The sequence below is a fragment of the Globicephala melas genome, chromosome 1, assembly GCF_963455315.2.
Source record: "Globicephala melas chromosome 1, mGloMel1.2, whole genome shotgun sequence".
In the NCBI taxonomy this organism is placed as follows: Eukaryota; Metazoa; Chordata; class Mammalia; order Artiodactyla; family Delphinidae; genus Globicephala; species Globicephala melas.
The window spans coordinates 140,451,918-140,596,096 of record NC_083314.1 but is presented as its reverse complement, the minus strand read 5'-3'; the positions used below and the strand labels follow the sequence as shown (position 1 = coordinate 140,596,096).

The following is a 144,179-nucleotide window of genomic DNA, read 5'->3' as shown; positions in this document are numbered from 1 at the left end:
CTTGCCTAGAAGGGTTCCCCTTTTCCAACGTGCTGTCCTGGAGTCCAAGACCTAAATTTAAGTCTCTGCTGCACCAGTGACTCACTCTGTGACCCTGCTTGACTTCTCTGGGTCACTTTGCTCTTATCTGCAAAACAGGAGTAATAGGACTCTAGGTGGGGCAGGGCAGGATGCCTTTACCTACGTCATCCGAAAGCGATTGCTACAAGCAGGAAAACCGACAAGGTGGGGGCTACATCACCTACACTGGCCTTCAAAGTTTGCTGCAAGAACATTCGGTGCTTTGAGAAGTGACTTCTTCCTCTCAGATGTATACAAAACAGTTAGCCCAGTGTGCTAACTCAGCCTTTTCTTCCCTTTTCTTTCAACGGCTTCAAAGAGCCCCCCATTCGCTTTTGCCTGCCTCACTGCCCGGGACAAGGCGGCTCTGCCCCACTCCCCACTTATGACCTGAACTTCCACACATCTGCAGGGAGCGCTTCAGAGCGAGATCGCTGCCATTGACATTTCAAAGACTCCAAGATGGGGCTCTGAGCCCCATCCCATCAGTGTGACGGAAGGATGGAGCTGGAACAGGGAGTTTGGGAGGATTAACCAGCTCTCCTACCGTGAGGCCAGGCAACCTGTGTCACTAAATCCTCCTACTGGATTAAGCCCCAGCCCACAGACCAGCCGCAGTCTTGAACAGGTGTGACACAATGGGACACTCTGTGGGCCTTCGTCCAATGAAGAAACTAAAAGTAGATGGCACATGGGCACATGGCACTTGTCACTCTCTCCCTTGTGTTATTGGTAGAGGCAGCAGTGTGTCTTGAAAAAAATCATGAGCCAAAAAGTTTAGCTGTGCCCCCAGCTCTGCCACTTGCCAGCTGTGTGATATTGGGCCGGTTACTTCACTTCTCTGAACCTCAGTTGCTTCAACAGAGAAACAGAGCTTGTGGGAGGGATTTCACAGAGTCTTGAAGGATTCTGAGGTAACGCCCACATTCATTTCCTCAAAGAGCACGTGCAGGAAACGTGAATGCAACTGCCCCTGGTTGGGGCGAAGGCCTGGCTCCTGTGTCAGCTCACATGTGTGGCTCCCCTCACTCTCCCCCCTTTCTCTGTCCTTCACGGCGTCCTGCACCTGCTTCCGTCTTAACACCCAGTCCTTTAAGTTTCTCTCCTTGTAACGGTGGCTTCTCAGAAACTGGGGTTCTGTGGTTATTTATCTTCGCTTTCCCACACCTGGCCACACGTGGGGTCCTGGGAATGTTTATCAAACTAAAAACACTCTGTAACAGATGCCCCGCCTGGGATCATTCACTAGTGTGTCCCATCTCCCCTCCTGGACTAGATACTCTGAGGGCAGCAACTAGGTGTGTGATTCATCCATGTAGCTACCATGGCACCAAACCAGACACACAGTGGACTTTCAGGGGGTACATGGGAAAAGCAAGAAGAAAAATGAGAAGGGGAGAGAAAGAAACAGGTCCCCCTCCCCGACAGCAGTAACTCACCAAGAAAATCTTGCTACCCACTCAGTGCCAGGCAGGCTCATATTCTTGCTTCCCCCTCTGAGAACAAGGTCCAGATATTTTCTTAGTCCTCCTTGACGAAAACTCTACAAAATTTACAAAGCCCAGTTATGGTTTTCTTCCTTTCCAGCAGGACTTTCCTGGATGATGTTTAATGACTCAACCAATCACCCAAAGATTACGATTCCTATGGAACTGTCAGGGCCATGGGATAATCTATCCCTGACTCCAATATGCAGGAAGATCCCCTGTATAAACTCTCCCTAAAGATGGGTGGGGACAACCCACCTCCCATTTCGTTTTCCCCACTTAGACACAGCCTGCTGTTTTCAACCTCCGTATCTTTGCCGTGCTGTTCCCTTTTGTCTGAAATGACTTTGCCCATCCTCCAAACCATACCCTCACACTCTGTGACTCCTATAACCACCAGCCTTGCCACAGCCAATTTGCGTGGCTGACTCATACATACCCTTCAAAATCTGACTCGAGTGTGACCTCACGAGAGGGAGGTAGTCTACACAGGAAGCATGCGGAAGAGTGGTGAGCCCAGACGTTAGAGTTGAACCTCGGCACTCGCACAAGTGAGCTGTGTGACTTCAGGAAAGTCACCTCCCATATCTGAACCTCAGTTTGCTCATCTGTGAAATAGGAGTGTGGACACCTTCTTCAGGGAGTTGTTCTGAGAAGTAAACTGGTTGATGAATGTAAAGAGCTTGGCACAGAACTTGGTGTGTGGGAAGCTCTCAATTATGGCAGCTGTAGTCATGTCTTCCGTGGACCCCAGACTGGCTTAGCTGCCCCTCCTCTATACTCCTAGAGCACCGTGTAAGGACACGGTGCCTTACACGTAGCCACCTGTAGCTGCCATTTACCTCACTGTTTTGATATCTGCTCATTACCTGTGGCCCTACCGATGGTAAGCAACTCATGGGCAGAAACTCTTAGCATCCCCCAGATCCAAGACCAGGTCTGCTTATTGCATGAGTGAATGAATGGATGGAATGAATGAACACATGAGTTAATAAACTGAGTTAGTAGACTTCTAGGCTACCTTGACAACCATGCCTATTCTAAGCCCCGCAAGGGCTAGAGTTGGGGCTGCCCAGAGCAACTCAGGTCTGAGCCATGCCTAGGATATCACACGGGCCCATGAGGACATAGAACAGTGGGGACAGTGAAAACTAAAAGGTGGACTCCAAAATGTGTTTTGTTACTGCTGAGTTTGCCCTTTCACCTCTTTCCAAGGCCCATCAGGCCATCCATAAATATTTGCTTGGAATTATTCATAGATTCATTTGTTCATTCAGCAAATATTTATTGAGTCAGATACTGTTCCAGGAACTAGCATACAGCAGTGGATAAGACAAGCATATTCCTTGGTATATGATTCCTTGGAGAGGTGACATAAGCCATTATCACCTTATTAGTAAGGCCGTGGAAGTAGGAAGGAAGGAGGAGCAATGGACAGGGAGTCAGGAAGCCCAGATTCGGATCTTTGCTTTGAGCACCGTCATCTCAGTCAAGTCACTCGGCTTCTCTCTGCCCTGTGACATGTTACTTTCATAGGGTGGCCATATCTGCCCTACTCATCACAAGGTCAGATACCTGTATTGGGAATGATAACAGAAAAGGCTATGGAGTCGTGGAAAGATGACAGCTTATCAGCAAAATGACCTGGCTCTGTGACCTTAAACACATCATCTACCTCTCCAAGTCTCTACTTCCTCATCTGTAAAATGGGGATAGACACTCACTTGGCCTACCTTGCAAAGTCCCTGTGGGTCTTAACCTAGACCACGGGAGGAAAGCAGGGCACTGCAAACAGTAAAGAGCACTGACATTGTAACTCTTGGCTGTAGGCCTGCACGTTAACCACTCACATGTGTTTCAAGGTCTAGTTTACTCAAGCGGATCAGGTAGCCTTCTCTGACTCTTGGAGTCCTCATCTGTAAAATGGGAATAATTATCCCTGTCTGGCCCACCCCCCAGTGTTGTGAGAAGCTGATGAAATTATGGATGTGAAAGACTTTGGCAAGTGTTGCCATGCTATATAAATGATAAAGTGTTCTGTAAATTTGAAGAGCAATTATTCTTTTTGTTGTCATGAGGGACTATGCTCATTGTAGTAGAACTGGACTTGTCCTATGTCTGTTCCTCCACCTCTAGAAAGAAAGAACAGAACCATGGAGATGGTCTCCATGTATTCCCAACACGTGTGGAATCTCACTTTATTCTTGAGGTAACTCCATGTGTTGTGCAGGAAAAAAAATCTTTCCATCATCAGAGAGGAAGATAGGATTCTAGGTGGCCACTCTTGTAGTTGCTTTCCCTCTCTGAGCCTCATCCTCCCCTTTTGTCAAATAAAGAGGTCGGATTCTATTTAAATTAGGATACGTATGGCTGCAAGGAAAAAAGGGATAATCAGTAACGTTATCTGTTATCTCACATAGCAAGAAGTCCAGATGTGGGCATCCCAAGTTGGGTGTTACAGTGCCTCTAAGGTGTCAGGGCCACAAACCAGTGTCCCTGTGATTTTTTAATGGTGTCAGGATGACTCCTGTGGCTCCAGGCTTCACACCCTTATTTAATGATGCCCAAAGGCAAGACAAGATCAGTGTTTGTCCTGGGCTTCTTCTTAAGAAAAGGATATGGAAGACTTTCCCAGACCTGCCGCTTGTATTTCATGACGGGGGGCAGGGGCAGGAGGGTGATCTCATGTCCCTTATCTAAACAAGTCAGGAAAAAGTAAAAGGAATTACCATATCCAGCAACAAAATCCGTGTTCTGACAACAAAACCATCATGAAAATGGCTGCCAGGCAGACGTCCCTCAGGTCTGACACAGACTCTGGATCCCCGAAGTCCATTCAAGCCCCCAAGTGCAGTGCTGAGATCAGCCCAAGATGGCTACGAGCCCCCTTCCCAGCTTCCAAGTCCTACCCTGTCCCTACTGGGTGGAGCTGGGCGGGAGGTGGTGCTGCAAGAGAACCAGGACCCCACAGCTGGGAACTGCCCTCTGCCCACCCATGCAGCCTGGTGGCACCTCTGGCAGCTTTCTGGACTCTGTTTCTGAAAACAGCCTAGCCCACCAGCCCCAGAATGGATGACCCCTTACTTTCCTTGCAGCATCTTCCCATAAATAAACAGAAACTGATAAGAGCAACTGAAACAAAATAGAAGTCTATTTTCTTCTCATGTAAGAGGTCTAGAAGCAAGCAACTCGGGGCTCCATGGCCTATAGGAACCCAAGTGCCTTCTGTCTTTCTGCTCCTCCATCCTCAGTATATGTCCACCTTCAAAGTTATTTCATAGTCCAAGATTGCTTCTGCAGTTCTATCATCATGTCATTCTAAAAGGAAAAGGGAAAATTAAAAAAAAAAAAAGACCTCTACCTGTCATACCCATACCTCCTTCCCATTTTAAGGAGCTTTCCCCACATCCCACCCCAAAACTTCTTCTTATATCTCATTGGCCAGAACTTGGTCACAGGGCCAAACTTTGCAGCTAAAGAAGCTGGGAAATGTCCTTTTTAACTAGGCATATTGAAACCCCGAATTCACTTAAATTAGTAAGCAAGATAAAGAGAATGAGTATTTGGACAGGCAGCTAGCAGTCTCAGCTACAATTCCAGGGCTAATCATCAGAGAGTAACACGAGTTCGGGTAAAAGGCCTGGACAGTTGATCATTGCAAAGCGTTGGAGGACAGGGGACCTTGGGCGGCTGTCACTTTGTTTAGTTTTTATAGGCTTCCATCTGGCTACCTATGGGATTTCCGGCATGTCACTTCATCTCTCTGAATCTCGTCTGGTCTAAGATGGAGGTGGGACTACTAGGTTAACTGTGGTGAAATGAATCTGAGGGCAAGATTCATTCTTTCAGCTGTTCATTCATTTATTCAACAAGAATCTCCTGACACACCTTCTGTGTGCCAAGTGCTGTGCTAGGCATTGAGGATTCAGAGAGTCATAAATTGTGGGAGTTTATAATCAATGGAAAAAAGCCCAGGAAAACATCCATCATGATAGATTGTGCTAAATGCCATGTTAAGGATAAATGCAAAGAAAGGGGAGGTTCGAAGAGGGGCACCTGCTGCAGGTAGGGGATCTCAGAGGCATCATGCAGATGCTTCAGGGATGAACAGGAGCTTGTGGGCAGAGGAGGTTGGAAAGTACAGGAAGGAGGCCAGCCTGTGCATAGATATGAACCTGCAAAAGAGCACATGGTGTTCTGGAAACATTCTCCTGCTGTCCACTGACCCTCAGGTAGGGCTCTGGTTTCTGAGCTCTTTTAATGAGCTAGTGCTGTTTATTTAGTTCATTTGAATTCAAACAGATTGGAGGTTGGATTTCAGCTCCACGATCTAATAACATGCTCTCAGGCAGGGGCTTCATCTTGAACCTGAGCTTCACCCTCAGCATCTTTGTCTATACACGCCCTTAGCCCTCAGTGCTATGCACTGAGATCTCGTGTATAGACGTGCCCAGCGTGGCCCTGAAACACGGTGAGCTTTCAGTCCAGATTTTTTCCTCCTCTCCTCTTCCGCAGGGCTGTGGGGTGAACCGCATAGGTCTCAGGGAACCAGGAAGAGGAGACAGCCACTGGCCAATGGCTTAAGGAGGGCAAGAGTGGTTTCTGTGTTGATACTTTATTTTGTTTTTTTGCGGTACGCGGGCCTCTCACTGTTGTGGCCTCTCCCGTTGCAGAGCACAGGCTCCGGACGCGCAGGCTCAGCGGCCATGGCTCACGGGTCCAGCCTCTCCGCGGCATGTGGGATCCTCCCGGACCGGGGCATGAACCCGTGTCCCCTGCATCGGCAGGCAGACTCTCAATCACTGCGCCACCAGGGAAGCCCCTGTGTTGATACTTTTAAGTGCAAACGGGAACAGGAAAAAATCAGGTGAGAGAAACCAGTATGCTGCCAAGGAGTATCCTGCATTGTTCACCCCTGGTAAAGCAGCTGCAAAGAGCTGTTAAAGCAGGGCAAAGGTCAACCCCTTGCAAGAGAATAAACTGCCAAACCTTGCGGCCCTGGGTCCTCCCTCCTGCAATTCCCATGACCCCCTACGCTGGTTTTCTCCCTGGAGATGAGAAGGTGACCTCTGCCCCGCCAGGCTGTTTGGGCTGTGTGTTCGGGCTGCGTGCAGGGGGGTTGTAGAGCGTAAACTGCAGGCAACCCTGATGAGGAAGGTTGTTTGCGCCTCAATATCTCTGCAGGCTGGCGTCCTCACCTGCCGCTGTGCCTGCCTTCACCCAAAGCTCGCCCTTCTTCCTTCTACCTTCCAAATCCTCCCCATGCATCACAACCACCCACCCAGGAAGCCCATCCTGATGGCTCTAGTCTACACTGATCCCGTGCCCTCAGAATGTCTCCAGACAACCACACCACAAGATAGTCACTCTCTTTCTTCTGTTTTTTTTTTTTTTGGCTTCATCTCACCCCACTGGAACAAGGACCACCTGGGCTCCCAATTCTCTGAACCAGCACAATCACATCAACTGGGAACTTGTTAAAAATGCAAATTCACCCATGGGGGTGGGCCCAGCAATCTGCTTTAACAGGACTCCAGGTGATTCTAACACACACTCAAGTTCAAAAACCAGCGCTTCCAGCAATCCTGGCTTCTGAGAAGAGAAAGGATGAAGTAGTGATATTCTTCCTTTAGCTGCAGAGTTCTCTAGAAACACATCCACATGAAGGTCCCCATCACAGAGCACTTATTCCTTCCTTCAGCGACATCCCAGCACACTGACGGCATGGAGATGGAAAGCAGAATGGTTCTTCCCCTATTCACTCTGTAATTGACCCCACAGATGTTCCTGAGCCCATGTCGTGTACGTTTCCAGCTTGAACTCAGACACACCTGAGTGTGGTGAGTCAGGAATGGAAACATGGTGAGGCGAGGAGGCAGATGGGGAAGCGAGACAGGAGAGCTGACAGAGCTCAGTTCCCACTCTGCCTGCAGGAGGGGGCAGTTCCAGTTCTGGGGGGAACCCCTCAAGGTGTGTAGGGTTCTGTCCCCCACCCCATCCCCTGCACCAGCTGCTGCACGAGGGGCTCCCACTGTGCAGGGAAGGGCCTAGGGTGGGGCACTCCAGCAAACTCCAGTGATACATGTTTCATATTACACGCAACATTCTTTGTGGGAACCCCAGTGAAAAATACACATGGCCAATCATCCCTTTCTCAGCAGGAGGGGCCCCAGGAAAGCAGATTTTCGCTGCAGGCTTTATCAAGAGTTAGAAACACAGTCAAGGCTCTGAGCTTGTTAGAAAAACAAACTGTTTGTGCTTGGGCTTTTCATTTGAAGGATTAGGAGATGGTTTGGATATCAGCAGATACCTGAGGAGCTCACCTGGGTCTCAAGACAATGGTGGAAAGTGCATGGGATCTGGCATCTCCTGGCTCGGCTCCCGGACTGCATGTCTGAGTGGCATTTAGGGGAGCCACCTGCCTGGCTGAGCTTCTATTTCCTCATCTCAAATAAGAGAATAACAACACTTCATCTTAAAGGGCAGGCACTATAAAAACCCTGTGAAATGGTATTTGCAAGAGTACTCTTTATAAAACATTACATAAAAGGGATTCTTACTATCATTATTAGATGTAGAAAATCCAGAAGGAAACCTTGTCTGAAAAAATTGTCTGGCAGCAGGATAGTGGAAGAAATATGAATTTAAAGACATACAGAAATGGATATAAACCTCACCCTCACCACTTACTGGCTGTGTGGCTTCAGGCAAGTTACTTCACTTCTCTGAGCCTCAGCTGTCTGGGGTAAAAATACTCCCCATCAGATGGGTTTGCTGCAAGGACAACCGCATTTTTTCTGTAAATGTCCCTGCCCTATAGAAAGTCCTCCATACAGGTGAGCACTGCAGCTCATGGATGCCCAGAGTGGCACCGCCACCCCTGCCCCGCCCACGGGGGTTTGAGGCCACTTGAAGAGTCAGCCCTGCTCTGCACATCCCCTCACTTGAGGGGAGGAGTTTACCTCCTCCCCCTGACACTCGTCTGAGAAGCTATTCTTCATCCCCACAGCTCTGGCAGCCTCCCCTCGCCACCTCGATCAAGTTACAGACCCATTTGTTTTCCCCTCACAAAGCACTGCAGTCTGCCAGCTCCTCCCCTTTCTCCTCCAGCGGGCGAGCTGGGCCAAGAGTTCAGCTTCCAGTAGAAGAGCCCCAGCACTTCTCACTAAGGCACACAGAAAATGTCACAGCTGGCCCTGTGTTTGTAACCTTGTATACGTCTTCATCAATTTCCAGGCCCCTGGAAGCAGTTCCCAGAGTCCATTTCTTTTCAGCTGAGTACGTTCCCTAGACGGGAGGGGGAGTTTCTTAAACCCACTCAAACCCAGCAGGTGTTGGTGAGGGATCTGATCCCAGGCAGAGGGGGCAGGAACTAATGTTTTCAACCACATCCCACATCCCAGGCTCCTTTTATATGCATCAAATCTCTGCATTAGTGTTACTTTTCTGGGGGCTCTTCTCTTGACCCCCAAGACTCAGTGAAGCCCTGGTACACACTCGCTTAGCAATCTGCATTTCTTCTTGTAGAACTCACACGTATGTCAGTTGGATGTCTTTCTTCTCTGGCAAGCTTCAGGAGTGATTTGATCAAGTCTGTCTCATTAGCACAGACCACAGTGCCTGGTGAAGAGTAGGTGCTTAACAGATTCCATGTAGGTGCTTATTCATTCAATGAATGAATAAAACCTCACGGCAATACTGTAGGATAAATATTTTCATTTTCCTGACTGTGCAGAGAAGACAACTGAGACCCCAAGAGATGAAGTGTCTTACCCAGGCTGACACACCAAGTAAATAGTTGAGCTAAGATTCAAATCCAGGTTTTCACCAAATGCCTCACTGCGTTTGATTTATATTAAGATCACGCTGGAAATGCCAACAAAGACAATTTTTAAAAATAAAGAAGCTGAAACTGCCCAGTGTTCCCTCTCCACCCCCAACACAGCATGACCTGTGCCAGTAAGAGGGTTCTGGGAGCCGAGTGCAACCCACACGAGGCGGAGGCCAGGAGACAGGGGTGGCCCTTGTCCCTCAGCCGCGGGGACTAGATCCTCGCATGGAGCCCCTCCCGGCTTGTCCCCACCAGGGCAGGACTTGGATACAAAGTCTCAGGAGAACAAAGATCACATTTTCCCCTATGAAGCAGAGAGGCCAGCGCTGGGGAAACAATGGCCTTGCTGGGATCAAAGAGAGCTGGGCCTGGACTGGGGACAAAAGCTGAGCCCCAGCTTGATAAGAATGACAGCCAGCTCTCCTCCTCCGGTTACAAAGGTCTGGGGGCGTGCATGTAGATCCTTAGGGGCCTACCCCACCTTCCAGCCTCACCCCCCAGCTCCCTGCCTCCCCCCCCACCTTGCACAGCTCCAGGAATGCAGCCTAACTGCCCTCCCCCAAGCCAGCCATGTTCTTGTCCGTTCTAGGCCTTCCCTCAAGCTTTTCCTCTAACATGCTCATCTCCTCCTTTCCCCTTAAGTGCACTGACTCAGGCTTCAGCGTTTCAGCTCACAAGCTGCCTCCTCTCTGCCCTCCATGACACTTTGAGGCCTGGGTCCATCACACCCTGCTGTGGGCTTGCACCAACCCAATTCCCGCCTCTAGTTCCAGCACTGCTTACGTTGAATTATTACGACCACTGTCAATACGACCTCCCTCCCGCAGGCTGTGACCACATGGAGGCCGAGACAATTTCTTACCGATTTTGTAAATGCATTGCCTAGCCCTAGAGGAGACAGATGGGTAAACGTTGGTTGAATGAATAAAGCAATGAATGGTGTAGAGTGAGCTCTCCTAAGGCCTGGAAATTCACTTTGGGACCATGTCTTTTGAATGAATCAAAACCTCTCTGACCTCTGGATCTCCTTCACTGAATTTTATGCAACTAATATTCTTAAAGTGCCTCCTCCATTCAGGGCATGGCTGGGTACTGAGACTGGAACGGTCAGCGAAACAAAACCCCTGCCCTCATGGAGTTTCAGTCTGTGGCCAGGGCCAGGGAGACAGACATTAATCAAGTACATAATCTAAAATGATGATAAGTGCTAATAAGGGAAAGCACAGGGCAGGGCAATAAAAGAGCATATTAACCTGTGCATCAATGTCTGTCTGTATGCCCAGCAGAGGTCTTGGCTCTGGGAGGGATACATCAGGGAACTATGTGTCCACTATGGAGATAACCTAGCTAATAACAGGAGAAACTAGTCCAGGCTGGGAAGGCTTCCCTGAGTAAAGGACAGCTGAGCCAAGATCTAAGGTTTGAGCCAGCATTAGGAAGCAAGAGGCAGGAGGCAGAAAGACTAAAAATTTGCTATGATTGGGTTGCCTATGGGAAAATATCAATGCCTCCACCCTAAACTGCCCACAGAGAACCTGGCAGTAGGAGTCGGCAGAGCAATCGGAACATGTGGACGTCAGAGAGACTGTGTACTTTTCCCAAGGTCACCCCCAGGACTCTAGCAGATGGAGAGAGATGGAGCCCCAGGGCCCCAGCTCCAAGTCTGCTACCTCACAATGCCCTGCAACTGTGAGACAGATCGGGGAGACCCTTCTCCAGCCCAAAGGAGGGGCCCTGGGATTGAAGAGCAAAGCATCCCCAGGAAGTGGCCCCCCGGAGGACCAGGCTCGATCTGAAATTTCCTATGAAGGGACTGTCCCTCACCATAGCAAAAGTAATAGTGATGCCTCCTAATGCTGTGTTCATTCAACAACCACGTACAGTTAGCAAAGCACTGTCGCAAAAATGGCCCCATTTCTTCTAAGAGCAATGGTCAAGCCCTAGGTTTCGGTGAGACTGGGTTCTAATCAAGTCTTATTAACTGTGACCTTAGACAAGTTATTTTTCTACTCCGAGCTTGAATTTCCTCATTTGTCGCTTGGAACCAAGGCTCCCTGTTGGCAGGGTTATAGTTAGGATGGTGTCTTTATTATCAGTCACCTCAGGTTGCCATTACAAAGTACCAGAGACTGACTGGCTTTAACAACAGAAACATTTTCTGGAAGTTCTAGAAGCTAGATGTCTGAGACTAAGGTGTCAACAGAATTGGTTTCTTCTGAGGCCTCTCTCCTTGGCTGGTAGATGGGCATCTTCTCCCTGTGTCTTCACATGGTCTTCCCTCTGTGCTAATTTCCTCTTCTTATAAGGACACCAGTCTTATGGGATTAGGGCCCACCCGAATGACCTCACTTTAACTTAATTATCTCTTTAAAGGCCCTATCTCCAATTAGTTACATTCTGAGGTACGGGGCGGGGGGGTGTAGAACGTCAAAATGTAAATTTGCGGGGGCTTCCCTGGTGGCGCAGTGGTCGAGAGTCTGCCTGCCGACACAGGGGACACGGGTTCGTGCCCCGGCCTGGGAGGATCCCACATGTCGCGGAGTGGCTGGGCCCGTGAGCCATGGCTGCTGAGCCTGCGCGTCTGGAGCCTGTGCTCCGCAACGGGATAGGCCACAGCAGTGAGAGGCCCGTGTACTGCAAAATATATATATATATATATATATATATATATATATATATATATTTATTTATTTATTTATTTATTTATAAATTTGGGGGGAATACAATTCAGCCCATGACAGATAGAATAATGTTTCTAAATGTCTGCATGATGCCTGGCACATAGCAGACACTGACTAGATGTCAGGAATCATGGGCATCAGTATCACGGGGGAGAATTGTGGGGTAAAAGACCACCAGCTCTCTCTCATGTGCTTTAATGGACAAAGTGGGCCATGAGGCACCCTAGGTTCTAATCCTGCCTTGCTGCCTGGACGACCTTGGCAAGACCTTGGTACTAGCATAGAGGATGCACCCCCTAATGTCTACATCCCTTTCCTTCTCACATATTTCTGTTGTATAAATAGAGAAAAATGAAGTCTCCAGCTCCTGCCACTCCAACAGTAGGGCAGGAAAGAGGCTAAGCTCCTGCCATTTTCAGAACGAGCCACACCAGTGCTCACAGAGGACTTAGCGTCTTGCTGCTGCTCTGAACATCTAGTTGAAGCACCTCCAGAAAACATTCTCTGCCTTACCTCTCCCCTACCGCCCTCCCCAGAAAGCGAGAGACAGCATTTTTCCTAGAGGCCATCAGTTACAATATTATCAGGCCCTGAAGACATAACTTAGGGAGCTGTTCTGATAGGACTCAATGGTGCCCAGGTCACCCGATGGTATCTCAGGCCAGATTCATTCATCTGGCACCCTCCCCTGCCCTGTCTGGCCCTGGCATGTCCAGGACAGCTGACCCTCCAGGAGCAGCTGCGAAGGCCAGAATATCATCTTTCAAGGAGCTTTCCCACCATATGGTTGTTCAATGAGACACTAAAGAAGTTGTTGGTTTGGGTTGTTTTGTAAAGACTCTCTCAGCATATCCTATTTGCAACGTGAGCCCGGGCAGTTCCTACAGACTGGGTTTAGTCTATTGTATTTGCTTCCTCTTTGAGTCCAGTCGTATCAAGATAGTGATGCCAAAAGAGATGAGTGAGCAGAGGAGAGATGCTGAAGTGGCACTTTGGCACAGCAGGAAAAAAAAAAAAAAGGGTTTTGAAAAGGTACTAATTGATCTTTAGGCCGGTGAGGCCCTATTTGGGGGTAGCTTTTTGTGCTCCATTCTGAGCCCTGTATTTTGCACTGATTTTCAAAGTGACCCATGCTCGCTACAGAAAATGTGGAAAACAGAAAAAGGTAAAGAAGCACGCACACACACACACACACACACACACACAACCCATAAGCCCATCATCTTAAGATAATCGTTGAGATAATTGTTCTTAGTGTTGGGATGTATTTTACTCCAATCTTACTTCTTGTGGAATTAAGATCATACTAGACATAAAGTTTTATATCTTGTTTGCTTTTTTTCAGCTTTATTGATGTATAATTGACATATCTTGCTTGTTTTAATTAGCATTTTATCATAGACATTTTTTTCAAGAAAAATTTAATGTCTGCATAACATTCCACTAAACTGATGTATCACTGTTACTTACCCATTCTCCTGTGGTGAGTGTTTAAGTAGGTATACTATTGTCTGTTTTATTATGAATGGCTTTTCTTTTATAGGTTGGGCTGTTATAAATAATGCTGCCTTGGACATCCAAGTACTTTATCTACCTTTTACTGACATATCACATCCTTAGTTCATATTCTGTGTTCTTAAAAGAACCCTGAGAATTGGGTAGTATTTGCATGTAATAGATGAGGCCAGAGATGAAACACAGCTAGTAAATCCAGACTGAAACAGAGCCCACTTCTTTAGACCTCAAGCCCAATGCTCTTTCTACTCCCCTGTGATTGATATCACAAGGTGAACAACAGACACATGAACCATGTGACAGCCAGGTCCCATCAGGAAGAGTCAGAGGACCCAGGAATTCTACTCCTAGAGGAGCTAAGACCTAGAAAGCAAAGATGTCATCCAGCATCGGTCAGGATGGCCGATTGGTGAAAAAGCAAGCAAGCTTGTCCTGTGCAGCCACAGAAGGCAGAACTAAAACATCTATATGGGAATTCAAGATGATTTCCATTCAATATAAGAAGAAAGTGTGATGCCATGAGTTTGACATAAGATGGGCTTCACTTTGAATCCTTGCTCTGTTACTTACTGGTTGTATGAACTTGGGCAAGTCACTTGTGTTCTGTGAAATTCAGATCCCACAAATTTAAACCATGTGAGGTTGATCTGAGGATCAGAGGTGATGTGCATTTAGTATATAGTTTGGGGCACAGCAGGGGCTCAAAAACGGTCACTATTTTGTTAACACTAAATTTCGGCTGTCCAGCACGGAACGGGCCATGCTGGATGTTCAGGCAGAGGTGGGATATCCATCTGTCCAATGGTTAGTGGAGGCAGGAAGGTTAAACCAGGTGGTCTCTGAGTTACATGGTAAGAAAAATGTGAGCCAGAGTTAGGAGCCCTGGACCCAAGACCTTGCTCCATTACTTAGGAGCTGAGGCATAAGGACTTACCTTTTCCGGGCCTCAGTCACCTCGTTCGTAAAAATGGGAGTAACACCGCACTCCTCACTGGGCTGTTAGAAGAGAGAAAAGAGATTATTGATATGCAAGCACTCGATATAACTCCAAAATTTTCCACTAAAGTCCATTCATTTTATGATTATCATTCCAACTCCACAATGCAGTGGCTCTCCTGGGGTTGCATGAAGAAAATAAACTGTTCTCCTGATAAAGCTGCTGGGGGAATTCCCTGGCGGTCCAGGGGTTAGGACTCTGTGCTCCCACAGCTGGGGGCCCGGGTTCAATCCCTGGTCAGGGAACTAGGATCCCGCAAGCCGCTCAGCACGGCCCCAAAACACCTGCTGGCTTCCAGCCTCCACACCCTTCACAGCCATACCTTTATCTTCCAATGCTGTTTAAAGAGGGAGCCAGCCAGGATGACCATGCACGTCTGGAGTTTGGAGGGGCTTACGATGCTGCCTGTGGACATGTCTTTCATCCCCCAGGAATGTCTGTGGTATTTACAGAGCAGACAGTACCTCGTCTCCAGGACTAGGTCAGAGGCCGTCAGGACCCTTCCCCAGCCACCCCACCTCTGGGTGTGGGACACTCACGGGCTTTGGACAGCTGCTGCTTTGGGCTGGAATGCTGTGAGCTAGGCCCGACATATGTTCCATCAATTTCCTTGGGAAAGAAAGATCCCAGAGACGCAGCCTGCATTCATCCATCTAATATCAGCCACCCCAGGTGTCTTTGGGGTTTTACTTCTTCATTGGTTGTAGCAAGTGACTGGCGCCCTTCACTCAAATGCCCATTATGTGAGGCCAGACATTCCTGATCCTTGGTGCTCAGGCTTCTATCCGTCACTTAGGAATAGACAGGACTTGCATTCAGAGGAAGAGGTGGCTTGTAGCAGCTACACCCCAGAAATTCTGATTAGGTGTCTTCTTAGCCAACATTACCTTTCCTCCATTGAAGTCTTGGGATTTGTATCAACCCCCATCAGTCTCCTTACAGCAGAACTGGGCAGTTGAAAGCTCTGAAGGCAGGTAGACGCGATCACAAATACATTTGGCATTTGTTTGTGACATAAGGCAAGCTGTTACGTAGATTAAATGAGATAGTGTATAGTAGACCCTTAGTCCACTGTCTGGGCCATAGTGAACATTCTGTAATTAGCTGTTCCTTAACTGTTGTAGTAGCTGCATGATCTTGGGCAACTCACATAGCTCTTTTGAGCATCAGTCTCCTCATCTGGAAAAAATGGATCATCTATAAAAAGTGATTAAAAAGAAAGGAATAGGTTTCCCACTCAGAGCAGGCTAGGTTCATTATCTACGTCTTGCACGTAGTAAACTGTGTTTCCTTGGCATGTTATTTAAGGGAACCTCACAGCTTCAGCTCTCTTTTCTATAAAGTACCAATAATAACACCCATTCTTCAGGGTAGCTGGGAAAATGAGAGATACTATCTGGAAAGTTCCTAGCATGAAGAGCAACTATGACATTATTCCTGGTGGGCGACTGGCAGCATGATTCCTACTTTAATTTGGAATGGTAGTGATTTAAACTTGGCATCTGAAGCCACCGCCTCTTCAAAGGGTGGAACGGTGTAATCGCCAGCCAACTCTGCGGCAAGCAGACACGGAGGTAGATGCCGGGGGGGCAGCACGTGGGCCACATAGGTTCAATCGGAGCCAGGCTCGTATTACACAGGCAACCGCCAAATGCTTTGGTGGGGGAGATGACCACTCTCCCATCTGTCCTGCCCAGCCGCTCCCTGCCCCGTTCAGGAGTGGAGCATTCCTCTAGGACTGAACTCACAGAGGAGCCAAAATAGACTCGACCTCTATTCCTCATTCCATCCTCGAGCACCATATTTACCCTGTTCTTTCATCACCTAAAAGCAGCTTTGTCATACGACGACTCCCAGCTCAAAGAACTTGAGTGGATTCCTCATATCTCCCAAATGAAGTTCAAATTCAGGGTCTTGAATGATGTTTACAAAGTTAAGGTCTTCTAGAATTTTCCACCACTGATCCCAAGGAAAGCTCATGGTACGGGGGGATGGGGGCGCGGCTCCAGCCTCTAGGAGTCACACACACCTAGCGCAAGCCCGGCCCATGCCATGTAGTGCCTAAGTGGTGTGGACCAAATTTCCTGGAAGAAACAAGTCAATATTCCTCAGGCGCTACAAGACGAGGCTTGCTGCTGGGCACCTCTGTATGTTATTCCTGTTAATTCTCACGACACCTGTGAGGTAGAGATTCTTACGGTCTCCATTTTGCAGTTGTGGGGACAGAACCCAAGATCAAGCAACACAGGCAGAGTCTCTGAGCTCCGTTCCTTGTGGGTGAAATGCGGACCGAGGAATGCTTCCCCAAGGAAGTAGGAGGACTCCGCCCAAACACTGTGAGGTGTTTGCTGTTGCCAACATCACCTCGGCTTGAGCGTCGGTACTCTCCCCGGCTTCACCATCCTTTCTTCTAGAACAATAGCTATAGCCATGGAGACCAGCATGGTGTCTGGACCTAGTACGGATTTCATAGAAATCTGCACATAATTTTTGGAGCCTGGACTCATCAGCAGGTTCCCATCAGAAAGTAAGGAGCAGGCAAGTCCCACCAGCCTCGACCAGAGCTGGCCTCCTTATTATATGTTCTCAAAGTGCCACTGCATTTTCCTTATAGTTCTTATAATTATACACAGTGGGAACACGGAGGCTGAGGAGTTCATGTGGGCAGGACGTGTGTCTAATGTGCTTATCACTGCATCCTCAGTGTGGCTGGTTTCTAGGTACTGGATGAACAGATGAATTAATAGGACTGCTTTCCCTGGCAGCAGTGTGTGTGCGGTATCAGTTGAACCAGGAAGGAGCACTTAGGACAAGTCATGTAAGTTCACGTTGATGCAACTCAGAATCTGCTGGCCTGGGTTGAAGTCACAACAGCAATAAGGAGACGAAAGTAAAACGTTAGTTACAGGGCTTCCCTGGTAGCGCAGTGGTTGAAAGTCCGCCTGCCGATGCAGGGGACGCGGGTTCGTGCCCCGGTCCGGGAGGATCCCACGTGCTGCGGAGCAGCTGGGCCTGTGAACCATGGCCGCTGAGCCTGCGCGTCCGGAGCCTGTGCTCCACAATAGGAGAGGCCACAACAGTGAGAGGCCCGCATACCGCAAAAAAAAAAAAAAAAAAAAAAAGTTAGTTACGAATTGCCAGGAGAGCAAATGTTTAGCCCTCAAGGACTCAAGTTCAAGTTCCACCACTGCCCAGACTCACATCGCATGACCTTGAGAGGTGCCGTCTCCCTCGCCTGCCATGGGAGGAGGCTGGATCGGGGAACTTACAGCATACTTCCAAGTCTGATGTCCACATGTCTCCACCGGCTAACTCCTGTTGCTCCAACTTTTAAGGACATTTTGAAAATAGCTGAAACTGTGTCCAGAATTTTAGAATATTAGAGGCAGCTACTGAGGGTAAAACTCATGTGGACTAACCACCCACGTCAGAATGGTGCAAAGATGTAGGATATTGGTAATTCAGAAGGGGAGACAGGCCCCCAGTGTTAGGATTAGGGTTTTAATATAATCAGAAGGGTCTCAACCCCTCTCCCACTCTCTTTTACACACACACACCCCCCAAGGTAATCCCGTTACCCACCTGGACAAAAAGAGGAAGAAGACGACAAGGGCTTGGGAGAGGGAATTGCCACTTTCTAGCCTGTCCTTTCCCTCCTCTCCTGTTTTTTTTTTTTTTTTTCCCAAAGCTTAGCTCAGCTGAGCGCTAAGCGTCACGGCATCCAAATCACCTGGAGTGAGGGATTGCAAGTTTGTTCAAATGCGGAGTCCTAGGCCCCGCACAGATCTTCAGAATCAGACATTCTGCACGCACTCCTCATGCCCGCTCCCCACTTCCTACGCTTACTAAGTTTTGAGACTCACTGTGTAAATGTTTAACCCAATTTGGGCGCTATTCAAATGTGCCACGTACTTTACACGGTAGCACGAAGCGTCTGAAACTGTCAGTATTCAACCCTTTATGACCTTCAGAAGTGGCAGTTTCATATGGTTCAACCTCATCCATCGGTGTCGTTGATGGAAACCTCAGCACAACCTTCCAGGTAGGCATAATCATTCCTGGTTTACATTTAAGAACACGAGGCTCTCAGGGGTCACGCGTCTTGCTGAAGGACACACAGGCATGGAAGGAAGATGTGGGATTCAAACAGAGGCCTAACGTCTTCACAGCCCACGTCTGCCCCTCTGTTCCTGAACCTTCCACCTCTGCTCCTCAGGACAGCGGGAACACTAGACAGATGTGCACTGCGTGGGCCCCAGTGTCCCAGGTTGGCGCCACCATTGGCTCAAAACAGGGCCACGAGTTTGTCCCTCGAGGCCTGGGCTGCACGCGCAAGTTTTCAGAAAGCTTTGTTTCTTGTCAAAAACTCAACTGATGTTTTTCCTGGAATGGAACATGATTGCTGATTAAATATGAAGTGGTTTGAAGCCTAAGTGTCTCTCTTAATAACGTAATGTTTACTCCTGACCAGGAAGGGGTGCCAAGGGGCTGTTGCCCCGGGGTTATTTACATGTCCCAGTCTCCAGCACCCCCTTTGCAAGCTGCTTCAGTGACCCTCTTTGGGTCTGATGCCCCCTCCCACAAGGGATCCATGTCCTGAAGTGGCCCGAGGGCTGGGAGGGAGGGAGCATTGCTGTCCCCAGAAACGTCAGCCCTGCTGGCTGAACCCCGAGCCCGATGCTGCCTTGCTCTCGCCTGGAGGAAGGGGACGCAGGAACTTACCCACTCTCTCCTGCCCCTGTAGCTTGGGGCCAGGGGACCCAAATCTGTGACGCTGTGGAGGGAGTCCTGGAGGAAGGTGGAAGGAAGAGAGCAGCTTTGTCTAGAAGGGGCTCCTATGTTACATCTATCATCCCTTTGAATTCCTCAAAGACCCTTCAGTATGGTCACTCCTATTGCCATCTTATAAACAAGAAAAATCAAGACCCCCGAAGTTAATACTTTCCCCAAGTCCACACATAACTTGAGCCCAAGACTGTCTGATTCCAAAGCCTTTGCTCATTTCCAGAAGGAAGGGGGAGGCAGGAGGAAAAGGGGACTTATTTTATGCCAAGCACTGTGCTAGGTGACTTCCTTTCCAGGATCGTCTCTGTTCCTTCTATCGTTCCTGTGAGAAAGATATAATTATGCCCATTTCAGAGGTAAGAAAACAGAGGTTCCAGGTATCAGAGTGTTTGCCAAGGCCATAAGGCAGTAAGTAGCAGAACCGGGCCACAGCCCAGGCTCGCTCCCCACTCCCCTACACCCCTCAGTGACAATGAGCCCCGAAGTCTGGGTCTCTTCCTCACCCTGCCACTAACTGGCGTGTGGTTGGGGGCAAACCACTTGCCTCTCTCAACCTCAGTTTCCCCTTCTGCATCATGAAAAGGCCTCCCAGGTTTATAAATGGGAGACAACGGGGGCCCCTCAGAATAGTTTCTCTGTGTTGGAGAGATGACCTGGCTCCTGGTTGGATTATAAATAAATATTGTTTAAGTAGCTTGTCCTTGAGCTGTCTCTGTAGAGGGAAAACATCTCAGAAGACACCAAAAGAGTTTATGTCGGTCACTAGGGAGAGGCTGGGAGTGGGATGGGGGTGTGGGAGTGTTTGGGAGAAGGAAGAAGCTTCAAGAAAACCTTGGAAAGCCCCTGCAAGGGCTCTCATAGTCACATCACGCAAGCAGGGCAGGAAAAGCGCAGGTGAGCTGGGGCTTATGTGAAGTGATTCCGCGCTCGCTTAGAAGGAGGGGGCTCTATCTACCTGCCTACAGCAAATGTACTCCGAGGTCATCACCCTCAATCTCTTCACCCTTGTCCATGCCCCCCAACATGTGTCAGAGTCAGGCTTCGTTGAACCCCCTGCAAACTTTCAGTCCTGGGGCCGGTTGGGGTAGAGGTTACCATAGACTAACCCCCAGAAAGGAAAGAAACTAATTTGTTGCAGTTCAGCTGTATACCAGGCATGTATTCAATGATAAAAGGAACTAACACTGCAGTATTTTTTTTTACATAATAGTAAGAAATAATAGCAATTAAAAAGGACGATAAGAACAAATACAGTAATCAACACTTACGGAGTTCTTTGTGCCAATATGCAGTTCCCTTTGCACGCATTGTATTAATCCTTACAACGACTCAATAAAATATTTACTACTACCGTGTCCATTTCACCAACACAGCCCCCTGAGGCTCAGAGAGGTTTAGTCAGTTATACAAAATCACACAGCAGGTAGCTGGCAGATTGGGACTATGAACCCTGGTCTGGTGGCTGCTCTCCATTACACCTCCTGGGGGAAATGCCTCAACACTCCAGTCTTTCCCTTTATTAATGGTGTCACCTTGGTCAAAGCATTTAACCCCTCTGAATCTCAGTTTCCTTATCTGTAAAACAGAGTTATGTGGGGACCAAGAAAACTAGACCCAGTCTCGCATCTAGCCCGTCAATCCACAGTCACGTCTGGGGCTCCTCTGGTGTGTCTGAGCTGGGTTCCAGGGTTCAGAAGCTGAATGAGAATGTCCAGCAACAAGGACAAAAGACACAGATGCAGCCAACCAAAAGGCAGCACGCTGAGCATTCTTAGAGAACCGTTTGCCACTGGATAAGAACTGGGAAAATGTTCTTATGAACCTTAGGTGAATTACTATTGTCACTCTTCATTGGCACATTAAAGGCTCATTTCCCCTCTGGTCTCACTGCCTGGGGCTCTCCCTTTCCATCCTGTATTCCTCAGATGGATGTCTGTGCCAACAGAACTTGTACTTGCAAGCTGGTTTCAGAACTTGCGACACGTTGGGCTTTTTTGTCAACCCTTCAGGAGGTTGTAGCCTGGAAAATCCCAAAGGTGACTCAGAGACTTTCAGGGAAAGTGACCAAAGTTGAGGCCTCTGAAGTCCCTGGATCCCACTGGCTCTGCAGCTCCCCCCTCCCAGAACAGATCCAGCCAGAGCTGAAACACACAGACCTCACTCCCTGCGGCAGCCGAGGGTGACGGTGCCCAGCCAGGGGCCTCCACATCCGGGCTCCACTGCCCCTCAGCTCTGTGTCAGTTGCGGATCCCTGGGCAAGTCCGTCCAAGTTCAGTGTCCTCACTGTAAAGTAGGGATAGAATTTCTAGACTCTCCCGTATGCTAACACATATACAGGGAATCTAAAAAAAAAAAAAAATGGTTCTGAAGAACCTAGGGGCAGGACAGGAATAAAGATGCAGACATAGAGAATGGACTTGAGGACATGGGGAGGGGGAAGGGTAAGCTGTGACAAAGTGAGAGAGTGGCATGGACACATATACACTACCAAACGTAAAATAAATGGCTAGTGGGAAGCAGCCGCATAGCACAGGGAGATCAGCTCGGTGCCTTGTGTCCACCTAGAGGGGTGGGATAGGGAGGGTGGGAGGGAGGGAGATGCAAGAGGGAGGGGATATGGGGATATATGTATATGTATAGCTGATTCACTTTGTTATAGAGCAGAAATTAACACAACATTGTGAAGCAATTATACTCCAATAAAGATGTTAAAAAAAAAAAAAGAATTTCTAGACTCTCTTCCTCCCAAGCCTGCTGTAAAAACTAAACAAGAAAGTACAGTATTGTGCAATGACACACCTGTCACATAGAATCCACTTATCGTCAGTGAGCATACACTGTGTGTCACCAACTGACCATAATACCTAATGTTGGGACCTCCCTGGAGGTCCAGTGGTTAACACTCCACATTTCCACTGCAGGGGGTGTGGGTTCGATCCCTGGTCGGGGACCTAAGATCCCACATGCTGCACGGCATGGCCAAAAAATTTTTAAAAAAACCTAATGTTTTCTGGGTACCAGTTATTAACCAAATTAGTTAATAACTCCATACATTAAGTTCCTTATATTAACTAAGTTAACATATGTAAAACTAAGTATGACATATATGAGTTAATATTAACACTTATATATATACAAACTTAGCAAATATACGGAATTACAAAAATACTCAGTTTTACATATATTAACTAATGTAATCCTCACAACAACCCCAAAGGTAGATATTTTCTATATCCCCATTTTACAGATGGGGTAACTGTTCAGAGGTTAAGTGACTTGCTTAAGGCTCCACAGACACAGCTGAGAAGTGGAGAGTTGGAAATGAACCCAGGAGGGACAGCTCCAGAGTCTGTGCCCTTAACCTCTACCTCACTCTCCACCAGCGAGATATGGGGTCCACAATCTGGTAGGAAAGAAAGACAGGTAAGCAGGCAACTGCAGTATCATGATTCATGCTGTGGTGACGTGGGGAGTACAAACGGACCTGTGGAGCTAGAGGAGGGGCTCCGACCAAGCCTGGGGGTATCAAGGAGGGCTTCTTGGAGGAAGCAGGTACAGAGTAACAAAGTGATCCTGGCGGAAACTCCAACTGTGGGAAAGCTCTGGGGTGAGAAAGAGGCTGGTCAGTGTGAGTAATAGGGAGAAGTGGGCACATCGGGTGCAGGGGTGAGACCAGCTGGGGCAGAGCATACAGGGCCTTGTAAGCAGTATGTATCAGGCAGGGTCACAGCAGGAAAGAGACAGCACATTCACTTGAGTGACTTAAGAAAAGTGTAAGAAACTTTACATGAAGTGTGGTCAGGGAGCAGGAAAAGTGAGAATGGGTGCTGCAGTGCTCACGGGCTAGTAGCCAGTGCCACCCTGAAGCCTGAGGGGGCCAGAGCAGGCAGGGTACAGGGAAGACAGTGACAGGAGCTGTGGCCTTTGGCAGAGGGAAACAAACCTCCCCCGGGAACCTGCAGGAGGGAAGCAGGAGGTCAGTGCTCTGACCGCTCGCCTCCTTCCCTCCCATCTCCCGGGTCTGCATTGGCTGAACCCAGCTAGGAACATGAACATGGTGGGCCCGTTGGGAGTCAGGGTCCTAGGAGGGGAAGGGAGGATGATGGCCTTTCAGGGGACAATCAGAAGACATCCTGGCCCAGGGCTTTGTTACTTATCCTGAGGAGAGAAAGGAGCCAAGGAGTGACACTAGATCTCCGTTTTGGAATGATGACTCTGATCACACGGTGAAGGAAAATATGCAGCGTGTGAGACCAGAAGCAAAGAGGCCAGTTAAAAGGCTGCAGCCAGTGTCCGGTGGGAGGGGTGTGGCCAGAAACCACGGCAGGGGTGTTTAGGATAAAGAGACCTGGACAGGTCACTAGGTAAGAGGCAGACCCTTCCCCTCCCTCCCCCCACCTCCACTGTGTCACACCTGCACAGGCACATGCACACACACACACATGCACACACCACCAGCTCCTCTCCGAGCACTCTGCTGCAATCACAGGCTGCGTCCTCCATGTCTCTGATTCACATCCGACTGATACCTGTTGAGCATCCCTGGTGTAACTGCCACCAGGCCAGATGTTCTCACCCTGCTGTTTCTTTCACACGCTGCACAGATCTGCGGCCTGGGCACCGTGCTCTCATCTTACAGAAGAGCGACGTGAAGTTCAGATGAATCCAGAGACTCGTTCAAGGCTCCCACAGCAAGGACACTGCATAGCCAGGACTTGAACCCAAGTCAGCCTGGTCCTATCTTTCCACCTCCTCTCTCTCTCCTTTTTCTTGCCCTCCCCTCTTCCTGGCAGGAGACCTCCAAGTCTTACACGTTGACCTCCCAGGAGTTTCCTTGCTGAGGGGTGTCCTCCCCTGTAGAGTCCCCAGTAGACAGAGTTGAGTATAAAGGCATCTTCCCACTGCCACAGGAAGCCTCATGCATTGCCGGAGCCGTGCAGGCCTGAGGTCCCAACCCCAGAAGGTCTGCTCCCCCAAGTCCCCAAACAGAGGGTGCCGCCTGCTATGGAGTGGGTGACGATCACTGTGAGGGTTTATATGTGGAGGGTGCTTACTTTATCCAGGCACTACCTGAAGGGCTTTACCTTGAAGCATCACAAACCTCCATGGGGTGTGAACACTGAGTATTCCCATTTTACAGATGAGAAAACTGAGGCACAGCAATTTAAATAAATGACCTAAGGACACAAAGACAGTGAGGAGCAAGGCTGCCACAGAACTCAGGCAAGTGGCTCCATGATCTGTTCACTTCATTTCCTCGTGTGGTTTTTGTCTGAGCTGGAAAGTCCCAAAGCACACCCATAACCACCTCTCATCTTGAAAATGAGCCCCAAGGAGAGGGAGTGACTTGCCCAGTTCAGTGGCAGAGCCTGGACTAGAGCCCCTGACCCCCCGTCCCGTGCTCCTCCCGCCTCCTGGCACTGCCCCTCCTCCAGAAGCTCTGTGTGCCCCTGGCTGGAAATAGGCTGAGCTTCTGAATAACAGCTTGATTATGCTGTGCTGAGCTCTCCCCTCCAGGAAGCCAGTTTACGGGGCATGAAAGCCTCTTGCTAACGACCTATATTCCTCACGTTCAAACTGGAGCTTGGTCAGGTACTCCAAGTGACTCCTTGCAGGGGTCATGAAGCTTTTGGCTGGGGAATAACCAAAGCCAGATATTTCCAGAAGCAGGAAAACCCCTAGGGTCCCATTCCTCAGCTCCTCTTCAGCCCACAAGAAGGCTGCCCTACAGCCAATGGAAGATATTTTTTTTTCTTCCTGAGACGCTCACGGATAACACTTGGTTAGCCTGGGATTACCAGCAGCTCCTAATCACCCTTACCCCACAGCTATTCTACAGATGAAAAGCTGTAGGATGGGCATGTCTTTATCCAAAGCCCATGTTGAACCAGTGGGGAAACCGAGGTCATCAAGGAGATGGGACCAGCTCCACGTTACATAGTGGAGCCAGCAACAGCCAGAAGCCGGCTGGAAACCCCACCCGTCTAGCCTGAGCCCTGCTTCTTTCCATCATACCTTGTAGGGTCCGCGCAGCCTGCCCAGAGTAAACCTCTACTGTAAGTGTTTTATATGATTCTCAAAATTCTAAACACTTGTAGATATCCCCTGAAAACTTACTTGTAGAAATAAAGAAAAAAATAGTTCAGGAAATAACTTGTCTCTCTCAGCCCTTACTTAATCTGTTTACTCAGAATTACCAGGCCAATTACCAAGCTGTCTCCTTCCCTCCCCCAGGGGGCTTGAAGGAGGTAAAGTGAGGACATCACAATGAGTTCAATGCACTAATGTTTGTGCAGTGCTTCAGTTTACATCAGCCTTGTGAGGTGAATGCATGACTATTGCAAGAGAGACAGCATGCCCTGGCCGTGTTTCCACTGGACGCTGGAATGAGAGAACCCTGGGGTTAGACCCCAGTCCCAACACACACAAGCTGTGTGAGCTCAGGGCAGCCATTCATCTTCTCTAAGCCATTATTTTCTCCATTTTGCAAAACGGACATCATACCCACCTTGCAGATGAATGAGATAAGGGCCCAGCACATTATAGCGCTCAGGAAATGTTAGCGTTGCTTATCCTTGTATCCTCTGCCAGGGACCACATTACCGAAAAGGTAGTTAACTCTGGGGTTTGCTATCCCATCTCAGGCAGAAAATATAAATGAACATCAGAAGCGTTTGAGAGGTTCCACATGACAAATCCATAATGGGAGCTAGATATATTCAGGATGGGCACAGCACTCTGGTTAATCTAATTGGAATGAATCCAGGTCTTACGTGGGAGTTACTGGGAAGATGCACTATTTTTTCCTGCAGGTTCAGGATGTGAACCTGAAGAATGCAGGCCTGGCGGTGCTGGCCGCCATCTTACCAGCGTGGAGGAAAGGACACCTGAGAGAGGAAGAGAGATGGGGTCCTGATGACCTCCTTTGACTCCTCCCTCCAACAAGTTCTACCCCAGACATTTAAATTGTAGGCACCAATGCATTCTTTTTGAGTGGGGGAGAGTGTCCATGGCTTGCAAGTAAAAGAATCCTACAGATTCACCCATTGGCCTCAAGGGGTGTTGAAAGATCAGGAGAGACACTAGCCCACTGGGTAAGAAGAGTTGGATGGTCCCATTGGAATGAGATACACAGGACAGTTCAGGCCGTTGTGGAAATGTTCTACTTCTTAAACAGAATAGTATGTATGTAGATTTTTGTATGTTCCTCTTTGTGCCTTGCATGTATGAAAAATCTCACGACACAATTTTTTTTTAAATTCTACCTGCAGAAGTAGAGCTTGAAACAACCTTTCTAGAGATAATTTGGCAATACATATCAATTACAATGAACAATTTATCAATTTTATTAAATTACCAATTTAAAATGCACATCTCTTTTAGCCCTAAAATTCCTCTTCTTATCCTAAGAAAATACTAAAATGTGCACAAAGATTTACGGTCCACACTGTTCATCATTTTCAAAAATTAAGAACTTAGGAGTTTTATCAATGAGGAATTGAGAAAATTAACAGTAAATCCTTACATTGGAATATTTATGTAGTCATGAAAAAGAACATAGTAGATTTGTTTATGCATTGACAGGGGAAAATATATATAATATACAGCTAAGCGGAAGGGGTGGGGAAGAACTGTGTATCATTTAGGTACTTAGTGTCCAGGCACCGCTCACAGAAGATCTCATCACAGTGGCTTAAAATCACAGGGAGTTATTCTCCAATGTTAAAGGAGACCTGGAGAAGGACGATGGGGGCTGGTATGGCTATTCCTGTAAGTTATCAACGCCTCAGCTACTCTCTTCTGGTCCCCAACGTGCGGCTTCCATCCTCAGAGTCCCCTCACAGCCTAAGATGACTGCTGACACTTTACCTTGACATCTGTTTTGTAGGTCAGAAGAAGGCAGGAAAAAACGCCGAAAAGACACACCTCCCATCTCCACCAGCCTCTCTTAAGCAACCTTCTTGGTGCTGCACAACCTGTCTGCTTATATGCTGTTGGCTAGAACTTAGCCCCCTGCACACACATTGCTGGAACAGAGGCTGAGCAATGTAGTCTTTATTCTGGGTGGCAATGTGCTCAGCTAGAGATCAAGATTCTGCACTAAGGTTTGTGTGTGTGTGTCTGTGTGTGTACATACAATGCAACATATTGGTTTATATGCATACAGAATGAAGTCTGGAAGCACATACACATAACAAAAAATGGTTATGTCTGGGAAGTCAAATTACAGAGAATTCTTTTACTTGCTACTCCATATCATCCTGAATTAACAGAATTATTTTCAACCAACTTACATTATTTTTGAAATCAGGAAAGAAAAACATAAATATACCTCAGTTTTGAAGAAAAAAGAGCTAACGGCGTTAAAGTCCTATAATGTAAACTTCAGTGTGCATTATGTAATTAGTGACAATACTTTATGCCAGGGTTTGAGTATATGATTTATATTCATGCAGTTATTAAGCGTTCTGAGGGCCTTCAGAGCATAGTAGGCATTGAATAAGTGAAAGGCCAAAAACAGAACACAGAAGACATGAAAACCTCCTCTGATCTAAAGAAATTAGAATCTACTGATGATACTCTTATCGTGATTCAGTGAAGACTTCCTTTTACAAACATTTCACCTCCCCATGAGATTCACCAAATGAACATTAATTGAGTGCCTACCAAGGGCCAGGCCCTTTCCATCTTTCTCATTTAATCTTTAACAAAAACTGTGGCAGGCAGATACTACCGTCCCATTTCATAGATGAGGAAGCCAAGCCACAGAGAGGTGAAATAAGTTTTTGTTTTTGTTTTTTTTAATACGTGGAAGACCCGTGTTTCCTGGACCAAGAATCAGTGTGTTGGGTGTCAGTGTTTTCTGCAAGGGGTGTGACCTCAAACTTTTTAAAGAACCATCCACCTTTTGAGAAAGCATTTCTGAATTGTCCGTTATCAACCACTTCTTCTTGGATACCAACATGAAACACCTGTTTGCCAGTTGGAGCTGTCCCTTAATTTGATGCACCTCTGGATCCAGCTGAAACATTACATTGTCTTCCTTCTCCATCAGGTGTACAGTCTTTAAACTACCCCTGGCATTTCAAGTCTTCTGAAAACAGTATATGTGTGGTCCATAGCACAGTACAAGCAGCATCTGATAACAGTTTTCATTGTAGAATGTTTTCAGATACTTGAATAAATCAGATCTTTAATTGAGACCCTGTTGATGATAGCTGGTGAAGCCTTTCCCACCTCACCTCTAGTGTTGACCAAATGTAGCTCAACACTAGATCTCCCTGGCTTCAAAGCTCATCCTTTTTCTACCCCACCGGAGGATACCTCCCAGCTGAATCAGCCCCAGCTCCTCCTCCAGAGGCCAGTGGATGATGAATGGCAAGTAATCCTCACCCGAGTTCCCAGTCTCAAACCTTAGGAGCCTCAGAGTCTAAGGCTTTCTAAAATTAGGTTGATCGCTTCCTTCCTTACCTCCAGCCAGTTTTAAATATAAGCTCTCCTATCCATCTTCCTTACTTGCTGATGTTTCCTCTGCGCTTTCATGGACCATCAAGACCCAGCAGTATTTTTCCTATTGCCCTCTTAACTTCCTTTGGGAGTCTGACTCGTTACTCATTTTGGACCCGGTGTCTTGTGAACCTGTAAATGGTCTTCCTTACTAACTCAGCTCTGACGCAAGTCAGGAAGAGCCTCCCATGTTTTAGTCACCCCTTAGGGATAGGGCTCTGGATATCATGCAGCCCCTCCAATGTATCTCCAATGAATTTCCCGGAGGCAGCGGGTGTGGTAGAAAAAGCTTGGGCTTTGAACCCAGATGGACTTGGTTTGAATCTTAGCTGCACAATAATTCTGAGTCATGATTTCTTTATTTCTAAAATGCAGGTGATCGTACATCTTCTCCAGGCTGCACATGAGGGTTAATTGAGATAAGTATTTTTTTGCCTGGCACATGGGAATCATTTAATAACTTTTGTTATTTATCTTACCTCCAGTTTTCTTGATTGAAAATGCCCCAAATTCTCATCATATAGCTAAAGAATATTAACATCAATTATAATTAGGCCAACAGTTAACACGGCATAATCATTAAAAGCAGGGGCTCTAGGAAAAACTGCGTGAGTGTGAATCTCAGCTGCACCACTTAGTAGCTATGTGACCTTGGGCATTTACTTAAACCCTCTGAACCTTAGTTCTCCCAACAGCAAAGTGAGTTTTACGATGGTACCCACCTCATGGGGTTAGATCACTTAGAATAATGCCTTGCCCCTCATAAGCGCTAAATTTGTGTGCGATATTATTGTTGCTACCATGCATTGAGCTCTTGTTAAACGCCACAGTCTCTGTTAAACTCTCCTGCATTCTCTCGCATTTTCACAATGACGCAGGTCATTCGATCCCCACTTTTTTTTTTTTTTTTTTTTTGCGGTACGCGGGCCTCTCACTGTTGTGGCCTCTCCCATTGCGGAGCACGGGCTCCGGACGCGCAGGCTCAGTGGCCATGGCTCACGGGCCCAGCCGCTCCACGGCATGTGGGATCTTCCCGGACCGGGGCACGAACCCGCGTCCCCTGCATCGGCAGGCGGACTCTCAACCACTGTGCCACCAGGGAAGCCCGATCCCCACTTTTGAGCTGGGGAAACTGAGGTTCACCGTGGGAGGATGACTCACCCCAGATCCCAGAGCTCGTAGGTGGAAGAGGTTGGATTCATGACAGGCAATCAACACCAGAGCCCTTTTCACTCGGCTCTGAGGTTACAGCCGTCTGACTCCAGCTTATCCAAGAAGCCCTCTTGGCTCTTTCCCAACTTCCTATCCTGATATCTCAGGGACATTTCCACATTAATCTTGGTTTCCTTTGCTATTTATGTTCTGTTACCCTGCCCATGCTGTATCACAAGGGTTGATTAATCAGAAATTGTGTCTCAGTGGTTATGACCCTAAAGGAAATGTACCAGAACCCCTGTAACCATTACTGACCTCAGGTCATGAATGATAGGCTGTTAATCAGAGGGCAGAATGCAGCCCATTGTTGGGATGTAAAGAAAAGATGACCAGGTTAGAGGGCCTCGTATAAGACATGGGCCTCTGGGACCTGCTGAGTAAGCTGGTGCGCATATGGTTCTTGGTAAACAGGATGGTGTTGGCCCAAATTGCTGACACTCGCTCTGCCGTGCTGTGAACTGCGACGCACCAGGAGCAAGGATGCATTGCCACGGAGATAGCAATATATCCACCTAACAACCGGTAGAAATTAAAATCGTAGCATCTGCCTCTGACTGGGTGCTTCCCATGTGCTAAAGAAGAGGTACACATACCTCCTGGGTGTTAGCTCTTACCAGGCCCTGCCCTGCCCTTGAAGCTCCAAGAATCCCAAGCAACCCAGCGTTCCCCAGAGGCACCATGCTAATCCCTGCCTCTCTGCCTTTATCCATGCATTCCTTCATTCAACAAATAGATCCCGACTATCTACTGTGTGTCTTTTTTGGGTGGAATTGTGTCCCCCCAAAATTCATATCTTAAAGTCCTAACCTCCAGTACCTCCAAATGTGAACTGAATTGGAAATAGGGTCATTGCAGATGTAATTAGTTAAGGTGAGGTCACACTGGAATACAAGGAATTGTGTCCTTATAAAAAGAGAAAATTTGGACACAGGCACACACACACACACACACACACACACACAGACAGGGGTAATGCCACATGAAGATGAAAGCAGCGAGCAAGGTGATGTGTCTACAAAACAAGGAACACCAAAGATGGCCAGCAAACCACCAGCAGCTAGGAGAAAGACATAGAACAAATTCTTCCTCAGAAGAACCTCAGAAGGAACCAACCCTGCTGGCCCCTTGATCTCAGATTTCTAGCCTCCAGAAACATGAGAAAATAAATTTCTGTTGCTTTAGCCACCCAGCCTATAGTACCTTGTTACTAATACAGCATCAGACCTGAAGGGATGGGGATCTGTCACTGAACAAGACAAGTGAGGTCCCTGCCCACACTGAGCTTACCTTCCAACAGAGAAGACAGACTCTAAGTACACAAAAATAAATATACTATGACTTCAGGTCATGACAAGTGATGTAAATGAAACTAAAGCAGGATAAAGGGATAGAGAGTGACCAAAGTGCTCAGAGAAAATGCCTGTGAGGAGGGGAACTTTTGAGCAGAAGCCTGAAAGAAGTGAGGAATAAGCCATGCAAAGTTACGAAAAAAGAATATTCCACATTGGTCCCTTTGTCTGAACGGTGGTCTACCTCGCCTGTGCCCTCCCCCAACCCTCCCAGTACCTGGTTGATTCATCCTTCTAGTCTCAGCTCAGATGCCATCTCTTCCAAGGACACTTTGCTGACCCACAGACTAAGCTAAATGCTGGGCTCCCAAACACCTGGACTATATGTGTGTCCCTGAACTCCTTGTTTTATAAGTTTTTTGGTTAGTTTTATGTCTCTGTACCTAGATTGTGATTTCACAGAGGACAGGATTATATCTTATTCATTTCTGGGTACCCAGAGGTCACCACAGAAACTGGTGAACAACAGGTGTGCAATAAAGTTTAGTGGATGGATGGGTGGATGGGTGGATGGATGGATGGACTGATGGACAGATGGGTGGATAGAAGAAGAGGTGAATGGAATTATGTTATTTATTCCTCACTACCACCTTGTGGGATACTTATTATTGTAGTCATGGTACTGATGAGGAAATTTGGGTCTCACTGAGGAGGGATACTGGCTATACACACTATTCCCACTGACCACGTTCTAGGCCACAATTCAACTGGCCCAATTCAAATTGTCAAAGGAGCTAGCTGAGCAACGTCACCAGTTGGGCCCAAGTTCCTTGACATGCACAGTCCTTTACAAATTACCCTCTGACATTTCCATTTGTTCCTCATGACAGCCTGAAAGTACCCAAATAGGATAATTGTCTTTATCTGACAGATAGGAAAATCCTAATTCAGGGAGGTGAGCTGAATTGCCCGGGGTCTCAACAGCCGGCAAGAAAAGCAAGGGCTCCCAGCTCCCTGCTTTTTCTGTTCATGGTGCTGCCACCCCACCTCATGGACCCTCGGAACCATATCTTAGATTCTTGGACCTAAGAGGACTTGGACTTCATCTAGGCCAACCTCTTATAGACAAGGAAGGAGTAGCTCAGGGCTGGCAACCCCTGTGCTCACCATGCTTCCCTCAGGCTGACCCCACTTCACTCGCTCTAAGAAAATACCAGAGAGATGCTACTTTGTCCAAAGACAACAGGAAACACCTGCCCTTTAAAACAAAGGAACACAACGCAAAACAAAGAGAAAAGGGAACTATTATCTAGACAGAACCCTAAAACACGCTTTTCCCTGAGAACCGCACACTCTTCATCAAAGCCCCTTTCCCTTTAAGACCATCAGCTTTTCTGGAGGATTAAATTGGAGGAGGACAGAGTAATGATAAATCCACGAACCACAGCGGCCCCTCCATCAGCCCTTTAATGAGAAACACGTGGAGGTGGAGGGGCACGGAGGCAGGGATGGACAGGGTTCCTTCAGGGATGGACAGGGTTCCTTCAGGGATGGACAGGGTTCACACTTGCCGGTGTGGATGGAGAGTGGTTGTATCTCTCCAGTGGCTCCACATTCCTAGCGGGAAATGGTAGGGTGTAGGAGGCCCACTGAAGCCAGCAGCCTGGGGGGCAGCAAAGGTGACTGGTGACTTCACTCCCACCGTCCACGTTTCCCAGAAGCTCTCTGTTCTGTTCTGGGCCTCTGTGCCCAGTTCAAAGTTATGGATTCAACCCAGAGGGGTCGAGGTCAGATCCAGAAGGTGCAGGCAGCCCCAGTCCGCCATGTGAAGAAAATCAAGCTTACAAAGCATTTGGGGGAATAACATCTCAAAAGTGGTCTAAAACTGAAGGCTCTTCTTACCCCAGGAAGCCTGCTTCCACTCCTGTGTTCTCTCAGCTGGAAAAAACTCAGCCCCTTCATTCCATCCTTGGATGGTTCCCATAGTCAAATGATGAGCAAAGGCAGCTGACCCTGCTTGAGAAACGTCTCCCCAGGCGCACTTCCTCCCCATTCCTGGAGCACCTGGCCCAGGCCCAGCCTCATCACCTCTTGCATCAGTATTCTTATTGGAGCAGCCCCTCCCTCCCCTGACAACCTACCCCATCTGTTGGCGTGATCTTCCTGCACAATTAACCTGATCAGGTCAGACCCCTGCTCCAAATGCCGGGTTCCTGTTTCCCTTGAGTTACATCCGGACTCTTCATCAGGGAACACGAGGCTCTGTGTAACTATAACCAAACTCACCTCCTTCTCTCCTACCACCTCCCATTTATCTCTCCGGCAGCTCTCAACTGCTTGTAGTTGCAGCCACACTGTGCCATTTACATCTCCATTCATTTCCTCATGTTATTCCCTTTTCCTGGAATGACTCTCTTCCCTCACCATCTCCCACCCGCTACTGCCCTGCCTTCCTGCTACTCATTCTTTGAGGGCCGGCACAGGTAATCATCTCCTGGAGGAAGTTTTGCCAGTTCTCCCTCACACCAGGCCAGCCACCAAGCTGGGGCAGGTGCCTTCTCCATGCTCCCACAGCCCCCTCTTGCTACACTGTGCACCCAGAGTGACAGCCACCTGTTCATGTCCCTTTCTTCTGACTCTTCCTCAGGGGCCAGGGTTCTGTTTTACTCATCTCCACATCACCAGCTGCTGGTCAAAGTCAGAACTCCATAAATGTCTAGGGGATGAATGAATGAATGGTTGATGGACTTGAAGTGACTCATGAAGGAAAGTAAGGAGTCCAGGAGAGTTCCAGGCCAGAGGCTACAACAAGGGGCTGGATATTGATGCTTTTCATAAGATTGGAAATACAGAACGAATGACGGTTTAGAGAACAAAGGGCTACCCCCATTGGGTAGAGACATCCACTAGGCAGTTAGATCTATGTACACATCTGGAGTTCAGGAAAGAACTTATCTGCACGAGGGGTATCATTTGGGGAATCGCTGCAGTGGGAAAATTGCTCAGAGAAGGGTCTAGAGTGAGAAGAAAACAGGGGAGGAACACTGGTATTAAAACATGGGCAGAGTCGTGCTTTGTGACCACCTAGAGGGGTGGGATAGGGAGGGTGGGAGGGAGACGCAAGAGGGAGGAGATATGGGGATAGGTATAGCTGATTCACTTTGTTCTACAGCAGAAACACACCATTGTAAAGCAATTATACTCCAATAAAGATGTTAAAAAAACAAAAAAAACATGGCAGAGAAAGATAGTTCCATGTAAATAACAGAGGAGACAAGGCCAGAGAGGTAGGAGCTACTCCATCAGGATGTGATGTCACCCAGACCAAGGGAGGACAGCATTCCGAGAAGGGGATGACCAGTGCTTCCAAATGCAGCAGTCACTTCTTAAACGATGGGCAAGGCCCTTTATAATCTAGCCCTTGCCTAGATTTCCCACCTCATCCCCTCACACCATAGATTCCAGCCTGTCCGCATGGCTTAGCGTTCCCTGAACATCCTATGGCATTTCACCTTCCGGTACCTTTGTTCATTCATTTCCTCTTCCTGTAAGGTCCATATCCACCTATCCCGAAATTGTCACCACCAGTCAAATGCCGTCTTAAGCTTTTCCTCCTATAAAGCTTGCCTAACCTGTTGACCACTCCTTCCTCTAGGCCTCTACTCTTCTGTGAACTTTGCTCTTACACATCACCTGTAAGACTATATTTTTATTGTCATGCCTCTCTTACCCTCAAGATTGAGTTGTCTGGGGGCACAGGCTGTCTATTTATTTCTACAGTGCGGAGAGCAGACACAGGGTCTCGCATAAAGTCAGCAGCTCATATATTTTATTGAATGAGAAAGACTGAACCAAATACTTTGCACGTCAACGTCACTCATAGAACAAATCAGTAGAAGTGCAAAAATCAAGATCCAATTAATTGAGGGTTTTCCTTTGCTGGGTTTTGGTTAACTGAAGTTCCCCTGGGTTAATGCCTAGATTGATGTTATACAGAATGCATTGAGTTTTGCCCTGGCCTATATGAGCTCCTGAATATAGTTGCAAATGAACCCATCTGGGGAGGAGGGATCACCTTCGTGGGGTTACACAGAAACATCCATTTGTGTTGAGGCTGCCAAATTGGCTCTCCCTTGGCCCCACTGCACAGAGGGTGTCTCATAAACGTTAACTAATCATATTAACCATGCTCAAGGGGGTGTCAGTGGTCATAAAAGCTGGATTTTATGGAAGCTTCTCTGTATCTCCTGGTGGGTGGCTACAACTTATACAGGCCTGGTGGCCAGAGGTCTCCATACAGCCTGCATCTAAGAGACCTGTACGCTTGGGTGGCTTGGATCCAATCACAAGCTGGGACACCCAACCATTGATTGATTGAGGAAGGCCACCCACACTGAGCCTTCTGGAATCCATTGGTGAGTCACGGGCCAAAGGATTATGTCTTCAATATGGGCCATCGGGCCTGATACCAAGGCATTTCCTGCTTATAGCTTAGCAGAGCTGTCCTTAATGAGGGTGATGACCTGTAGGTCCAAGAAATAACCGGATGAGAGGAAAACCCTAGCCTCATTTACACCTCATGGGACATGGCTTCCTAAGCCTTTTCTGTTTGATTCTATATTCTCCAGCAGACCTCAGTTTATACTCATGCTATCATTTATCCGTTGTATTCATTCATTCCATGGACAATAGTTGAACACCTGGGCTAGATAGATGTTAGAAGTACAGAGATGAATAAGACACGGTTCCCAACCTTTGCGGTTAACTGTAGAGAGATAAGTAAGAAACCATTGCCGTGCAATGTGTTATGTTTATATGGCCATAAAGGTATGTACAGAGGGAAGAAAGGGGACCATGGAGGTGACATTTGTACTGAGTTTTAAAGGATGAATAGAATTCCAGCTGGCAAGTAAAAGGGAAGAAGTGAGGGTGCCAGGTATCCAGGGGGGTGGAGGAGGCATTTTAAACAATTAGATACATAGAATGAGCGGGGTGCTGAAGTGGGGGTCAAGAGCAGGATCTCTGCCTCGATAATTCCAGAGATGCCACTCACATCAGAGTCTACAGAGTAAGCTGGTGGTTATACGCCCCTCATGGCCCTCGTCGGGAGGCTTCGGTTCAATGCCTGACTCTGCTACTAACCAGCTGTATGACCTTGGGTGATGCTCTTCCTGTTCCTCGCTCCCTTCAAAAGTGGAATCAAGAAACTGAACTGGGGCTTCCTTGGTGGCACAGTGGTTGAGAGTCCGCCTGCTGACGCAGGGGACACGGGTTTGTGCCCCGGTCCGGGAAGATCCCACATGCTGCAGAGCGGCTGGGCCCGTGAGCCATGGCCGCTGGGCCTGTGTGTCCGGAGCCTGTGCTCCGCAACAGGAGAGGCCACAACAGTGAGAGGCCCGCGTACCGCAAAAAAAAAAAAAGACAAAGAAACTGAACTGGATGGTATCTAAATAATCTCTTCTCTCTAGACCCCTCTATGAGTCTGTGAATCCAGGGTGAGATGAAATGACGTAGGAGTTAAAGCTTGTCACTTCAGGACTGAATTAGGCATTGTCCTTGGAAATAAAACTCTAATCTTCTCCAAACTCTTGATTTGTGTACATTTTTTACATAATGTTAGTTAAACATTGATACATAAAATATGAGCACTAAAAGGGAATGTAAAGATCATTTAACCCAAGTGGTTCAGTTTTGAAAAGGTGAGACTGAGGCCCAGAGACAGTAACTGATCCACCCAAAGGCACATGGTGGGTTAGGTCAGGACTAGGACTCGACCAGACTCTTCGCCCCAAATTTGACCCCAACTCCTTCCAAGACATTATCATTTTCTTGGCCCAAGTTTCAGGTTTATTAAAAAAAAGAAAAAAAAAAACAGAAAAAGAAGCAGTATTCTATTAAGAAGCATAATGTTGTAATGAAGGCTGCCTGCAGATCTTCCCCTGTGCCTCTTGGACACCCTATTCCCACTCTGCTGGCTCCCAAATATCAGAGCATCCAGTTGACCAAACCTTCAGATCTAGGACCATAGCACACTTCCACCTCATATTTCTTTGAAATACAAGAATTCCAAACCCTTTTCCTCATAAGTAAATTAAATCTATGTATATATTCAAGTCACTTTACATGTGGCCAAAATATTCCAAGCACCATCCACCCACATACCCAAATGAGAAACCCGAGTATGATTCTAGCTCCTCTTCTCTCTCCCATTCTCTCCTCCTAGTTCCAACACATTCCCTCTCTCCAACCTCACTGACCTACTTCATAGCCTCACCCTTTCGCACCTGGACTATTACATTAGTCGCCTAACTAGTCTCCCTCCCTCTCATCCATCTTCTTCCTCCTGCCACCATGATGGTTTTGATTCTGCCCTGCTCAAGGGCAAACTAGGGGCACTCCCACACCTATTCAGTCTTAAGCATGGCATCTCACATGGTTGCCACCTTCTCCCACCCACCTTCACTGTTTATCTCTGCCTTTGTACTCCACCAGAGTATGTACAGTTATTATTTACGGTTCTACAGGTATGCTGTGCTACCTCAGGCCTCCACACCTTTACTCAGGCTGTTTCCTATGCCTGGAATGCTTCCCCCATCCTCAAATCCATCTGCCTTGTACCTGCCTCCTGTTCAAGTCTGCTCAGGATACCACAACAAAATACCACAGACTGGGTAGCATAAATGAGAAAATTTTATTTCTTCAGTGTTCTAGAGGCTAGAGGTCCATGATCAAGGTGCCAGCAATCTCAGTTTCTGGTGAGAGTGCTCTTCCTGGCTTACAGACAGCTGCCTTCTCTCTGTGTGCTCATGTGGGCTTTGCTCCATGTGTGTAGGAAGAGAGAGCTCTCTGCTGTCTCTTCTTCTTCTTACAAAGCCACCAATGCTATGGGATGAGGGCCCCACCCTTATGATTTCATTTAACCTAATTGCCTCCCTAAAGGCCCTCTGCCTATATACAATCACATGGAGGGTTAGAGTTCAACATATGAATCTGGCAGACACAATTTGGTCCATAACACCTCCTTTATAGCACTCATCTCTATGTATTATGATGTTTTATTTTCATGTCTTTCTCCTCCATTGGATTCTAAGTTCTTGAGGAAAATTAGAATCGTCTCTGAATCCTTATGTTGGTGAAGCCTGGTCCAGGTTTTGTGAAGCCCGAGGCTTATAAAATGTGATGGGCCCTCACTAAGGAAGGGATTAAAAGTTAGGTCTGAAGTGACTTGAAAAAGGGCTCATGCAAGTGAGGAGCCCTGGAGCTTCAGCTTCATAGCTTCACAGTCTACTGCCTCTGGGCTAACAATAAAAAGCTTCATTGGGTCCTACAAAGACCACAGGCTGGGGCGCATTCAAATTTCTCATGCGACTTTGGGCAGGTAACTTCATTATCCACACTTCAGTGTTTCTGTGTGTGTAAAATGGGCTTCTAATACCTGCCATGAGGTTGTTTTGAGGATGTAATTAAGTAACCTGAAAATACATTAAGTATTTGTTTACTTGCTCATTGTGTTTCCAACTACGATGTAAGCTCCTTTCAGAAAAGAGACTCTGCCTTGGTTGTGAATGAATCTCTTCCAAGATGGTGCCTGGAAATGGGTGGATGCTCCATAAATATTTGCTGGGTGAAAGAACGCAGTGCCTTGTGGGACCTGAAAGAATGGTGCTCGGTAAGTTCTCCCAGTTGTAACTATTGCTACTATTAATGAGTCTTAGTTAAATGAATAAGGAAGAGACGGAAAATACCAATGATCAGAAGATGTAAAACATCACTGATAGCTAGACTCTGGAGAGCATTACCATTCAAAACCTCTTATTGTCTTAAATGTTTTTAAACTGAGAATAGGAATACATCTGGAAGGAAAGAAGGAAGAAAGGAAGTTGAGGGAGGGAAGGAGGGAAGTAGGAGAGGGAGGGAGAGAGGAAAAGAAAAAGGGAGAGAGACAGACCAATAAAATAAATAAATAAATAAAACAAAAGAACACTGAAAACCATCCAGGCAATGGGGAGAGTCAAAATAGGAAAGCCCCAGAAATTTGACATCGTTCCTTCCAGGACCAAGATAGCTTACATCAGCTCCCTCTGTGCTCTCCAGGGAGTAGGGAGTGTTGCTGGGTGCAGAATGCTCTCCAATCAGCCTTCTAAGAGGGGGCAGGCAACCTCAAATCACGTCAGGCCCCAGTCTCTTCCAGCTTGGAGCTGAAAAGCCAGTCCTCCAACTTAACTCTGAACTCCTCACCCCAATCAATTAAGAGAAATCCCATCAAAAACCCCAAGTAAGTTTGCTTGGCCTGACCTAGCGAAAGAGGCATTGCTCCTGCTGGAAGAATCTATCATTTTTAAATGGCTCACACTGATGGTTGAGGAATTCAGGGAGAGAGGCTGAATCCCAGCACCTCAAGAGCCTAGAGGGACCCCCACACTCACAGAGGGCCCCCTTCATTAGAGATGGGGAAACTGAGGCTCCAAGACAACCAGCTACTTTGTCAGGGTCACAGAGCTTCATTATTACTATCATTAAAGGGAATCCCTGAGATAGACCTAGCCTCCTACACAGTGCATTTAATTCTCACACTTGACTGTGTCAGTAACTCTGACTCATGGTTCAAGAATAAGACCCTCACCTCAGCTTCACAGATCTTGTTTCCGTTTCTCATTCTGCTTTGCATGCACTGTGGGAGCTCGGACAAGTGACTGCACCTTCCCGGGCTCCAGTCTCAACCTCTGCAATTTGTCTCACACGTGCACTGTCAAGATTAAGCGAGGTAGCATTTTCTTAAAAGCTGGTACTTTTCATGCTTAAATGCTGATTTCCCACCTTCTCCCTTCCTCCCCCTTGCCCTACCTTCTTTCTCCTTCCCTCCACTCCTCTTTCCTTCCTTTGTCCTTCATAGGTGCTACGATGAAGGCAAAGAAGTAGAACACAGGGTCCTTGCTCAGAGGAAGTTCATCTCCAATCAGGCTTCAGTTTTCACTTCTCTAACACATAAAGGCGGGGATACACAGATGTCCATTCCCTGTCCTCAAGGAGCTTATAGAAAACCAGAGCTAAATACAAGGGGGAGAAGACCCCACAGGAAGCATGACATTTTATAAACATTTTCAAGCGTTCAGAAATCATGAAGAAGGGAGGGAATAGCCACGTCAGGGTCCAGCAGTAAGGTGTCAGAGGGGGAAACCCAAGAGGTACTATAGTTCTCCTTGCCTGATGCAAAAAACAAGCCAAAAAAAAAATGTTAAAGGGAAGTAGAAGTTCGCCAGTCAGGGCAACTATTTCTGGGCACTGCATTTTCTGAAGAGAATCTGGTGCGTACCAACTACTACATTTTTTTTTAGTCCTCTGGGTCCTATGATTATTGAACCTCGTGGGAAAAAATCTAAACATACATGAAACTGAAACAAGAGAAGGAAAATGAAAGGAGAAGAGGAAAGAAGAAGGAAGAAAGGAAGGAAACTAACTTGGGCTTTCACTTCTAAGTACTAAGTCCCAGACCAGTTCCCTTTATTTATTCATTCTATGAGTGACAAAAAGGAGGAAAAGGGGTGGGGGAAGGGGGGGGGAGGTGGAAGGAAGAAGGAAGGGTGGGAAGAAAACTTGGAGATGAATATTATCTTCTGTTTAAACAAGAGGAAACTAAGGTCAAGAGAAAATGCCTTGCCCAAGGCAGCAGAGTCATAAGAAGAAGAACTAGGACTGAAAGTCAGCTCTGTGTGACTGCAAAGCTTGGACTCCCTCAGGACATCCTGATCCCTGGGTCAGAGTCCACTTTATCCCCCAAATGATAGCACCAGCGGTAAGGTATGGTCTGAAGAGCCAGGACATCATGGAAGCAGCAATAAAAAGCACAGAGCAAAGAGCCCTCCCAGGTGCCCAGCGAATCCCACCACTCCTGCAATTATCTCCACAAGATTAACTTCTCCCTGTGCTACTGACCAAGTTAACCCTGGGTGGGTCACTTAACCTCTCTGGCCCAAAGTTGTCTTCCCTGTAAAATGGGTCCATAACATCTTCATCATTTGATGAAAGGACTGGATTAGCTGAAATCTTGAGCTCCTGTCCAGGTTGAAGTTTTTAGATGTTACTCACATCACAGAATTTCACACCTAGAAAAAAAAGTGTAGAAATTCATGTGTCTCAAGCTTGAGAAATGGCTAGACTCTTGGCAGAGATTACCGTTTGGCCCATTTGTTCTCTTCTGTTGCATAATGATAGAATTTTTAGTTGGTCACAACACTGCCCAACTAAAGAGATTACTTGGCCTCCCTTGAAGGTAGGGGTGGCCATATGATCAAACTATAGGTAGTGGATGTGAAAAAAAGTGATGTGTGTAAATTCTGCTCTTAAAAAGAAATGGTAGGCTCTCTACTTTCCTCCTTGCCTCCTTCCTTTTGGATGAAATGCACACTTGATGGCAGGAACTGGGGCTGCCTTCTTGGATCACAGGTTGGAAGGCCCATGATGAGGACTATAGAGCAACGTGATGGGAAGAGCTCGGGTCCTGATGCTCAAGAAACCATCATTCTATCCCTGGAACGCCTACCTGGACTTCATACATGAGAGAGAAATAAATTCCTACCTTGTTTATGCTACTGTCTTCTAACAAATACATCTTTTTTAAGGAAAAAAAATCACAGATTGTCCAATTTGGGAAACACACTGCACGGAAAGTGAAATGGAAAACATTTTAGACTTATTCATGGTGTTGCCATAGTCATAAATAGAAAGTCAAATGGGGCCACTGAAATCTCACGTCTATACATAGAAATGGAGGTGGGGGAGGATGATTATGTTTATATGGAATGGGGAGAGGGCTGGATAACCATTTCAATGGATACACAAACTTATCACAAAACTTTTAAATTGCACTCACCCCTACCCTGAACCCAGGGGCCAGTGGAGCCCAGTTAGAGGAAAAATGATCTAATCCGTTCATTTTCAAACCAAATTCCACTCTGACTCCAGGACAATATCTGGTAGCGGGAGAAGTCCAGGGAGGATGAGGCAGGACAAGATGAGATCAGCAGATCTCCAGGCCCCACCACTTGCCTTAACCGCGGCATCACTGCTTTTATCTGTTTTACATACTGAGGTCCCACAGAAGAATTCAAATGACTCTGTTGTTCAGGTTTGAATAAGTTCAACCTCCTGGTTAATAGAGGAAGGAACTACTACCCAGAAAGGGGAATTGACTTGTCTACAGCCACATAGTGAGGAAGAGGACAATTTCCCAGGCCTAGGAATCAGCCTCTTTCACTGAATCAGACCTATTTATTGATCAGGCCAGACCCAGCTTCTAGCCCGGGGATAACCCTCTCTTACCCAAGAGTCAGAGCTTCCCTTTTGTTTGTGATTTTTAAGTGACTCTCTCATCCACACCGGTGCTTCAGCCAGAAGAGAAACAGCCTTTGACCACAGCAGATGCTCATAGCCTGAGAACGAGCCGGTGAATTCCTATACAGGCCCCAGGAAGTCACAGGCCATCCAGCCTGCTCAGCTGACCCAGAGAGGTTGGATCTTTCCTGGTCAGGATGGGCCTTGAGAGTAGAGCAAGGGAAGGCGTCACATTTCCTGTTGCATCAGGACCATGACAAAAGGTGTCTTCTTCTCAGAACGTAGGATCAGGTGGGTGCCAGGAACAGGCCCCCGAATTCCTAGGCACAAGTGTTAGTCACTCAGATTAAGATTAAAAGTGATTGAGGGGCTTCCCTGGTGGCGCAGTGGTTGAGAGTCTGCCTGCCGACGCAGGGCACACGGGTTCGTGCCCCGGTCCCGGAAGATCCCACATGCCGTGGAGCGGCTGGGCCCGTGAGCCATGGCTGCTGAGCCTGCACGTCCGGAGCCTGTGCTCCGCAACGGGAGAGGCCACAACAGTGAGAGGCCTGCGTACTCCAAGAAAAAAAAAAAAGTGATTGAGAATTCCCTGGTGGTCCAGTGGTTAGGACTCGGTGCTTTCACTGCCAGGCCCAGGTTCAATCCCTGGTCGGGGAACTAAGATCCTGCAAGCCACGCAGTCCGGCCAAAAAGAAAAAGATTAAAAGTGATTATTTATTGGAATGATTCAGAAGTTCCCAGTTCTCAAAGGCCTTTTATACACATTATCTTGGTTGGGGGCTCATACAGTGCTAGAGGGGAGGTGGGTCAGAAATCAATATGGCCTCATGATGCCGTCATAGACACTGGAGGCCCATCGGGATCTCACTAGAATGTGAATTCCTCCAGGGAAGGGCATTGGGTTGATTTTGTTCACTATTTCCCTAGTATTTATGGCACTACACTTGCACTGATGCCCACTAACTGTTTGCTTCATAAGTGAAGAAACAGCCTCTGCCAATCTTCCCAACCTCATCTCTCCTCAATCCCCCCATTAATACACCACCCACTTGTCCCTCCAGTCACTGAACCACAGGCAAGTCCCCAAGCGGAGGCAGCATTCTCTCCAGCCTGCGGGGTTTATACACACTCCTTTCTGAGCCTGAAATGGTCTCTGCCACCTTTTCCTTCTACCGGACCTTTCTATCTCAATCTTGACATTCAGGGCTGCTGTGTTCAGATAAGCAAGTTGTTCACCAGGCAAGAGTGATCAGCCTAGGAGGCAACTGGGGACACAAGGATCTGCTTAGGCTCTGCTTGCCAAGCTGTACATCCAGGTATGAGGCTACATTTGTCCAGAAAAGGAGGAGCCTTTTTCAAATTTTCACAGAGCTTCCATAAGGGCTAGGGTCCTGTTGACATCAGTTCTTCCAGGGGGCATTTACCCATATCCCAGAGCAGCTTAGAATCCACTCACAGTCTCTAGCCTTGATCGTTTCCCCCCAGAAGCTATGAGGTCTACCACTGCAGAGGTTGTCTTGTTAGAAGTTGTCTCAACCATTAAGACGGTGCCAGGCCCACAGTAGCGCTTCCAGAAATGTGTATGGAATGACAGAATGAGTGAATGAATAACGATGGGCTTAGAGAGGTGAACTGCCTTTTCCAGGGTCACACAGTCAGTCATTGGCAGAGCTGGCTCGAGCCCCCCAGACCTCCTGGGATCTGGTCCAGAGCTTCCTTCCACAGTGGAAACCCATCTTTCAAACATCCCTTCTGGAAGCCAAGCCCTCAGAGACACCTGATTTAGCAGTGAAGACAAGCCAGATAAACCTAATTAATTTTGAGCACTCTCATGAAGCTTATTCACTCGGTCAGTGAGGGTTACTAGTGAACGGAAATATTTGGGGAGACTCATTTTTCCACCCCCAATTCATAATTCTGTCTACTCGTCACTCTTCACCCAGATGTAAGAGGTGCTAACGCAGTTCAAGCAGGCCCCAGGCCTCCAGCACCACTGTCCTGACCGGGCTTTGCCCCTCGATGCTTATCCTGCAAACTTAAACCAAAGGGGCTTGACCAAGTGGCTTCTCCAAAGGACCCTGGAGCTAAAAGCATCTCACACTTTGGTCTTTGGGGGATAACGTGATCCAGATCCCCTGATGACAAAGCTGCAGAGGAGAAAGTGAGGAGGAATGCAGAAAATCACCTCACTGGCCGCTGGGAGACCCAGGTCCCTGTCTTGTTAGGATAGGTAATTCCTCATTGGAGAAGTAAGATTTGACCAGAGCCACTTGGCCTGCAGAGGACGATCCCAAGGCAGAGCTGTCTGGAAGATGTGAAAGACGATCAAGAGACAAGGGGCTTTGACTGCTTCTCTCTCCAAGGTGGGGGCTGTGATAGGAGTAGAGAGAACCCAGGTGTAGTCACCACTGCCCCCTCCACCACTTTATTGCTCTGTGACCTTAGGCAAGTCACTGACGGTCTCTGAACCTCAGTTTCTCATCTGAATACGGGAGATAAAAATACATACGTTGAAAAGGGTTTTTTTTTTTTTTGGTCACACCCTTCTTTCCGTATCTGCTTATCACTACTAGAGCAGAGAGGAAAGAGCCTGGGCTCCAGGCTCAGACTTGCAGTGTGATCCGGAGTAAGTTACTTCCTTCAGTCTCAATTTTCTCCTTTGTAAAATACCGTCTACCTCATAGAGTTGTTCCAAGGATTAAAAGAAAGGAATATATATAAAGTACTTGTTTAGTAAGTGCTGAACAAGTGTGAACAACTCTTACATTGTGTCTTACTGCTAAATTACTAATAAAGACAGACCACAGATTAAAGGGCAGAGTACTGGGATTCCAGCCCCAATTTGGGCACTTGCGTTTCGTGATCTTAAATAATTAAGTACCCTCTCTGGGCCTCCATTTATTCCCTCAGTAAAATGAAGGGCTGGGGGCTCCCTAAGGGCCTTCCCCCATTACATTCTGCGGATGCCAGAATCTCTTCCCCTTTGGACCTTCTGCTCCCAGGGCCTGAAATGTCCATTGTCAGCGGGTGGAATTCCCTGCTCATCCTGCAGGGCCAGGTTAAATGAACTTCCTCTGGGCATATTTCCCTAAAGGGCACAGAAACAAGCAAGCAAACAAAGTAAGTCATGGTGCTTTCCCTTGCTTTTAGTGGTCGCCTGGAGTCTGCACTTCCGGCTTTACTTAGTTCTCTTGTCCTCTCCCCACCCAGCAAACCCAGTATCCCTGGAGGGCATGGCTCTGGTAGAATAATAGATTATACCTGGGCTTTGAAGGCAGATCAGGGCCAAACCGAATTCTGTCCCACCTATCTAGATGATATCGGTAAGTCACTTCATCTCTCTAAGACTCAACTGCCTCATCTGAAGAATGGGAGACTAATGTCGACATCACAGGTTGTGAGAATTCAGTGCAGGAACCACCAAGAGCTGGGACGTGAGAATGAAAGGCAGTCCCTCTAAAGGGCTGGAACTTGCCCTTCTCTTCGGAAACGTCCCCGGGGTGTGGCACGAACGAAGCACGAAATACAGTGTTTGGTGGACAGCACTCTGTGCGTGGAGCTGCTTGGAAATCCAAATCCTCCGGCCGCCAGGCCTCCCTGACAGATAAACTGCCGCCACAAAGAGTTAATGTTCAATCACCCTTCCGACCCCGTGCCTTTCAAAAGGAGGACTGGCTGGAAGCCCTGGACTGCTCCCACTGGGTGCGTGCCTGCCCACCCGAAGAAGTCTGGAGAGGGCGGGGAGTGGGCGGGGAGGCAGGCCAAACAAAATCTGTTTCTGTGATGTCACCGCAAACACTCTCCCAGATAAATGCCCAGCTACAAAGCATCTGCATTGCGTGCCAAAACGTCCGGCTGGGCAGAAAACAAGAAATCAGGTCCCCCGTGGCCCGCACAGTCCCGCCCCGGGCGCCCGCCTCCCAGGCCCGGGACGGAGGGACGGCAGGAGCCCAGCGGCCCAGGGAGAACCGCGGCTGGCTCAGCTCCCGGCCGCCCTCCCCGCCCCCCGGCGACAGGCCCCGCACCGGCTCGCAGGACAACCAATCAGCGCTTCCTTCTCCCCCAGAACCTGAAGGGACCGCCCGGATCCGCCGCGGCGAGAGGAAAGCCGGCGACCAAAACAAACAGAAACGCGAATGCCTAGGAAACGCGCAAAGCGGGCCACGCAGGCGGCAGAGGTAACGCTGAAAGAAACCGCGACTGACCTCCTTGAAGATGTTAGAAGATATTCCACCTGTGAAAACGACGACAGAAATATTGAGGACGGAAGAGGAGGAGAATCGGAGAGTCAGTGCCCTTGGGGGGAAAAAAATAAGACGGCTGAAATTTTAAAAAGAAAGTCAATACTCCAAACGCAGCAGTTGGCCCCCCACAGGGAGTTAATTTTTAATGGATTGCATCACCCATCCCTGTGCCGTCCTGTCCCTCCTTCCTCAGCTTAAAGTCCAGGCTCCATCATTTTAATGATTCGGCCTCAACTCCCTTGCACCCGCACCCATCAGTGTGCGCACCTGCACATTGCAAGCTGGGTAAATACAACTCTCCCGCCCGCCCTCACCTGCGTCCACCCGGCTGCACGTGGCGGAAGAAGCACACCGCCTGGCTGACTCCTCTCGACAAACTCCTGAAACCAAGCCCAAGTCCTACTGCACTTCCCGAGTGAATTCCGTTCCACTCCTCTAAAGGACCGTTCGACATCTTCTCTCTTGTCGTTCCCAACACCTCCTCCCGCGCCCTTCCTCACGGCTGCTAATCTTGCTTTGATTTTACTGAGAAAATAGACTCAGTCAGAGAGAACTTCCTCCAGCCACCACCCGCTCCTCCATCCCACACGGATATCCGCGCTTGCCCTTCGCCCATCCACTCTGCCCTCCCTCCCGGCGTCGGCCACGTCGCTCTGCCTTGTCCTTTCACGGGCCTCACGTCTGCTGGTACTCTGTGCCCACGTCCTTCACTGCCCCAAGCCACCGTCCCTCCTCTCCCGCACCATCACTTTCACCTTCCTGGCTAAATCATTCTCCTCGGCACATAAACATTCTGTAATTTCTCCCATCGTTAGAAACAGGAGCGAACCCAAACCAAACAGGTCTTTTGAGGTTCCATATTTTCCTCCCGCTACCTACCCATTTCTCAGCATCCTTTACAGTACAACTTATCAAGGACAGTCTGCGCCCCCGGTTTTCAAACTGGTTTGGTTTACACACCCACAAAAGAATTCTGAAAAATTATGTACTCTAACACACATTTTACACTGACCTCTAAAATTGTTCATTGTAAGTTTACATAGTTGCAAAGAAACTTATGGCAATTTGTAAATATTGAAAATTTGAAATAAAGGTACTAAGTCACTTTTAAATGATCTAGTTGAAAGTGAATATCATAGTGTTCTGATGCCTACATTTACTTTTAAAAATGTATAAAAGAACTCTTCTCAACAATCAGAAATTTTAGTTTCTTTTATTCCTTGAACTCATATTTTCATTCCATTTACCTCTCCTCCAGAATCTTAACCTAATACAGATTATAAGATTGAAAGTCTTTTATTGATCACCATATCATATATCTCTAAAATGTATATAAATGCTATATAAGATGTTTTGTTTCCTCTAACCATATGGTTCTAAGCATTAAAAAATTCCATCTGCATTGAGTTATCATTATAATGATTAGTATACACAATTGATCAAAATAACAAATCTGGATTTAAAAAAATAATTCCTAAACATATAAAGTAAGGAAACATACAAAGTATAGGGAATTTATCTCATAATGGGACATCTGAGAATTTTCTTTAGTATATATATCCACTGGTATATAATATTTATCACTAGAGTGACACAGAGTTAAGCATGAATTCTAGTCCTATTTATCATATTTACAGATGTCAGCACAGAGAACTTAGTGTCAAGAATCAGTTCATGGGGAAAGAGTTTTGTTTATAGGACTGCGACTTCATTCTTTGAACTCCTAAGTTGTATGCCAAAAATCACACAGTGAACTATCATCAAAAATTATTTTTAAGAATCTACCATCTGATAACTAGTAAATCAGGAGCTCCGTATAGCTGATTGCAAGGTGCCTATCAGATTTTCAAGCAGAGATGTCAAGGGACATTTGTCCTGCGGCAGGAACCGTGGTGCCCCAAGCAGGATCAGGATGTGAGAGGTGGCTGCAGAGGTTGCCCCTGACCCCTGACCACAGGTGGAATGGGGAGAGTGCTGCACTCAAGTCAGTGACTCAGGTTCTTATCACAGGACCAGCCCTGCTGACAGTGTGACCTGGGACAAATTACAAAACCTCTCAGAGCCTCAGTTTCCCCTTGCCCCTTTCATGCAGGTTCATAGATTCTGAAAACAGGAGGAACTCTCACTAGGAACACAGACTTTTTGAGTTCTTTCACTTAGGAGAACAAAATAACACAGATTCAGATGCAACTGAATCACTAGTCACACTCTGAATTTTATTTTATTTTATTTTTTTACTTTTAAATGTAGTAAAATACATATTACATAAAAGTTACCATCCTAACCATTTCCAAGTGTACAGTAGTGTTAAGTATATTCACATTGTTGTGCAACCAACTACCAGAACTTTTTCTTCTTGCAAAACTGAAACTCTATACCCATTAAACAACTATCCATTCTTCCCTGCCTGCAGTCCCTGGCAGCCACTGTTCTACTTCCTGTTTCTATTTCTTTGACTATTCTACATACCTCATATAAGTGAAATTATGCAGTTTTTGTCTTTTTGTGACTGGCTTACTTCATTTAGCAAACTGTCCTCAATATTCATCCATGTCAGAGCGTGTGTCAGAATTTTCTTCCTTGCTAAGGCTGAATGATATTCCATTTCAGGAATATACCAACTGTGAATTTTATCTCATGCTGAGATGAAACTTGTTTATTCAAAAAATATTTATTGAGCACCTACTATGTGTACATACATCTGGATATGATGTGCTTGTGAGCCAAACAGATATAAATTTCATAGTCTAGTGTAAGTGAAAAGTGGATTCATTCTCCTGTCCTATCTTTTCATCCATCAACCAAGCCTCTGGGTCAGAATATCAAGTTGGCATCACAATCCCAGTATTCCAATTTGTAGCCCCGAGACCACCTAGTTCTGTCCTCCACACATACAGCACATCTCCAGACCCTTCCTCACAACAACCCAAACCTCTGCCCCGCTTTGATTCACTCCCTTATAATAGCTGCATAGGTGTCTGTATCTCTCATGAGATTGTAAACTTGTTTGCAAATAAGAAACAAGTAAGATTTCTGTATCCCCAGCAGTTTAACAAGGTACTTGGCACATAGAAATGTTCAAGAGTTGTTTATTAATATTTGCTCATAAAGCTGGAAAATCCTTCATTTGTTCAAAATTATTCAAATTCAAAATAATTCAAAAATTACTGCTTGCCTACTATGTGCTAAGCTTTCTTCTAGGAGATTGGACTATCACAAAGAACAAGGCAAGTGTTACCCATACTTTCATGACACGTTCTGGTTAGGGAGTGCAAGAATCAATAATGAGTAAAAAACAGTAAAAGAAATAGCAGACAGCGATTAGAATAGGGTGCTTGAGTATCAAGGGCCTGGGTTTGCACTGCTTTATCCTGGAGGGTCAGGGAAGTCCTCTCTGCAGGAGTGTTAGTGGGGCAGAGATCTGATGAGAAGAAGGAGCCCAGCAGGGGAAGGTCACAGGGAAGAGTATTCTAGGCAGAAGGAACAGAGACTGCAGAGGTCCTGAAGCAGGAGAGTTATACTGACGCAGGTTAAAGCCATATTATTCCTAGTTTAGAGATAAGACCATCAAATCTAAGCTTCAGTGACTTGTCCACCTCTCACAGAAGTGGTAGCTAGACTGGGAGTTGAGTACAGTCAGAAAGTAATCATATTTAAAGGGTGTGCAGACATTTTTCAAAGCAGTTCAATCCTCTAAGCCATAGAAAAGAAATAGTTTGACTGAACTTGATCCAAAACAAGCCCACGTTTCTCATCCTACACAACCCCGCTGGGCCATCCATCTCATCCACTTCTCACGTCTTTCTCCACCTCTACCATGTTCAAGCTGTTGATTCCTATAGGTCTGTCTTCAGCCCAGATGTCTGTTATGTCTATTCTGAGCTAGATACCCTAGTCCCCAACTGGAATGCAAGCTCTATTTTGTTTTGTATACTGCTGTCCAAAACCAGAGCATTGCCTGGCACAGAGTAGGTACTCAATTAACATTTGTTGAATGAATGAATGAGTAACTAAATGAACTGCAGGCCTATTTATCCACCTATTTACTGGACACATCTATCTCAACATCTCACAGACAGGTGAAGGTCAGCATATCCCAAACAGAGTTCCTCATCTCTACTACTCTCTCCTCCAAACTGCCCTTTCCCCGTTTTCTCTCTCTCTGAGATCAGTACACACTCCACCTGATTGCCCAAGTCAGAAACCTGGGCACCATGTTTGATTTCTTCTCTCTGTTTTCACCCATATCTAATAGGCAATGAAGTCTTCTCAATTCTAACTCTTTATATTTCTAGAATCCGCCCTCCTGCTTGTACATCCCTTCTGGCTTTGCCTTGGCTAAAAATCTTATCCCTTCTCTCCTGGGTTATTGTAATAGTCAACTAACTGTCTCATTTCTTTCTGTCTCTCCTACATAAACCTCTATTCTATACAATGCCCGTAAGAGTGATCATTTTAAAAAATATTTTTAAATTGTGAAAGCTACATATTCATTCTAAAGATGTCGAAAGTATAGAAAAAACTTGAAAAAGAAAACAGAAATCACCCATATTTCCACTATGCAAAGATAACTATAGTTACTTTTTGGTTTTGGTACAGCTCCTCCCAATAATTTTGCATATTTATTCAGTTGTTTATTTATTTTAAATCAAAACCAGAATCACTGTGTTTAAGCTTTGAATTCTTCTTTTTGTCTTGGCATTTTCTTTTGAATGCCTCTCTATACCTTGAAATATTGCCAAATGTACTTGAATGCTTTAAAATATTGCATCAACTGGATGTATTGTGATTTATTTAATCGTTTTCCAATTAGTCAACATTTAGATTGTTTCCAATTTCCTTATGTGCCTTCAGCACACATTCTTGTACATAAACTTTTGTCTTTATTTCTAATTATCTCCTTATGATAAATTCCTAGAAGTAACATTAGTAGAGCAAATTATATGTCCATGCTAAGGCTCTTTTGTCAAGTTGCCTCAGAGAAACTTCTTAGAAATGCAAATCTAATCATGTTACTCCCTTTTGAAAACCTCCAGAGATACTAGCTCAGACTTCTTAGGTAGGTATACAAGACTTCATGATTTGGCCTCAACTTACCTCTCTGACTTCATCTGCCATTGCTTTCACATGCGATCCCTTTATTTCAACCACATCAAGCTATATATCAGCTCATGAAATGTGTCAGCCCTTTGGACATGGTTGTGTTCTCTGACAAGAACACCATGCTCCCTTTTCTTTATCTAGCCATCTCCTACTTGTTTCAAAATTTAACATTAAGCAATATCTATATAAGATAGAAAATATCTTCAATTTAAATGCTTGTGGTGAGTTGGGCTCTATACTAAAATATTTCATTTAATCATTATAACCATTTTGCATAAGTATTATGTTATCTCCAACATCCAACTGAAGAAACAGAGGTTCAAGAAGTGAGGGGCTTCTGTAGTTAAGTGGCAGGCTGGAGATTTAAACCCAAGTCTATCTGACTCTGAACCCATGTTCTTTACAATTTGCTTCCTCTCTGATCTTCCTGTCATTTAGACTCCTCTTTTTTGGGTTTCCAGAGTATCCTGGGCTTACTTTTGTCTTTCTGTTTATCCATCCATCAGTCTCCCTTGTTAGACTGTAAATTCCTTGAGGACAAGAACTATGTCTTATTCAAAGTGTAGGGGCTCAGTGAACATTCACTGAATGAATGAGGAATGAATAAACAAACACTGGCTGTACTCTTATAACTCTGACCTCAGTTTTCCTTAATTTCCTTTGCTGTCACTGATGATGATTTTATGAGCTTGTCTCCTTGGGGGATCACCACTCATTTCCTCTGATGTCTTGATTCATGCTGGGGTCCTCCAACTGAGCAGAGGTGACATCATGGTCGTGGAACTCCCCTGCCAATCAAGGTGGACCCCCAGACAGCCTCCCGTGAATCAGGCAGAAAGAGAAAGATGTCGAGTGAGAGTGCCAGTAGAAAGTTTCTGTTTGCCCACACATGCCAGAGTAATGAGAGGGAAGGAAACACAGAAATAGAAGGCAGAGGCTTAATGGGATGGAAAGAGGCCCCGGTGTGAGGCAGGAACTGGCCTTAAAGGATTAAAAAGAAAATGAAAAGTGAAAACTTGGCACATAGCTTCTACTGGAGTTAAAGAGATGAGGTCCACAGGAGTCATTGTTCACTGAGGCTGTACCACTGATGTCAAAACTCCTTCCAACCCCTCGTTCCAACACCCTGAATTCAAGGGCAGTGCAGTGCTTACTTAGGTACAATGGATTCCACCCCCCCACCCCCCATAAAAGGCACCTTCCATGGGGCGAGTTTCTGAGAGCTGCTTGGACCACATATTCCACAGTTTGGGCACCAAAGTGGCAATTATCCTTTATTCCCCCTCTCCGCTGTCACCACAAACATCATAGCATCCCCACAAATGCCACCTAAGAGTTTGTGTCACCCACTCAGAAGAAGCAGAGTGAACATTCACGTACGTGCATATACTTGGACACACACACACACACACACACACACACTTGCGTGCATGCCCAGAGATACACAATTGTGTATTGGCAAATACATGTACATCCTTGCATATATAATTCACACACACACACACACACACACACACACACACACACTTCCAAATATATACTAAAGAAGGGACTCTCTAGTCATCTATTCAATCAAAAATATTTAATCGAGTACTTACTCTGTGCTAGCCACTGTGCTCCATCCTAAGGAAATGAAGGATAAGACATTGTCATTGCCTGCAAGGAGTTCACAGTCAATAGGTGAGATAGTTGGACATCTAGTCAATTGCAGAGCAAGACGACAGTGGAAGGTCAGCAAAGCCATCCAACACAACCTCTGGGCTCAGAGTTTTCCCGGGTAGGCGGAGGCAGATCTGATTCTTGACAATAGCTAGGAAGAGGTAGCTACATATGCAAAAGCAAAGTGATATGAGCTTGGGAGAATTGCAAGCAATTCAGCATAGCTGGATTTTAGGGGACAAGGGGAAAGGTAGGTGTATCACAAGAAATAGGGGTGGAGGGATAGGAAAATCCCAGATCATGAAAGGAATCCCATGCTGAAATTCCAAATCTAGCGACATGGCAGGCTTCATTAACGTAGGACTACCTCTCCCAGAAAAAACACATAGAAATACTGAATAAAATACAACAGTTCTCTCCACTGAATATAGTTCCCTTCCTCTGTTAATACATGGACCAGATCAAAAGACATTCCATGTATCAGAAATAAAAGGAGAGTATAAAACCAAGGTAATAACTTCTGGCTGAAGTTGAAGTTGGAGAGGCACATAAAAGCTAAATCACACAGTCCTATATATCCATCTAATAGGACTGAACTGTTTTCTGAAATCCTTCTTTAGAAAGTTTAAAAAGAGAATAACATAATTTGATTGCATAGCCCAGGGTCTGTGAACCCCCTGGGATTCCTTCCTGGCGGCAGCAAACACAAAATTGCTTTTTAGAGACCAGGATGCATGGGACTCCCATAGACAATAGAAACCCTGCTATAGATAAGCTCACAATAAAAAATTATAAACCACACACACTCAACTTATTTAGTGTGCAAGATGAAAATGAAAATTCAGAGGGATTTTGCTTATTCACACTTACCAGATTGTTAAAATGTTAAAGTCCAACAGTACCAGTTGTTGAAGATGGAAATCACATAGAAATTACATATGCTGCTAGTAATAGCATAAATTTGATACAACTACTTCTGAGAGCATTTTGGCAATAATATCTGTTAGAGTGGTGACGCATATACTCTGCCATCTAGCAATTCCATTTCTTTGTGTATTGGGACTAAAAGGAGAAATACATAAAGGAGTCTATTTCTGCACTGTCTGCAATAGCAACAAACTGGAAACAATCTAAATGTCCATCAACTTTATAATGGATTAATAAGGTATGGTTTACCCATACAGTGATGCTACAGTGTTAAATGAACATTACGGATCTGTGTGCCATCATGGATAAATCGCAAAAACACGATGTTGAGTGATTAGAGCAGATTATAAAAAACATACTACTTTGATACTATTTATATATATGCTTATTTAACACTCACTAAACGATTCTATATAGGGCTCATGGATGCATACATATGTTGGGTCAAGTAAGAAAACCTGATTTGAAAGGGCACGCACCAAATTCAGGATAATAGTTACCTGGCGGAGAGACTGTGTGGAATGAAGGGACTGGGCTAAAATTGTATCTCAACCGCTTCTTTCTTAACAACAACAATATCTGATCTGGAACAAATAGGGCAATATGCTAATCTCTTATAGTTGAGTGGTAGGCACACGGTTCTCGTGTTATTCTCTGTATTATATTACATTTTTTGAAATAAATTTAAAAAGAAGAATAAATACCATGTGAAGGATTTTATTCCCTGAGCAGGTGAGTGGCATGGTCAGATTTGTGTTTAGAAGGTTCCCTTTGGCCGCTGTATGGAGGAATTCTTACAAGAATGTAGACTGAAGCAGTGATACCTGGTAAAGAGGCTATTGCAGTTGGTTAAAAAAGAGTTAATGGGGCCTCACATAAATAAAGGGAATAAAGGGAAGGGATGAGTTTGAAAGCTATTTAGGAAGTAAAAATTGCTAATATCTTGTCAATCTTTTTATTTTCCTTTGGCATTGAACAAATTTCCTTCTGTTCCCTTTTTCAGTTGAAGTGTGACATAGCAATAGACAAATACGTGAATCGAAATGTACTGCTTAATAAATTTTCACAAAGTGACTACCACCCACATTAAGTCCTCTCCCAGTCGATATGCCCCCTAATGGTAATCACAGATCTGACTTCTATCACTGTAGATGAGCTTTTTCTGATTTTCTTTTAACGTTGAATTGAATTTATTGAAATAACAGAGGCATTTCGTTATCACACATAATGAGATGTCTAGACGCAGGTGCCTCCAGAGCTGATCCACCTAGGGCACTGGTCAACTGCTCTGTGAGGTTCTGGCTTTTTCCTTATGGCTGGCAAGGTAGCTGCCAGAGCCCCAAACATCATACCCTCACAGCACAATGTCGAAGGAAGGAAGCAGCAATAACCAGGCTAATGAGACATCTCAAGTGCTTTCCTGTTTTCTCAAATACATAGAACATGATCAGCTGAATGGGGGCTGGGAAAGTCAGTGATCCCCTTTTTGAGAATCTGTGATAGGAGATGAGTAGAGAAAAACAAGGTTGAGTATCATTATGACAGTCAAATAATTTCCTTGGTTTCCTACCAGGCCCTTTCAATGCTAGGAATCAAGTGGTACAAATATTTATTTTGGTTCAAGTGTGTTTTTCTGACCAAGGTATAATCATTGCTCTGGAATTTTCTGTTCTTACTGAACTCCTTGAAATGTATTGTTTTTGCTTGCTTGTTTTGGGTTTTTTCTTTTTTTTTCCCCCAGTTTTATTGAGATATAATTGACGTACAGCACTGTATAAGTTTCAGGTGCACAGTATAATGTTTGACGTCCATATATTGTGAAATGATTACCACAATAAGTTTAGTTAGTATTCATCATCTCTTATAATACAAAATATATATATTAAGAAAAATATTTGTTCCTTGTGATGAGAACTCAGGATTTATTCTCTTAACCACTTTCCTATATGCCACACAGCAGTGCTAGCTACATCATCATGTTGTACATTACACTCCTAGTTCTTATCTTGTAACTGGAAGTCTGTACCTTTTGACCACCTTCATCCAGTTCCACCTCTCCACAACCCCTGCCTCTGGTAACCACAAAGCTGATGACTTTTTCTATGAGTTTGGTTTTTCTTTTTCTTTTTGTTATTTTTACATTTCACGTATAAGCGAGATCATACAGTATTTGTCTTTTTCTGTCTGACATTTCATTTAGCATAATGCCCTTCAGTTCCATCCATGTTGTTGCAAATGTCAGAATTTCTTCTTTTTTATAGCGGAATAATATTCCATTGTATCTATATTCCACAACTTCTTTTTTTTTTTTTTTTTTTGCGGTACGCGGGCCTCTCACTGCTGCGGCCTCTCCCGTTGTGGAGCACAGGCTCCGGACGCGCAGGCCCAGCGGCCATGGCTCACGGGCCCAGCCGCTCCACAGCATGTGGGATCCTCCCGGACCGGGGCATGAACCCATTTCCCCTGCATCGGCAGGCGGACTCTCAACCACTGCGCCACCAGGGAAGCCCCTCCACAACTTCTTTATCCATTCATCTGTTGATGGACACTTAGGCTATTTCCATGTCTTGGCTATTGTAAATAATGCTACTATAAACATGGGGTGCAGATATCTCAACACAGGATTTTCATTCCTTTCAGATATATATCCAGAGGTGGAATGGCTGGATCATATAATAGTTCTACTTTTATTTTTTTGAGGAACCTCCATACTGTTTTTCCACAGTGGCTGTCCCAGTTTACCATGCCGCCAGCCGTGCACAAGGGTTCCCTTTACTTCACAGCTGCACCGGCAATTGTTATATCTTGTCTTTTTGATGTTAGTCATTCTAACAGGCATGAGGTGATATCTCATTGTGGTCTTGATTTGCATTTCCCTAATGATTAGTGATGTAGAACATCTTTTCATGTACCTGTTGGCCATTCCTATACTTCTTTGGAAAAATGTCTATTCAGGTCCATTGTCCATTTTTACATTGGGTTATTTGTTTTTTGCTATTGAGTTGTATGAGTTCTTTACATTTGGGGATATTAACTCCTTTATCAGATATAAGGTTTGCAGATATTTTTTCCCATTCAGTAGGTTGTCTTTTCATTTTGTTAATTGTTTCTTTTGCTGTGAGTTTGCCTGTGTTGAACTTCATAAAAATGAACTCACACAGTATGTATTCTGTTGTGCCTGGTTCCATTCACTCAATATTCTTTCTGTGAAATTCAGTCATATTGTTGTGCATTGCAGGGGGTTGTTCATTTTCATTGCTAAATGGTATTCCTCATGTGAATATTTAATTATACTTTTTAATGATCTCTTTCATTTTCACTTTTTAACTCAATTGTTGATGGGGATTAGAGTTGTTTCCAGTTTTGGTGAGAACACATACATCCCTCTGTTGGGTGTATATTTAGGAGTGGAATTTCTGGGGGATGGGGTATGCATATTATTGGCTTTAGTAGATACTGCCAGTTTCCAAAATGCCTGTACCAATTTATATCCCCACTTGCAGTGAATGAAAGTTCAATTGTTTCACCTCCTCACCAACATTTGTACTGTCAGTTTTTTTGTTAAGTTAGACAAGGATGTCACAGTATGTAGTAATATCTCACTGTGATTTTAATTTGCATTCCCCCATGACTAATAAAGCTGAGCACACTTCTATGTTTATCTACCATTTGTATATCCTCTCTTAGAAAGTTTAAAAAAGATGTTGTCTCTCTTTTTCTTGTTCATTATTATTTACAAACTGTTTTGGTATCAAAAGAAAACTACCAAAGCCTCCCTGAGCCTACATTCATCTCTGACATCTGGGGCCATTCATGCCTCATCTTTTCTCCTAAGGAGGTGAGGAGAATCCAAATGTGATGTGTGCACTCAAGTTTTCAGAAAACTGCAAAGGGCTGTTGAAGGCACAATTATCGTCATTGGAAGGGTTGGTTCATGCAGAAGCTGGAATGTTTTTTCAGGGTTGAATGTCCTAGAAGGGATGCTTACCAGAGATACGGAGAGGGTCCACATGGAGGACGTCAAAGTCTGACTCATTCTACTCATGGTTCTGCAACACCTCCCCTCCTCCCCTTATCACACTACCGTAATTACTTGTCTCTCCTCCTAGACCTACATCTGGCAGAGCTCTTTTCATTCATGTCATTGGTGTAGATAAGTGGTATACACAGGCTTTGGCCCTTGGTAGATCTCAGAAAAACCACCATCAGATAGGACAGAGTCCTCCAAATGACATCTCTCATAGCTTCCTGTATTCTTTCTTCCTAACGCTCTTCTTACTTACCTATTTGTGTGATCATTTGATTTTTTTGCATTCTTCTGTAGCCCATAATTCCCTCGAAGCTGAGACCCTGTCCCTTTTATCCACTGTCCTACCTCATGTGTTTACCAGTGCCTGGTACAGAGTACTTAATTAGTATTAATCAACAAATAACTGAAATATTTAGATCTGAATCCCAGAGCTGCACCATACCATGGCACAGGCCCCATCTGTCCTTAAGTGCCCATGAAATGGCGTTCTCCCTCCTTGAGACTAGTTTAATTCACCAAGTGTTATTGGAAAGGTACAATGGGAAGACAGGGAGACAATCAGTACGGAATGACCTGATTTGGTCTCCCCGGCTCCCCCACTAACTTGCTGTGTACCCCCCTCCTCCTGCCAGGAAGTTATTTTGTCTATCTGGAACTTTGTTCCCCTAGATTTGAAGGAAAAACTTTGGACTCTGGCCTTAAGAATCTCCCTCGCTGCATTGTGGGGTCCAAAGTTACAACTCCACTTACAGGAAAATGCTGAGTTAGGACAGGGACCTGAGTGAGGCTTGTGTAGCAGTGAAGAGCAGGCTGACCTTGGTGGCAGAAAGGAAGCCACAAGCCACATGGGTTTATTCCCAGGCCCTGAAATCAAATGGGAGTTTGCCTGGCTGCATTTTAAAATTGCTTGAGACCAATGATTCCCTCTTTCCTTCCATTTTCTCTTTTGACTAGGAATGTCTATAACTGTTATTCTATGCCTGTCCCATCATAGAATTTTGGGAGCAGATAACTTATTTCTTAAGTTTCACGGATTCATAGATGGAGAGGAATTGTGCCTCAGGATGGATTAAACCCAGAACCTCATCCTTACCTTATTTAGAGGATGTAGTTTGATAATGAGATTTGAGATTTTGAATTGATGCTATAATGTGTTGAGACTTTGGTGAATGTTGGGATAGGGTGAATATACTTTGCATGTGGGCTGGATGTGAATCTTTGGCGGCCACAGGTAGGCAGAATAATGGTCCCCTCAAAGATGCCCATGTCCTAATCCCCAGAACCTGTAAATATGTTATGTGACATGGCAAAAGGGGAATTAAGGTAGCAGATGGAATTAAGGTTGCTAACCAGCTGACTGCAACCTCCAGGAAACGGAGCCCCTGAAGACTCCAGAACGAGAAGATAGTACATTTGTGCTGTTTTAAGCCACAAGTTGGTGGTAATTTGTGACAGCAGCAAAATAGGAAATGAATCCAAGCTCTGGCCTGCAGTTTACTCCTCTACGACCTTAAACATCATCTTTGCATTCCTTAGCCGTCCTTATTTCTCAAAATAAGAACTGCTAGAAGGATCAAAAGCGACAAATAGGCCACAGCGCCTGGCACGCAGGTGCTTAAACAATGTGAGTGAACGTCCAGCTTCTTCCAGGCTGGGGAGACACAGGGAAGGAAAGCAGGGGGCAAATACCATTCTTAGCGGTGCAGCCTCCTTCCTTTGATGTCGCCGGCTGGGTAAAGGACTCCCTTTGTCACCTCCCGAAGCACACCTTATCTACAGCCTGCTCCTTATCTGCTTTCGGGGACCCACAGCTCCCCCTGCCCCAAGGAAACCCCCCTTTTGAATACAAAAGCTCTTTAGAAGACCCTGAGAGGAGAGCAGGACTGGAGCTCTCTCTGTTCACTCTGCAAACAGGCTCTCAGAGATGAAAGAGCTTGGGGCATCCCTGTCGACAGTACCATGGCCACCATATTTTCCATTGAGAGAATCCCACGGTGATGCCCTGAGGGGAGGCGAGGCCCCTCGAGGAGCACAGCCTTCAAGTCCCCCTCCTCCCACCCACCCAAGACCAACCCCCTCAATCATTCCGAGCTTCCAACTCCCTCCTTAGTTGTTATGAGCTTTTATTTAAAAAGCACCTTTAATACAAGTATAGTTTCGCAGATACAAGTTTTCACTTTGTATTCTACAAAAGTCTTTGAATATTATTCTCTTTACAAAATGGAACCTTACAAAAATACTGACAATTTAATGTTTTTATACAGTTTTCTCTAGTTGCAGTTATTTCTTTCATTGTAAAAACAATGTCTAGCACAGAACTACAATATTTTAGTTGATATTAAAAAAAAATGAACTCCATGCTTTTGTAAGCAGCTAATGTAAATAACACAGGTCGAGACACAGTTTATAGTCATAGTGGATATAGCTAAAATTGTTTCAGAAATAATATTTTACATAGTTAACTTTTAATGTTTTATACATTATTTATATAATATTTATATATAAAAATCATAGCTTGCTATAAGTTGAAATGAAAGGACGGCTTCTGTTGTAAGGATGTGCATGTGGTTGACCCATGTGGTTACATTTAGCCCTTTGAAAGGTTTGCATCCGAGATCTGAAAGCATTTCTTCCTTCCTCCTTTCCTCAAAGGTTCAGTAGAAGCGGTCCCTGTCTGCTGCCTCGAGTGGGACCTTGCTTGGAAGGACACTTACGGAGAGAGGATGAGGAAACTCTATGGAGATTTAACCCACGTGTTCTGCCCAGCAGAACCTACCAAGAACTGCCCTAGAGATCAACCCCAAGACAATAGTGCTTTACACAGCTTAGCAAGAGCGGCTCCCCCAGAGACCCCCACTTTATCTGGAAGGGCAGCCTCTGGGATGTGAGACTGTCTGCTACTCTGGCTCATTCAGACTTTGAGTAGCCAAAGGGTTGCTTCACTTTTCATTCTGCCCCCTCCACTCCTTCATCTCTTGCATGGAAGGCTGCTTTCCATCAGCTGATGGCAGACCACATCTTTGCTCGTCTCCGGGCGCTCCCAGGCAATCCCGGTGGGCACCCAGCAAGGGTTTCCAGGAAGAAAGCAGTAACCGAAGCTAACCATCACTACTTGAGCGTGGCAGTGCCCCGGTGTTTGATGTACACGACATCAGCATCCTGTAATTTACATCTCAGCATCACAGGCTGGTGCATCAAGAGAAGACACGGGAGGGCCTGTGCCCTCGAGCGCTTCTGAAATTGTGCTATTTGTGAAATTCACTCATCCACAAAGAGTCACCTAATCGCTAAAGTGAGGGACTGCGGTTGCTGGCCTACTGGGCTGAGGAAGTGAGTGATAAGGCTTCACAACTGGGAATTTGGATTCAGGATCTGATCGCTTGACTGAGCAAACGTGCTCACTTCTTAGAGTTAAAAACAAAAACAAACAAACAAATAAGATTCCCGAACCAAAGTCACAGTGGAGAATCGAGTGGTGTGGACAGAGAGACACAACAGGGGAGCGCCCCATGGCTATTTTCTTGATTCAGTGCTATTTCTGGCGTCTTGTGCTACAAGGTGAATTTGAGCTTTTCCAACAGGCCTGGGATTCCTCAGGTCACACAGGTGACCGGCAGGCTCTACTCAAATCATCTTAGTGTTTGTTCCGGAACAAGCCCGTGTTCACTAGAACATGAACACTCAAACCAACTGCACATCCAGGATTCCCGCACTTGCTGTTAGTTTGCTGTTGTTTCCATATAGGTGAACACTACCTATTTTGGAAGGCCACAAGGTAAGACTTTTTTTTTCCTTTTTAAAAATCAGTCGGGCAAAAAGTTTTTCCCTACATTCTACTGTCTGATGAGATAGGAGAGCAGCAAAAACTTGCTGTCAGCAGTCATTTTCCAAAAACAGCTCAGGAGGTGGGTAGTACCTACACCATGTTGTGGTGATTGTTCCTGTCGATAATGTCCACAGGTGAAAGGATGTCCTTCCTGATAGCAGGAGGAGGCAGGGAGAGTGTCGTCTTGGTCTTGAAGAGGTCAGACACGAAGAAAACCTAGAAGCACAAAATCAGAGATTCCAATCAGTCACTGACATCTGAGCCTTGGGGAGAGGCAAAGGCAAAGGCAAAGGGAAGACCATAGGAGCATAGACTTTAGAGAAAGGCGCCTCCAAACTGTAGATCTTTGAATACGGAAGGACCAAGGAGACCACAGAGTCCAAGTCTTCTTGTACAGAGAGGAAAACGGAGGCCCAGAGAAAGGCAGTGACACGCCCGACGTTGCACAGCCATGGCAGGGGCAGCCCGCACTTCCGTGGGCTCTCAGTCCAGTGCCCCCTGTGTGCAAGCCCCACTTCCTTATTTCTCAAGGTAAATGAGTAGCAGTGAAAGATAAGTTCTCACACAAAGGAAGCAAGTCATAATTAGTCACCGTCATTAGTCCGTGATACTTTCCCTTTCCTCACAAAGGAATCTAGGGTGTAACCAAAAGAGATCAGCCAGTACGAATTCCTATCGGCAGGCGCTGGAGCAAGGAAGCCGTCGCTATCACCTTTTCCTGAAAGCCCAGTGATGTCAACAATTTGATGGGGGTCGAGAAGCCAGGGTCTCCTGACTGAAGGAGTCAGCAACTAACCCGGTGGAAAGGTCAACAAAAATTCTCCTATCGCTTATTCCCAACCTCCTTCCTCCTCCTGAGCATGTGCCCTCACGGAGTCGTTCTTAGAATCGCTGAGAAACCTTTACTTGAACGCTTACCCACAAGGGTATAAGGATGGCTCGGGCAGAGTTCCGGTCTCAATTAGCTTATGATGAAAGATTCAAGAACTTGCTAAGTTACCAGAGTAAGAAAAATTTATGCTTTGTATTAGGTGGCAAAATAAATACACAGATATCCATTTGAGCCATTAAGCAACAGGCGTTTGTACTAAGTAGCCATAAGAGGCAGCTGTCAGTCATGTAATTTAATAGGAAACATATGGCTGAGTTTAGCCACTAGTGTTTTAGTGGCTAAAACACTTCAAAGGTCCTATGGCTAACGGCTCTCTGGATGGAAGAGTCTGTCCTGCAGATGGTCACGTGCTCACTAATAATGACGGCCCTGTGACTTCATTCAGGGCCCATTATAGGCAAGAAAATGAAGTTCTTAATAAGACTGCACCAATACCAAGGCTCTGCAGCCAGGGCCTGGCCACAGAAGTGACTTGGATCCTTTGCTGAACCAATTTCCACAGTGTTCTCTCTGTAGCGATACAGCCATCAGCAAAGTGCAATCAAAATCACAGCAAGACACAGGTGATGCTGGTCACCCCAGGAGCATGGGGTGACTAGAAGGCAAATGGGAAGCGGAGGCTTATTTACTGGCCACCATAAAATCCTTTGTATTGTATGTTTTGAATTTTTGTACCCATTATATATATATTACTTAAACATTTCACTACTAGTTTTTGGTTAAAAAAATATATATATGTATATATATATACAGAAAGAAGGCTAGGCGATTTCTATCCTACAGCAAGAAAGTGAAATATTAGCCAAGAAATGGGACATTTTAAGACATTTGCAGCCTGAGTGCTATTGAATGTACCATTTTGCAAAGGAAAAAATTAAGCCTTTTGTCTCTTTCTTTTCTAAGGAGGTGTGAACAGTGAGAACCGTGGCACAGAAAGGTTTGTCTCGTAGCCAGGGCCAGCTTGAGAACCAGGAGAGAAAAGGTTTGTACCCAACCCTGCCAGGAGGCCCTAGGCTCCCCCTGCACGGGAACCCTTTACAAACAGGTGGGGAAGGGGGGTTTCAGTTGCCCCCAGTATAAGGAAATCTGAACAAACATGATTAAAGTTATAGGAGATCATTAAACTTTTCAACTCTTCTCTGACAGGTGGAGAGCCCATGTCCTCATCTCTACCTGGAAATTACCTTCCCCTTCCTCCTTCACTTTGTCCCCGAGGAAGAGATTTCGGTCAGTCTCTCCATCGCTGGCTCTGAACTCCACTTTCTCCAGCCTAGCAGCGAGCGCCACCAAATAAGGGTTCTTACGAATCTCATTCCTTAGAGATCTTTCTCCCAGCCTGTGTGCCATGTGCTGAGGGCAAAGACGGCAGGAGACACCCTCACACAAACATCCCTCCCTTCAAGATCCAGATACCACCTCCATCTACTGGCTGACTTCCCAATTTAATTTCCTGAGCTCATATCCACTACATGTTAAGAGTTTCCGTTTCCGAACTGCAAGATAGGAATGAAATGAAGGTTAAAGGCAAGAATGTACTTGATAAGAACTAAACCTGCATCTGGCACATAGTTCAATAAAGGCGTTCCTTGTGTGGGTACCAAGGTCGTGTCTGGGCCTAGAGTAAGCCACGTCCTCTCGTGTCTCCAAAACTTTGCCCATCAGTCTTTCTTCCTAATGAGAGGCTTCCTGAGGATGCAGCCCAGCCCTAATCATCCCACATCACCCACAGGCCTTTGCATTGAGCCTTGCACACACCAGGAGCTTATAAAATGTTTGCTGTTGAATTCCTCCACTTCTTTCCACTGGAAGCAAGCACTCTGGCCTTGGATCTTATCGGCAACGGAGAACGCCTACGGATGTCAGGGGGACCACACCCTCCCACGCCACATGCACACACCCCAGCGGCAAGATAAAAAATGGAGTCGGGTCCAGCAGGATCCCCCCTTAAGCTGTATTTTGCCTTCAGCGTGGCCTGAGGTTACGCAAACACTTTTTGGGGGATCATGAAACACGATCCCGTCAAGACTCAAACAGGGCTCCTTCTTCATGCTTGAACAGCAGAATACAAAAAGGACTAGGAAAGGCCAGTTCTATTTCCTGCAGAAGATGATTTCCACCTGGAAAGAAAACCCAGAGGCCCAGGCTGGGAAGGGTCTACACGAATTAGGTGGCTACCCCAGGTCTGAGGGACAAAGCCACTCCCAGCCCACAGCCCCACTGCACAGACCTCCTCTGTGGTGTGAAAGAGCCGATCAGACGACAGTCTTGGCAAACTTGAAATCTAGGCGCGAAGCACCAGGGAGAGTTTTAAGTTCTCCTACCCTGAGCATATGCTTTCAATTCCATTTATCTTCTCCTCTACCTTCACAGATTGCTTTTTTGAAAAGTGCAATCAGTAAACACTTATTGAACATCTGCTCCGTGCCAAAGCCCTGAGATGATAAATATACAGAAGAGAGAGAGTTCTTTGCCCTCCAGGAGCTCACAGGGCAATGAGGGAGAGATCCGGGTAAATAGAGCAGTTACAATAGTGTTCTGAGGATTATGACACAGGGAAGCCGGGGTGTTAAAGCAACACAGAGAATGTGGCATCTAACCCAGGCTGAAGTGGAGGGGAGAGGACCTTAGAAGGCTTCCCCCAAAGGAGGTATATTTGAGCTTAGCTTTGAAGGATAAGTAGGAGTAAGCCAGGTGGTGAATGCCAGGAATGTTATTCTAGGCAAAGGGAGTAGCGCGTGCAAAGGCACAGGAGTGAGGGAGCCCAGCTCGTTCAGGGGCCGCAGGAAGCTCAGTATAGGGAGGGCTGAGCGGTCAGTGAGGCTGGAGGGGGAGCCAGATACTGAGAAGGGGTCTGGCACAGCCCGAGGAGCCACTGTCAAGGCTGAAACAGGGAAGCAGCACGTTGGGAAGACTTGCATTAAGATCATTGATTACCTAAGCAGGAGAAGGCGTCAGAAAGGGAGCCGAGGGCCCGAAGGCAGGGGTCCCGGTCAGGACACTGTTGCAGAATCTAGGAGAGGATGAGTCCTGTAAGATCACCATGCAGTGAAGACAAAGAAGAGATGGGTTTTTGAAACGTTGAGGACACAACTGCCGTTGATGGAGGTGGCATGTATGTGTGCAGGGGGACATAATGCTTTTATTTCTAGTTTTGTTTTTAACTCTAGAAATCTCTCACTTGTTCCCAACAAAACTCTTCAAGTTTGGGTAACTACGCTAGGGGAAAAATGACAGCTCTGCTTTCCTCTGTCTTCTAAAATTCTGGCTCCCTCAAATATTTGCTTGGGAAAGTGGTTCTGACCTTCTCCCGAGTCAGAAAGGCAAGCTTTTCTGTGATCTGAGGGCGTAGTAATCTGATTCAGACAAGCACTCAAGACAATGAAGCCCTTCCACCGAGAGCAAACACACAAACAGGGCAACTCCTGGCTGGAGGAATCCTGTTGGCGGTAATGAGATGAGACATGTACAGGAGTCTCCTTCTAAATGGCAACTCTTGTTACTGTGCCATTGGGTCACCACCTCCCACTCTCCATGTAGCACTGATGACAGGCTTTGCTCTTGGTAGTGGGACAGACTTGTCTTTAAATCCAAGTTTTGCCATTTTCAGCAAAATACCTGAATGAGGGATACAATGCCTACCTCAGAGGTTTACTCAAAGGATTATATGATGTCACAAAATGAGCAAGTGGGGCTTGTTAATAAACAGAGCAATGATCACTGGCTTGCGTGTTCAGTGCCTACCCACATCAAGTCACGTCTCTTCCCCTGCCCCTTGGGTGGAAAGAAAAGAAACAAGAGAAGGAACCAGAAACAAGGAAAATTAGAGAGGGGAAAATTGAAATGATTGAGAATATGGACGAATAGGTGAAAGCCTGTATAGATTCAAGCCAGACATAAAGACCATATGAGATGGGAGTTTTCCACAGGGCAGATAGGATATGCTCTCAAAGTCCAATAATTTCTGGGGCTATTTTGGGGAATGAGTCAGCACAATCAAAAAGGAAGATGCTTCCAATGCCTCGTTACCAGCATTCACCAGCTCTGGAGATGCCCAAAGCACACAGCCCAGCCTGGCCTAGGTGCTGCCTGCCTGGAGCTCACCAAGAACCACTGGCCAGAAACAAAAAGTCTCGTCTGCAGCCAGGTTTCCACTCCCATTGCTGCAAATTGCTGAGTCAGCAAGCCCTGAGTGTCATTTTTTTAAGCGCAGATTATGACAACAAAATTGTCCTTTAAATATTTCTGGAGTCCCTGAGTGTTTCAAGTCCTGAGAGTGCATAAGAGAACTCCTTGAAGACAGGCACCACATCCTTATATATTGAAATTTTTATAAGCCCTCATTGAGCTTAGATGCCAACACAGAGCACATAAACGTAAGAGTGGAAGAATTTTGGAATCTCAGAATCAGAAGAAAACCGAGCTGTCTATTCCAATGTTTCTCAAAGTATAATCTTCAGATCGTCTATTTCCGAATCAGCAGGGTGCTTCTTGAAAAAGCGGATTCCTGGGCCCACCCAGACCTACTAGAAGTGTGGCCTAGAATCTGCATTGAACAAACACTAGTGGTGTTTGTTATGTAGACTCGAGTGAGGAGAGCCATCAGTGGACAGTCCATGGAGATGAACAGACGGGCTCAAGCCATAGACCTGCCACTCACTGGCTGTGTGTCTTAGACATCTTGTAATCTCTCTGAGAGCAGCTTCCTTATCTATACACTGGGCTCCATGAGCCCTTCCTTAAGCTGCTCGAATCTGCTCTTTGGTACCCACGCTGAACTTTTAATGAACTTCTGTCTTCGCGTGAGGCCTACAGGCTCGAGTGCAGACATAATGCTATAAATGCTATGTCATGCTTCCCCTTTAGACAATGAGATACTCAAGCGAATGAACCGTGCTCAGAGCCCAGCAAGCGTAGCCTCAATAAATCTAGTCCACCCCACTGTGAGGACAGAAACCATGGGCTGCCCCTGTTGCATACACCCTGATGCCCTGGTCTTGGGATATCCTTTGGGCATCCTGCTCTACCGTAATAAACAATCTCATTGATGAAGGAATAATTTTTCTTTGCCTTGGGTTTCAGCTCACTCTCATGCCCTACGTATAATAAGTGCCGTCTAAAGAAAAGTCATCTTTGGCAGCCCTGTCTTTTGACTAAATGGGAGTTACTTGATTGCAATAATTATTTTTTGACCTCAGTAGAGGCCTTTCAGTGATTTTCTGGCACGGGAGCTTGTCAGCGTCCATACTGAGTAATTTCCTGGTATATCTGAAAGGGCACTTGATGAGGTAGAAAGAGTCATACGAGGAGTCAGGCAGCAGGATCTAGTCCCCAAATTGCTACTGCTCTATGACCCTGGCCAACTCACACTCTCGTCTAGACTTGCATTTATGCAAAATGAAGAGGTTTATGGTTTCAGAGGATGGGTCTGCCCTGCATTTGTGTGCTACCATTATTTAAAAATCTACCTTCTCACAGTTTCTGTAAGACTTAAATGGGAGAATTCACATGAAAACGCTTCATACCTGTAAAGAGCTCTTCAAATCCTCCCTCAGTTACCATCATTCATGACCATCACTGCTACTGAGGGTCACGAAGGGAGCTGGTCCCGTAAAAAGAAGGAGGGTTTGGGGCAGCAGAGGAAAGTCGCGGGCAATTGTGGAGGAGAACAGGCGTCTGAGCCCTGAAAGGAGCCTCACAGGAAGGCACTTCTTGGCTAATACAAAGGAGGGTTTCTGGTAAGGAGAACCCAGAGGGCTGACGGCGGTCACTAAGATGCTAGATCCAGTATCAGCTAGAGTTCAGGAACACGGTACCCAAGAATAACAGAGGCTAGAGGAAGGCAGGCGCCTACTTCTAGAAATCCCACCTTTTGAAGCTGAAAGGGTAAAGAGAGCTACTACTATTGACTTCCCCCCAGTATTCCACAAGTTCCATCATTCGGAACTTTTTAGGGTCACAAGACATACCATGTTCCCATCCATCTCCATGTCTTTGTGTTATTCCTTCTGCATGAAATGCCCTTCCTTATCTTTTGTATCTCAGAAAATATCCATTCATTGCTCGAGACTCTCCTCCTCCAGGAATTCTTCTAGTCTTCCAGAACCCTCAAGAAGAATGAGCTCTCCCCTCTCTCAAGCCCCCACTGTCCCCAGGACAGGATCCCATCCTAATGGCTGTGCCCTTCTACTGCACTTGTGTGTTTACGTGCCTGTCCCCAATAGCCCAGTGTTTTTCAAACTGCATGTCACAAGTCATTAGTAAGTTTAAAATCAATTTACTGGGCGGTTACTACCAGCATTCTTAAGGGTTAAATTTAAAATGTTAGAACGTATCACATACAGTAAGCATAAGTCTTATTTTGTGAAATATTTTAGTTATGTGTGGGTACCTCTATTGGGTTATAATGTATTTCTTATTATGGATCATGGCTGGGAAACTACTGCACTCTAAGCTCTTTAAGGACCAATTCTTTCCAGCTGTGAATATTTAAAACAAGGCACCATACTTAACAGCAAAACACATCTGATCAATGCGTTTCATGTGTCAAGCATGAGGCACCGTTAATTCACTGAATCCTCAATCCAAAGATCAGGTGATGTTAAGACGTATCATCCCCACATCGCTGGGTGGGAAAAGGCAGCTGAGAGGAAGTGACTTGCCCAATATGCCTAAGTGGCAGGAATACAACTCCCCCTCCTGAGTCTCTGCCTCATCATCTACCCCATTCATCTCAGCAGGGGAATGAGAAAGGAGATTTTAGAAGAACTGTGCAAATTGTCATTATCTATTGGGGGGCAAAGCTTACCCCTGCCTCTGCTTCCTTCTCTCTCCCACACCCAGGGGTTCCTGGCACCCCTGCCCACCTGAGAGTAGAGGCCCAGGATGACAAGGTCAGCCCCAGGGCTTCTGGGCAAAGAGCTAGGCTTTTGCAGGGCAAGAAATGATTCGGGAGGTCATTTCATCCATTCCCCTGTGCCCAGGCAGTAGTGGAATGAATCCAGTGGAAATAGATGGGAATCTCCTGTTACAGAAGATCTCACAAATTCAGGGCATAGACTACACGTGTTTGGAGTTTACTAGTTTAATCCTTTGAGATAGGATCAAGAGAGCCGAGATCTGGTTCTTACTCCGCCACCATGAGTCCTTGGGTGTGTCCCATCCTCTCTCTGTGCCCCATTTTCCCCTTGGGGGGCTGTCATCACTGAACCCTTCTTCCATTCACATTCTCACTTGTCCTTTCTCCCAGGGTCACCTAACTGCGGCAGAGACAAAGAACATCCTCACCCTTCCCTACATCCTGGAGGAAGATAGCAGCACACAAAAGAGCAACTGCTGGCTGAGCCACACACCCTGCAAGAGGAAAACCAGGAAAGACTCTGCTGCATGTTTATGAAATTCACGAGCAGCTGCTTCCTCTGCTGCACCCACAGCAATGGCGGCCTGGCCCTGCCCTGACCCCTCCCAGGGCCCCACAATTTGCCATCTGTTGGAGGGTCAGGGAGGAGGTGGACAGATAGTCAAGTTGTCACCAGATAGGAAATGAACTGAGGTCTGTCGCTTCGTCCAGGTCCCTGGGTTACGCCAGGGGTGGGAATGGTGAGCCCAGCTGTAGAGTTCACATCTTGGGAGGGGTGGCTCTGTGTGTGTGTGTGTGTGTGTGTGTGTGTGTGTGTGTGTGTGTGTGAGCATGTGCCTGTGTTTGCCTTGGCCTGTCTGTGTATCTGTGATTCTGAGTGCAGGTGACGGAAAGAGGATGGATGCCTGTGTCTGGGTACGACTGGGTCTGTCCCCGTGCCTCTGTCCTGTGCACCTCCGTCCACATGTGTGAAGATGTACATCAGTGTGCCTGCCCTTCTGCCCCTGTGTGTCCGTGTCTCTGTGTTGAGTTCACAACACTGTGTAGGTTTTTTTTCTGTGTTGGCTGCCATTGCCCTCCTCCTCTGGAAAGCGTTCAGCTAGTAAGCAGTGAGGGAGGGGACCAAACCCTCTCCCGTTTGGCGTGTGATTTTTGTCTAGACACGTCTTTTTGCTGTGACAGGACTTACTCTCAACAGACCCGGGTAAAAGTGCTTGGCTGTCATGGCCTGTTGCCCAAGGCTCTGCAGTGGCTGAGCCAACATTCTGTAGTGATGCACTGTACCCCCTGGGGACTTAAAGACATGTCATGATCCCCAAATAGAGGCCACCTAGGCATTGCAATGGAGACGGTTCCATCTGAGAAGGCAGGTCCAGCTCAGTTACTACAAAGTCCAAAGTCGGCTGTGCCTCGGAATCTCTGTGGGAGAAGGTCATGGAGCTAAGGGCCTCCAAGATCAATTCAGATGAGGAAACTAGGCTCAAGAGGAAGTGTCTTGCCTGGGGTCACAGGCTAATTCATCACTCATTCTTCAGCCAGTGCTTATCAAGTAGCTATTGTGTGTCAGCCACTGTATCAGGCACTGATAATGAATAACGAGAGGGTTAAGCCATGGATTCTGCTCTTAAGGCACCCATAGTCTAGTTGGGGAGACAGACATTTGAACAATTACGACAGAACCAGGCTGAATGTCACAGCAGGAAAAACATGCAAAGGACTGTGGGAGCATTGGAAGACAGTTAGGCAATCTGTCGTCAGAAAAGACAGAAGAGAAGGTATGCTAGACTAAACAACAGCCCCCCAAAGATGGCCACGTCCTAATCCCCAGGACCTGTGAATATGTTACCTTACGTGGCAAAATGGACTTTGCAGATGTGATTAAGTTAAAGATTTCGAGATGGGGAGAGTATCCTGGATCACCCAGGTGGGCCCAATGTAATCACAGGGGTCCTCGTAAGAGGGAGGCAGGAGAGTCAGAATCACAGAAGGAGATGTGAAGATGTAAGCAGAGGTCAGAGAGAACGAAAGAGAGATGAAGATGCTACGCTGCTGGTTTTGAAGACGGGGGAAGGGGCCACAAGCCAAAGAATGCCGGCAGCCTCTGGAAGCTGGAAACGTCAAAGAAACAGACTCTCCCTAGAGCCTCCGGAAGGAATGCAGCCCTACCAACACCTTGATTTTAGCCCGTTGAGACCCATTTTGGAATTCAGAACTCAAGAACTCTAAGAAAATTAATTTGTGTCGTTTTAAGCCACTAAGTTTGTAGTAATGTCAGAGCAGCAACATGGGGAACTAACCCAGGTTTCATCAGAGATGGGGTGAAACTGGAACTGTGTGCTCCATCAAAAGGGGACAGCTGTCTAAGATAAGAGCTCAGGGTGTTGAAAAATCTTGATAAGTTTCATGTGCCTGGAGGTGAAGGGACGTGAGAGGGGCAGGAGATGAGGCCTTATAAGAAGAGTCTGGGGTCTTCAGACCTGTCTCTGCTGGACCGCCCTGGGGTCGACCCTCTACCCTCTCCTTGTTACTTCATCCTCCTTAGTCCCTGTTTTCTCATCTTTTTAGTGAGGACAGTGATGGGTATAGGGTTCAAAATAGGATCTTTGGGGGACTGGAGATGGTCTATGTAAAGTGCTTAACATAGTGGCTGGCATGTGAGCTCTCAATGCATGTCAGCAAATATGATTTCCCTGTTGACGGGGGTCCATCGAAGCTTGGCTCAGGAGGTTACCAGGCAGAGTGGGAAATGGCTTCTGGGTTCCTTGACCTCTGTGCGATGGCCTTGTACCTCACTGGGCTGCCTTTTCTTGGTCCTCCTAGCCAAGCTCAGGTAATGTCCCTGTGTTAAGATCCATTCATATCAGCCCCATTCACGGGCGAGAAGAGAACTCGGCTTTGCCTGGCATGTGCCAGGACAGCCTTGATTCTTGGGGGCAAGTTCTGCTTTGAGACACAGCAGAGCAGAGACCGCAGGCTCCTGCCTAGGCTGCAAGCTACCCGGTACAACTCTGGAAAAGCACCCGATAAAGCTGCAAAACCCGTGAGGCAGATGCCCTTCAGCCACCTCACGGTCCCCTCCCCCAGCACGTGGTGTCCTCAGATGGCCTCTTGGTTCCCCAGACCCGTCTCTGGCTCAACTCAGGGTCTTGATCCTTATACTTCCTTTGATGGGAAGTGACCCACTGCCTTCTCTTCCCCAAGCTGAGCTTCCTCAAGCTCCCAGGCTGACTCCAGTGTCTTGCCCTGGCCTCTCAGGTGGCTTAGATGAAACGGCTCCCTCAGCGCTGGAGTGCTGAGCCAGCCAGGACCCTGAGCTTCCATGACCAGACTGGAAGTCAGGCACTGGGAGAAAAATGAGAAATATCAAGTCCCTACCCTCATGTGTTCACAGCTAAGTGGGACAGGGAAAGATGTGTGTAACCCTTTTCTAAGCCATCTCGACCCTGTAAAACAGGCTTTCAAACTGAAAGCAGCAACTGGATCAGCCCGAAGGGTTGCGAAGGCCCCCGACACCCTTAAATTCTGCTCTGTAAGCAGCTACCTAGGCTGCTTATGCCTTGGGTGACTCCGGCCGCTTCAGCTCCGGTGACCGTGCCTCCTTACCGAGCACAGAGGGCAAAGCTTTGGAGTCAGTGATCATCCCGGGAGCCGCTGTCAACTAGCTCTGACCTCAGATGACCTGAGTCATCTCTCTGAGCCTCAGTGACCTCATCTGTAAAATGGCCGCGGTATACAACGGCTTCGTGTCCCTAAAAGGAGCCGATGAGTAAAGGACCCAGAGCGGAGCCAGCATAGAGTAGATGCTTGACAAACGCTAGGACCAAATTCCTATCCAGCGCTCCAGTGCACCCGAGCCAAACAGGATAAAAGTCAGACCCCTCATTTCCCTTCTCGAACATAAACCATGATCCTCCCGGACACTTCGTCTCATTGTGCGTAGAGAGTGCTCTATAAAAGAGGGGAAGGCTATGAAGGAACCCCCAACCTTTCAATTTTTTTAATTGGGGATTCGGGAGACTTTAATTAGGGCAGTGGCGCCGAGAAGGAAACACCACAGCAGGCCCCCGTGGGCTGACCTCCTGCCTAGAGCAAAGCTCAGAGGGCACGGTCAGCAAAGGGTTACCCTGTCGTGCAAACACCCATCCCCCACTGTCACTTCACATTAAAGGGCCAAGCTTCAGAGAACAAGCTCTCAGTGACAGCTGCTCTCATTAACGGTCTGCTCCCCCAATTTCTCTCCCTTCTAGCCTTGACTGAAAAGAAAAACGAAAGAAAGCAACGAATAAAGCCCTCAAAACAGCCAGTCCCTAGACTAGGGTTCCTGGGATGAGGCTGGCCGGCAGCTCAGATGCTGCTTTCTTTGTGGTGTCCACTCTGATCACCCCAACTCCCTGCCCCTCTTCTTGCCTCACCTGCCTGCCGAAGTGCCCTGGCCAGTCCCCGTGACAGTCCCTCGTTGTACTGTAGCTCCTGTGCTTGGCCTGGCTGTGAGCAACTAGACTGGGATTTTTTTGGAAGTAAGGGCTGTGCCTTCTCCGTCCCTCTGCCTTCAAGAGAATGTTCTCAAGAGTACTAGCTTTGTGTTGATTACACACGCATTCACTTACTCTGAGCTAGAATCTCTGAGAGGCCTTGGTGACACAGGGAGAATAACATATATGTTAACTAGGGTCCCTGTCCCTGAGAAACGATTGAAAGGGAGACACACGTCCACAATTTCAACACAGGGTGACGAATGCAGGAAAGCAGGGAGGTTATTCCAGGGAGACATGGGGCTGCAGCCAGGCTGAAAAACCAGGAAAGGACCAGGGGCTGGCCTAGATCTCACTTCATGATTCTTACCGGGAATGAGCAAGGGTTAAACTAACAATACAAGCTGCATTTGTGGTACTCGAACACGGATTCCTGCTGGACCAGGGTGAGTGCCCCTGAGTAGGGCCCAGGAAGGCACAATGTCAGAGGAGGTGCTCAGTTGTGTTTGCTGAAAAAAAACCCTCAACATTTTAGCGTGAAATGTAATGTTGTACAGATTAAAAAACAAAAAAGTTTCTCTTTTTGACTCTTAAAAACAAAAACTTAGCAGGCAAAAAAAAAAGCAGAGATTCCTGAAGAGATAGAGCCTCAGAGGTGGAATGCCTCATCCCCCCTCACTGGGAGTCAGGGAGGAAGTACCTGGAGGGGTAGGTCATTTGAGGCTGATCGGAATGTGGTCCATCCCAAGGCCATTCTCTAGGAAGCTCTGTGACTTGATTGTACAAAGCCCTCAGGCTAGGAGAGGGCTTAGCCTTCGCCATACTCCCACCTCCCCAGCCAACACCTAGTTTAGGGTCTGACCAAGTCCTGTAAAGGTCACAGTGGGAAGGGTAGATGTTTTCCAAGCAGCTGGGAAGTGCTTCTGAATAGCAAGTGATCACCAAAGCAGCATGTGAGAAACATATGAGTCAGACACTTAGACTCTTGACATGTGACCTGAGGCAAGTTTCTTCTCCTCTTGAACCCTGACTGCCCTCATGGATAGAGTGAGTGAGTAGAATAATATCTAAGACCTCTTGCTATTGCAACTATGAGCACGAACCTTCCGTATTTCTGGAGAAAAGGATTCACAGAATCTGTTGGATTAAAACTCCCAGGCTGGAAAGAAGCAGGAATTATCCTCATTTCACTGAAGGGCTCCTGGGGCAGGATGGCTCCTCAGACGCCAAGCAGAGAAGAGGACTGAGCTCCCTGGCTTTGGTCACTGAGCTGGAAACATTTAACAAGCAAGCCATCCAGGGCCCTGCTTGTGTGCCGAGGACAAGAGGCTACTTACTATGCAGCAGGCCACCAGGGCTCCTTGAGCAAACCCCGCCAGGACATCACTGGGATGGTGCTTGTGGTCAGACACGCGGGACAGTCCTGTGTAAAAGGCCATCATGATCAGGGTGAACTGCAGGAGGGGCCGGAGCAGGCGGGCCCCTCGCCAAGTGAAGCGGGCCTGCAGGTACAGCTGGAGGGAGGAGACAAAACGAACAGACACTGAGTGACTGGCCGCTCCCCTGCATTCTAGCCCCAGGTTGACACACGTGACATTCCCACACATGGAACCATCTGGAAGAAAGAGCGTTCAACTTGGACTTGACCTCAAGCCCATGTTTTTACACCTTGAGCCTTAGTTCCTCTACTAAACACTAAGAAAAATGGAGCTTTTCTAGGGAGGTAAGCTAATAAGAGCCAAGGAAAAGAATTCATGAGAATGGCCTTAGCACGCTGCCTGGCATGGACTAGACCCTCCAGAAACCTGAGTTTCCTTTTATCATCTTCTTGACTGAAACCAATTAAAGAATAGTAACTGGGGTTAGTAAAGGTTTCTTTTTTACAATTGATGACAACTCATTCAATGCACACGTGTGTTTTCCTGGAGATCACGGCTATACAATCCCTACACTACCTGCCTCTCAGGAGTGTCATGGAAACACAAGCATGATGACGGGGTGGGGGAGGGTGGTTCATTATGATAGTCGCAAGGGAATGCTTCTGCTTCAAAAGAAAGCAACTCTACCAAAGAACAAGCTTCTAAGTCACCACTTGGAACCAGGGATTTTGCATTAGAATATGAGGAAACACATAAACCAACCAGACAATGCCAGAGAGCTTTCAAAGAGAGGTTGACAGAGACTGGACTGGGTGGGGTAGAAGAGTAACCTGAAGAAAAATGGAAGAAAAAAACCAAAACGCCGCTCTGGCCGAGGCAAAGAAGTTGCAATGACGTCAGCTGGGCATTGTCCCTTGGAGTTATCTTGCTGCAGTTTCCGTTCTAACCTCTGGGCACAGCAGACTTCTCAGGTTCCTGTGGGAACTTGGGAAATGAGGGGGAAGACACAACGGGACGAGGGGAACTTCCGACTACAAATCAAAGCAAGGCACTGGGAGACCAGAGAGAGGGGAAGAGAGCAGAGGGGAGGGGCTGACAGCCTAAAGATAGACCTGGACAGTGGCAAGGGAGTGACTCTGCCCTTCCTGAGACAAATGGACACCTTCCTTTGGGTGGTCAGGATTGACAAGCCAGCAGTAAACCTGAGGAGATAGAAGAGTGGAAGATTCCACAGTCACTCTTGCCCGCGTAGGAAGAACCTCTAGCACTGAAACCTCGACGACTGGGAAGACAACTGCAAAAAAAAACCCAGGCCTGGAAAACAGCAGGCAACTTTATAATCACTACGAAATTATATAAATGTATTGTTGGGAAATGTAAGAACAACAAATAAAAAATAATAAAGAGAATGCACTGATGATGTTGGCCACTAAACAAGTGATAAAAACCAATCGTTTTATAAAAAATACCCAGTTAAAAATCTAAAAGAAGAGATAAAATCATCATAATGGGGCCTTCCTGGTGGCGCAGTGGTTGAGAGTCCGCCTGCCGATGCAGGGGGCGCGGGTTCGTGCCCCGGTCTGGGAAGATCCCACATGCCGCGGAACGGCTGGGCCCGTGAGCCATGGCCGCTGAGCCTGCGCATCTGGAGCCTGTGCTCCGCAACGGGAGAGGCCACAACAGCGAGAGGCCCGCGTACCGCAAAAAAAAAAAAAAAATCATCATAATGGCCAAGATGATGCTATAAATAGTTATTAGCTTACCAAGAACTGCATAGAGCCTTTATGAAGCCAAGGACATAAAGGACAATTTGAATAGATCGCTAGGATTTTTATTTATAAGAACACCCATTTATAAGAACCCTCAACTTATAAACTCAAAAGTTAATATGTAAACTTAATCAGATTCCTAGGAACATCCTAAAAAGCTTTGGAGAAAAAAACCTTAAAAAATTATTCTAAAATTCACCTAAAAGGCCAAACCTGTGGAACTAGCCAATAAATAAATAAATAAATAAATACACTCACACGCGCACACACAGCTCAATAAATAAGCCAGGCACTGTGATGGGTGCTAAGGACACAGAAATGAGAAGTTATAATTCCTGCCCTACGAGCATCCAGTTGGAGGAACATATGAAAACATGTAAGTGCACTTATGGGCTTTATAGAAACTATGAAAGAAGTTGGGGGGACCAAGGTCGGTTACTAAGGGGAAGGTATACTTGACTTGAATCCTAAACACGAATAGGTATTTTCTAGGAGTTAAGGGGATGGTAGTGAGGGGGTGTGTATTCCAGGCAGAGCAAAGGCTTATAAGGCAGCAATCAGAGCGGCAGAGAACTTCTTGAAGTTCTGTAATAGCAGAAAAGGGGGTATGGGGCAGGGGATGGGGGAGGGGTGAAACACAGGGCTACAGAGGCAAGCACAGGCAGCTCATGAAGGGCACTGGAGGTCAAACTAATGAACGTGGCCTTTATTTAGTAGGTCAGTCTTTCCCAAACCATACTCCATGGAATACTAAGGGTCTTTTTAAAAAAGATTGGTAAATACTAAATGTTTATTTTCATCACTTACAAGACATGATTTTTACAGAGTATCTACCTAATGAATCACTATTGGGAAATGGTACTGTAAGCCATGGTGTAAAATGATTTTAAGCAAGGTACTCAGTACCAGAAAATAATCTGCAGGTCAAAGGCTACTCCCTCATTTCTGCTGAAATGACCCAACAAACAGCAGATTCTACAATCAAGAACCAAAGAAATCTCTTCCTTTTTGAGAGTGAGAATGATGTTGATAGCTCCAACTCAACCCGGTCTTTAAGACAATAGCAAGTTCAGGGAAGAAGGACTAGGCCATATGTAGTGTGACCACCATGGTCTGGCCTTCCTCCAGCCAGTCTTGGCCATGGACAGGGGCGGGGTGGGCAACGGAAAGGGCACAGGTTTTCACCAGAAAAACCTCATTGGGGAATTCCGTGGTGGTCCAGTGGTTAGGACTCCATGCTTTCACTGCTGAGGGTGTGGGTTGGATCCCTGGTCAGGGAACTAAGATCCCTCAAGCTGCGGGGTGCAGCCCAAAAATAAAAAAAAGAAAAACCTCATTGAGCCTCAGTTTTCGCCCATGTGAAATAAGTGTAACAACCACTGTTTCACAGGCTGTAGCACAGACTGGCGCTAAGTGCCTGGCACCACGTACTGCTCAAAAAACAGATGCTTTTATTCTCTAACCATGGTTTTTTTTCTCTGAATTTGGACCTAATAACCTCAAGGTTTTCTCATTTCCCTCAATTTAAAAATCTGCAGGTCCTCAAAAAATGACTTTTCAAAATCCTCCATCTCTCCCTGCCCCCTCCATGTAGACTTTAGGTCACGGGCCCTGGAGATCAGGGCGGGACAGAGGAAGGGTGGGTTTCCCAACCTGAACGAGGCACACATCTCCCCTTCCACTGACTCAGATACTGAAGGCTGGAGCTTAATATAAGAAAAAAGCAAATACATGAGAGGAACTTGAGGAGGGAGGAAGAGACTTGTCATCAGAATAGCTTCAGAAAGGGAGTGCTCAGGAATAAGAAAGAAGTGAGGGGCCATCTTGGGGGAAAGAATCCCTTCGGGAAGCTGTCAGGCATGGAATGAGTGGGCAGATGGAAGCTCGTGCCCCCAAATCCATCAGTAACTGACACATTTATTGAGAAATGTCTCAAGATCTCAGGGTGGATCCTGGTGTCTGTAGCAGGGGCACAGCAGTAGCAAAGTGAATTTTGGGGTGAGACAGCCCTGATTCCAGTCCCAGCTCTACCACTCACTAACTTCTCTAAGCCTCAGTCTCTTTCTCTGTGAAACCGGCAGGACAACACCTTCCTCTTAGGGTTGCCAGGGTCAAATGACACATCACAGGACCCTGCCTGGCATGAGACAGGGACTCAAGGCACTCTTTATAGAAATCGATGTCACCCTTTCTCTTTGATAGATGAGATTGACTCAATGACTTTGTTGATTTCACCAAAACAAGCGAATTACTAAAGAAAGCGATTGCACAATGACCTTTCACCCAAGGACTACTTTCGATTTGAAAAGTCAGCTGAGGGCAACAGGCTTTGAGGTTGACCAAAGGATCTGATAACACCCTCTGCCCTACCCCAATCTAAGTGCTGAACGGATTGGATTTTGCCAGTTGAAAGCCCAGTTCACAAGAGCCACTCACTCCAGGCCAGAGGCTCGGGCCTCCCCAGAATCAGTGAGTACATTCTGGAACGCCCTGCTCCCTTGGAAACCTGACCTGGGGATACTATGTAGGTCAGGAAGCTCCATTCATTCCCACTCCACAGGGGGCAGGTAACCCTTACTCAGGAGAGGGAGTCAAACCTTGTGGCCCCAAGGATGTAATGCCCTGTCCTAGACCAAACAGCAAGGAGCCTCTCCCAGAATCAAAGCTCGGGCAGGGGCTTCAGCGAAGTCCCAGGCACCCTGAAACGGGTGGTTAAGAAAGGGGTGAGCGCAGCTGGACAAAACCAGAAAGCCTAAATCAGCTTGACCTCTCCTGGGCATCTGCAGCCCTGAGGTCCTGTCCTCTCTGTCTTTAATTCCCCACCTGTGTGAAGGCCTCTGTGTTCAGAGAATCCACTTCCTGTGCGTCAGTGCGATGCCACAGAAAGTGCCTGACTTGCAAACAGAGCAACTGGATTTGAATCTTTTCTCTGCTACACACCAGCTGTCTGACCCTGGACAAGGCACTCTGCTTCTCTGGATTTCTGCTTTCCCATATGTCACATAAGGAGATTTGTTCACTTAAAAGAAAATGCTGTGAGCATCTATTCTGTTCAAAGCTGTGAAAGACACAGACATGAATAAAACAAGTTCCTTCACAAAAAAAAAGAATATAATCTTTCAGTCCCTTTCTGGGACTAAGATTTTTCTTCCAGTTGCTAAAATAAAACTGCTGATTGTAGATATGGAGTTTACAATAGAAAGGTGTATGTCTGTCCCCCCCCCCCCCGCCGCCCCCCGATGTATATGAAAGTCCTCGGCACACAGAACTCACTCCAGAAGTGGAGCTCTCTTCTTCCTGGTCTGAGCTTCAAAACTGGGATCCTGTGGAATTCTAACAAAACCTCCTTAGAAAGATCTGGCTGAGTTCAAGCCAGCTTGGGGCTGAACCAGCAAGTCAGACTGGGGTGAGTCTCACTGGTTCTTGCTAAGTCATTTGTGTTTCATTACACAATTTGCATACTGGTGAAACAGGTCAGTACTGTCCTCTGGCTTCATTTCCATTGCTCTTGGGAGCTCTCTGCTAAGAGTGAGAAGGAGGCTTTTGTCCTTCCTCTGTCCCTGCCCTCTTTCTTCCTGGAAGTCTGTCCAGATCGCTGACACCCATGGGAGAAACTTTCTCCCTTCTCCCATCTCCTCCATGGCTCAGGTTCACGTGCCTGGTGACTCTACGTGGTGCAGAACTGGGAAGTTATTCAACTACGTTCAGGACAAAGAGGAGTTTTTAGTTGACTTTTCTCCTCCTTTAGAAGGGAATCAGATCTTGTTTTCTGCCACTATCAGGGAGAGAAAAAGAAACTACTGGTTTGCTGAGCTCTTCGACACCGAGCGAAGTGCTTTAAATTATATCCCCTGCAATTGTTACAACCATCCTGGTAGGCAGACACCATTGTGCCCATTTTACAGATGAAGAGAGCAAGGCCAAGAGAGGCCATGTCACCTGCTCAAGGTAACAATGGGCCATGATTTCCACTGAGTAAGATTTGCCTCTTTTAAGTCCATGCTCTAACCACAGAACCACCTGTCTTCCTTAGGGAATTAGTGCTTTGCATGTCAAGTATTGGTCTTTTGTATTGGACTTCTGTCTCTGGAGAAGCAATCTGAGGGGACTATACAGGCGTCATGGACTAAAGGACAACCCGAATGGGGCATATGGAACTTCAGTCTCCTCTAATTCACCTGTCACACCCTTTTATAGCACGCACGTCTCAAACACAGGTGTATAGCTTTTGTAAGAGTTAGAATAGAAGAGTCTCTGACCTGATCTTAAGCTCAGGAGAGCCTGTAAACTGACTCAGAGCAGAGTTAATGACAGTCCTTTCCTCTGGGCTCCAATCCCTCAGTCCACCACTATCAGAGAACTTAGCCAACTGCTTTGCAACTATTTAAATATTTTTCAGGCTTTCCTCACAAAATGTGAGCTCTTTTGGTGTCCCCAGCTGCTCACACAAGGTCTGGCACAGAACAGGTACTCAGAAACTGCTGGATGGATGGATGGATGGATGGATGGACGGATGAGGCAGGCAGGAAGAAGAGGAAAAACATCTGGTGCTGTGGTTTATCCCCCCTTGGAAACAACAATCTTGTTCCCAGAAGGGGTTTCACCAGACACTCCCAGGATCTGTGGGCATGTGTTGTGGGCCTACCAGACCCCACTGCTCCAGGATTCTAAACATGTTGAACAAAAGCTCAATGACTAACAACCAGAGGCCAGAGAACATGGCTATCAGAGCACAGCCACTTCCCTGGTACCCAACAAAGCCTCTGACACATCCACAGTATTCACGGGCACCACAGTGAAGAGTCCAAAGGCAAACAGTTCAGCAAAGAGGCAGCAAAGGCCTTCCCTACATCACACAGGCCCTCTGTGATCTATCAAGTCAGTAATGAGGAGATGAACAAAGTTCTGATTGGAATGGAAAAGGAGCACGGCCTGGGAGTGTCAGAAGACGCGGGATTCATCCATCCATCCATCCATCCATCCATCCATCATCCATCCATCCATCCGTTCATTCGTTCATCACTCATTGCATACTTAAGTATCAGACACTGGGAAGTGAGAAACAGCAGTGAATCAAGAGACCAAAAACCTCTCCTTCATGAAGCTTATAATTTATCTGGTGGAGATACACAAAGAGTATGTCAGATGGTGAGAAACTGGGGGAGAAAATAAGGCTGCAAAGGGAGTTAGGGAGTATAGGAGGGGGCTTCCAGGAAAGGCTTCTCTGACAAAGTGTCCTGAGGAAGGGGAGGGGCAAGGCGCAGATTCCCAGGAGAGGAGCTCGGCAGTCCGAGAAAGGCCTCACTCGAACTTGCTGCTGGAGGAGCTGGGGCTGACGACCCCCAGGTCTTCTCAGCTCTCACTGCACCCTCCACGCCCTGCTTCCTACCAGCCATCAAAGCCCCACTCAACTGAACACCTGCAGATCCCACACCACCATCCTCCTTTCCACCTGTGCACCTGGCAGTCCTTCCAACCCTCCCACCATCCCGTGACTACCTAAGAGAAGCCTTCCCCGGCTTCTGCTCCCCACTCCAGCTTAGCCAGGGTGCCACAATTCTGAGCTTCCATAATAACCTATACACCCCGGGCCCTCCTGTAGCATGGACAAGACTATCGTCACTGTCCACCTGTTCCTCTAGACTGAACTCCCCAAGGGCCATGCCCATGCCTTGCCCATCGCTATATCCCCACCCCTGGCATGGGGCTTGGTGCATAATAGCCACTCACTAAATACATGCTGAATGATGAATGTTGAAAGCATAGGTGAGTTCCTTGAGGGCAGGGCCCAGGTCTGATTCATCTAGCAGCCCCAGAAGGCAGCAGCCTGCCTGGTACAACAGAGGTAACTCCAGGTGTGCTATGTGAATTGGTGCCTGGCTCCTGTGTTGCCACTTTATCCAGACAGCCAGGCCATCCTCAATCCCTGACCATGGAGGCGTGGGGCCAATCCAGATGTGGTCCTCTGGAGTTTAGACCAGGGCTCAAGGGTAGGAAGCACCGTTTATGTTTATATAGGCTGCGGGATTTCTCTGATTAGAATTTGCATTAATCTCTGACAGGCCTTAACCTCATCCTTAAGCTTCCATGCCCAGAGATAATTTGGTGTTTGGAGCATGGTTTTTCCAAGCTATCCATTTTACAAATCAAAACCTAATATGGAGCGCCCCCCAAAGCCACGGGAGGCTCTAGACGGTGGCTGGCACTGAAAGGCCTGGCGAAGGGATGGCTGGCGCTTCTGGTCCGCCACTCTCTGAACTCCACGGGAATCTGGGCAAAACTGTCTCTGAGTGCCTCCCATCTTCTCTTTCAGCACGTGGTCCCAACTGCTTTTAAATAGAACCACAGAGATTGAGAATCAGAAGACACCTTCTAATTCCACTCTTACATTTGACGGATGGGGAAAGCAGGGCCTAGAGAAGAAAAGTGGCAACAACTCTGCAAAAACAGACACAATTGTCTCCCCTTGACAGATGAGTATACTGAGGTTCGAAAACCTAAGTAATCAACTCCCAGTTCCACAGCTAGTAATTGGCATGGCCAGAGTCACCCAGGTCTGTCCAACTCTAAAGGCAAACACTGTCAATGCCATGCCCAGCCGGTTCAAACGGGCTTCTTCCCAAGGCTCCAGAGAAGCTGTGGATCACAGGCTGCCTTCATAAAAGCCCACGGGGCTCTGTGGGAGGCCGAGTGCAGCGCCAGCACTTCCTGCAGCCCAATATAAAAGCCCTGTGGGAGGAGTCTAGGGGCTTCTCTGATGGACTGCAGGATTTCCCACTTCCCCAGACAGGAGGCAACGGTGTTCTTCAAAATTCCTTTAGAAAGCTTTGCAAATTGGACTTTCAAAGAGTTGAGATTTCTGTGTAATATCACATAAAAAGGAGCCCTGGTGAAGGGCACTGTCCTCCTTACTTCTTAGCCCTTACCTGCAGAGGTTGTTTTAAGACAAGATAATCTTAGAGCTAAAAGGAGAGCCCTGTGTTTGCACGTTGTATATGTGGGTATCTGTGAGTTGTGAATGTGTGTATGTTTGCAAGAGCTCTGAAGAGTGTGCAGTGTGTGCATGGGGGAGTGTGTGTAAAAATATGCTTCAGAGATGAAGGATTAAGGAGGCTGTCTTCTTTCTTCTTCTTTCGTCCTTCCCTCCCTCCCTCCCTTCCTTCCTTCCTTCCTGGAATATAAAGGCACTGTAATTTTTTCCTCCCTTAAACATGCAAATAAACATTCAATCACAATCTACTCCTCACCCATCACCCCCACAGGGAGCTCTTGCTATAATCATAGCTTCCAGGAGGTGATGGGTGCTGGGGGTAGGGGGGCATCTCACCCATTAAAGCAGATCTGAAGAAAGGCAGGTCACCTTCAAGCGACATTGAAATTAGGGTTGGAGCTTATATTCTGTAAGTTTATCCTGCAGAGGTTTGTTTGGCCTTATTTTTTGTCGTGCAGCACAATGAAAAGAACATACAACGATGCTGGGGTCATGAGGACCGGGCTTCGAATACCTCTTAGATTCAGGTTTGTTTGTTTGTTTGAAACTGAAAACAGTGTAATCAAAACACATCTCATGGGCTTCCCTGGTGGCGCAGTGGTTGAGAGTCTGCCTGCCGATGCAGGGGACACGGGTTCATGCCCCGGTCTGGGAAGATCCCACATGCCGTGGAGCAGCTGGGCCCGTGAGCCATGGCCGCTGAGCCTGCGCGTCCGGAGCCTGTGCTCCGCAACGGGAGAGGCCACAACAGTGAGAGGTGCACATACCGTCAAAAAACAAAACAAAACAAAACAAAAACCACATCTCACCGGGTTATTGAGAGAATCGAAAGGTATAGCTTGAGTGCGACACAGTGCCTGGCACCTAGAAGGTACCAGAAACCTGTCAGCACTTTTACTTTACAAAACACTGAAATATATTTTGTAAAATTGCTTCCAGCCCTGGGTAAAACATAAATGGAACAGGAAACAAAATATTGCTGCTAAATAGTCCTTCCTAAGAGCAAAGCAAAAACTAAAACAACAACAACAAAAAATGAAGAATGGTTGGAAGTGCTCTCCATGAATTTTTAAAATCCACATTTAATGTTTTTAGAGGTCGGGGCCTACCTCTTAGCTCTGTATCCTAGGTAACAGGAAGCCTGGAGGCCTCCAGACTTGGAAAGGATTGGGGGAAAAAACAAAACACAACAAAAAAAACCTCTCTGCTGTTTTTCCAACTCCTAATTATGCTTTTCAAATAAGTTGAAATCAAAATGTTCTTTTTCCAAACAGCTTATGCTCCTCCGAGCTACATCTGACCTTTCAGCGCCTTCTCGCTCTGAACTCCATCAAAGCAGCCAAAAGCAGGAAGTGCTTTGGCACACGGACCTCATTCAAGGGGAAAGGAACGGCAGTGGGACCATATTTAATTGACAAAGAGAAACAGACCGGCGGCTGTCTGTCTGTGTGGCAGCTGGAGGGGAGCAAGGCGCTTCACCTGCACCATCCCGGCATCTCCAGGAAGCATGGCATGGCGAGGCCAACAGGGGACCTCAGACCATGGCTCTACCACTACCTGAAGGTCCTCCAACACACTACTGATCCTCTCTGGGCCTTGGTCTCTGGATCTGAGCAGTGGGGCCAAGGATTTTCTCCTTCACTGTGCTATTATGAGGTCACGTGTGCTCAGGGATGCAGAAGGATTCTGTAAAACTCAAAATCACTCCGTAGTCACACAATGATTTTTAAAGCCCTTCCATCAGTAGAGGGTGGGGGAGGAATGGCACGGAGAACATTACGAGGAATTCGAGCACAAGGCATGGATTTGAGCGACAGTTCTGGTGTCTACGTAAACTTTGGCAGTTTGCTTTAATTCTCTAAGACTTACTGAGTAATCCTTTCCCACAGTAGAGATAATATTACTTATAACATAAGGCTTCTGAAAGGATCAACTGAGTTCATGGATTTTCAGAAAACGGTGCTTATTACCATAAAATGTTATACAAGTGTCTTTATCACTTAATCATTCCAAAATGGGTGCTCAATCCTTATCAAGCAGCCATGGTAAATATTATTTTTATTTGAAACATGGGAAAAGTCTGGAAAGTGAAACAACTTCTGCTAACTCAGTGGCAGAGCTCAGAATAGAAGCTAATTCTTCTATCTAACCTCTTTTTCAAAGATTTCTCAGTGAAGTCTGTCCCTAACGATTCTGACGGCTCTTTGCACAGACAGGATTGAAGCTGGGGCTGGACTCCACTGGAATCAAAGTACTTACCACCAAATACAGCATGGTGTACATGGAGAAGGAGGCGTGGCCAGAGAAGAAGGACCTCCTGTAAGAGCAAGAGAGGGCAGTGTAAGGGCCATATTCACATCCCGGGTACATGTCCGTGCATCTTCCCTCCCTAGACAGTGACCCCGAAAGCAGCGCTGCCTTGTTCATTTTTGCATCCTTGGTAGCGGATTGCCCGGAACCTAGCGGGCACCCATGAATGTGTGAATAAACGAAACAAAGAAAGAAAGAATGAACGAATGGACTTAGCAATGCTCTATTGTAACTGTTTATTTACTATCTGTCTCAATCATCTGACTGTGAGTTCCTTAAGAATGCGGACTCTGCTTTATTCACCCATCTAAACCGGGGCCCAGCTCTGAACTTGGTACCCTACTAAGTAGGTGCTCACTGAACTGCCTACAGCAAAGGCATGGACACAGTGCCACGGGAGGTGGGGTCTCACCTGGCTTCCTGGACTTTGCTGTCGTCGCCTCTGCATTTGTAGTTTTGAATGTAGCCCTCGGAGCAGTTGATTTGACTGAAATCAGGGTTGCAGACGCTCAAGAAGTGAGGACGCAGGCGCCCTATGGAGACTTTGGCAATGTCTGTGAAGGACTGGCTGATGGCGCAGCCAAAGAGGAAGCAGCCCACTTGCTTATAGAGGGCTGCCACATAGGGATTCTGAATCGTGGACCGCGACTTCTCCTTCAGGTAGTAGATGCGGTAGAATTCCCCTGTGATGATCTGAAAGACGATGGATGGGGGCTTAGGCAGTATCAAGACCCAGCAACAAAAGTGAGGCTGTAAAGGATATTTACTGACATAAGAGATATTCAGTACATAACTCCAAGTTATAATCTAGAACATCCCAATTTTCTATTGAAGAAGTATACAGACATAAATAGGCACGGGAGAAAAGATTAATGTGCTAACACAGTCATTTTTTCCTTTTTTTAAAAAGTTCTACATGGCCATATAGTACTTTTGTAACAAGAAAAATATGCAGTCGAATATATTTATATGTAAATATATAATATATAAAAATACGTAATATATAAAAATATATTATACACACACACGCATATATTTTAAAACAAAGAGAGAGACAAATAATGACTTAGCTATTGAAGAATCAAGGTCATGGTCTGAGGGCCTAAGCACGTTTCTGGATTCTGGGATTTGGGGTAAAGGATCACCAACAATGATGTAACTTTACACCAGGCCTCGATCCGTGCCATGTCGAGCCACAGCCGAGGTTTCTGTGGGAAAGGGCGAATGCCCCCAGACCCAGTCCTGGGTTTGAATCCAGGCTCTGCCACCTACCTGGCGTCCTTCTGAAATAACTTAAATCTCTGCAGTTACTGCCGGAAAGGTGGTAACATGGATGGGAAATGCCCCGTTGGGTCATAGAAAGTGATTCTTTCATTTTACTCTTTAGAAGTAGCGCGTGATGAAAAGAACACTGGCCTACAAACCAAGAAACTTTATACAAGGCGCTTCAGATCATGCCCTTCCTCCATCCCACAGTGCCTACTCCTTTATGCTTAAAATATGGGGCGATTTATCACTACTTTAAAGAGAAAAAAAAAATATGGGGCGATTTATCACTACTTTAAAAAAAAAATATGGGGCGATTTATCACTACTTTAAAGAGAAAAAAAAAGGGCCACCAACTATTGATTATCTATTGCATACCAGTATTTACTTTTTATACACTTTATTTTATGAACTCCTCAGGACCACCAGGAGGTGGACTGAGGCTGGCGGAGGGAAAGCACCTTAACCAAAACTGTCGGGTTTTACATTAAGAACGGGGGGTGGGCAGCTGACTCAAAACGCCTCTGCTGCCTACACAGCCGAGGACCAATTCTGCGCGGGTGATGCACCACCACACAGCCTGCTGCCCTTGTCTTAACTCCACGGCACAGCCCTGGCCACTTCCTGGATGCAACCAGAGTCCAGGGACAGCGATGTTCAACTCACCACTCACCACAAAGTCCCTTTCACACTTCCTCACAGGGAAGGCTGATGAGCCACACTTGCCCTTTCAGGGAACAGAGAGCATGTTCACAACCACAGGGGAGGCAATAGACTGACACATCCGGGCAGTCCTTCTCAAAGTGTCCCGTCATTCTTTTACAGCTGGGGAAGGCGTCGAGGCTAGGGATCTGATCCAAGACCAGGGCTCCCAAGTCTGGGGGGAGGATGGCCATGAAATTCCAGCTGGGCCCAGGGGCGCGGCGAGCAGGTGCAGTCGTGACAACAGCTACCAGCACGCTAACGTTTATACAGTGATTCTGTGTTCATAAATACTTGATATTTCTAAGTGCTACCCTTTGGTTTCCTAGATCATATTGAGTTTCCTAGATCATATGACTCTATATTAGAGAGAGCTGATCAAAGGCCAGTCTGGTCTGGCATCCTGGCTTAGCCACTCCCTGGGAGAACAGGACGATCCGATGAATGAACAAATGAATGAAAGGGAGCAGGATGGTGGTCCTCACAGTTGTTTTATTGCAAAATTGGAAATGTCATCTAAACATTACTAAGAGTCCTTTGACAACATGCTGCAGAGATTAAAATCTGAGAAGCCTAGCCGGTCATAAATGAAAGGCTCCATTATATATGGAAGAAACTGAGGTCCAAATTAACTCACATCTAAAGATTAGACCCAGGTGTTCTAACCCTCCACCCAGCATTCTTTCCTACCATTCATGGTCTAATTCCCCTTTTGAACCTGTTTATACTTTTACCCTATGTAACCTTACAGGCTAACACATTCCAGATGTTTGTTACCACCATCATGTTCTCTCTTTCTTATTCTTCTTTATTTATAAATCATGCCCACGTGACGTTAGACCTTGGGGGGAAAAGCACTAAACTAGGAGTCAAGAGGCCAGGGCTCGAGTCCCTACTCACTGAGTGACTTGGGATAAGTTAGCTTCTCCATTTGCAAAACGAGGGCACTAGACTCCGTGATTCATTCCTTCATAACGGCAAAGACATTTATTCCCAGCTCTCCTGTGCCACCTCCACCAGTAGCCTCCTAACCAAACAAAGGTAATAATTAGTAGCAGAGGAACGGTACTTCCTCGGAGACGACACCACAAGCAAGGAGCAGAACCAAAGCCCCATGAATGATCCCTGCCCTTGGATTGCTCCCGAGTTCCTTGAGCCATCCACTGCCACAGATTAAGAAACTGTTTCTAAATCGGCATGGCCTGAGCATGATTTCCTATCTGATGCTGAAAAAGAACATGTGGGTTCCCACTGCACATCAGCATCTCTTACATCATTTTATTGATGAATCTCAGGGGAGTCGCCTCTCTGCGTCAGCCGTCTTAGGGAGAAAGGGTTTGATTACACCTCAAGGACTGTTTTCAGCTCTAACATCCCTTCATTCTAAAACTGCAGTTTTCAGTGCCACAGTCTCGCAAATAGCAAGCTGCTAATTAAAATGCTTCCTCCTCTCGTGGGAAGATGAAAAAGAGAATGTGTGATGGCCCCTAAAATTCCCAATAACCACCCTAATAATACTAGCAATCTTTTATGTTTCTTTAGCAACGTACAGTTTCACTTAATCTGCAACCTGTGAAGACAATATACCCAGTTTACAGGTGGGAATACTAAGGCACTGAGAAATAATGACTCATCTGAAGGATGTGAGGCTAGTAAGCTTACAGTGTTAAGAGCAGAGCCCAGGCATTCTGACTCTCAAGTTGAAAGACACACAGAAGAAATACATCGAGATCATTTTATTATTTCTATTGTTATTAAAAACAATTTCCACTGTAGAATGGCAACTGCATATTTTCGAGGACAGGACCAGGCTGAAGCCATTTAGCAGACACATGACTCCAGGACCACATGGCTTCTGGGGCAGCCCTGACAGATCTTGGAGTTAATGAGCAACAAATTATGTATTTTCTCCATCCCCTTGTACAGAAGGGTCGGGGAGTCGACAACACAGCCATAAATCATCATTATGAACCAGCCGGGTTTGGCTTCTTGTAATCCTAACCCTTAAAAGACCATTTAATGAAATTCGGGCTGCCCAAATACCTCGCTTCTGCAGAAGAGGCGAGGGCTTAAATTGTTCTCCAACACGTTACACACGTAACTCTGGAGTTCCAGATTTACTGCTTTCGGACTTTATTCATTACTCACAATGTTTTTATTCCCCGGTAATAAAATAAGCTCTTCCCTCCCCCTCCCTCTCCCCCCCTGCAAAGGCTCTGTCCCCACTCGGGCCCATACTCCTGCCCCTGGAGCCCTCATTTCTGCTTCAGTCAGCAAGGTTATGATATGTAAATTTCACGGCTGAGAAAAATGCCTTCAATGTGGATCCCTTTCTGAAACAGCAAGCAACAGATTCTGGGGGTGATGGCAGGCTGCCAGCGAGCAGAGAAGAATTCTCCCCTACCTGCCTCTTAAAGTACTTGGCACAGAATCTGGAAACTAATAAAGTGGGAAAGCATTGCAATTAAGCTACGAGTGGAGAGAAAGGGATCAGTCAATCAGTCCTTGCCCGAGAATGGCCGCAGTCTGGAGGGAGGGAGTCTCCAACTCTCAGACAGCTCCTCTTCCTGTCTTTTCTGGTGTACAAGAGCTCAACTGGCCACATATTCACAAATATTGAACTGTTCCGGAGGGGAAATTTGGAGATACATTAGGAGAGACATTTTGGAAAGAAGAGAGCACATGGTGGTGAAAGAAGCACTGACTGTGGAGCCAGAAAAACCTTGGTCTGAATCCCATCTCTTACCTTGGACCTAGATAAGTGACTTCACCTCTCTGGGCTTAGGTCTCCTTGTCTATGAAATAAGAGTAATATCTTGCCATGTACACACTACTATAGTTAAAATAGATAGCCAACAAGGACCTACTGTATAGCACAGGGAACTCTGCTCAATATTCTGTAATAACCTAAATGTGAAAAGAATTTGAAAAAGAATAGATACGTGTATATGAATAACTGAATCACTTTGCTGTACACCTAAAACTAACACAACATTGCTAATCAACTGTGCTCCAATATAAAATAAAATTTTTTTTTAAAAGCTCAAAAAAAAAAAAAAAGAGTAATCTCTACCTGACAGGATTGCCAGGGGATTCAAGAAGGTGGTATATCAGGGGCTTCCCTGGTGGCACAGTGGTTGAGAGTCCACCCGACGATGCAGGGGACACAGGTTCGTGCCCTGGTCCAGGAAGATCCCACATGCCGCGGAGTGGCTGGGCCCGTGAGCCATGGCTGCTGAGCCTGCGCGTCCGGAGCCTGTGCTCCGCAATGGGAGAGGCCACAACAGTGGGAGGCCCGCGTACCGCAAAAAAAAAAAAAAAAAAAAAAAAAAAAAGAAGGTGGTATATCAAATGCCTAGCACCTAGCAGAAGAGCCATGCAAACATTGTTTTTTTTTCTGCCCTTGGAAAAAAGAGAAACAAAAAATTAACACAGGCATACCTCATTTTATTGTGCTTTGCAGATATTGTGGGGTCTTTTTTGTTGTTTGTTTTGTTGTTGTTTTTTTTTTACAAACTGAAGGTTTGTGGCAGCCCTGCATTAAGCAAGTCTATCGGCACCATTTTTCCAACAGCATTTGCTCAATTCGTGTCTCTGTGTATTACGTTTTGGTGATACTCGTAATATTTCCAATTTTTTCATTATTTCATTATTTCATAATTATTTCATCATTATTATATTTGTTATTGTGATCTGTGTTCAGCGGTCTTTACTGTTACCACTGCAAAAAGCTTATGATTCCCGCAAGCCTCAGATGATTGTCAGCATTTTTTTAGCAATAAAGTGCTTTTTAATTCAGGCATATACATTGATTTTTAGAGATAATACGATTGCACACTTAATACACTACGGTTTAGTGTAAACATAACTTTTACATGCACTGGGGAAACAAAATGTCGTGTGACTCGCTTTGTTGCAATATTCACTTTATTGCGATGATCTGCAACCGAACCTGCAATATCTGTAGGAAATGCCTGTACTTTTATACAAGTACATCTTTTCCAAGACAGTTCTAAGAGCCCCTTGGAAAGGACCATTCCACACTATAGAATGTGGAAGTACCACCCCTCCAGGGTAGAACCAGAAAATATGGGTATGGAGATGTTGGTTTTGACCATTTTATCTAGGATGCCTTTTTCAGGGGAACAAAGCAGAAGGGAAGTCTAAATCCCAGAGAGCGAGGGCTGTTTACAACAGTCCCCTCTATAGATTTTCCCAAGAAAAGGCTTTTGCACACAGTGTCCCAACAATCCATCTTTCAGAGCCTGAGGACTCATCTTCTTCCCCTGCTGAGTTCGAAGGACAAACTTCCCTATATTCTGATCTGCTTGAATGATAACATCTGCACAGCCTGTTATGGCTCACAAAACATTTCCCTATCCACTGTTATCTGCTTCTCACAACACCCTATGGATTACTAAATTATTATCCATACTTGGTGAGTATGACGAAGGCCAGAGAGGCCATTGAATCACCCTCAGGTACAAGGCAATGGGCAGTGGCAGGGCTGTCGCTGCAGCCTGGGCTTCCCGTGTTCTGTCCAATGGTGTCAAGCTAGCGTTCTCTTAGAAGCCCTAGCAGGTGGTGGCAGGATGGATGTCTCCAGGGAGACAGACGTTCCTTGAGCACCTGGGAAGGTCATGTAACCCTGTCAGGCACGTGCACATCTAGATCCCTGCCAGCCACAGAGCACCAAGCTCCCCCTTCACATCTCAGCTCTGTGGATTAATGAACTTCTCTCAGCCCAGAAGAGATTCATTCATTCAACAAACATTAAATGATGGAGAATAATGGAGAATCCTTTTCTTCACATTATTTCTCAGTCCCAAGGGAAAGGAAAAATGTAACGTATCTGGGTCCTGCTTCTAAGGATGGAGATACATGTAGCTGTGTTTTCTTTGAGCTGAATGCTCCATCTACTACAAAAAAACATGCAGTATCTTTCGTGACGAGAAATAACTGATGAGAAATTTAATATCCCATTCTTCTCCCACTAGGTTGTCTTCAACCTCTTGGCAGGAGATCAGTGCCTGACAGATCGGGAAAGGCAATGGGAACCTAAATCTGTCCAAGGCCACCAGTGGAGATTCTGGGCTTTATGGGTAGGTCAAAACTCCAATATCTAGAACAATGGACAGCAAAGAAGCCAGAGAGAGGTCACTATAGAAGCTATGAATGGTTGAAATCAGTAGTGGCTGCCCTAAGCCCACAAGCTTTACAAGGAAGGCAGTTTGAAGCGTGAAGCATCGTATTTTCCAAAGTCAGGGACTCACAGCCATGTGTCTCCTAGATGACCAGCTCTGCCTATCCATGCAAGAGTCTCCCGACTGTTCTCTCTGTAACATTGCCTATTGCCTACCTCTCGTTCCTTTTGACCTTGAATTTCCTAACGTCCTTAATATCACCACTGTGCTTTTCTTCCTATTTCTCAAACACCTTTCTTCTTCCAGTGGCTCCACTTTTGGGTTCTACCAGATAAAGGTAGGTCTTCCTGGGGTTGTATCCTTGCCTTTTCACTGTGATCTCAGCTGCTCCAATAGCTTCAATGATTACCTCTGTGAAAATGACCTTCAAAAGGGCACCTTTCTCTCTCTAGTTTCAGCTTACCATTTACCCCTATCAGTCTTGTTCCAATCTTCTGCCAAATCATCCAACTAGTTAGTTATCAAACCGATGTTATCAGCATGTCAACCTGACCAAGTCACACTCATTGCAACTTCTGCCCCAAACCTCACTTCTCTTCCCTTCATTTCTACTCAAGATGCCACCAAACATAGAACTGCAAAGACAGGAAATCTTAGACCCCTCCATCTCCTTTACCCCACTGTCATCAAATTCTGTTCATCTCACGTTTGCAAGGTGTGTCACATCCATTCTTGTCTCTCTCTTCCCCTTGTATTACCACCACTGTGGTTCGGGCCTCATCCTTAACCTTGGTTGGAAAATTGACCCAGTAGGCTGAAAATACTTTCATCAATCTCTAGGCAATTAACTGGAGTAAAAAGTCCTCAGCACTCAAGGAGTTTCACAGTCTTGCAGTTATCTCTTCCTACTTTATCTTTGTCTACTCCCTTACACTCTAGTTCTCCAGCCAAACGGGTCTGGCTCGACTACTCTTGAAAACACCCTATTGTTTCAGTCATGGTGAAGCCATCCCCTCTGCCTGGAGTATCAGGATCTCTGATGAAAGTCTCGCCTCTGCTTCAAAGTAGAGCTCAAGTGCCGACGAGTGCACTGGGTTAGAGTTTGGGCTCTTTGACTCAGGAGTCTTGGACAACTGAGCTCTAGGACTCTCAGCCCTCCTATGTGTACAAAGGGGGATGATATGATGACAGTATCAAGAGCTCAAGGGTTGTTGTGATATTAAATGGGACAAGTGCTCCATGAAGGATGATGATGATGGCGACGATGAAGCCTTCACCAATGAAAACAACCTTCAGTGATCTTCCTCTCAACTCCCATAGCACTTTATTTACCCCTTAGACCATCTATAGCATTTGGCCTGTTTTGTCCTTGAAGCTCTCACCTCTCTGGGGCCCACCACCCTGCACAGCCCTGACTCTCCTCTAGCTCTCAGACCAATTCTTTAGTCTCCTTGAGGATCTAATGGTACAGTCAGTCTTATACTTGCCCTGCTTCCCCTTTATACCATAAGCTCCAAGGACAGTATCTATGTCTTGTCTATCAGCTTCTAGGCCAAGAGGAAGCCTAGAAGCTGCCTGCCTGTTCTAAGGAAGGTCTCACCCAGAGATTCTGCACAAACCACTTGCTACAAAACACCATCCCACACTGTCAACCTCGGGCAGCCATCTGCCCGGTGCTCTACATGTTTCGTCTTCCTCTATACATTGAGCTCTCTACACCAGGAACTAAAGATTTTCTAGCTTACTAAATAAAGAGCACTCTGCATAGCCCCTAGCACTGAGGGGGTCTTCAAGGTCAGTTCACGCGCTGGCTCTGAAGCCAGACAGACCTGGGTTTTCATTCCTGCTCCCCATTCATTAAGCAGAGTAACCTCACACTAGCCACATCGCCCTTGTAAGCCTCAGGACCTTCCCTCATTTGTAAAATGGGGTAAATAATACCTACCCCCTGTAGCTGTTGAAGAGGACTTAAGATAAGGCATATTAGTTTCGGGCCCACTAGATAGTTCACCAATGGTATCCGATCCTCTACCCCATCCCCTAACACTAACTCACGCAAACAGATTTCCCAGCCCCCTAAGCATTATCACTTTAAGTGGAGAATATCACCACCTTCATATTCGACACATATTCCAAATAAACCTGAACCCTTAAGAGTGATAGTAACTAAGGAAGAATTTCTGCAGAGTATGGGGCGTGGAGGGGAAAGGGAGAAACCTAAATCCTAACCTCCATGCCTGTGTTTGTTATATCGCAAATAGGGCCCCTTCCCCCACCTCACCCCCAGGGGTAAGAAGGTCTCAGAAGAACTCTGTAGCTGTCTGATCCGGGATGACACAGTTGAAGGATTAACAGGGCCACTCTCTGTTGGTGGTCTTGATAATTGCACAGATGTAGTGGATTGTAAACTGGGGAACTGGGTCTCCCACCAAGGCACCACTGGGCCAGCTCGACTTCATGTTTTTCAGAGTTGAAGACTCGACTAACCTTTAATGAGGAAGCAATCTTGGGGAACCTTGTTTTCTTGGCAGTGCTCTCTCAGATAAAGGGAGATGGCGGGGTGGGGAGGAAGTAATGAAGTCCAGATGTGGGCAAACTGAAGCCTGATCCTGAATAAACAAGTCTCGGAGCTATAAGCTCTTCTTCTTGTCTCTCCAGCTAGAAATGTGCATGTGGTAGAGAGCAGGCCCCCACGTGCATCAGGGACCACAGGGAAGATTTTAGGAGATAAACAGGACACTTGTCGCTGCTTCCTAGGTCCTCTGACATCTTTTGGCCTAATGCTTGTGAGTTTCTGCCCAAAATGCATGACCTCCTCTGTGATTTTCACAAACATATATATTGAGCACCCAAGTCTGTGCCTTGCACTAGCAATACAAAATCAAATCAGACCGGTCCCTACCGTGATGCAGCTAGCAGGATAACGAGGAAATAGACAATCAAACAGACATGACAGTTCAGCACAGTGACTGCAACGATAGCGGTGGGCCCGGGGACCTCTGGGACCTTTGGAAGGTGGGGGGAGGAGGCAGCCAAGGGATGCTTCCTGGAGAAGAGGTGATATTTGCTTGGTGTTTATTTAGTACTTACCATGTGCAGGAGGAAAAGACCTGATCTCTGCCTTGCAGGAACCTGTTATCTAGCTGGGAGACAAGATGTGGACACATTACAAGGCGATGTGTATTGAAGGTGCTATTCGTCTGCTTGAGATGGGGCAGCTTCTGGAAGTTTAGCGACAAGAGACAACACACAGATTGTTGGGCTGAGGTTCAACACGGCATCCCCAGCACCTGCCATGCCCTGGGGGCTTGATAAGTAATTGTGGAAGGGGAGGCAGCCTTTAGAAGGTAGCAGTGGTGTCATTATTTTTCTTAAAAGCCTTGCCTTAGGATCCAGAGGACTACTGGTCTGGCCCTGCCACTCCTTAGTTATGGGAAAGTCACTTCCTATCTCGATTCCCAGTTGCCTTAGCTGTACCAATCTACCCCCTAGAATCACTACCAAGTACAAGTGAAAGAATATGCATACGAAGGCGGCTTTGTATGCACAGTACAAAGGCTACGGTAGACACTACAGAAAAGAAAAGGCTGATTCTCACTGATGACACACATACTGTCACTTGATTTGACTCCCAGAACTAGCCTATGGCGTTGGTGAACCATTGTCACCAATTTACAGTAAAGGAAGGTATAGCTCTTTTCCAAAGGGGTCCATGGATTGCTCGAAGTTGACGGACAAGTCACAGAATGGATAAGCTCAGAAGTCAGGCCGTGAACCTCAATCAGATGATGACAAAGCCTGAGCTTTTTCTCTAGTTAGGAATATCATGACAGAGGTCAAAATCAATGGGATCTGAGGAACAGTAGTGTTTTTACGGCCAGAGGGAGAAGGGGATTCACTTGTGATTCATCATGCTTCAACTCCTCGATATTAAGAATCTTTATTAAACCCCTTTCAGGGTCTGACCAAGGCAAGCACTGAGCTCATGTTTATTTAAAAAGAATACTAAGCATTTTTCCATATTAAGATCTTTGCCCGTAATTCTCTTCACAGCGCGGTACAAGGCAAATCGAGAGAAGGCTAGATAGGAAATGATATGTACTGCTTTCGCTCCTGATCTCACTGCTGTAGAGTCACTAAACCCTTACAAGGCAGGGATAGGAACCACTGCCTTGTGGATTTAGAAGGAATTCCTATTATGCTATAATTCCAGAATCTGTGATACATCTGAAAAAGAGGTCAAAATGACTAGATTTTTCCACATCTCCTGCCATAGAAAGGTGTCTGCTTTCTCTATAACTTCTGATTCGTGCATCTCTAAACCACACTCTAAACCCCGTTGGCATGCGATTCCTTTGTTGTGGGGACTCCTCAGACTGGAACAAGGGCATCCTAATCAGTAAAGGCTTCTCGTGTTGTTTTAAACAAATCTGACATTCGGTGGGAGGAGACCGGGGCGGCAAGCAGCAGGATGATTAGATTTCCAGCTCTGGGTACCCCCTCCACCCTCCCTGACTGTCATTCACGCCCTCTGATCAGAAGCAGATTCTGGCCGGGGCCAGCCAGGCTCTCTGGCCGGTCACAGTGGGAGAGAGGGGTTGCTATCGTTGTTGAATTCAAGTCGTATAGCTTTTCCAGAATTGAGAATATATATGAATGGGAATTAGTCACTTTTCCTCTGAGGTCTTTGCTTTTCCTTTTTCCCCTGAGTGCTCCGGTCCTTAATGGCAGGTGAGCAGGCAAGCAGACCTCATTAGGAGCCCACCTCTCACACATGCCTCCAGCTGAAATGCAGGGGCAGCTGGATCAAGAGGTAAAAGTTTTCTTGCAAAGAGCACTGGAACGAGAGTCAAGAGACCCGGTTTCTGACGAATAAACTACAAGGAAAGAGCGGGAGATGTGACGAGTGCAAAGGCTGGAAGTCATTTCCTGATCCTACTTATACCGGGTATGAGGTCTTGGCTAAGTCACTTCACAACTTTTTGACTGTTTACTCATTTACAATAAAAATAGTGAACATTTACCTACTATACTGCTTGTGTCGGGCCTAAGTTACTTTAGCTCATTTATTTCTGAAAAGCTTCATAAGTAGACATATAATGTCCATTTCACAGATGAGCCCACTGAAGCGCAGTGAGGTTCATTAATTTGCTACACGTTCCATAGCAGAGGAGCTCAGGGATGAACCAGCGCTTATGACTTTAACCCCATGAGAAACTGAGACACCAGAAAACCTCGTGCCAGGGTGGCGGGGATTCTACGAGGGCAAAAGGCTTGAACACGGTCTCAGGTTTCCATGGCACAACGGTAGCCCCTGACAAAGGACACCAATTATTACCGCATTTGCTTGGCTGGGCTTTTTCAGAACCAGAGGGAAGCCCCAACAAACCTATTTTGCTGACCCTGTGTGGGAGAAGGAAACATCGCTGCCGCCCGTCCTATATAACCAAGGCCACAGCACATGACCATTTCCAGGAAACCTGGGAGGTCAGGGAGCATTTTAATTAAAACATCCACGTGACATGAGGAGAGAGGCCAGCCACAGCTAAGCTCTTCAAAGCAGATTTTTCTTAGAAACACTAGCATCTCGTGAGGAAGAAGGGGCTCTTGGCAAACAGCAGGGAAAGAGCTGCTGACCAGGAATTTTGCTTGAGGAAGGAAGGATGGAAGAGACACGTGGACCTCAAAGAAGCCACTTGAGCACGCTGGGTCCACCCAGCCCACTGCAGCCGAGCATGTGCCCACGGAAGGGACGGCATTTGATTCCTACAGCAATCCCCAGGAGTGAAGTCAAAGAACACTCTCATTTTACAGACGAGAAAAACGAGGCCTAGAAGAACCAGGGATTCACCTAATTCACATAGCCAGAGGGGCCCAAGGCCTCTGAGGAGTGTCTCTCTCCAGGGCGCCACGTCTAGGAGCAGCCCACTAGGCAAGCCACTGATAATCGCACGTAAAGAGTACGAAGATCACAGAACATCCCTGTCGCTGTGCTATTCTTATCTCAAGCCCTCCCGGGTTAGAGTCGGCTTCTAAAAGCATTCAATTAACTGAGCCTCCAAGTGTCAAAAAACACCTGTTCAAACCTTAGCACAAGATACTGTATTGAGTATTCAAATGCTTTTTCCAGGCAAAGCCATTCTTCCTAGAGAACTCAACCCCACACTGTTAATTTGGAGCAAAGAGTAAAATTAGATTTCATATTTCTCAGCTTTTGAACACAAAGATCCTTAGTCCACCTTTAAGAAACTACCGCAGTTGCCAAATGGACAGCTTTTCTTTTAAAGGCTGGAAAGAATTCTACTAGCCTCCCTGCCCCCTCCCCAATGTCAAACTGTTGATTGCGCACCTCGTTTACGATGTTATTAAAAAACAAACAGGGGTCTCAAAGTTATCACAAACCCCCAGAGTGGGGAAGTCAAAAGAAAAACTTCATGCACTGTGCTCCATGGCCATCGGCAGCTTGCATTTGATGCAGAGAAGGCAACAGTCGCTAACTGCCCATTCCACTGAGCACTTGGATAGGATAGCCAACCTCCAAGCCTAAATCAAGCCTGCAAGACGGACAGAGGTTTGGGAATAGCCAGGTTTAGGCTTGAATTTTTACTTGCTTTACACTTTGAGCATGTCACTGAATCCCTCCAAGCTTCTGATCTTCCATTTGAATGCGGGGGATACTAAGCCCTTATTTCACATGCAGTGTTCTTAATATTAACTCCTTCCTTCTTGGCTTGCTGTTACAGGCCAAAGCTAAGCTTCCAGGCTAGGATGAATACAAAGATGACTCAAGGATTTGAAACAAAGATTTTCGATCTTGGTGGATGTGATGCCTAGCCCTTTGCCCATTTGGCTCAAGTTCAAGGACAAAGAAAAAATTTAGAAAATATTGGAGGTGTGGAATGGATGGCTGTGAAAATGTATGAACTACAAATTATAAGACTGGAACACCCTCAGTTACTCTCCCCCTCCCCTGCCCTAAATGGACACCTCTGAAACAGGGCAGTGACCAAGTAAAGCCCGATAGACCATACCCTGATTCCCACGAGGCTACCATTGCTCAAAGTAATCCTGGACCTTGTCAAGTCGGCGGCACATTCTGGCATCTTCAATGAAGGCTTCATCCTCTAAGGGAGGATCTGGATGTAAGTCTAGATTTTACACTGGCGTATGAGCAGCCTGGCCGGCACTTAAGAGTTTGCCAATTACTTCAATATTCATGATCTCTTTTACTTCTGACTGCAAAGTTTTGAAGCAAGATGGTCACCCCTGATTTTAAAGACGTACAGCACTGGAACGAGATTTTAAAGACGTACAGCTTGGCAGTGGAGGGCCAGGTCTAGAACCTAGGTCCCTGGATTGCAAGTCTCATTCTATTTTCACTTTGACACTACAGTCCCTGGATGAGAGAATTAAACAATATGCCAGAGAATGTCAGTGGCATTACCACTGTCAGAGCAGCACCACGAGAGTGTGGAAAGAACACAGAAAAGGCCTGAGATATTTGATAAGGTATTACCCCCGTCCTCTGGGGCTGATTTATAGCACAGTGGCTAAGAGCTCAGACTCTGGGGTAAGGGACAATAGGTTGAAATCCCAACTCAACCACTCATTAACTAAGTGACCTTGGGCAAATTATTTTTACTCTGCGGACCTCAGCTTCTTAATTTGTAGAAGAAAGATAAGAACGATATCTAGACTTTGTTCGATTGTTGTAAGGATAAGGTATGCAAAGCATTGTAGAAGGTTGCTTAGCATACTTTTATAATACTTATATATATATTTAGTATTTTAAAATACTTTTAGTAATAGTATTAACCGCATGAAACAGTGTTAATCAAATGAATTTCTACTTGATCTTCCAAACCTCTACTAGCTTGGATAGTCCACGACGTGCTTTGCGCACGGCGGTCTGGGCGCTTACCGCGAGGATGGCGATGACAATCCCCACGGCGCAGAGCACAGCATCATTGATTGTCTCACCGGTTTTCAGCGGGTACTTGATGCTCTCGTCATTGCAGTAAAACCCCCGGTGGTAAGGCTTGATGGTGCTTGTCTCAATGATGATGAAGGGCAGGCCCGCTGGACCAGACGGAACCATCATCGCATATACCAGAAAAACACAAGAGAGAGGGAAAAACATCAGTGCGAGGAGGCCAAAGAAGAATGACCTACAGCAAAGACCACCCCAGATAACAACATCGACGGCAGTGTTAATTCCTTGCATTTGATCTACAGCCTACAGAGAGGCTTCTCTACATGCACCCCCTTCCCTCCTTTAGTGGCCACTAAGAAGGGCGTGGTGTGATCCTCTTGCCTTGTCCAAGAGCACAGAGGGAGGCGGTGGAAGTGGCAGGGCAGGAGCTTTTCCACTGCTCTACAACATCCCGCTAAAAATCAAAGCCCGATTTGTAATTATTACTAACAAAGCCCCAAATCTAATGATGTCTCATGATGCCTCCAAGTGCCTTCCTCTCTTAAGTCAATCATTTCCCCCTTGAGAAGCTCATGCCAAGACTTTGTGGCTTGGAATTCTGAAGACTCTGGAATCAGACAGACAACCTGAATTTGCACCCCAGATCCACCACTTCCTAGCAATGTGACATCTGGTTCTCTCTCCATCTTCCTGAGCCTCAGTTTCCCCACAAATGAATTGTGGTGATGACTAAAGGGGAATAGGAAACAAAGCACATAAAACTCCTAGTACAGTGTTCGCGCATAGTAGCTGCTTAGCGAATGCCATTTCCAGTGCTTTTCTTTCACTGTTCAAAGAGTCTTTGACAAGACTGAGCAGAGCTGAGCTGGGCCCTCCTGCCTACAGACCTGGAGCAGAGCCCAAGGGCATCAGGGGTACCGAGGCACTCTTGCAGCTGCTGCTAGTTTATCAATGTCCAGCTCAGTTGCCATTCTCTTAAAGGTCATGGAAAATGGATTCCATCACCTGCCAGGAAAGGCCCTCATAAGCCTGAAGCAAAAAGTGAAGGCCCACAATATCTCTTTCTTGGACACGGCGGCAGCTTCCAAATTGGTCTCCTGGCCTTCTGTGCCTCTTACCCACATCCACCAGTTTGCTTCCTGACCGTAAGTATGTCGTGGCCACGCTCAAGCTTCTTCAATGTTTCCCCATTGCACAGGACAAGATGACATCCGTAAGTATGACCTCCAGAGTTCCCCACGACCTGAACCTCCTTGATACACCCTCCAACAAAACAGGACACAGAGCCTCTGTCTCGGTTCATGCTCTTCTTTAGGCTGGAAAGACACTTCCTCCCCTATATCCAAATTCAATACCTAGCCCCAAGGCCACCTCACAATGGTGAGTAAAAGGTAAAGTAAAAGTGCAAGGTAAGCCACTGAATGTCAGGCTAAGGAAGACCATGAAAACCACCTTGTCGATGATAACAGCCCACCACTGCTGTGCACTAACAACAGGTGACGTATTTTGCAACCATTTTTGCATTGACTCTTCCAACAACCCTGAGCAGTCATTTTAAAATCACTTAAGCACTACTATCACTCATCTGCCAGTGGAGAGAATAGAGGCTCAGAACGAATGCTTAGCTCACTCAGGGTCTCTCAATCCCCCCCAAAGTGCCTAAATCCCTAATTTAACTTTGCAAATTTGTTTCATCCATATATGAATTTCATTAGTGGAAAAAAAAAAAAACCCACGATAAGCAGCCGTTTAAAAGATAAGATTCCATTTTCATGTTTTTCAAAAAGAATTAAGCTCATGTCATGTGGCTCGAAGGCCCGGACGGCCTCTTAAAGAAAAAAATATATATATACCATGAACTCTGCAGTTTTTCAATGACTTTGGTCCAGACTGGCAGCGATAAAAATGCTCACTTTCTAAAAAGTGTATTTATGTATCACTGTGCATACACACATGGATTTATTTGGTTTTATTCTTTGGATTTATTTGAATTCTACGGCTATTTATTTTGTGACCCCCCCCAACTGCTTCCTGCTAGAACAACAATTTACTTTATCAAATTCATACTGGTGCTCTGAAAAGAAAGCCCAGCCGCACACCGCAGCGCTGTGCCTGACCTTCGGAGAGTAAACACAGAGGGGCCCTGGAAGGCAACAACTATTAGCTCTGCGATGGAGAAAAGGAAGAAAGGGAAACAGGGAATCCATGTTCTGGCTTCGAGATGGCAAGTGCGGTTAGCTGATCTTCTCGGGTTGGGGGCTGGGAGAGAAAAGATATCACGTGGGCCTGAGCCGTCTTCATTCCACTGCCTAAACACTTTGAAATGTGGCCAAGTTGGCTATGAAAAGGAGCTGTGAAGCCAGCAGCATGATATTAATAGTCCACTTTTAAAGTTCCACACATCGTGATAAACACCGTTAGCTTCACATCTGAGCCCGGTCACAGTCTCTGTGGTGCCAAGGAGCCAGAGCGTTGCTAATAAAAGGAAGGGAACAGACCCCAAGTTCCTTACATTTGTGCTCCGCTCCTAAGGCCCCCAGCTTCTATTTTTACTAGTGTTCACATGATAGGCCTGTAAAACATATGTTCATAAGGACAATAAAACACATATAAAAGAGCTGTGGAGTCAGACTGAACTCGGTTAATGATCTCAACTCTGCTCCCTACTACTCGAGCAAGTTACTTTTCATCTCCAAAACCCCCCTCTCATCTGCTCAACAGGAAAAACAAAATCTTGCTTTGGGATTGCTGGGAGGATATAATAATGTATTCATTCATTCATTCGTTCAACAAATATTTATTGAGTCTTAAATATGCCTACTAAGTACGAGGACTACAAAGATGACACAAGTCCTGCCCTCAGGAAGTTTACAATCTAGTAGGGGAAGACACACATCATGGAATAAAACCAGTACAGGAAGTTGCTTTCGTTGGAAGAAACCAGGCAGCAGCACGGCGTAGTGTCAGCACCGAGTCTGGCACATACTGTGGACACTCAGAAACGCTAAAAGGAAGAAGGAGGGGAAAGTCCCACAGAGAAGGTTAGGAAAGAAAATCTGTCTGGTCAGTTCCTCTGTACTCTTAACCTGGGAACAATCCAAATCCTTTTCCTTCCTTCCTTGTCCAAGGCTTGGGGAGGGTTTCCGGTTCCAATTATGTGGATGATGGCCACAAGCAGACAAGAAGTTGGATCGGAATATGGTCCATTTTATTTTCTTGAAAGGCGTGGAGACGGCATTTAGAAAACCCGGTGGCCTTTTCTGTCTCCCCTACAAACTTGTGGTATGATTGGGGGTGATGCCAGTCAAATCTTGACTTGGCTCCGGGAAAAGAATAACCTCAGATCCCCTTCAGTTGATGGGAAAAGCATGAACATGTCCCCGCAGTGGGACAGCCAGTCCTCAAGAGACATAACACCATGCCTTGCCTCTCCACGACAGAGACGAGGCGTTCTTTTCCAAAACGGGATCTCCATTTCCAGCGCTGGCACCATCTTTATTACCAATCACTGCAGTCCCTGATCGTTTCATTATAAGACCATTCCAAGGGCTAGCCACTGGGAATCAAGGGGTAAGTACATCAAAGTACAGTGCCTGCCCTCAAGAGGTGCATCGTGTTGTAAGATCATGAAAACAAGTGCACTGAAACATTTTTAGTGTGAGGACTGATGGATGTAGAGAGTACAGCGCGGGCACAGAAGAACACTCGACTACAGACACTAAAGATGGCCCGGATGGGAGGCTTAATTTGACCCTCATGTGAGTCGGAGGTTTTTCTGGGGTCCAGGGGTTAAATACACTCATAAAAACAGTGTAGTTTAGGGATCGCAATAGGCCATCCACAAAACTGATGGCCATTGCCATCACGAGAATACAGTTTTAAGTTTGGCTACAGAGCTGGGAGAGATACACAAGGTACCGAGGACCCCCACATAAACTGTGGCAGATCTGACAAACCTGCTGCCTGTTCTGTTCTCAGCACTGATGGGGCTACTGAGCTGGAGTCCCAACCTTCCAGTGGCCCAAAGGCCAACAGGAGGAGCAGTCATAACAGCTGACACGTTCAGTCACCCTAAGGTTCAAAGGGATTAAAGTGACTTACCAGCATCCCTCTGTCCGCGGTAGGGGTGGACAGGGCTCAAATGCTCTGACTCCTGGGCGCTTTCTAAAGTAAATGAGTCACTTAAAAGAGAGGGAAGGAAGCACCTATGAGTTTAATACATTAATTGAAGCCCAGCAAATCTCATGGGCTTTGAAGAAGAAAATGCTCTGTTTGGAACAGTCAAGGCAGCAGCACTGGCTCCTGCTCTCTGAACATTCACTGTGCACCACACACGACAGTACTGAATATAATGAAGACTCCGAAGCCAATATCCCGGAATTTAGATTTATCTAAAATGAAAGGTACATTACAAGCTTTCTGCAAAGCAGAACCAAAATGTATGTAAATAGACACACACACACCACACACACACACACACACGCACGCACACACACACGCACACACACACACACACACGCACGCACACACACACGCACACACACGCACGCACGCACGCACACGCACACGCACACACACGCGCACACACACACCACACACATGCACACACACGCACACACGCACACACACGCACACACACACGCAACACACACGCGCACACACACGCGCGCGCACACACACACGCACACACACACACGCGCGCACACACACACACGCCCCATCTGGTGATGCTAGACCTCAACTCAAGCATTTCTCCTTCTTTTAATCAAGGATCAATTAACTTCCTGAACCTCCAGGGACCTCTTGGGATGTGTAGGCTGCAGAGGAGGCGAAATACGAACTCACTGACAAACACTTAACGGGCAGAAAATCAAAGCATGAAGAAAAGCCCCTGTGTTGGGTTCAGGCCTTTGAAAGTTCTTGGGCTTCAAAAAACGAACACTTGGGCAGGTTGGGCGGTTTGGGGGTGGGGTGTAAGAAAACATGGGATAAGTTTCCGTGGCCCACCCATTGATAAAGTCATGTGGGAAGTGTTACCAAAGTGACCCAGCCCCAGAGCCCTGCTCCCTCCAGCCACAGCTTCAAGTTTGTGCAAAATTAAACACAGCCTCCTGCTCTCAAAGTGCTTTTTAGAAAGCTCTTGTGAGGGTAGGAAAAGAGTGGGGGTGGGAGAGTGAACGAGAAATTTTTGCACTTTTGCATGACCGAAATCGGAGCATCCTATGGACCATGTCCTTCAAGTACCTTTTCCAGAGTTGTCCAACTTTCTACTTCACCCGAGCTGTAGTTACCTTAAAATAAGCCAAGTTCAGCATCTGTGTGAGTGATAATTAAACTAATATCTGCAGAAAGCCTACATATCTGCTCACAAAATAATACTGGATATAGAATCTGTGTGTAGGTATCAAGCACAGTCTAGTTGCTCAAATGATTCTGTGACAGGAATTTATGCATCTTATCTACGGTTATAGAGTTCTACCAACTTTACTGTTTTACTCACTTTACAAGTGAAAAATTAAGGCTCAGAAAGTTTAAGTAGCTCATCTGAAATCAAAGCAAGCAAACAGCACCAATTTGGACCAGATGTGAGAAGCGTAGGTAGACGCCACCGGGCTTCTGATTTCAAGGAGTTTAGAATCGAATTAGGAATTCATGTATTTTCATCACCACAACAGCTCTGAAAAGTTGCAGGCCATTACTTTCATTTGTACCCAACAGAAAACTGAAACCAGTAGTTTTGTAACGTGGCCAAGGTTCCCAAGTGAGTCAGTTGGTTGCTGGGATTTGAACCCAGGTCTGTCTTTCTTTGGGCTTATGTTTTCTTACTCCATGACCTGACCCTCCCTTTCTTTATAAATGTCTTCCCTGTTAAAATATGACCGACTGATTTTTTTTTTTAATCACTTAAGGCCAGAATGGTCAACCCAGCTACTACTTAGAGGTTCAAAATACAAATATTTATGTTGCTTGTAAGTGACAAGGTTTCTATTTAAAGTAATTAATTGCTACTTGTCTTAGAAGTGTGCAAACTTTCTTTGGTTTACGATATTTGTCCAGATTTCTAGACTGGCCACAATCCAGATGAGACAAACCTGAGTTTACTATGAAGGCATCTCCCACCTTTGAAAGAGGCTGCCATGAAAAACGCTCACTGTTGGCTGGTGTGAACATGCAGTATTCTGGGTCTAGAGGTTCTCTTTGACAAATGCTCAGTCCTTTGGTACTGGAAAGTTCAGGCCCTTTCTTTACAAAAAGAAGACTGTCAGAACTTAAAGCAACCACATGGTAGAAATGAAGAAAGGAATGGCAGATCCAATCCTGGTCCCTGGGTTTCCTGAGCCCAAGTCCTTGGTCTTAGCTGGATTCCACAAGCATGTATAGACAGTTCCTGAGTTTAGTTTCTGGGCACTGTGTGAGGTGCTCAGGACACAACCTTGAGCACTGTTTCTGAGTTCCTCAACTTTGGAAAAATCTCAGATTCCGTGACAAAGAGACACCTGTCTTTAGTCTAATCGTGGGTATGAAAAAGGACTTAGAATGATCTTTCTTATTTGAAAGGGCTTAAAATAAACACATTTTATCCTTTAAAATAAAGAACTTCAGCCACCTTAAAACCCCCAGCTCTGGCTGTTTCGGCTTTGGTACAGCTGGATTTTTAAAGGGCTGCCATATCTACCAAGAACTAAAAACTCAACCAACGGCCCATGATTCATACCTTTCACTGAGAGAATTCCAGACCTCTTTGGTTGCCATTATGTATTTCACAAACAAGATATTTTATTTCTAGTACTACACAACTACTAGAGCCTGAAGGACTAACGATTCCTCCTCTCCAGGTAAAACTGGGTCACTTCCCAAGACCTCCTTCCTCTCTTTTCTTCCCTCTTTTAAAAGGGTGAGAGTAAATTTACATTCATTGGGCACTTATTATGTGCCAGGAGGTTTGGATATATCAACTGATTTAACTCTCCAAACAACCCTCTAAATTAATTTTCAGTATACAGCCAAAGCACTGAGGGTCAGAGATTATAATTTGCCTCAGTGCCCACTATGCTGATAAGAGGTGTAACCAGAGTATGCAATAGAATACTCTGACTCTAAAGTTCATTCAGAGACAGGGCCAGTTAGCCTTTATTCTTAAGTAAACATGAACTCTGTCTATGCAGATTATTCACAAAGCTACAAAGCTCCGCAAAGTGTAGGTTGACCTTGAACAAGGATAAAAAGCAAGGCTCCTCCTCCTTAGATGCTGAGATGGATTTGTACAGATCCGGCCACTCTCCTGCCTCAGTCTCCCTAATGACCCAGATGTGTTCATTTTCAATACACTGCCCAGAACTAGTACAGAGAAAGAATCACATGCGTGCACAGGGTTTTACAGCTCTTACATAAATGATCACCTCTGATCTTCCTGACAACTCTGGGAAGTAATGTTTTTAACATCTGGATTAAAGTACCACTGGCAGACTCTGATTCAAGGCCTAAATATAAATATCTTTTCTACAAAGGAGTCTACTCAGCCACGTAACCCACTCTGGCAGAGTTACTTTTTCCCAATTTAACCAGGAACTTTGGAGTCAGGCAGACAGGATTCCACTTCTATCACCTGTCATGCTTACTGTGTGACCTCGGGCATGTCAGTTTACCTCCCTGAACTCCACCTGCATCATTGTGCAATAGGCCTTTGTGTAATAGTTCCCAACATAAAGAGTGGACTGGAAGGACTAACTGGGACAATTTATAAAACAACCAGTAACCGCTGGGCTCCATAAATGTTAATTCTTGCTTCTGTATGTGACAGGAAGCCATGGAAAGCTTTTAAGCAGGGATAAGATGTGATCAGAGTTCTGTCAAAAGCCACGGGCCCACCAGCCTCTTCCCCAGTGCAATCTGATCCCACGGGAAAAGCATGCTCATAAAATCCTTTAATTCCAGGGACTTCTAGGGATTGTGTAAACAGAAGGGGCTTCGATAGTGGTTAGCAGGACCTGGCACCCTGACACAGAGAAGAAATACCACAGCAGGAACCCTGCCCCATATTCTCAAAGATCACAGGAGGCTGAATGGGAGGTAAGTCTATAATAAGGGTGAAAAAACATTTCTTCTTATTTTTCCAACAGTTAAACATGCATTCATCAGCACTGTGCTCCCATCCAAGCCATGCTATCCAGGTGTACACAAAACACCAGGTTCACATGGCGGTAAAATAAACAATATGGGGCCTGGCAGGACATCAGACACCTGGGAGGGTCAAAGCTCGAGATAGTCAAAAGGCAAGACCGGAGCCAGACGCAGTGCCAAAAATGAAGAGCTGGAGCATTACTGGAGGCCTTACAAGAACAACGTCATGCTGATAGGAAATCCAAGGCCGTCAGGGTATTCCAAGTTAACCCATCAGGCTACACGGTCCTACCAAGTTCTAGGTTGAAGGTGACACACTGGCAGTGCATGGCCGAACCTGGCCTGCAGAGATGTTCCGCTTGGCCCACCCAGTGTTTAAGATTTTTAAAATTCGTTGTCAACATTTAATAACAAGAGGTCTCACATAACATTCAGATCTCAGCTTCTGAAGCCAGCTCTACCGCCCTGTGGCAATCAATGCAGGCAGTGGTAACTGGCTGCACAGATTCTCCAGGGCACCACCATGCCCTGCTGTCTCCCTGAACCAAGGCTGTGTCTCAGTTCCATTCCCATTGAGCTTGTACCATCAATCTTCCTATACCTGGTCTACTTCAGTCATTTATGTTAACCACCTGGCCCCTGGAGACGTTTGGCTTTTCCATCCGTACTCTAGAGAACATAAAGTCCTTGGCTGAAGCCATAAAAATAGAAATAATGAACTCCTGATTCAACAACGTCCTCCGTGATAGGTGATGGCTACATTAGACACATATGGATGAGTATGTGCATGTGCGTATGTCTTAAACTTAACCAAAGACTGTGCCTCCTATCAACGTTTTCAAATCCAAAACTTGTGTCAAGTCATCACTGCAAGGCAGTTAATAACATTTGCATTTCAGACATGAGGAAACTGAGGCTCAGAAGCTACGTGACTTGCCAAAGGTCTCACGGTTAGTAAAATGAATGAGGGTTGCTCTTGAACTGTTGGTGGGAATGTAGATTGATACAGCCACTGGAGAACAGTATGGAGGTTCCTTAAAAAACTAAAAAAAGAACTACCATACGACCCAGCAATCCCACTACTGGGCATATACCCTGAGAAAACCATAATTCAAAAAGAGTCATGCACCACAATGTTCATTGCACCTCTATTTACAATAGCCAGGACATGGAAGCAACCTAAGTGTCCATTGACAGTTGAATGGATAAAGAAGATGTGGTACATATATACAATGGAATATTACTCAGCCATAAAAAGAAATGAAACTGAGTTATTTGTAGTGAGGTGGATGGACCTAGAGTGAAGTAAGTCAGAAAGAGAAAAACAAATACCGTATGCTAACACATATATATGGAATCTAAAAAAAAAAAAAAAAAAGGTTATGAAGAACCTAGGGGCAGGACAGGAATAATGATGCAGACATAGAGAATGGACTTGAGGACACGGGGAGGGGGAAGGGTAAGCTGGGACGAAGTGAGAGAGTGGCGTGGACATATATATACTACCAAACGTAAAATAGATAGCTAGTGGCAAGCAGCCGCATAGCACAGGGAGATCAGCTCAGTGTTTTGTGACCACCTAGAGGGGTGGGATAGGGAGGGTGGGAGGGAGACGCAAGAGGGAGGAAATACGGGGATATATGTATATGTGTAGCTGATTCACTTTGCTATAAAGCAGAAACTAACACACCATTGTAAAGCAATTATACTCCAACAAAGATGTTTAAAAAGAAAAAAAAATGAATGAGGGTTGGAAGCCAAGGCTTGTTGAACTACAAAGGCCTTAGCAAGTTTATTCCATGAAGCTGGTGGTAGGTAGGGCCAGAATGAATCTGCCTTACTGGCCACTTAAACAATGTGGACGTGTTAATAAATTACATGGTTATGCTTCAGAAGAAAGAAGTGGACCCAACTTATACACGTCTATGTGATAGAGTGTTCTATTTTTCAAGGCAATAGTATTAAAATGAAAACAAAGCCTCTTTCTGATAGAAGCTCATTCATTCTAAAAAGTCAAAGCCAAGTGAGAAGGAATTTACAAATTAAAATCCACTAGATAATTGTTGGTATTACAAACCTTACTCTAGTGGAGTCAGGAACATTTCAGTAATACGCTGGTAAAATTTTGGAACTACAAGAGATCTGAGGTGTCATTTATTCCATTTACTAGATGGGAAGGCTGAGACCCACCACCCCCTATCACTGTAATGAATCTTTTCTGGTAAGTCTCCTCACTAGCTGAGAGTCTCTTCAGAAAAGGGTCCATATTTTATTCATCTCTGTATCCCCAGCACAAAGAATAATTCCTGGCACTTAGTGGGTGCTCAGCGCATGGGTACTGAATAATTGTATAGGAAACAGACTAAAATTCCCAGGATATGGCTCCGCCCCCAGTACACTCTATGACCCCCCCGTCTTAGATTCTCCCCAACACCTCCCCCTGTTTCTGAATTTAATCTAATCTCTCTCATATCCCCAAATCCTGTTTTTTTTTTTAACACAATCTCCCAAAGCAACACAGTACCACATACCCTCGCAAAGAGCAGACAATTGCACCAGGAGTAAATTATGGAGAACCCAACCAGCTTCAAGTCTCAGAGGAGTGGTTGAACTGGATGATCTCTAAGACACTTAATCTTCAGAGTTCCCCAGACATTTAGGTGGTGAAACTATCAGAACATACTCGGAAGGGGTAAACTGAGGAGTGATTCAGTGCCACACCCACCCTAGCTCGCAGGCCAAGGGCTAAAGGATCATTTTCAGCACACCCCGACCTAACCCATTTGCTGTGATCCTCTTGGGAATCTCTGCTGCGAAGAAAGTTCCCAGTAAGAGGAAGAGCATAGATTTCAAGAAAGCAACAGACCTGGATTTGAAAACCGGGTTTGCCACTTATCATGTAGGCAATCTTCAGCAAATTGCTTAACTTCTCTGAGCCCCAACTGTAAAAAGAGGACGCCAAGAGCCACTCCGAAGAGCTGTGAGGATGAAATACCATATGGTAGGTATTTAACAAAGGTTCGTTCCCTGCGCTCCGAGTCTGAAAATCGACTCTCCGGGACTGTTTCCATGCCAATCAACCGGCTTGACTGGTTTCCTCAAGAAGGTCACCTGACCAACCTGGACACGGCTGTGTCAGCTCAGACAAGGACTGTCACTCGAGCTGCACAAGACTGGAGCAATTCCAGTGCGTGGTGGAGAAGACAGCCCTCACCCCAGGAGCATACTCCCCACTCCCAGCCCTGTCAATGTTCCTTTTGTAAAACACAGAAACCTTCTTCAAATCTGACAGCTGCCACCTGCACAAATAATTCGGGGATGTAATTTTGTAACTGAATACAAGCCCTGAAAGCTGAAAAGTTTGAAGTCCAAAATAATCCCTTTGACCTTCTGCCTAAACACTCACTAATCACTTTTTAATTTGTAGTTTATTTCCTCTCTCTGTGCTGTCCTTCTAGGCTATATTTTCATTTTAGACATATCCCGGGAGTGAATGGCATTACAGAACACCTGATTAAAGTAGAAGTCAAACTTCTCTCCCAGACATCTGAGGCTTGGTGCATACCCCACTGAGTTCTCCAAGTTGCAATGGGTGGCCAGAAAGTGAAGGAGAAAAAGCCTGCTTTGATGGAGGAAACTCCACACTGAGAGAATTATGAGCTACAAAAATTAATAAGAAGCGGTCCCTGCCCTCTAAGAAGGCATACTCTGGGGACAACTGCCCATGATGCCACATGACGGGAACTTCCACGTAGGCATTTCTAAAATATTCAGGGAGCATGGAAGATGCCCTTTAGCCCATGACTCAGCAGCCAATAGGTGTGCAATACCGGTTTATAGACTAGCTCAATAAATGCATTTCAAAGATTCCTTGCTGTTATTTGAACGCTAATGATGTGTTTAAAGCAATACAAACAAACAAAAAGAAAAATCCAGAACTGGGAAGTCTCCCCCACCCCAAAAAAACTGCTTCAGAGTTTCACCCTCATCCCCTACCCACCTCTTACTCTTGAGGCAAAGTGAGAAAAGCAGTTTGAGGGAGCCTATCTAATTCCTAACACACAGATGCTGAAAAGATGCGAAAAAGGAAAAACTGAGAGGTAGAAATGTTGTTCAATTCAGAAGAAATTTCTTCCTTGGAGGAAAAAGGTTTCTAACTTAATCATCACTAGGATCGCTATAAATTATAGTAAGTTGAAGGCAGATAGATATATTGGGGTCATTCTACTTTGTGTCTGTTCTAATAAATTAGCCAACCTTTCACCTGTTGAGCAAGAAAGAATCTCAAGTAGTCTGAGCTGGGTCGGCTCAGCCAATGTTCTGGAAGGAAAATGATCTCCACACTAATTTTCGATTCAGTGAAGTAATGCCTAGTAGCGATAAGACAGCACAGTGAGTTTGGGGAATTTAGTCAAAGTTTCTCTAGCCAAGGCCGCCTTAAAAACAAATGCTAACCAATGGTAACTGATAATAAAAACTTGTATTCATCAGCATTAACTCTGCTGCTAACTAACTATATCATTGCACTGCTGCTCTCTTGGGCTCTATTTCTTCATGTGCAAAATGAAAGAGGTGGTCTTACCAGGTGTCTTATGGACCTTCCAAAGTTTTCACCTTTATCCAAGGAGTGCAGGGCATCTTCTGCACAAACTGAAGGCTTTCTTTCCATGGCATCTTTACAGAGCAGATGGGCATCACCTCCTGCCCACTATCCCAGCTGGGGTAACTGGGGAGCAGGCTACTTTAAGTCTGTGAAGGTAGCCTGGCCAAGCAAAGCCTTCCAGGGTTCCAAGATGCTCATTTATAAAGAACAGCCCCAGAAAACATCCCCAAATCTGCAAACCTTCAGATACAAACCAAATTCATGATAGGCAGCTCTTGGCTCAAAGAAGTAGGTATCTATCAGCAATACTGCAGTGTGGGTTAGAGGCGGGGGGTGGGGGTGGGTGGGAATTAGCATCAGTTACTCCTGCAAACTGGATACTATTCTAGGCACTTTGAGCTGGCTCTCATTTATCCCTCCCAATAATCCTTTCCAGTGAGCAGTACCAGCTCGATTTTGCAAAGGCCAGAACAGAAGATGAGAAATAAGGTCACAGAGCAGCAGGGCAGAAATGCCGCCGGGTCAGGCTGGCTTTGCACAGTGCCCTGCAGCCATTCCATTTCCTACGTTTAGGTGCCTTTGCCTGGACCTCAGAAGGGGTACTTCTCGTAAATGGGTCAGCCCTCCCGAGATAGAGACCCTTGTGCTCTGGGGCCGCCCTTGGTGGCTCTGGCTGTGAGCCCCGCCCCTTACCCACCAGGATCAGGGAAACAAAATGTGGTCATCCAGATGCACGTGGGAGAGCGGGCTGCAGGGAAGAACTCCTAGGTGGCTTGCTATAGGAGCCCTATTGTTCCAGAGGGAAGCTCTTTTGCCAGAACTCTCCAGGAAGCCACTGCTCCATGATGCATTTTTCAGCTGTGGAGAGAAAAGGGTAGTTCCTGGGATGTTTATTCCACGGTTCTGGAAGCCAGGCCCTTAATCCTTGCAAAGCAGCAAGGAGCCAGCTTCTCTCCGAGGGACAGAACGTCTAGAGCCCTTCTTCCAAATAAAAACATAAAAACTCCTCAACATCCCCTTTGCAACCTCTCAAAGTGAATGAATCAGGAAAAGGGGGAGGAGAAGGTATTGCAGCCCAAGGAGGGGGCTTTGAGGCCTTCCCTGCAGCCCTCCTCTCCTCATGACCCTGCCCACCTGACCGCTCTATTGCGGTAAATTACAAAGCCCGCACTGTTCTCTCTGCCTATCCTCTCCCGCCTGTCCATCCGCATCACCACCCCCGACACACACATACACTTTCTTAAAAGGGCGGAATGCCAAATAACATTATTCTCCTTCACCATAGTATCGCCATGAGAGCTGCCTGGTATGTCTGCCTGAAAAATGGAAGGTTTTCATTGAAATCTCGGCCTCCCCTACAGCTCTCCCTTTGTGGAAATGGACTTGGAAAAAAATGGAAGGAGGCCCCCCTGGAACCTAATTGGGCCGACAAGAGCAGAGGGCAAGGCCCCTGGAATTGTTCAAAGGCTCCAGGCATACCTGACTGCGCCCTTGACAGCCAGTCAGAGGCCTTCTGCAAAGCCACCCTCTGCGGCCCCTCTCGGTCCCTCCGTGCAGCAAGGCTCTCTGTGATGGCAGCCTCACCCCTGAGCAGGGACCCTATTATATGATCTGAGGAGGGAGATGTGTACTTACAGTACATATATTACCCAGGGATGCAAACAAGTATTCCCGCGCAGGATGTGAGTCTCAGAAAAACTCTTACACTGCCCAGATTCATCAACTGAGCACCAAGAAAAATTAAAAAGGGTCTTCCAGCTTTGGTTTGGTTCGGTGGTAGTTTGCAGCGAGCAGACCCAGGTGCGAGTCCCTCCCCTCTCCGCCAGGTGTAGCGGTGTGACCCTGGACTAGCGAGTTCTCAGGATCTCCACGTCCTCATTGGCAAAACACGTCATGTCATGCAGTTTGGAAGGGCTGCTGTGAGGATTTCCTGAGATGGTGTGTCACTCAGCCCAGCTCTAGCAGATGCGCTCTTAACGTTTCTTCCTTCCCCTGCAAGCGCACCAAGGGGAGGGGGACAGATTCCTAAGGATAGGACAGGATCCATGAGAAATCATGTCTCCTATCATGCCCCAAGGACTGCTGAGAGCAGAGCTGCATATATGGGCTCCAGCCTGTCCGTCAAGATGACAGAACGGGTCTTGGGGAATTAATTATTGAACAAACTCGCCCTTCACAAATCCCATCCAAAGGAGTGGTTTGATGCCTTTTAGTACACTGACTATACAAAATACTGAAAGAGCAGCGCACTTCAAAAGCCTCACAAAAACCCAGGCCTGGGTTTGGCAGGAGTTCCTCAGCCACTGGGTTTTTCTGTGTGTGGTTTATAATAACATGCAAACCTGATGCCAGGTCCTAATCTATTAAGGGACTGCCAATTAGCAGAAGGCTTAGAGCTGCAGGTTTGAGCACTGGGGAGGAGGTCTAATTAGGCTTGCAAATCACTTCTATCCATCGCCCCTCTCCATCTGACCCAGGCTATACTGGCCAATTGTTCTGCATATAGCCTTTCTGTATTCCTTCGCACACAGCTCTTTGTGTGTGTGTTTGTTTTAAGGTTCCAGGCCTGAAGGCCAGTGCTTATTTTCATGTCTGTCTTTAAGGGTGACATGGGGGATCGAACAACGTTACCCTCTGGATACTGACTCTCCGATTTGGCCAATCATCCAAACCATCAGGGGCACTTATTAAAAAACACATTCCAGGCACTGCCCAGAACCCACTCAATAACTCAATCAGAAGTGCTGCGGCGAGGGCCTGAGAATTCTCCTTTTATAATAAGACCTTGAGATGATTCTATCCCAAGGCGATCTGGGAATCACTACTCTAAAAAGTCAAGACCATTTCACGTTTGAATTCAAGGGGTTTTACAATGGAATTTTTATATGCATACATCAAATAAACAAAATTTTTAAAGCATATTGAATATCGAAGGTTTACTGAGTGTCTATTTTGTGCTGGGAGTGGGAAATACTGAGATGAATAAACCAGGGCTCCTGCCCTCAAAGAGCTCCCTATTTAGGGGGCTGGTAACATTCCCATAGAAACCCCATCTTTCCTACTGGGGCTCCACACCTACAAGCCTCCTCTCACTTTCTCTTCTGCCTCGTTGTGAACCTAGCTTTCCAATGTCTTTGCCAAAACAGCTCTGAAAAAGAAACAGAACGATTTCAGACACCAAACATTAGAGGCCTATCTTAGAAAGGGAGAAAAAAAACCCTACGAAACATATGGTTTTAAGATACAGGAGAAAATATGTGGTTTAGGACTGCCTGGTCTGAGATAGAAGCAGAGTGGGGAGTAACATTAGGGGGCCTCTGTGCAGCAGAATAAGCCCAGGGCTGGGTCTTGGAGCCCAGCATTGGATTCTTCGGTGACTTCAGAAAGTCCCTTTTCCTCGCCAAGCCCCCTTATCTATTAAAGAGAGGAGCCTGCACTACTCGGTTATATCCCAAAGCATATTTGGCACAAATTGTTCTCCCTGGAGACTTCATCAGAGTTCACTTTTGAGTTTCAACAGGGAGATGTACAACCTAGAAGAACCACAGTTCTCCAGAGCCTTTGCTAAGAAAAGCTAGCCTAAATGGTCTCTAATCAGCTCCAAAATTACGTTTTGAGGGTATGGCTTTCCAACAAGACTGATTTCCTAGCCAGCAGGGATGGTGTTTCTTATTCATCCTCTACACATTGCTGGGTGCACAGCAGACACTCAAAATAAAGGAATACGTGTGGGGTAGACAGTATGGCCAAGTTGTGTTTGAGAGAGAGCACCCTGGCGGCCATGGGGAAGAGGGACTGGAGAACAGGACTTTACATCTAAAGCTCCCTGCTCAGTGACACATGACAAGCATCTTCCCAAGGAAAACCCTTCTGCATTCTCTAGACACATCCCCATCCGCCCTGAAAAAGAGGTATGAAAGCCTCTCACAGCCTGGACGCCAAGCTAGGTCCAGGACAGCACAACTCAAATAAACACTGCCTGCTCTCCAGGAGAGGCTGGGCCTGTTCCCCTCCTTGCTTCCTACACCTCTCTGAAACTCATTGCTAGTCTCAGACCCTCTCAGGTTATCTTAATGCACAGCACTATTCAAAAGCATTACCAGGCGTAGACGAGAAGTATGAGGCTAAAGGGGGTGGCAATCCATCTGTTGGCTGCTGAAGCACGTGGCAAAGAGGAGCATGGTATAGCTCCACGTGTGTGTATTCTGGAGTCAGACACACCTGGGTCCTGTCTCCACCTTAAACATGCCAGTTAACTTCTCACAGTGATATGACATAAAAAAGATATGGTGTGAGAAAATGTTTCACACAATGCCTAGCACACTGAAATGCTCAATAGGTGTTACTCGTATCATGAATATGGGATGGTGTGTCTTCTGTAAGAAGGAGAGAGACAAGCGTTATATTGGCCAATAAAGAAGTCTACTATGTACTTCACAAAGAGTTACTGATTACGTATCATGAACGTCACCAAGCCTTTGGGTTTTTTATGAGATGGGAGCGGGTGACTGACAATACAGACTATCAAGAAAAGCACGGGCTTTGGGGATTAAATGGATTTGCTTTTGAAGTTTGCGTCTGCCTCTTTTTAGTCCTGTGACGTTGGGTAAGCTGCTAACCTCTCCAGGCCATCTGTAACGTGGGGCCAGTGGAGGGGTTACTCTGAAGTTTAGAGGTACAGTACCATATACAGAGTGCACTCAATTCATGACGCTATGGTTATGGCCCCCACAAAATACACCGGCATGAAGCAAGATGACTAGGGTAGCCCTATGTCCCCACGTGGCAGTTCTTCCTTTCCTTTAAAGCAGGCAAGGGCATCAGCATATGTAGAGTTTTCTACAATTCCAATGTCTTTTCAATGTTTGATTATTTCCAGCTAAAGGAAAATAACTGGGGATTTTCTCAGCACTTCATGTTGGTTTGAATGGAATGTCACTCGGATCTTCCTTAGTTCACACCACACTATGGAAACTATGTGTTCACTTTCTTTTCATTCATTTTTGTCCAATAGATATTTATTAGGCACCTACAATGAACAAATCACAGATGTAAGAGCAACTGGGGAGATGCAGTGATCATAAGTTAAATCGTTTTCTTTTTTAATCCATGTGGGGAAATTAAGAAGAGTAGTGATTTGCCCAAGTGCACTCAGTGACAAAGAGACACAAGTACAGGTATCCATGAGCTGTACAACTGCACCATGACTGGCTACATTAGTCGGTTATTGTTATGCTGGTTCTAGCCTTCCCTAGGGCCTAATGGTGTGTGTGTGTGTGTGTGTGTGTGTGTGTGTGTGTATACATATATATATATATGGGATGCAAGTGTGTGTGTGTACATGTGAGTGTTTGTGTGTGGCTTGCCATAATCACTAATGCAGGAGAAGGAAAATGAAGAACTAAAAGGAATCTACAAAAAAGAGAGACAAACAAGATAAAAATTGGTGACCCATATCTAATACTGATTGGTTTTGCTATAAAGTGTGATCCAGTTGCCAGGGAATTGATGGGATGCTATAAAGCCTACAGGTCACTGTATTATAAATACCAGTACTTATCTGGTACTTTCAGATAAGAATGGAAGAGTCTGTGCAACAGGCTTAGCAAATGCTTTAGAGCAATAAAACATTTTAACTAAGTATAGTGTGCTGTACTTAACTTCATTTTTAAATAACATGATTTACACAGGTTTCAAATAGTCAAACTCAGTTAAATTTAGCAGTTAATAACCATCAAACATTGTCTCACGCTAATTAAATTCAGATCAAAGAATTTTTTTTCCCTTTGTTCATGGTATTTTCAAGTCATGGGGAGAAGACAGGATGAGATGCTAACGCAGCACTCCAGATTCACTCAGGCCAAAATTCAAATCTCCAGCTACTTGGCCTGGGTCTCAATTTCCTCATATACAAATGCGGGCTGTTAAGGATTGAATTATGCCCCACCTCAAAAATTTCATATATTGGAATTCTAACCCCCAGGACCTCCGAGTATGACCTTATTTGGAAGTGGGGTCTTTACAGTAGTAATCAAATTACAGTGACGACATTAGGGTCAGTCCTAATCTAATATGGCTGGTGACCTGCTGCAAAGGGGATATTTGGACAGAGAGACACGCATACAGAGCAGACAGGGAGAATGCCATGAGAACATGAAGACGGCCATCTACAAGCCAAAGAGAGCGGTCAGGAACAGATCCTTGCCCCACAGCCCACAGGAGGAATCGCCCTGCATCACCTTGACTTCAGGCTTCTATCTCCGTAGCTCTGAGACAATACATTTCTGCTCTTTAAGCTATCCAGTCTATGGTACTGTCACAGCCATCCAAGCAAAACAGGGGCAATAGTACCATTCCCAGGGTGAAGAGAAGAGAAAGGGAGTGGAAGAGAAATCTATGCGTGATTAAAGGGTGATGCTTAATTCTGAATGATCATAAAGGGTCATATGGTCAAGCAAAGACAAAATAATTTTCATTATGGTGACTATTAGCAACATAGAAAATTGTATGTAGGACTTCCCTGGTGGCACAGTGGTTAAGAATCTGCCTGCCAATGCAGGGACACAGGTTCGAGCCCTGGTCCGGGAAGATCCCACATGCTGCGGAGCAACTAAGCCCGTGTGCCACAACTACTGAGCCTGAGCTCTAGAGCCCGCAAGTCACAACTACTGAGCCCGCGTGCCACTACTACTGAAGCCCACGTGCCTAGAGCCCATGCTCTGCAACAAGAGAAGCCACGACAATGAGAAGCCAGCGTACAACAACAAAGAGTAGCCCCCGCTCACCGCAACTAGAGAAAGTCCGCACACAGCAATGAAGATTCAACACAGCCAAAAGTAAATAAATAAATAAATAAATAAAATATAAAAAAATAGAAAACTGTATGTAGGACTTCCCCGGTGGCGCAGTGGTTAAGGATCCTCCTGCCAATGCAGGGGACACAGGTTTGAGCCCTGATCCGGGAAGATTCCCACATGCCACAGAGCAGCTAAGCCGGTGCACCACAACTACTGAGCCTGTGCTCTACAGCCAACGAGCCACAACTACTGAGTCTGCATGTCACAACTACTGAGCCCACGCGCCTAGAGCCTGTGCTCTGCCACAAGAGAAGCCACTGCAGTGAGAAGACTGCACACCGCAACGAAGAGTAGCCCCCGCTCACCGCAACTAGAGAAAAGCTGGCGCGCAGCAACGAAGACCCAACGCAGCCAAAAATCAAATAAATAAATTAAAAAAAAAAAGAAATAGAGAAGTAAAAAAAGAAGGTCCCTGCCTCAGATTTCACTGTCAAGGTTCCACATAAACCCTCACTTATTCTCTATACCTCTCCAAATATACATAGTATATACAGTATTTTCCCCAAATTGTAATCTACCATACAAATACTCTTAATTCAAAGAGCAAGAGAGAAAAAAAAAAAAAAACAGAAACTAAAGAGCAAGAGAAAAGCTACGTGTGTGGCCTGGTGTCCGTAAACACACCAGAAAGTTTTCTTCTAAATGTTGTTCAATCAACCAATCAGACATTGTCACTTCTCTGATTAAGTCCTGTCATCAAAAACACCACCTTCGGTGGGAATCAAGACATCCCTACATCTGATGACAACATCCAACTAATATTAGGGGAACCTGTATGCAGATTCAAGGCCCTGGCACCTCTGAATTCAAGAATGTTTGCATGGGTTGATCAAGCCTACGTCTGTAAAACTACTGTGTAGGAACAATCAATAGTAAACTGGCACATAAATAACGCTACAAGGCAGAGACCGAGTAAGCTTGGATTCTTGACTCTTGGAAGACACGAACACATGGGCTACATTATCGATACACATTTGGGGCACAGAGCAAACATCTAAGATCACTAATACACGAAAGGTTGCCCCTTTTTGCCTCACATCTTTGAGCCCTTTCTGTTCCAGAAAAATCAGTTTTCCAAATGTACAACCCAAAGCCACCGCGCTTCTTCTATGGCGACGGGTTCCAGCTCCCAGGCTCTCCAGCGTGAGTTCTCTTGCCCGTGGTTCTGCCAAACCCACCCTTTTCCTTCTGTTGTTCCTACTCTTGTGTTTCCACTCCCCTCCCTCTGTCTCACCAAGCCTTTGACAGGAAGTGGGTCTTTTCTGGTCACGGAAGTTTGTGCTTAATAGGTGAAGTTTAGATATATCAAAATGAAGAACTGGGAATTCCCTGGTGGTCCAGTGGTTATGACTCGGTTCACTGCCAGGGCCCAGGTTCAATCCCAGGTCAGGAACTAAGATCCCACAAGCCGCATGGCCAGAAAAAAGAAAAAGGAACAGGAAAAGAACAGGAAAAAAAAACCCACGAAGAATAGAATCCATCAGAATTTAAATTATTTTCTCTTCCTTAAGCTCCATCACTGAGCCTTCCCCCGTGCTTACAGCCCTTCTCTACCTGAACTGGACTCCTTCTGTTGGTCAGTGTGCTGCTGTTTGGAATACCTGTAAAGGTGAGTATTCGAAGTTTCACTGCAGGGAAGGTCAAATGTAAAATCCCGTGTGCGTGATGGAGGAGAGGAAAGTCATGTGTGCGTGAACACATTGGGAAGTACTTCAAGTTTTGGTTAACTAAATGTTGAGCTCCTTGAGCGGGAATTGTGCTGTTTAACTTTATACCTCCATCAAGCTAGCACGTAGCAGGTGATCAGTAAATATTGCAATTAAGCGAGTGAATGAATGAATTCATGAATGTGGTTGCTTTGGGTCTTGAAAGAAAACCACTGGTCTTCAGGTCAGGCATCTTGCTAGAATGGGAACGTCCCCATGTACCTTGGAGGCTCATTTTCCTTTTCTGCTCAAAGACATACCATGTCGTTAAGCCCACATTTTAGAGGCATGCCGATGAAGCAGACAGAGGAAAGATGACAGCTTCCGAAACCAACTTTCGAGGCTTTGGAAAGAATGTCTCACTGTATGGAGAAACTTTATACTTCCTCCCATCGGTCTCATAGTGCCTCTTCTCCTCAGCGAGTCCTAGGGCGCTTTTCCAATCCCACACTGCTCTGTGCAGAAGCCAAAGCCCAGTTTCCTGCTTCAAAAGGCCCTTTGTTTGGACTCTATTTCCAAATCGGCGCATCCTGAGCTTGAACCATCTTGCTTTTGAGAACTCTGACGCCTTGGCAGCAGAAGCCTTTGCCAGCAGGTTTGTGGTCCTCACAGCTTTCAAAATCCTCAATGCGAGGGTATGTCTATAGCTAAAAACTCTTTTCATGAGAGGAGGGGCAGAGAAAGTATTATTTTAAGAGTTGCAAAAACAACTGCAAATTGACTCTTTAGTCTTTAATTGCTACCAGAAGACTGAGAACTTCTTGTTCCATTGTATTCAATTAAGACGATCGTTTTATTGAACTTTAAATGATATTGGTTCATAGGCTCTGCTCAATCTCTTGGGCAAGTTTTGCCTCAGAACACCGGAATGCATTAAAGACAAATTTCCAACACGTTCTCTCCAAATTGGAAAACACCTTCCTTTAGCAAGCGCAGACAGAAAGGTAGCTACATCTGTACAGCTACTCGATGATTCCCTGGAAGGACTCCAAAGTTACTTTTGGCAGATCAGGTAAACTGCATCTAATCCATACCGTGTACACTGCACATCCTATCAATCCAGGTAGCACTCTCTCTTATTCCTCGTGAAGCTTGCCAACTGTGACAGAAAAGTTTCTAAATAAAAAGGTTTTAGAGAGTAGGGTAGAGATTAATGTGGAAGAGCCTACTGTCTGTATCTCCCAATCTTGGGACACTCTGTCAGATAGGAACTGTTGTCCTTCGTTTACAGATGAGGAAACTGAAGTTCAGAAAGGTTACAACCCTGGCCTCGGGTTGTAAGCTAGCAAATGGTGGAGCCAGGATTTGAGTCCAGAACTGTCCCCCAGGACACATCCTCTTTCCATTGTGCCATATCGCCTCTGAAAGTTTAAAACTTTCTAACTCTTGAGATTAAACTGTGGGAACTTCTTAGGGTGAATCTCTTTATCTCTCCTCTTATGTCGCAACCCTGTACAGGATTCAGCAATTCAACACGGATCAAGACATCTAACCGTGAAGCAATGTCCTAAGTGTGGAGTCTTTTATATTTGATGACCTCAGCAGAGCTTAAAGATCATCTAACTCAACTGCCCCATTATTTAGGGAAGGAAAGTTAACCCAACAGAAAGTAAGTGATTGAAGGTCGCTACCTAGTGTCACAGCTGGAAGGACTTGAAATGAGGAGGTGAAAGTTCCCCAAGGTTGGGGTAGTGAGGATACAGGATGAGCAGAAACCAGACTAGAGATGAATACTCTTTCCCATAGGCAGAGAAGAAGGGGCGGGTGCTCTGAAGAGCAAAGGCATGAGCCAGAGCCAGAAGGCAGACATCTGTGGGGTGTGTCCAGGAAACAACCAATACGGATGAAGGTGGATGCCAATCAGAAGACCTGTGTATTCAAAGTAAGGCTGGCAGGAACTACAACTGTTATCGGCAGCTGCCTCTGGGGAGTGGAATTTGGAGGGAGGGTGGGAGGGTTACCCACTTTTAACATAATCACATTTTTGGAATATTTTTTTACTGTAAGAGTATATTGCTGTGCTTTGGGATGTTACATGAAGGTTTAAAAGGCTTTATGACACATGGGGTCATTATCTGATTTGCGTAATAACCAAATCCACGGCATAAAGGGATGCTTTAAAATATGGCATATGTTGGATTTAAACTTGAACCTGCACAAGGTAAGGGTTTTAGTTGCTCTGGATTTTACTCATTTTCTAAGAGACTGAGCTTCTCTGAGCCTAGTTTTCCCACCTATTCAATGGGAGTGGGCAGGGGAAAACGACTGATGCTTAGGCCCCTCCACTCCTGCATTCTAAGGTTGTTCTAAAGGGTGGTCACTGTACCAATGGTTAGAGCTGAGGCACGGGAACCACTCTGCTCAAGAAAGGTCTTCAGCGCAATGCCTTCTTTGACAATGGTGCCTAAGAGCATTCTCCCGAGTTGCCCATCCAAACGACTGTGACGAGACTGTCCCCAGGCCCCCCAGTTGGATCCTGTTACCTCTGTACCGTGTCTGTGTTGTATTTCTAGAGCTGCATCTGACCAGCGTCTCCTCCAGAAGACCCTAGAAGAACTACATCCAGTTCATCATTAGACCCCAACAGCAAGCACAGTACTTGGTACGTGAAAGGTGCTCAACGAATATTGCCTGAAGTGACGTATCACCACCACTTATTCAGGAGCTTTTCATTATGAAACTGATTGATATGATTATTAATGTTAATAACAACTTACCAGCAGAGTACCAAACATAGCCAATGCTTGGTTAAGTATATAGAAAGGTAGATTTTATATTAACATAATATTCTGAACAATTAGAACTGCTATAAAATTTACCATCACTGGAATTATTAAGCAGAGGCTTGACACTAACCAAGAAAAGATGGTTTAGAGGGACTGCCCCAGGTGTGGGTGAAAGTGGGAAGATTGATTAAATGGTCTTGAAGCCTGAGTTTTGAAATAAGATACACAGATCTGGGGTTAATTCCTAGTAACGAACCTCTTCATGCCTCAGTTTTATCATTTATAAAATTGGAGTAATCCACCCATTCCACAAGGATATCACAGGGATCAAATAAAACACACTAGGTGGTCTGTACCGTTAGTGCCTTTCTCTTCTGAATCAGACATTTTGGTACTACAATCTCAGCCCTCTCAAAATTATGAAAAGCAGGATTAACCCAGATTAATACCTAAAAAGGTAAACATACAAATGTGCAGTGTCCTAGTATACAAGGGGATTGTTTTTAAGTTTTTCCAATGGTAAAAGCTATGAACCAAATACTTTTGAAGGGACAGAATTAAGAAAAAGTACAGCAATATGATCAAACAGAAAAGATTTGAAAGGAGAAAATCCTTCCCTTCCTCCTTCAATGTGAACTTTAAAATATTTTAAGGAACGGAGGTAGAGATTTCAGAGGAAATGCCGAGTTGGACAAAAGAACAAGAGAATTCTCCATGCTGGAAGATTTAACTGTCCCATTTCACAGATGAGACAACAGTGTCACAGAGAGGAAAAGTTACTTGGCTAAAGTGACCCAGTAAGTTAATAAGAAAGTTAAGACATAAACCTAGATTTCGTAACTCTCCGCTTGGGCACCTTTCCCCAACAGGAGGCGCCTGCTCTCCTCATTCAGAGCCTCCCCTTAAGGCACGACTAGGATGAGAAAAACCACTCATCCTAAAATACAGCCCTGGCTTTTAGGGTAAGTTCAATTTTTTTTTTTAATGGAAGCTATTATGGTTAGTACAAATTCAGTCTGTTGACCAAGTTCAAAACACTGCATGAAATGCAAAATCGAACTTCAAATATCTAGCTGCCTTTAATTAGCTACATACTCCCAATCTCTCAGGTTAGTTAATACTTTATTATGGGCTGTTATAAACTCTAGAAAGCGAAGGCTTTTTTCCATTCCATCACACTGATTGGCAGGAAGTATGTCTTAAGCATCCAGTGTTTAGATTTATAATTATACTTAATAATAATTCAGCCATTTATAGAAAGAAGAGATACTGTGCCCACGGCTACCTTAGGACTACGGTAGGATAAGCAACAAAAATTTTATTTTTCTTTTTGCTTCTTGTCCATATTTACTAAAATAATGTTTTATTGACATTTTCTTCAATGTCTTGACTTTAATAAAAATTTTCAAGCACCTGTTATAAACAAGGGAATCATAATCTATTAAGATGGAACTGTACAAAACCATAAAACAAGCCAAAAAATTTGACACAAGAAAGGTCAATACAAAGTGCTATGATAGCCCAAAGAGGGGACTCTGCCCAGAGGAAATCAGAAAAGTCTTCACAGAGGAGGTGGCACTTGAATTGATTCTAAGAGGTGAGTAACACGTATCAAGCAAAGAGAAATGATTTGGTGGGAAAGTTCCTGGAAGAGCCACAGAATGGAGATGTCTGGGACAAGGGCATAAAGGGGGGAAGTGGAGGGGGATGGGAAGGGAATGGGGAGCAGAAAGGGTTGGTTGGGGCCAGATTCTGAAGGGTCTCAAATATACTAATAAGTTTTATTCTGTAGTCCACGAGAGGTCATAAAAATCATGAAGCGAAGGGCCTATGTGATCCGAATTACAGTTTTGAGAAACGATTCCTGTATAGTTAATGCATAAATAATATACGGGGGGACACCATCCCCCTAAAAATAAGATCTGTAAAGGAATGTTTTCAGATCTAGGTGTATGACAGCATGAACTTAAAGTGGGTTAGAAATAGGGAGAATGGAGGAGAGCAGATTCAGAAGACACTCGCACTCTCTCTCTCTCTCTCTCTCTCTCTCTCTCTCTCTATATATATATATATATATATACATTGTACAAATATGACTTCACAGTTTCAAAGTATTTTCCTATATATATGTGATACCATACCCTTGGTCTCAATAGCTCCATGAGGCAGGCAGGGAATGAATCATCATCTCCATTTTACCATTCCTAAAGTGGCAGTGATATGCCAGGGATCACCCAGCTAATACAGCAAAGTTGGGAGCACAGCCCAGGATCAGTGTGGAGCTGCCTCTTAAACTTTCGAAGACTTTTTAAAATTTCATTTAGTGATCAGCTCAAGACACCTGGCCGTGTTTTCTCCAGGAATGAATGTGTGTCTATCTTCTCATCTTCTCTCCTACACTTTGAGGGCAGGATCTGCCTCTAGTATTTCTTTGTTATCTCTTTGTATTTATCTCAATAAATACCGAAGGACAGATAAGATGGACAGCTGAGTCCCAGGACTGTTCTCATCTGTAGTTTCCCCCGACCACAGAGAATGATAAATAGGCAATCATCCATTTTCCCCTTGCTTCTGTGAGCATTTCCCATTCATCACCAGTCCACAGTGGAGGAACAGCGCTTGCCATGACTCCTGTGATCTAAGCTGCCTCCTGCCAGCTGCTCTGCATTCTAAGTGTGAAGGATCTGGACAAAATGCGCTTGCTCTCAGGCCTGTTTAACTTTTCCATCGGTCTGTGTTTGTCAAAGCTTCATGCCAACTCTGTCAGAAAAAGAAATGCCACAAAACTTCTTTGAGGAAAGGGAAAAAAAGACCTACTTTATACACTTGCTCTCATGCAAATCACACTCCCATTCAAATCCCAGCTGAATAGGAGTCCTGCAATAGCCTGGGAAATACACAGAGCCTGTAACCCAAGTGTAGGCTGCTTCACTCAAATTGTTGCATTTCCCTGCCCTTTTAACTCCTTTGGAGAAAACCCATAGGAAGAATTAACAATACAAATCCGAAGTCGCTATCCCCCAGTCATTCCATTTCTGTACGAAATCGGCAAAGTAGTCCCCTGCCGCGGTTTTCTGCCCTTTTCTTCTCAGGCTCTACAGAATTGGAGTTGGGATGCTCTGTGAGCATATTTTCAATCAAAGTGGATGCATGGTCCAAGCTACCAGCTCCAAATAGATTCTAGCAAAGCAGTTCCCCTGGAATCTTAGTAAACAGTCTCTGCGAGTGATGAAGTAGCTGAATTATTAATACAATGTGTTACGCCACCCACCAAAAAGAGTTGAGACAGGCAGAGCCGACCAGGTTCTGAGGAAACTGAAATGAACTCTAACCCCCTCCTCCTCCATAGGTTGTTGTGAAATTCAAGCCAGTTAACAAACCCCTTGCATGATTGCCTGCCAGGGATGTACAGCAAAGTTCATGCCCTTCCCCCTTCCAGCCCAGACGTTTTGAGTCTAATATCTATCCTCTAGGAATTTACAAAGAAACAGGCAATACTAAAAGGGGCAAAAGGCTTTAACCCCCAAATCACACTTGAACACTTTACAAGGTCTAGTCATTTCATTTTAAAATTTTCTGGCTGGCTTGCTCGCTTCATATGCTTATTATTGAAAATAGCAGTCAGTGCAAATTTCAACGCGAGTCTTCACTGTGGGAGGAAAGAGGAGACATAGGTGCTGGCTGGTTCTTGTCCCAGGCATTCCACCATTTTCCAGATGCAGGATCCCCAGCAAGTTCCTCGACCTTTCCCAAGGGCAACTGCCACATCTGTAAAATCAGTTACAGCGATATCTCCCCTCCACAGTTGTAGGCTTTGATGAGATGCGTGAATGTGCCTGACTCTAGTGCAAGGGTTCAAAGATGTTCCTTTCCCGGACTTTTTCCTGTTGACACTTGGAGAATGATATCCTGGGTAGGGTGGTTTGAGTGTTTTGTTTTGCGGGCTTTTCAGGGCTGGGGAGCTGAAGAAAGAGCTAGAATGAGAAAAATGAATTGAGGCAAGAAGAATATTTACATTCAAATTCTCAGATGCATATGCTATCATTTGGTAGAACTGTTCAATGAAAGGGATTATTAATTAATAATAAATGTTTGGATTTCACAGCTGAGGTCAACACAACCACAAACATCCAATTTAAAGCAAAATTATAATTAAAGGGTCTTCAACTCCATCAGTGGCCTTCGGAAAATTAAACCCTAAAATCAAGAGGGCTTATTTTCCCCTGGGATTGAAAGCCCTGTATTTTGAATACTCTGACTCAAGAAGTATACTTTAATTTCCCAGCCAGCCCCAGAGAATTCTACATTCACACAATGCCTACAGTATAGACCGTCCAAAGCAAAGGTTTACTAGAGTGAGTGGGACCCATCATCCCTCCTGCCAGGGCATTGGAGCCACTCTCTTCAGACAGATTTAAATGAGAAAACTGCTATACAAAAGATTCAAGTATAATAGCCCCCCACCTTATTTTCAGGGGATACTTACAAGAGCTCCAGTGCATGCCTGAAACTGTGGGCAGTACCGAACCCTGTACGTACCATGAATTTTCCTGTACATACATCGTTATGATAAAGTTTAATTTAAATTAGTCACAGGAAGAGATTAACAACAATGACTAATAAAACAGAATTACGATAATATACTGTAATAAAAGTTATGTGAATGTTGTCTCTCTCTCAAAATATCTGCTTGTACTGTAGTCTCCCTTCTTCTTGTGATGATGCAAGATGATAAAATGCCTACATGATGAGATAAAGTGAAGTAATGACGTAGGTATTGTGACACAGCGTTAGGCTACTACTGACCTTCCGATGATAAGTCAGAAGAAGGACCATATGCATCGGGTGATCCTGGATCATCAAGTCATAACAACGTGGATGGTTGGATGTCAGTAGCTGACCATGTCACCAGTTGGGGATCCTAGCGAGAGATTTGATCACGCTACTCAGACGGCATGCAAGTTAAAACTTATGAATTGTTTATTTCTGGAATTTTCCATTTAATATGTTTGGACTGAGGGTAACTGAGAACATGGAAAGGGCAACAGCAGATAAGGGAGGACTACTGCAAGTTGGTGACACCTTTGGAAATATTCTTAAATCTCAGCCTGCCAGAAGTTCCTCCCTTTGATTGCGAAACATATGGCTGCTTCAAAAGAAGACACTAGGCATTTAATCAAAATATCCACTAAGGCGAAGATGACAGCAGGACACATGCAAGGATGAGAAAGAATGTATTAGGCCGTTCCTCCCTAGAAGCCTACGAAAGCCAAAATGACCAAAACAGCTACTTTGGGCCAGTGTCTAATGAAATCCACTGTGTGGCTGGAAGCACTCCTGCCACTTCCTGTCAGTGGTTGCTAACTTTACAACAATGTGGGTCATTTGTGGGGAAGAGGCTACTGGGGGAAGTTCTATTTACTGCATTTAATGAAGATGCCGCATCCACAGCCACTAACCAGAGAAGCTCACAATCTCTCAGTGTGACCCAAAAGTTACGCCAAACCACCAAGACAGCAGACAGAGCCCACGGGACAAACAGGGTCACTAACAGAGAGACCCATTCCTGCTCCCTGATATGAGTGACAAAGGCCTTGTTCAAGTCTCTCCTTCCTTTAAGAAGCCTTCCCAGGATCCAGCGGGCTTCCTCTGCCCTAAATCCAGAGCTGCTTGTGCATTCTAGACTGTCCAACCTTTTCACCATCAAAGATGCCTTGCAGTTCCTTCTCGACCCTCTGTGACATCTATAAGATGTCTTTATTTACCAGGTAAACTATATTTAAATCATTTCTTCACTTCTGTCAATCAAAGCATGGGAAGTGTCAATCACATCCCCTGATGAGTGGAAATAACCAGCGAGACCAGAGTGATCTGCCAGTGTCACTCCACATTCAGATCACAAGCACAGAACGCCAGTGCTGTGACCAGTCCAGGCAGAGGCTGCTGTTCTCGGTTAGTCTAGGCAAGTTAATCATTGAAAAACGTACAGGACATGTTAGGTATTTTTGAAGTCCTAAAAAGAGCACGAGATGCCCTGTGATTGCCCTAACAGACCTTGGCAGGTCCAGAGAACCCAGGGTGAGAATCATGAGTCTAACTCATTTTGGACAATTCATCACGTGTTGCTGATGTGAAAGCTGGCAGGGAATAGTGGGGAAAACTTGGGCTTCAGGCCTCAAAGCAAGAGGGAGGGGATATGGGGATATATGTATACATATAACTGATTCACTTTGTTATACAGCAGAAACTAACACAACATTGTAAAGCAATTATACTCCAATAAAGATGTTAAAAAAAAAAATGGCCTCATGAGACAGACTTTTCAGGTCTGACCCCAACTCAAACTCACCTGCTGTGTAACTTCTGGTGAGTTATTTTTTAACATCTCTGAACCTCAGTTCTGTCAATGGAGATAATAGTAATGAAGACTTCATAGGCTCACTGGGAGAATTAAATAAGAGAACGCATGCACACTGCTTTGCCCGGTGAGAGGTACATACTTGCACTCAATAAATGTTAGCAATTGTCATTATTTAGTCAGGCTTGCTTGAGTCCAAATCCCAGGCCTAACACCTATTAGCTGTGTGAACTTGAGCAAATCATTTACCCTCTCTGAGTTGCAAAACTGGTTATTGACATCTACCTTATTTTGTTATTGGAAAGATTAAGTGAGATATCAACTAAAACTCCTAATAATAAAGGTTGAGTGCCTTTTCCTCACCTTCTTGTATTCTATGTGGTTTAATTTTTCACGCACTTATAGCTTAATCTTCACTGTAATTTTCAACTTGACACTCCAACCAGTTTCTAAAGATCTGTGTTTGTGTCTTATACCCTTTAATATCACCCAGCATCCCACACATGAATCTAAAAGATGCACAGTAATTTTAGTTTTTGAGATGATAATCATGTATAACAGCCACATCTCCAGGGGGGAAAGGGGATGGGAAAAAAAAAAAATCAACCTTATCAGGAACTACAGTTCTATTTCATGGTCTTAAAAATATTGTAAAGCTAATCCAAGGAATAGAGATTTTTAATATTTGTACTTTTAACTGTTTTCAGGGTACTCTGAAGATCTAAGGCTGCTTTTCATTTTGCTGAAGCAGGAATCTGCTTGTCACACACCCTGGTTTGTGGAAGCACGTTACTCAGCGGGTGAGGGGGTCTAGCTGACCACCCAGCATCTATTCCTCAGGCAGCTTTATTGTTCTCTGCTCACTCATCGTAAACCCACTGACACTGCTAAACTGACTGAAAACTCTGTTTCTTTGTGAAATATTCTCTGACAAACAAAGCAGCACTAGAGTGGTTTCATGAATATGTTAATGCCAAAGGTCTTCGGTAAACCTTTTGTATTTTTTCCATACATATTTTAATTAATCTTACGATACTTCCAAAATGGTGTAGGCACTATGGAAAATAGTTTGGCAGTTCCTCAAAAAGTCAAGCACAGGAACCATATCGTCCTGCATTTCCACTCCTAGGTAAATATAACCGTGAGAATTGAAAATCTATGTCCAATAGCGCAGGGAGATCAGCTCGGTGCTTTGTGACCACCTAGAGGGGTGGGATAGGGAGGGTGCGAGGGAGACGCAAGAGGGAGGGGATATGGGGACATATGTACACGTATAGCTGATTCACTTTGTTATACAGCAGAAACTAACACACCATTGTAAAGCAATTATACTCCAATAAAGATGTTAAAAAAAAAAGTAGATGAAGTACTAATACCTGCTGAACACACATGCTGAACATACATGCTACGATACGGATGAACCTTGAAAATATTATGCTGAGTGAAAGGCAAGGAAACAAAGTGGATCAGTAGTTGCCATGGGATGGGGGAGGAGGAGGGTAAATGTGGAGTGACAGTTAATGGGTACAGTTTTTTTGTTGCTGCAGTGATAAAAATGTTCTAAAATTGATTGTGGTGATGGTTGCTCAACTCTGTGAATATACTAAAAGCCAGTGAATTGAACACTTTAAGTGAATCAATGTTATCGTACATAAATTAGATCTCAGCAAAACTGTTTTAAAAATACCATTATAACTCAAGGAAAACCGTTTCTCTAAACCAAGAGGATTTCCAATGGCCCATTTATTTTAAGGGGCTTTGAGAAATTTAAAAATTCCAGAGCAAAATATATATTAATTAAATAAATTATGTATATAAAAAACTTAGAGACTCATCTTTCTAATAAGGCTATGAACATAAAGAAGCATTCACTAATCCTATAATACAGGCTTCACAGGTCTCTACAAACACTGCCTTTAAAGTGTTCGTGGAGAGAGAGGCATCACCATGGTTCAGAGGCTCCCAACCAGGAGATCAGGAACCCCCCCCACCATCTCCCTCACCCCCCCCAATCTCCTTTAATCTCCTTGTCACCCATCCTTCTCCTCTCTGTCCCCTGTACCTCAGGTTCATTTCTAATCTGGCTTCCAAATGATCTCCCTCCTTGGCCTCCAATTTCCCTCCCCTCAAACACAAATCAGATTAAATTAATCCCCTCTTAAAAACTGCGCATGAATATGTTAATGTCAAACATTGCCTGTAAAACTTTGGTAATTTTTTTTTTCCTTACACATTTTAACTAACCTTACGGTACTTCTAAAATGGTGCAGCTGCTATGGAAAAACAGTTTGGCAGGTCCTTAGAAAGTTAAACATGGAGTTACCGTATGACCCAGCAATTCCACTCCTAGGTATATACTGTGTTTGGTTTCTGTATGAAATTTTCCATAATAAAAAGAAAAATGAAAACGAAAATACAACCTCATTCGCTGGTCCTCCAAATTAAAGTTCAAGTCCCTTAGCGGCCTGCCATTTATAGCTCCCCTTTTTAATCTGGCTCCTAACTATCTCTCCAGCCTCATCCCCAACATTCTCTTTCCCCACCAACTCAATGCAAATACACAGCACTTACACTCCAGCCTCCAACCACCCACCCTTCCCAAAAACGTTCTTGTTTCTAAGTCTCAGCATCCGTTGCTCTCTCTGCTGCAATACCCTTTCCCACTCCATGTAATGAAGGCTATTATTTCTCTAACAAGACCCAGCTCCAAGCCCTCAGGCAAACTCATTGCTTTTCACTGTGCAGCTATAGCCCCTCCCTTACCATGCCCAAATCAGCAGCACTAAGTGTGTAAAATTACACAAAAGTCTGTTACCCTTTCCCAACGTGGGAATTCATAAAGCACAAGGAACCCCACCCACCAACCCCACCCCAGGGGAAGAAGGGACTAAGGGGTGTTGCACATAGTAGATGCTCAAGAAACAACTGCAGAAGACAAGACATACCTGAAAGACAGGTACAAACATAGACTTAATTAAATAGGCTCTCTAGAAATTATACTGACTGATGCTAATTTGGGGGCCAGATATAAAGAAACCATCAGTGAGAACAGCTTCCTTCGTGTCAATATAATCATCTGTATTATGTGCTTTAGGGATACATAAACAGGAACAAAAGCATACTGCTTATTATGACAAGGCGCTTACACTGATTTGCATTTCTCTGCAAAACTCTCTAAGCATATAATTTTGTTAATTTGTGACAAGCCTCAAAAACACACTTCCCACCAATACTCTGATTGCAGTGTATACTCTCAAAGCACACAGAAATCATCAAGTTCCTTTCATAAGGTGCCAACTGGATCTTATGTGTGTTGTTTGGTTTGGTTTGGTTTAAATTTGGGAATTCTAATGCAGATCATAATTTATAATTTAACTTGGACCTAAAGGAAGAATAGTTTCACAAGGATGTTTCAGAAACTGACCTAGCCTTCTTTTGAATGTTGGGACCACCAACTCATGCATGACCTTGAGAAAATTATTTCATCTGAGACTCAGTTTCCTCCCCAGTCAAAAACAAACACTTCGAAAACGTGGGCTTCTCTTTCTTCTCTCCTGGGACACATCATCTGAAAAAGATGGTGCCTGTTCAAGTTCAAATCAGTCAGCAGTGATCTTTGGTAATAAGCACCTTCTAGAACAAGGGCCAGTGGAAGAAAAGTGATCTATCAAAAAAACTGCCTAGTCCTTCAAATTTGCCCCATGTGTCTCTGCCCTCACTAAACTATCATCCTCTGATTTGGGTTAAAAGTTAAACCTGTTTGTCTTGTTCCTCTTTTAATTGACCCAGGAAAGACAAAAATGAGAATAGGGCTCTCTGGAGAACCACCTCATAAATGATAATCAAGTTTCGAACTGACAAGTACGCACCAGAAAAGCAAAATGGTATAAAGGCAAGACCTTGGTTCTAGGTCCTGCCCTTTCGCTATCACCAGACAATTACTAACCAGTCCAAGCATCCAAGTCTTCCTATGTGAACCAAGGGCACTGACTAGGACGTGGTGACAATGACAACAGCAGCTGGTGAGTGCACAACGCCACACACTATACCAGGCATCGCCTCGCAACTTCACAACACATATTATACCATTTTACAGATGAGAAAACCGAGGCTTCGGAGACAGTCACAACTTGCCTAACCACGTACAGCTAATAACCCTAAGCAAACTCCCACCTATCTGTCTCCAAAGCCTGTGCTTCCCCCTTGGACCTCCCACCTGTCCCCTGCTGAAAGAGGCCTATTTATCTGACTGAGATAAAAAATGACTTGGTATTATTGATAATGAAATCCCCAAGGTACTTTCAAATTCTAAAGCATCCATGAATCTAGGCACTAAAGAATTGCTCCGATGGAATTTTCTTTATTACGTCCACCGAGATGCTCAGTCAGCACACTCCAAGCTGTTCTGCAACTATTTCTATTGGGCCCTGCAGAACATATTTGTACATATTTGGACTCAAAAAAATGGAAATAAATGAAATGGAATGGAATAGAAAAGAGGGAGTCTTCACTGCATTAACTGCATTGAAAAGTGGGCAGCAAGGTAAGCCGACGAGAGTTCTGGAAAATTTAGTGACTACTTACTAGCTGGGCACCGTTGTGCAAGTTACTTAACCTCTCTGAACTGCAGTTTCCTCCTCTCTAAAAGGAATCTACTATCTATATTACATGGTTGACCTGAACAATAAGTACGTTCACTACCACAGTGATTCCCTTCCTCAAGAGATATGGAGAGTGCCCTGGACGACAAGCATTTTGATTATTTTTAATCATGTTGCTCTTTTTAGTTATTTTTTCTTCCTCTGGGCTTTCAAAAGACACATATAAGAGTTGACACTAAAATAGGCCATTTGTCCAAATTCCCTCCCCGACAAAGGTGTATTTATCTTTCCCTTAAAATGATATAGCCATGTCCCTTCCAGAGGGGAAGAAGGTAACCACCAAAGACTCTTGAGGTTCCTGCACTGTGACTTTTCCCAAACCTGCCACTGCTTTTCTCTGGCTAATAGAAAACATTTGTGTTCCCTCTGTCTGGTTTTTTCTTGGGATTCTCTTCACAATTGTTTCCCCTAATATATTTCAGGCAACTTTGCTGCCAAAATATTAAATTCATAGAACCATCGAGGAGTAAGGACACCGGGAAGGAAAGGAAAATGCTATTACTGTGAATAATAATAGCTACATAATACCCGATAATGATTTAGTGCTTTTTACCTCTTCGAAGTGCTTTCAGATTTGTTTTTTTGTTTTGTTTTGTTTTTTTTTTTTGCTTTCAGATTTGTGATCTCATCTGAGCCTCACCATATACGAGGGTCACAGGTTTGCTTTTGTATTTTACAGATGAGGAAACTGAGGCGTGAAAGGTTAAATAATTTTTGCCCATGTCACATGTGTAGATGACTTTATGTCAGGATTCAAACCCAGACCTGGGTGAATCCGAAGCTTGTGTTGTTGCTACAACACTTTGCCAAGCTAACTTTGATCTTGTAAAGGCTCTCTCTAGAAGCCGCATTCATTCATTTCACTGTTTACTCATATACAAACTTCAATATCTCAAAAGAAAATATTTATAGAGTTAACACTTCATTTATCCAAAGTGGTCACTTGGCCTACAACACTACAGAGAACTCAGTTTAAAAAGAAATAAAAATCCCAGTCTCTTAGCAGTTAGGAGACACCAGCAAGTCCTTGCACTAAAAATCAGACCTTCAGGCCAGCACCCAGAGGTAATTTTTCCTTTTGAAAGGATTCTAACAATCTTAAATATTTTTTTTAATTGGAGTATAGTTGATTTACAATGTTGTGTTAGTTTCAGGTGTAAAGTGATTCGGTTACACATATACCTATATTCATTCTTTTTTATATTCTTTTCTCATATAGGTTATCACAGAATATTGAGTTGAGTTCCCTATGCTATACAGTATGTCCTTGTTGGTTATCCCAAGTACGGTTATCCCAAGCTCCTGATTTATCCCTCCCCTCCACGTTTCCCCTTTGGTAACCATAAGTTTGTTTTCCATAGCTGCAAGCCTGTTTCTGTTTTGTAAATAAGTTCATTTATATCATTTTTTAAAATTAGACTTCACCTATGAGAGATATGTGATGTCTGTCTTTGATATTTGATATGATATTTGTCTTTCTCTGTCTGACTTCACTTAGTATGATAATCTCTAGGTATCTTGAATATCTTTATTGGAAAAGACAGGTGTACTGGCCACAAACAGAAAGAAAAGTACAGACAACCTAACAATTCAAAACGTGCCAGAACATGCGATCCCTCTACATAAACCAACTGCCCTTCAAGACATTAGCTATTAAACAACACAGTGATTCTCAAACTGGCCTGATAAGAATCACCAGAAGCTTTTATAAAACACAGAATCCTAGGCCCTGGTCCAGAGCCTAGTGAATTTGAATCTCCTGGGAAGGAGCCTGAGAAATCTGCATGTCACACCAGATGGGTCTCCTTATTAGCTGAGTTGGTGAAGTACTGACACAGGAGGCATCCCCCAAATTATCACTCCTCAAATAATGTGTACCAGGTTGACATGACACCTAGGGCAGGGTGTCGCCATAAACATGACTGCCTCCACGGGGAAGAAGCCCTCAGCTATGGTATCATTAGCATCATGCTATGAACAGGGCTTGCCAGCCCAAACAACTGCACAGGAAGGGGGAAAGAAAGAATCTCAAATTGACAGGAAGTCAAAAGGGCTAAAAGTGGAAAAGGCCACCAACTCTGGCTTTAACAGTCTCCCACAAAGGCAGCTATAACCCTATGGTATATCTCAAGTATAAGAGAAAGGGATGGAAGAGCTAAGGAGAAAAAAAAACGAAAAACAAAAGAAACTAGCCAATCCAGACAATAAAGGTTTTCAACCATCCTGGAAGAGTCAGCAGGGCTGACTCTGCATGGGTTGGAAGGAGGCACTCAGTAGATATCTGGGGAGGGGGACAAGGAAGAGACAGGGGACAGAGCAGAGAAGCTCCACATGGATTTAGCAAATCTCTGCATTTGTGCTACAGCCGTGCACTGCCATTTGTGCTTTCTTTGGAACCACTGTCTCATGGGGTAAAAAGGCGTCCTCAAACTTTGGGAATTACTTAGTGTTAGAACGACCCCAAATCAAAACGATACCTTGGGGAGACGAGACCGTATCACTGACCAGAAGAGTTGAACCACCTTTATCCATCTGCTTTGGTGCAAATGACTAACTGGAAAACGTGGAGAGGCAGGACTTTCTGCAAACCGAGCTTTAGAATTTTCTAATGATCTGAGTTTCAGGGTTCTTCAGATGAGGGAAGAAAAGGGGGATGGACTCCAGTCATGCTCACTGAGGATTAGAGATCAACTCAAATTGACTTCAGTGTGTACCTCAGTTTTCTCATCTATAAAATGGAGATAATCTCTTCATCAGAGTTGAAGTGAAAAGGACGTAAGCTCATTCATCTGAAAAAGAGGCTAACAGGGCTTAGAAAGACAGTAGATGCTCATTCCTCCTTGCCTGGGAATATTGTCTGCTGCTCTCTTGTAACCTGGTAGAGCAGAAGGAGTGCATAAAAAAACAGAAGGCCATACTTTTATGCAACTGAAAGGAAAACAAAATCGATTTCAGAAAAACTACTATGCAAAGATTCATAACTGTGTTTATAAAAGCAATAATCGGCAAAGATGCTATTTTCTGAGACATAAACCTCCATTGGTGATTCTCTGACACCAGATTCCTTTGGTCCTCAAAGGAGAGTGGACTTCTGTTTTTTCACCAAGAATTTAACATTCCAAAAGGTATGTGAAACAAGTTAAACTGCTTGCATATTTCCACTTACATAACACATATATTGCACATCAGCTTTTATTTTTTCCAGACACAAGGAGAGGAAGCTTGGTATATATTCCTGTGAGAGAATAAACAGAAAAATGTCTCCCTTTTTCATATATTAGGGCCTTGTAATCCAGACCATATGATCAATACACTATATAAAAATTAAATCATACTGACAGTCCCAGGCAGAAAGTGAACCAAGTAGAAACAATTTTTTAGGACTGTGATGTGTGGAATATTAAAATCACATGTTGTGTTAATAATTTTCTTTTAGAAGCCAAATAGAGTTCTCCTGCATAAATTTCTCAAGTAAATGTTTACCTTACAGTGTTTCCTATTAAGGGTGGTCGAGAGGCATTAAATTAGTGATATTGTAATTTGGCCTATGCATAGGGGAGACACATTGAAAATGACTTGGTTGACATTAGGTTAATGGCAAGGCATATACCTTAAAACGGATAGCTATGTGCTCCTTATGGTAAAATACAACGTCCTGGTATCTTATTAACTTTTTTTTTTCAGTAAACAAAAATCATTTGCTCAAAGAGGCCAATAGTGAGTAAACTTAACAAACAGCCAGGTATAGAATATTAGTTTTGAAGGGGACACAGGGAGAGTTGGGGCAGATGAAGAGCTGTAATGTGCAAACATACACCTTACTTAACACCTTCAATGTACAACAGTATCTTGGGATTTCTGTGTCCCCCGCTAAACTATAGCTGATAGGTGTGTCTTTTTGCAAATTCCTTCACACTTTTTCCTTTGATAAGATACACCATCTCGTGGGACTGCCTTCTGAAATCAGAAGAGTGGAAAGAGGAGGGGAGTTCAATAAAACTGTCCGAAGGCTGTCAAGTGTGTTCTAGCTCTGCTTTCCTAATCACCAAGTAGGAGGTAGGAGGGTACAGGGAACAGACAGTCTAGAAAGAATTCACCCTACCACGAGGGAACAAAACACATCAGTGAACACTGGGAAGCCCCAGACAAGTTTACAGCAAACAGCTTCAATGTGTTTGTGTTCCTGGTACTCCCCCAGGACCAGGGAAGGTCTCTTAAACATTCAATAGCTTGGCAAGGGGACTTTTAAGTACTCATCTCTGCACTGTGCAGAAGCCAGTGGCCTTCAGGAAGGTAGGCCCCCCAGTGACAATTCCTTTACATAACATCTTAATGCTGAATTGATACAAGGAGGTGGGAATGGGATTTGCCACCTGAACTACAGTCACCTTTCTTCCCTTCCGCAGAGCACAATTTGACCTTCAGCTGTCTCTGCATATCCAAAGGGGGCCATTCTTATATTTAAACTCCAAGAGTCCTTTCTTTCTTTGACTCTCAGAATTTACTATGGACAGTCAAGCCAAGGACAGATGGACCTCAGTAAGGATCCTGCTACAGAGTCATGAACGCAGGGTCATTGGACTCCAGCCCAAGAAGTCTCTGGTTTGCACACTCTGCATGGACAACTCCATTTCAAAGGGACTTGAGCTTCCGTGCAGGAGTTCTATTTTAAGGGGAACAGGGAACACAGATGTTTCTTCAGTTAGCAGAGTTGGCAGAACAGCTCCTGGACCAAATCCGAGTTCTTAATGCAGGAAGGGGCCTTAGAGAGCATCTAGTTCAAGCCACTCACTCAACTGATGAGGAAACTGAGGCCAGAGAGGCAGTTAGGTGGCACCCCCGGCAAGTGGCAGAGTGGTGGTGTCCTGATGACAAGTCCTGCACGCTTCCCATAACACCATGATTCGCTTAAAAAAAAAAAATCTACACTTACTTCAATCTTGGAACTCCTGTAGATTCTTGCCAATAGCCACCCCCTGCCCCAGGGGCGAGTTCATAAATCCTCCTTTCCCTCCCACTCCATTCCATTTACTCCTGCTCTTCCAGCTGTGCTTCCAACTAGTTTGGAAAACAGAAGCGGGCTACAGCCTCAGCTTTCTGGGAGTACAATTAATTGTGGTCCCGATGCATGAACCGTGGCTAGCTTTCCCAGTGCCTCAGTTGCCTCATCGGTGAAATGGACCTCCTCGCCCGTGTTGCACCGAGTCAGGGAGAGGCAGTACTCCCTGGCACACAGTAGGCGCCTAAAAAGTGACTGCTGGATCGGTACCCAGCATCACGCCCCTCGAGAGCACCCTCCCAACCCCCGGGGGGCGTTCAGGATAGCGGCATGAGAAAAGGCCCAGGCAGCCCCGGCGGAAGGGCTGAATGTTTACATTCGGCCGGGGGAAGGCAGCGTTCTACAGGCTGGAGCCCAGCGCTCCAGGAGATCCATCTTACTTGGATGGAGGGCAACCAGCTCTACGCCGGCTCCGGGTCCTGGTTCCACCGATTTCCCCTATCCTAACAGGCCGAGCCCACGCCTTTCGTGGGATTCTGGCCGAGCTTCCAACCGGAGGTCGGCTTTTAGGATTCGGTGTCCAAGTGGCCCGCGAAAGCCTACAGCGCTCCCGACACTCCTTTACAGGCCGGGGAGGCGGCGGGAACGGGGAGGGCGGGGACCCGGGGGCCTGGAGCGGCGCGAAGGCTCTGCGAGAAGCCTGCGGGCGGCCCCCGGGGCGGACTGCGCGGCGCAGCCGGGAGAGGCGGCCCGGCGCGCAGCCCCGGTCGGGCTGGGACGCGCGCCGGGCGCCGAGGGCCGGAGGGACAACGGGGCTGGGCTCACCCATGAAGAGGCAGAAGAGGTCCAGGCAGATGAGCAGCACCCGCTTGCTGCCGCCCTTCCTCGGGCTGTTGTTGAGCGCCGGGCTGCCGCCGTTCTTGCTCTCCGCGACGATCGCCTTGTCGTACTTGTAGTTTTGCATGGCGCTGGTCAAGACGCCCCGCGACAGCAGTCACACACCCAGACGCCCGGGTCGCCTCCCGGCCGAGGCTGCTCGGGGCGCGGCGGGAGAGTGCGGCCCCGCTGCCCGCTTCCAACGGCAGGCGGTGGTGCTTTCTGCTCCCCTGGGGCTCCTCTGCTTTTCCTGCCTCAATCCCGAATCGTTCGAAAGTCCAGGGGGGAGAGAGACAACTCCCGAGCAGAAACTTCTGCAGCGCCGCGCTGCCCCGGACGCGCAGGGCTCCCGTTTCTGTGTGCAAAGCAGCGAGCGGGCAGCGCTGGCCCTCGACCACCCTCCTCCGCGGCTGGTTGCTTAATGAATGGGAGCTGCGCGGAGCCCAGCTGCGCGGAGCCCAGCCACGCCGAAACGCTGCCGCAACTCTAACTTTCCTCCTCCTCCTGCTGCTGCTGCTGCCGCCGCAGCTGCCGTTGTGATCGCCTGGATTTGTTTTCGGCAGTTTTATTTCAAGAGGTCCTTTAAAAAGAAAGAGGGACCTCCTTACTTGGCTCAGAAGAGATTCCGAAAGCACAGCCCCTTCCTTAAGCAGCCGAAGACGTAGGATAATTAAGGCCACATTTTCCCCCACCCCTTTCCAAAAAAAAAAAAAAAAATCCTAAAAGGAAAAGTTACTCTCAAACCAGAGAATCCGGGAGCCCCTAGCGTTCAGAAACACTAAATTGTCACAAAAGGAAAAATAAATAAATAAATAAAAGAATAAAAAGAAACATTTTCTTGCCGGCCTTGGGTCAGGTAAAAGTTGAGGCTGTGCAGCTCAAAAGCATTTCTCCTCCCTGACACATTTGGGGCTTTCAAGTCTTTATTTTGGTTTGAATCATATTATCCCGAAAATACTCAAAGAAAAAAAAAAAGTTTTTTAAAGATCTTAACACCCAGCACCGGGTACTGGGGTAGATTCTGAGGATACGAACAGGAAAAGGACTGCACGACTCTGGAGCTAGACCCTG

General features: G+C 45.7%; 1 protein-coding gene across 1 annotated transcript; it reads right to left on the bottom strand.

Moving 5' to 3' along the window:
* Positions 1–60,767: 60,767 nt before the first annotated feature.
* Positions 60,768–143,747, bottom strand: PLPP3 (phospholipid phosphatase 3). Its single transcript, XM_030870279.3, has 6 exons — positions 143,058–143,747; positions 102,190–102,347; positions 87,569–87,849; positions 87,106–87,163; positions 76,045–76,221; positions 60,768–62,703 (listed from the first exon to the last, which is right to left on the bottom strand). Exons 1-6 carry the CDS (start codon positions 143,194–143,196, stop codon positions 62,578–62,580), a joined length of 939 nt encoding a protein of 312 aa, XP_030726139.1. The 5' UTR covers positions 143,197–143,747; the 3' UTR covers positions 60,768–62,577.
* Positions 143,748–144,179: the final 432 nt, after the last annotated feature.

Bases quoted from the DNA above. Each gene is read 5' to 3' on its own strand.
- PLPP3 (XM_030870279.3), bottom strand. From the start codon at position 143,196: ATGCAAAACTACAAGTACGACAAGGCGATCGTCGCGGAGAGCAAGAAC. The intron at 102,348-143,057 runs GTGAGCCCAGCC...CGTCTGGTCCAG, and splicing joins CCTCTTCTGCCTCTTCATGG to CGGGCCTGCCCTTCATCATC. The intron at 62,704-76,044 runs GTAAGTAGCCTC...TTGTGCTTCTAG, and splicing joins CCCTGGTGGCCTGCTGCATA to GTTTTCTTCGTGTCTGACCT.